This window comes from Saccopteryx bilineata, chromosome 1 (genome assembly GCF_036850765.1).
Source record: "Saccopteryx bilineata isolate mSacBil1 chromosome 1, mSacBil1_pri_phased_curated, whole genome shotgun sequence".
In the NCBI taxonomy this organism is placed as follows: domain Eukaryota; kingdom Metazoa; phylum Chordata; class Mammalia; order Chiroptera; family Emballonuridae; genus Saccopteryx; species Saccopteryx bilineata.
In genome coordinates this window covers 313,880,627-314,024,805 of record NC_089490.1, presented here as the reverse complement: position 1 = coordinate 314,024,805, position 144,179 = coordinate 313,880,627, and the positions used below count along the sequence as shown (strand labels likewise).

The following is a 144,179-nucleotide window of genomic DNA, read 5'->3' as shown; positions in this document are numbered from 1 at the left end:
GAACTTTGGTACGCTGATTCTCAATTCTGACCACTCTGAGGACTGAGGGAGGCCGTGGGGGCACAGGAATCTCCCTCCCTAAAGAAGAAGAAACTGTTCTTCTCTGCTGTGGCCAGGCCACAGAACCCACTGAATTAGCCTCCTGAAGGGACTTTTGGTTTTAACACCCTCACCAATTTAACCATCGCCAAAAAGGCTGGGAGCTGATTGTAGATCTCTTACATACATGGCTTCTAATTATTTGTGCACCCGTCTTTAATCTCTATGCTGCCTGTTCCACCATGCAGGCCCTTTTTCTAGCCAGAGAGACCTCACCTAAAACCCCCACTCCTGATCTTTCCTTCTCCGAGGACTCCCAACTCTCTCTCCCTCCTGTCTGACCCCCGGGGGTGCCCCTCTCTCGGGACTTCTCTCTGGTCCCTCTACGGACCTCTTCGCTTGGGTCTCTTCCCTCCAAGAGCCTCCTCCCCTCCTTTCACAAAATCCTGTTTCTTATTCACCACTACCATTCTCTCTTTCTCCTCCCCTGCTGGCCAGGGGCCCCTCCCTTCTCCACTGTGTTCTTAAGCCCCTCCTCTGTCAGGCCATTCTTAGCCTGGCATTGGCCCTTACACCAGTTTGCAGGACCCCAAGGCCCAACCCCAATTTGCTTGCAGGAAGTTCTGACCCTGTCCTGCCTTTGGCTCCGGCGATTCTGGCAGTATCTAGGTGCTAGCCTCTCTACGAGCCCCCCTCCTCTTATTCTCAACCCCCAAACCCCTATCCAAGACCTGTGAACACGGCATTTAAAGTTTATAATGGTCCCAATTAGTAGAAACAGGCCAAGGCTGTTTGCCAGGACCACATGTAGCAGAAGGTAACACTCCAAACCCAAACTCTTGTGGCAGCCCTGAGGCCAGCACAGCAACAGAGGCAAGGCACAGGAAGTGCCCGACCTAAGTCCAAGCCGCAAAGAGAAATCCCACCAGCAGCTTGCTTTAAGTGTGGCAAGCAGGGTTACTGGTCCCGGCAGGGCCCCTGCCCACAGCTGCCCACGGAGCTCTGCCCTGACTGCAAGCAGTTCAGTCACTGTGGAGTGATTGCCCCTTTGGGCAACAGGCTTTTCCTCAGCGCCTCTACATGGAGTACAAGCCGCCCGAATGGGAGACCAATCCAGCCAGGTGGGTGCATCGCTCAAACTCCTAGGACACGGCCTGGACTCGGAGAACCCAGGGTATGCTGCAACTAGTGGGCAAGTCCATCTCATTTCTTGTGGACATAGAGGCTACCTTCTCTTTTTGCCATCACACTCTGGACCTCTAGTTCCCTCACAGGTCTCGGTTATGGGAATGGATGGGACCCTTTCATTTCCCCTTTTTACGCCACTCCTGAAATGCAATTTTGCGTCAAGCTTGCCTCCATACAGGAACTGGCAGTCAGAACCACTTGACTCCATCCATCTCCAGCTCACCAAAAGGCTGGACCCTGCAAATTCCCCTATTACTTCTCTCTTTTTAAAAATTTTTTACAGGACCACATCTGCGAAGTTTCTCTAGTCACTGCCAAACAGATGTTCCTCCTGACACCCCTCAAAACCACCACCAGCCAATCTCCCCTCCCCATGATGCCCCTAATCAGCAGGAAGTAGCCAGATGAATAAACGGCGCCCCTATTCTATTTAATACAAAAGGTCAGATTGTAAGATTGGTGGATAATGGGGAAAGGTCAGGCCCAGGATCTTTGGCTAGGACTGCCCACAACCAAGCACGCCAAAGGAAACTTCCCAGGAGTCCTTTGGAAAAGAGTGACACCTCCGTCAGCCAGTGAGATTTCATCACATCATATTAGCTCAACCACCCTAGGGACCCTTTAAATATCCCTCATGTAGGTCATCCCTTGCGACTTCTCTAAGCCCTGCCCCCAAGGACCAGAGAACCTTGTCAGGCGGGAAGTGCTCTGTACTCAATAAAGCCTTTTATTATTCCACACTTCGTGGTCTGGCCCCTTCCTTCCTTCTCAGTGGGGAAAAATATCTTACACTATGAGAACAAAATAAACAAAAATTCTTGCTCTCATGAAATATATATACTCCTTGACCTATATTACTGATATATAAATGCATAAGTCCTAAATTTATTTTAAAATCTACTCAGGCAGGTCCTTTTCAGCTTCATATCCTTTATAACCCTCTGCTTGCCCATTACATGTCTACTTCTGCTCTATTCTGAAGACATTTTTAAAGTCTTCGTGGTCTACTATGTGGAAGTATTGCTATATCTTCATAATAAATATCTTTAAATGAAAATAATTTATCCCCTTTTTATACTTGTTATTATTTAACAAAAAATTATTAACTGTCTTTTTCCTTTCCCTTCCTGGAAACAATAACATCAAATGGAAATCTGCAGAACTATAGTGGGCTATTTTATAGTGGAAAGCAAAATGAAACAAAATGAAAAAAAAGAAAAGACACAACCTCAGCACTCTAAGAATGATGAAAAGAAGAAGAAATTATGCACAAATACAGGAACCTGAGCATTGTTTTATAGGTGGTCGTCAAAACAACAGCAGCAGCGCCCTACTGAGGACAATTATTAGGAAGCACATCGCCCAGCATTCTCTGTTGGCTAGTTGATTATGCTAGTTTCCATTCATGCATGTGATCTTTGGACATTATTTCAAATTATGCCATAAAGAAAGCCAACATGATTTTTGTTTTATGCAGTAAACAAAATGGTTTTGCAGCATCACTGACTAAAGTAATAACTGTTATTTCAAGGCACTTTTAAAAGCATGTGGTGCTACGTTTGCTGAAAAACAACAACACAACTTAATGTCATTTAATTCAACATAAACTAATCCACAGGGAGTTTCACAACTGACAAAGGAACGGCCCTGTTCAGCATTCTAATGTGACCGGTTGTACTGCCCCCAACCCCAATCTAATCTTTTGATTTTCCTTCTTCAGTTAAAAAAAAAAATTATTACATTCCATTCCTCGGTGTTCTCGTTCTCAACATTTTTTGCCTTTAGAAGGAAATGGTTCTCAAATAATCTCCCAGCTCCAAACCATCCTGTTCACCACTGTCGAGATTTTAATCTTGAAGCATAGATGCCATCTTGTCACTCTCTTCTTCAAGAACCTCTACCTCTCATCCTACTAATTTATAACTTCTAAGTCTTACAAGGTAATTTTCACTTTGTTTTCTTACCACTAATTAAGCTCCTTCCTATACCTTTATCTGGGATTTTATACATGTGGGGATTTTTGTCCCTGTATTGTTTGCTTAGGGGAGAAGTGGGGTGAGGGGAGTTGTGGGGGCTACATATTTCTAGGCTGTACCACAGTCTAACAAATGAGTGGGTTCCTATCTCTTTGGCAGGAATGGAGGCTAAAGTATGTAGGCAAGCATTGATATTTGGCGAGAATAGTAGAAAAGACAGTAAAGTCTGGTTGAAAAAAATAAAACAACTCTTGGACATTATAGAAGGAGAATTTTAAATGAGAAATGATGAAGGAACAGCAGGCAGAGTTGGAAATCTGGTGAGTAGTAAACTGAACCTTGTTAGACAAATGAGTGTAAGAATCACAGCAACACAATGATTTATAGTAGATGTTGTGTAGAAAAAGGGTTTGGACCATTTATCTATGCATAATTAAATCATCTTGGTAAGGAAAAGCTGTATTAGATACTCTACAACCCATGGTTGAAAGAAATTTAATCAGAAGCTTATCTGTTACCATTAATATGCAAATTTAAAATAATATGCATTGATTGATTCACTTTTGTTGTTCCTATAGAACAATTTGGCACAGTGGAGATATCACTGGATATATATTAAAAGAGACTTGCATTTGTGGAATATTATATTTTCCAACAATGGCCAAACAATATCTCCCATTCCCATGCTCTTCTGCAATATGACTTTGCCACTCCCCCATTAAGAGAAGGATCCTATTTCTCCTCCTCCTTGAATCTAGGCAGGTCCTGTGGCTACCTTGACAAAAAATAAAATAAAATAAAAATAACAACAACAAAGCCAGCAGAATTCATACTAGGCTAGTTCCAGACATAGCCTTTAACTGGCTTGGTAGCTTTCATTTCTGCCTTTTGCAAGGCAACCACTACATAAGAAGCATGACCACCTTGACACTACCAAGCATGTGAAAAGTTCACATGTTGTGGAGAGGTCCTGGAGGATAAAATGTAATGTGGAAATGGAAAGACACCAAGAAGCACTGAGGTAGCAGACACGTGGGTGAAGAAACAAACTATCCTGCAAGTTGAATCCTTACTATCTACCCCAACAAATGCTTCATGGATCAGAAACAAACTAAAAAGCCAAATCTTTCTGGAATTTCTGATCTACAAAAGTGAGGAGGTAGAGATATAATGGTGGTCCTATAACACTAAATTTTGATGTGTGTTGTTACATAGTAATAGGTAACCCAAATAGCATTCTTATTTTATTTCTGTTATTTAGTAATCCAGTTACTAAAGTTCTTCATCCACTTCTATAAGATGTGGACACTGATTCTTGGCTATTTACCTCATATACTTGATGTGATATTCAAAGAAGGTACATGAGAGAAGGTGTTGAAGAGGAAATATATTATTAATGGTCCTTGAAAAATGTCTATGTGTCTGTAATACTGATTTCAGTGTCTACATGTATGTATGTCTTCATTACTTCATGATTGTTCTTTCCAACTATATGCATAGATATTTGAGATTAGATCACTGTAGTCCTTTTGAAGCCTTTGTAGTAGCTTTCAATTTTCATGGAATGTCTTTTAATTAAACACATAAATTATTATGTTATTTTAATTGCAGCTTTTCAATTACTAATATTTTTCCTTGCAAATATATTTTACATTGTACAATCCAATATGATTAGAAAGCACCCCTACATATTTTAAGTCATCAGAACGATTTTCCAATCATTTGAACAAATCACAAAGCCTTAAAAGAATTCTATGGCTTATTGTTTCTTGACTAAGGTAATTTGAAAGAAGAAATAAAAATCAATTGTGCTGCTCTGGATAATAGAAAAGCAGAGGGAAAATCAAGAAAGCAGTAAAATTGTATTGGCTGTTTATTTTTATTTCCATAGAGCAAGCATATTTCTAATTTATAGTAAACTGAGAGACTCTTAATCTACAGAATTGGTCAATAATGTAGTTCAATTATTCTTAAACTTTGAGGCATTCTAGTTAATGAAGGGCTAAGTTTTCAATAATAATTTCCATGGATAATAACCTTATAATGTGGAACAAAGGCAACATTTCTTATAGTAAAACATTGACCAAATAGTTTCAAAACTGTGCTAGTTTCAACTATGGTTTCTTAGAATTGTATTTCAATTTAATAATCTGGCTAATAAAAATTTTCATAAGCAGTGTTGTTTCAAGAAAATAGTTCCAGGCTCCATCCTGAGCTGCTTTTCTTACTAGTTGTGTGTCCTCAGGCAAGGTATACAACCATCTCAACTTCTGTTCACTCAACTCATAAAATAAAGCTTATGATATCCATGCAATTGGGGTTATGATGGTTAATAAGAAATGTATGCAAAGTATCTATCATTATGTTTTATGTCTCAGAGTTTTAATTGGAATGTGCTGTTTTGATATCTATCTCTGAGGCCAGATTGGCCATTTTGCTATCTTGTCACCAATATCAGCTTTCTCACTTCTGTAACCACTGTCAGCAACCTTATTCCCACTTCTTTTTACTGTTTCTGATAAATCAGAGGCAGATCCTCTCTTCGCCAGAGGCTCCTGAAAGGATAACCTCATATTTTAACTTTACTTTTAACCCCTTTTTTCTAGATAAGCTTCCCTTGAGCTTGGTTAGTGAAAACTTGAATACTGCCCCAACCCACCCGCACACCAGTGCACAGTCAGAGTGCCAGGAGAGCTCCCAGAGGTTGGGACAGCCCATACTGCTTCCCTCTATCCCATCCAACAAAACACAACACACTTCTTGAGACTCTTATTTCCAGTGTCTTTTATTTCACAGCTCCAAGTTCTGTAGGTACATGTAAACTGGACTCATCGTAACTTATCCTTCATTACACTGGGCTTCACAATAGGTGCAGCCTTAGGGACATCATATCTAAAGAGTCCTGATAGCTTGTAGACAATTTTCTATGTGGCTGTTCTCCTTCTGGCACCTGCTAGTCTTTATTGTCACCTACTGCATCAAGCCAGAGGTCAGATCTGGGTTGGGTTTGCCTTCAGAGTGTATGCCTGTGAAGACCCAGCCTAGGTAGATATTTCTTCTTTGATTTGCCTTTCTGACATGGGTATAAAGAAACCAAGACAGAAAGAAAAAGAGAAAGACAGAAAGACAACAGTGCCCTGAATTTTATTTCACTTAAATAATAAAAATCATTTGAGCAAGTAGACTGCACGTACTTGCATCTTTAAAGATGTAAATCAATACAGTAATCAAACAAAAATCCATTAAGCTATGAAATAGCCGAGCCACAAATCAGTGTTGTCTTTAATGAATGCATTTAGTCGTCAAGGGATAAAATGTTCAGAGAAAAGGCTGAGTCCTTGATTTTAAATGTATTTCACCTGGCAAATACCACTTGTACATGCAGCATTTACTAATAAAAAGACTTGATGGTAAAAATGCAACTTACTTTACTAAAAGATACCAGAACAAAACATTAAATTCTGTTTTGGAGAACACTTAAATGTTTAAAAGCATCCACAGAATGGACTCTATTAGGCACTTTGAGACCACTGTAATTTTAGTTAGAGCAGTTCTTGCCCTCAGAAAATGTAAAATAAAATAAAGGAAGAAGCAGGTAAATATTAAGAATTATATAATATATTAACTTTTTAATATTAAGTAAAAAATTATTTCTTAGGTCATAGAACAAAGCTACTGTTTTAAAATTAGATCATTTCATACTATTCTCTTTATCTTTAAAGCTATATCCTAAGTTTAAAAGCTATAGAATTGTATTCAAAAAGAAATAGATAACTTAAAATTTCAAAATTAGAAAGAGGGTCAATAACAAAATCTAATCCTTACATGGTGCTATTATAGGCCTGCCACTATTCAAGGGTTCTATATTTGTTAACACTCTGAATTCTCACAATGACCTTATGAGGAAGACACTTAACTTATTTTCATTTTTGTTTTTGTGTTTTCATTTCTGTTTTTAGCAAAAGAGAGAGACAGACAGATACAAACAGGAAGGGAGGGAGATGAAAAGCATCAACTCACTGATTGCTTCTCATATGTGCTTTGACTGGGGGACTCTAGCTGAGTCAGTGAACCCTCGTTCAAGCCAGCGACTCTGGGTACTCAAGCCAGCAACTTTGGACTTCAAGCCAGTGACCTTTAGACTCAAGCCAGTGACCATAAGATCATGTCGATGGTCCCATGCTCAAGTTGGCAACTCCATGCTCAAGCTGGCAAGCCTGTGCTCGAGCTGGGTGAACCTATGCTCATGCCAGTGACTTCAAACCTGGAACCTCAGTGTCCCAGATTGACACTCTATCCATTGCACCACCACAGGTCAGGCTATCATTCTCATTTTTGAGAGAAGAAACTGAGCCACTAAGATTCTAAATAGCTTAGAGATAGAGCCCTCTGGCTCTCTACAGTAAACTGCTAGTGAAGGGAATTAAGAGTGAAAGAGGAATGACTTGTTCAGATAAAATAATTTCACATTGCAAAATTGATTTTTAAATTTCTCACATATTCACAAATATAGGACAACTGAAAGTATAATACAAAAAACACTACTTTAAGAAAACTATGAGATTTGAAAATAAAATTTTTTGTTATAGGCCTTTTTCTGACAAAGTAACTACTTTAAGCCATTATGGATTAATACATTAACAGGAATTAGTTTATGTAACAGATTTTTGGAACTAAGATATAGATAAGAAAAATAAGACAAGAAGAGTTAACTTTGGGTGGTGAGCACACAATGCAATATGCAGATGATTTATCACACTTAAAACCTATATAATTGTATTAACCAATGTCACCCAAAGAAATTTAACTTGAAAAAATAAAATAAAATAAAGAAGGCTAGCAAAGCAAAAAAAGGGCAATTAACCTTTTTTGACACTTTGGCCTGGTACTGGCCTTAAATAAGATATAATTTATCTTCAGAAGATAATTTCATCACCTGGAATAGTTTACATTGGCTATCAAACTGCTTTATAATGTTTTAAAATTGATTTTAGCATTGTTTCTGATATTGGTTAGAATAAATATATAGGCTTCTAAAACCTCATTTAGTTTTTCAACAAACATTTATTAGGCACCTATGATGCACTAGGCACTGGGTACTTGAGACATCAGGGAAAAAAATAGACAAAGATCCCAGAATTACAGGACTTAAAGGCTATCAGAGGGAGACATAAAATATACTGTATATTAGGTGAGAGGCAGCCCCGTGGGATAAAAATGGAAGATCAATGTGAGGGGTTGTAGGAGGAAGGGGGTTGGTTGCAGATTTAAACAGAGTTGTAGGGTAAGCATACTTGACAGGTGACATTTGAGTTGAGCTTTGAAGGTGAGGAGGAATTTAGCCATGCAGAGAGCTGGGAAAAGAACATTCTCAGCAAAGGAAGCAGCCAGTGTAAAAGCCCTTAGGAGGAAATGTCTGTGCTGAGTGAGCCAAGGGGAGAGTAATAAGAATAGATGTCAGAGAGATAAGAGGGAATGAATCCACTGCGTGGGCTTTAGTTTTAGAGAGATTTGGAGCCATTGGAAGGTTTTGAGCAGGAGCATGACATAATCTGTTCTAGAGATACCTTAATGGGATCACTCTGGCTGCTGTGTTGAGAACACACTGTACCAGTAGTCATGGAAGCAGAGACTAGTCAAGAGCCTATTACACTAACCATATAAGAAATGATGTTAGCCCAGGTGGAGACAGATGAAGTGGTGATTCTGGTTACTTTCCAGAGGGGAAGTCTATAGGAATTTCTTATAGGCGACATGCAGGGATGAATGAGAAAAGTGAAAGATTGCTACAAAGCCTTTGTCATAAGGAAATGGAAGGATAGAAATGCCATTACTGAGTATCTGAGTTATAAGAGAGCAGGGGACGAGTTTAGCTTTGGAAAGTTTAAGTTTTTTATGTCTATTAGATATTGAACAAATAACATGTAAGAATTTTAAGACATGAATTTAGGAAAGGTATGGATTAAAACTATATGTTTAGAAGTCATCACCAAATGGATGGTATTTAAGTCCTTGACTTGGATGAGATAACTTGGGGAGTTAGTGTAGATGGAGAAGATACAAGCTTGTCTTAAGAGCTGATCCCTGGGGATCTCAGGAAGAAGACAGAGAAATGAGCTTAGCAACTGAGATGGAGTGAGGCAGAAGAAAAGCCAGAAGAGTTCTAGAAACCCCATGAGGAAAGTGTACTAAGAAGGAGGGAGTGATGAACTAGCTAAAAAACTGCTGTTAGGTCAAGTAAGAGAAGTATGAAGAGGCTCCCAGTGGTCTTGACAAAAGCAGTTTTGGTGAAATGATTGGCAAAAACCTGAGAGAAGAAAGATAAGAAATGGATGCATGCAGAAAAATGGGGCAGTTGCTGGGAGGCATAGGAGTCAACAAGTTTGTATGTGGATGGAAATGATCCCTAAAGATGGGAAAACGGATGCTGAAGGAGAAAGGCAGAAGAACTGGAGTGTGAAGAAAGATGATCTATTCACAAGAAGGGAGTGGACAGTTCAGCTACTGTGAAAAGGGGGATGGCAGAGCATATAGATAAAGAAGCTGGTAGGTAGGTAGAGGTGGTTGATGGTGGGAATTTATAGTTCTTATCCCTATCACTTCAGTTTTGATTTTGCAAAGCATGACAAAGCAAGAAAAGGGCAAACATTTGAGCATGTAAGCTTGAGAGTGATCATAAAGTTTGACAGTGAAATTTAAGCAATTTTCACTTTGCAACATAATTTTACCTTGCCATGGTAAAGGGGGAGAGAGAGACTATAGAGAAAGACGTTAGAGGGAATATGCTGCCAAACAGGGATAGTGCATGTAATGCAAGATAGCCAGTGAAGAGAGACAAAGCTGAAAAGAGGCCAGATTCTAATGTGTGAGTACTCACTCTCAACAGAGAACTACCCTTTGAAGGTGACACCATGGTAGATTGTTAAAAATGGCACCCAGTGAGTCCTACCTCTCTGTTTCTGCATTCTTTACAATATGTCCTTGCTATTTGATATGGTGTCTATTTCCCACCTCTTGAATTGGAATTGTTTTGACCAATAGAATGTAGAAGTAGTGTCTGGAACGTCCAAGAACGGGTGCTGAGGCTTTCTGTAGCTCTGCTATCAGAAAGAAGCCCAGCAACATGAAAGAAGTTTGGGCTATCCTGCTGGAGAGAGGCCTGATGGCAAGAAGCCCCAGAGCAGTGCTTTCCAGCAGAAACATCTGCCATGATGGAAATGCTACAAATTGCCCAATGTGTCTGCCACTAGCCACACACAACTGTCAAGTACATGAAATATGACTTAGAGTCTAAATATTTGGTTTAAAACTTTTTGGAGTAATATAATTTTTTATGTAAATAGCCACATGTGGGTAGTATTTACCACTCTGGACAGTGCAGCCCTAGAGGAAAGAAGCCACATGAAGAGAGAAGCCACATGGGAGAGGACTGAGCTGTCCCACCACGGCCAGTACCGAGGCACCAGCTCACGAGGTGGAATCTCTCCAGCCAACAGCCTGTGGAACAAAGACAAGCTATCCCTGGCAAGCACTGCCCAAATTCCTGGCGTACAGAAAGAATCAATCATGAGCAATAAGATGGTTTTAATAAATTACATTTGATGTAGTTTGTTATCCCATCATCTGAGGACCTGCTCGGGGCAGCCCGCTGGCCTTCCTTAGGTGACACCTAATGCCACGTGCCTTTTCATTCAAACTGTGACACTATTACTCTACAGAAATGTTGACTGCGCCTGGGCCCCAGCCTAAGAAGGTAAAGTGCTTGAAGTAGATGTGCAAGGAGAAACCATTTTCATGTATCAAGCATTGGGCCATCATGGGCAGGCTTCTCACTCCTGCTCAGAGAGATTACTATGACACATGGAAGTTTACAACGAGGAAGTCTGGGCCCCGCCCCTGGATTTAAATGTCTCTTCTTTGGACTCAACATACATGTAAATCTAGATCCCTCCTATTCTCCATAAGATAACCTACAGTCTTCCCCCCTTGGTGACACTGAATGTTATAACTCCTGTCCATATGGAAGGACAGCTCACTTAAAGCCAGAGATGCTAACTGAGCAGAGCAGGGCTGAGGAATGATCGTTCACAGCAGCTGTTGATCTAACTGCTCTTACCAAATAACTGGTTTCTACCTTTCAGCTCTCCCCTTTCCACTGCGGTCCTGACTCAGCTCTGTGTACATTTCCTCGATATTCCCAGTCACATGGAATTTATACTGCTCGCCTCTACTTCCTTTTACTCCCCTGATGTTGCATTAATTACAGTTGCAGAATCCAGGACGGCTCTTAAATCATTAATGAGAGGGACCATTATACGTAAGTGGAATTTTTCATGACTGACCATCTCCATTTTTATTTTCAAATATAAATGAGCTGACATCTGCACATTTTTAAAGTCTGTTCTATTTTGCAAGGACGTATGCTTGGGGAACTGATGAGAAATGGTAATCCCACCCAATGTACCACTGGAGAAAAAATATTAAGTTGCTACTCTGCATGATATCTGAGTTTGCTAACATGGCAGATTATACAAGGCTGAATTCATATCCCATGGTGGGAAGTTATTGAGAAAAAATATTTTTTAAAATTTTGTTCAAAGATTTACCCGTTCTTCTGCATTGCAGTTTGTGGAATAAAATATTTGATAGGTTTGGAATATTTTGTAGACTGCTAAGAACTCTCACCCATTTTATGAGCCCCCTAGTGCTCTATTATCTGGCTGCCTGACCCCTCCACTCCTGTGTGCAGGAGATCTGTGGGTTGAGGAGCAAAAGGGAATTTTTTTCTGGGCAGGGCAGATGTAGAAGCCAAAGAATTTACAAAGGCTCAAGGCCCTGAGAGAGACTGGAAAATGAAAATGTGGCCAAATTGAAAGAGTTAGCAACAAGGATTGGGCAAAATCAAATTTAGAGAGACTTACAGAAGCAGCCAGATACTCAGTGAACTGAAGAAGAACAGGGGATACATCCAATTTTCTTGCTATTATACCCTCAATATCAGTATAGTGCTAACACTAAGAGGAGCTCAAGAAATGGCTGTTGAATGAATAAATGAGAAACTTATGGTTGAGCAGAGAGGAAATGTTTAGGGAAAATCAAGCTAATGCCTGACGAGGTGGTGGTGCAGTGGATAGAGTGTCAGACTGGCACACAGAGGACCCAGGTTTGAAGCCCCAAGATCACCCGCTTGAGCGTGGGCTCATCCAGCTTGAGTGCGGGATCACCAGCTTGAGCGTGGGATCATAGGGTTACCTCATGATTGCTGGCTTGAGTCCAAAGGTCGCTGGCTTGAAGGTCAGGGTTGCTGGCTTGAGCAAGGAGTCACTCACTCTGACGTAGCCCCTGGTCAAGGCACATATGAGAAAGCAATCAATGAACAACTAAGGTGCCACAGCAAAGAGTTGATGCTTCTCATCTCTCTCCCTTTCTGTCTGTCTGTCTCTATCTGTCCCTCTCTCTGTCTCTGTCACAAAACAAAACAAATAAATGTGGTAGGCATAGCTTTACTTTGTCCCATCAATTTTTTCTCTCAAGGTAGAATTGGGTATTTTTCAGATTCAAAATTTTATCTCTAGCTGTATAATTTAGGACTGTAGTAGCATGTTGAAAAGGTGGGAAAAGATGGATTCTGCTGAAATCAAACAAGGAAAAATAGAGGGAGGGGACAGACATTACTGAACATTTTCCATTGCCATGTACTATGCCAAGCAAGTCAAATGTATTTTTTATTTTATTCTCACAGTAAGATTTTGTGGGAGACACAGCTATTATCCCAATTTTACCAATAAAAAAACTGGGGCAAGGAGTGACATCAGAAAAATGGCACTGTGAGGGGTGCTCCCGATACCTCTCTCTGAAATTTCAACAAAATCAACAACTAGAGACAGAAAAACAATCTTAGGAGCATCTGAAATACACATACATCAAACAAAAGTACAATTGGGTGAAAAGGTGGCTGAATATATAAATCCACTCTGAAGGAAATAAGACAGAGAATGGAGTATTCCACTTCTCTCACTGACCTGAGGAAGGGCTGCTTTCACTTGGAACTGAGAGGAAGGGAGGGCTGGGGGTGAGGGAAGAAGCTGGGCTAGGGCAGAGACGTTCAAGCCGAAAAGAGAGTGTGCCTGCGGCTCAGCCCATGCAAAGCTTAATGCCAGCAGCAGACCTCAGCAGAGGTGGGCGAGCAGTTGCCTTGTTTACCTGATATCCCGGTTGGCAAGTGTGGGCAGTATGTGAATAAATCCACCTGGCACTTTGGGTATGGGTGCCCGCATTTCCGGACAGAGGGGCTGGGTTGGAGACTGTCAGTAGTGGCCTTCTGCGTGGGCGTGACCAGAGTTTCTGTATAATCCCGGCTTCCCAAACAACAGCACGTGGGAAGTACACAACAGCCAGCTTCCCTACACCCAGACCTGTCTGGGCGGGGGACATTCTTGCAGAAGAGACTGTGGAAGGGCTGGGGGGAAGGGTGTACAGGCAGCTTGCAGACAGCCTCTTGAGAGCAGACCCATGGAGTGCTGAAAGGAGCCCAACCCACAGTCTGCTCACTGTCTGGCCGGCTTACACTGGTGGCTCTGGCTGACAAAGTCTTCTTTCCAGGCCTGCAATTTAAGCAGACTAGGAGGAGGGACTTGACAGTTCTTAGGGCCTCTTGCTCTGCAGGCAGTGGCTGGGGCAACTTCCAGCCAGCCGATACAGGTTAAAAAGTACAGTCCCACGTAACAGACCTCAGAGAACACTGCGGAAGTTGGGTGGGCTGGGCTGTAGGCTTCTCAACAAGGGAGAAGCCTGTGGAGAGCAGACCCATGGAGTGCTAAGGCAAATTTGACTAGGCATACCCAGGGAACCTTAGAAAGAAGCCTGACCAGAAATAAGCTCACTCCCCTGCCTGCTTGAACTGGTGGCTCTGGTGGACAAAGCTTTCATACACAGAACTGTGCTTTCAATGAACATGGAGGAGGGACTTGGCAACTTTTAGGACCTCTTGCTCTGCAGGCAGTGACTGGGGCACCTTACTGCCAGCCGATACAGGTTACAAAGTGCAAAAAGCCTGGAGAGAGTAGACTGACCCGCGGAGCACTGAGGCATACTAGACATGCCAGGAAGCTCATAGAAAGACACTTGAAAAGCAATCGGCTCCAACTCCTGCCTGATTACGCTGGCAGCTCTGGCTGGCAAAGCCTTACCCAGAACCCTGCATTGAGCAAGGATAGAGGGGGGATTTGGCAGCTCTTAGAGCCTCTTGCTCTCCAGGCAGTGGCTGGGGCAACTTCACAGCTGGGTCCCCAGGCTGCTTGTTCACGAAAGAGAGATTTAGGAAGAGGCTCAGGGATAATGGACTCTCCTATTGTAGGAGCCTGCAAATACTGACAAGCCCCACCTACCAACGGGACTGAGGCTTAGTTTATGTCATCACCATAGTGACACATCAACTGCAAATCACTGTCTAAGATTGCCACAGGGGCAAAACCTGGGTTAAAGTGCCACTGGCCAAAAAAGAGACAGAAGAAAGAAAAAGGAAGAAGATAACCTCTCAAAACCAAAAAACAATTTGCAGTGTTTATAACTTTTTCCATTTTTTATTTTGTATTTTTTATCTTTTTTTCCTGCCACCTGGTCATTTTATTCTTTCTGTTTTATTCTTTTCTTTTCATTTTGAACTTTATTACCCATAGATGTTACATTTTCCATTCTTTTTTTTCTTTGAGTGTTACAGTCCAAAAAATTTAACTCAATTTTTTTCTTTTTTTCTCTCTCTCTCTTTTTTTCCTTCTTCTTTTCTCTTTCACTTTTTCTCTCATTTGAATCTCACCCACAAACAAATTATTTTATTCTGGATTAAAATATTTTCTTTGTGGCATTTTGTGTGCTTTTTACTTCGCTTTTTATCTCGTTAGCATTTCCCCCAACTCTGGCTCTCCATTCTATGTAGTTTTTGTTCCACTTACTACAATAGAATTTTCATTTTTCACTGTATTTTTTTCTTTTTTCTCTTTTTCTTTTTTGCTCTTACAATATTTCTCTCATTTGACTGTCATTTACAAACAAATTATTTTATCCTTGATCCAAATTTTTTCCTTCTGGCATTATGTGGGTCTTGCCTCATTTTTTGCCACTTTGTCACCTCCCCCCAACTCAGGCCCTACATTCTATGTGTTTTTGTTCCACTTAACACAATAGAATTTTCATTTTTTCACAGCATTTTCTCAAAAAAATTTTTTTATTATCAACTCTTATTAGTGTTATTAACAATACCACTCTCAAATGCCATTAAGGAAAAAGAAATTGAATATCATGGATACAAAAGACAGAGATGTAGCTCAGATAGATAAGGAAAAATCTATAGAAAAAAAATTCAATAGCTTAGAAACCTTGGAGTTAAATGACAGAATTTAAAGTTGAAGTCCTAAAAATACTCAGGGATATACAAGAAAGCACAGAAAGGTAATTTAGGGAGCTCAAAAAACAATTCAATGAACAGAAAGAATACATCATCAAGGAAATTGAAACTATGAAAACAAATCAAACAGAGATGAAAAACTCAATTTATGAACTGAAAAACAAGGTAACAAGCTTAGCCAATAGAACAGGCCAGATAGAAGAGAGAATTAGTGACATAAAAGACAGGCAATGAGAGGCACTACAGAGAGAAGAGGAGAGAGACTCATGAATTTAAAAAAATGAGATAGCCCTACAGGAATTGTCTGACTCCCTCAGAAAGAGCAATATAAGAATAATGGGTATATCAGAAGGAGAAGAGACAGAAAATGGAATGCAGAACATATTCAAACAAATAATAGACAAGAACTTCTCAAGCCTGTGGAAAGAACTAAAGCCTCGAAATCAAGAAGGAAGCAGAACACCGAGTTATCTTAACCCTAACAAACCTACTCCAAGGCATATCATAATGAAATTGGCACAAACCAATGACAAAGAAAAAAATTCTCAAGGCAGCCATGGAAAAGAAGAATAAGACATATAAAGGAAGGTCTATTAGATTATCAACAGATTTCTCAGCAAAAACTCTACAAGCTGGAAGAGAGTGGACACCAATATTTAAAGTTCTGAAAGAGAGGAACTTCCAGCCAAGAATACTATACCCATCAAAGTTATCCTTCAAATACAAAGGAGAAATAAAAACATTCACAGATATAGAAAAGATGAGGGAATTTAGCACCAGAAAACCCCCAAGTTAGAAAATACTAAAGGGGGTTTTCCAACCAGATACAAAGAACAAAACAAAACAAAACTACAAGTAAAAGCTCCATCAAGATCACAATAAAAAAAAAACAAGATTAATCTGTGACAACAAAAACAAAAAAAGGGAGAGGACAAAGATTAACAGTAGCAAAGGAGTATAAAGTGCAGAAGCACTCATGAGATAATGTATTACAAAAAACATGATATGTATACTTTCCATTACTTAATGGTAACCACTCCTGAAAAAAACCACCACAGAAGCACATGGCTTGAAAAAAGAAGTAACAGAGGAAAGAAGTATGGATTACAACCAAACAAAAACAAATGATAGAAAAACAAAAGAGAAGTACTAAACAAGATACAAAACTATCAGAAAGCAATATATAAAACAGCAATAGGAAACCCTCAAGTGTCAATAATTATACTAAGATAAATGGATTGAACTCACCAATGAAAAGACACAGAGTAGCAGAATGGGTTAAAAAAGAAAATCCAACTGTATGCTGCCTACAAGAAACATATCTAAGCTACAAGGATAAAAACAAATTCAAAGTGAAAGGTTGAAAAACAATACTCCAAGCAAATAACATCCAAAAAAAAGCAGGTGTAGCAATATTCATATCTAACAATGCTGACTATAAGACAGCAAAGGTAATCAGAGACAAAAACAGTCATTGCATAATGATAAAGGGGACACTGAATCAAGAAGACATAACACTTCTTAATATATATGCACCAAACCAAGCAGTACCAAAATATATAACAGCTACTGACTGACTTAAAAACAAAAACTGACAAAAATACAATCATACTTGGAGACCTCAATACACCGCTGATGGCTCTAGATCATTCATCCAAACAGAAAATCGATAAAGAAATATTGGCCTTAAATGAAACACCAGAACAATTGGATATGATAGACATCTACAGGACATTTCATCCCAAAGTACCAGAGTATACATTTTTCTCTAGTGTACATTGAACAGTCTCAAGAATTGACCATATGTTAGGCCACAAAAATAACATCACAAAATTCAGAAAGACTGAAATTATACCAAGCATATTTTCTGATCATAAAGCCTTGAAACTAGAATTCAACTGCAAAAAAGAGGTAAACAAACCCACAAAAATGTGGAAACTAAACAACATACTGTTAAAAAATGAGTGGGTCAAAGAAGAAATAAGTGCAGAAATCAAAAGATACATACAGACAAACAAAAATAACAATACAACATATCAAAATCTCTGGGATGAAGCAAAGCAGTAGTAAGAGGAAAGTTCATATCACTACAGGCATATATGAACAAATTAAGAGAGAGCCCAAGTAAACCACATAACTTTACATCTTAAGGAACCAGAAAAAGAAGAACAAAGACAACCCAAAACCAGCAGAAGAAAGGAAATAATAAAAATCAGAGCAGAAATAAATGAAATAGAGAACAGAAAAAGTATAAAAAAATTATTAAAACAAGGAGCTGGTTCTTTGAAAAGATCAACAGAATTGACAAACCTTTGGCAAGACTCACTAAGGAAAAAAGGGAAAGGACTCATATAAACAAAATCCAAAATGAAAGAGGAGACATCACCACAGATATCATAGATATACAAAGAATTATTGTAGAATATTATGAAAAACTATGTGCAACTAAATTTAACAATCTAGAAGAAATGAATAAAGTTCTAAAACAATACAATCTTCCTAGATTGAATCATGAAGAAGCAGAAAGCCTAAAGACACCCATAAGCAGGGAGGAAATAGAAACAACTATCAAAAACCTCCCCAAAAATAAAAGTCCAGGGCCAGACGGCTATACTAGTGAATTCTATCAAACATTCAAAGAAGACGTGGTTCCTATTCTACTCAAAGTCTTCCAAAAAATTGAAGAAGAAGCAATACTGCCAAACACATTTTATGAAGCCAACATAACCCTCATACCAAAACCTGGCAAGGATGGAACAAAGAAAGAAAACTACAGACCAATATCTCTAATGAATACAGATGCTAATATACTAAAGAAAATACTAGCAAATCAAATACAACAACACATTAAAAAAAAATTCATCATGATCAAGTGGGATTCATCCCAGAATCACAAGGATGTTTCAACATACATAAAATTGTTAATGCAATACACCTTATCAACAAAACAAAAACCATATGATCTTATCAACAGATGCAGAAAAGGCATTCTATAAAATACATCATTTTATGTTTAAACATTTTTAAAAAATGGGTAAAGAAGGAAAATATCTCAACATAATAAAGGCCATTTATGATAACCCATCAGCTAATATCATATTAAATGGCATAAAACAGAGGACTTTTCCCTAAAATCAGGAACAAGATAAGGTTGTCCACTCTCTCCACTCTTATTCAACATAGTGCTGGAAGTTCTAGCCAGAGCAATCAGACAAGAGAAAGAAATAAAAGGCATTCATATTGGGAAAGAAGAAGTAAAGGTTTCACTTTTTTGCAGATGATATGATCCTATACATCGAAAACTCCAAAGACTCCACAAAAAGACTACTAGAAACAATAAACCAATACAGTAAGGTTGCAGGATACAAAATTAATATAAAAAAGTCCATTGGCTTCCTATATGCCAACAATAAAACATCAGAAAACGAGCTCAAAAAAATAATCCCCTTCATGGTTGCAACAAAAAAAATAAAATACCTAGGAATAAACATAACAGAGACTGTAAAGGACCTACATAATGAAAACTACAAAACATTATTAAGGAAAATTGAAAAAGATATAATGAAATGGAAAAATATTCCTTGTTCTTGGATAGGAATAATAAATATAGTCAAAATGACTATATCACCAAAACCGATATACAAATTTAATGCAATTCCCATCAAAATTCCAATGTTATTTTTTAAAGAAATGGACAAGAAATCATCAAGTTTTTATGGAACTACAAAAAACACCGAATAGCCAAAGCAATCCTAAGGAAAAAGAACGAAGCTGGGGGCTTTACAATACCTGACTTCAAATTATATTATAAAGCCACGATAATCAAAACAGCATAGTATTGGCAGAAAAACAGACACTCAGACCAATCAAACAGAATAGGAAGCCCAGAAATAAAACCACATGTATATAGTCAAATAATTTTTGATAAAGGGGCAAACAACACACAATGGAGAAAAGAAAGCCTCTTCAACAAATGGTGCTGGGAAAACTGGAAAGCCACATGCAAAAGAATGAAACTGGACTACAGTTTGTCCCCTTGTACTAAAATTAGTTTAAAATGGATCAAAGACCTAAATATAAAATCTGAAACAATAAAATACATAGAAGAAAACATAGGTACTAAACTCATGGACCTTGGTTATAAAGAGCATTTTATGAATTTGACTCCAAAGGCAAGGAAAGTGTAGGCAAAGATAAATGAATGGGACCACATCAGACTAAGAAGCTTTTGCACAGCAACAGAAACTGACAACAAAACAAAAAGACAGCCAACTAAATGGGAGAGGCTATTTTCAAACAACAGCACAGATAAGCACCTAATATCCAAAATATACAAAGAACTCATAAAACTCAACAACAAACAAGCAAACAATCCAATAAAAAACTGGGAAGAGGACATGAACAGACACTTCTCCCAGGAAGAAATACAAATGGCCAATGGATATATGAAAAGATGCTTATCTTCATTAGCTATTAGAGAAATGCAAATCAAAACTACAATGAGATATCACCTCACACCTGTTAGGTTAGCTATTATCAACAAGACAGGTAATAACAAGTGTTGGAGAGGCTGTGAAGAAAAAGCCATCCACTGTTGGTGGGAATGTAAAGTAGTACAACCATTATGGAAGAAAGTATGGTGGTTACTCAAAAAATTAAAAATAGAACTACCATATGACCCAGCAATCCCTCTACTGGGTATATTATACTCCCAAAACTCAAAAACATTGGTACGTAAAGACACATGCAGCCCCATGTTCATTGCAGCATTGTTCACAGTGGCCAAGACATGGAAACAACTGAAAAGCCCTTCAGTAGATGATTGGATAAAGAAGATGTGCGTATATACTGTGGAATACTTTTCAGCCTTAAGAAATGATGACATCGGATCATTTACAACAAAATGGTGGGATCTTGATAACATTATACGGAGTGAAATAAGTAAATCAGAAAAAGCTAAGAACTGTATGATTCCATACATAGGTGGGACATAAAAATGAGACTCAGGGACATGGACAAGAGTGTAGTGAATATTGGGAGGGGAGGAGAGGGTGGGGAGAGGGGAGGGATACAAAGAAAACCAGATAGAAGGTGAAGGAAGACAATTTGACTTTGGGTGATGGGTATGCAACATAATCAAATGTCAAAATAACCTGGAGATGTTTTCTCTGAACCTATGTACCCTGATTGATCAATGTCACCCCATTAAAATTAATTAATAAAAAATAAACTAAAAAAATAAATAAAAGAAAGTGGGGCACATTATGTTTAAGTAAGTTGCTCAAGGTTATATGGCTTTTGAACCACTCTATGTTCAAACTAAGATTCAAACCAAGCCTGTCAGACTTCAGAGCTGGGTTCTCAGCATTTACCCCACTATGTTTCCTAACTTGCTCACTGATAAGAATTATTTGCAGGACCTGAATCTAGAACACACAAAACCAACATGTCCACGACTGAGGTCGTCAATTTGGTATTTTCCATGGGCACTGCAGATGATTTGTTTTTTGAAGCAAGTTTGAGGGTACTGCCTGACCCTGTATAATGCTTGTAGACATACTGTTACAAAAAAGCGTTGGTTAGAACTTCAATATTTCACTTACCAGTGGGAGAAATCTAGATGTTGTAAACTATTGAATAATATTCTTTATAAAGATTCTTAGCAACTATAGTACATATTAATTTGTGCTTGTAAGAGAAATGTGAACTATGTTTAAATGGAAGAATACTGTGACAATATTCACTCCTTCAGGAATAAATAGAGGGCAAACACTATTTGTAAAAGAAACAAAAATCTATTAAGATGTTAAGAGGTTGTTTAAAAAAGAACTATAAACAGTTTGAATTTCAATTAATGTTTCATAACACAAAAGAGTGGTTAATCTCTAAAAGAAAAAACATTTTTGCTAATTAGATTTTTAAATCTGAAAAGCCTACAGGGAAAGGCTTTGCTTGATTAAAAAATTTAAACTCATTTTATAACATACATTTTGGTGAGGGTTAGGAATGTGTAATTAACTTCCCATGGAAGATTCACTAATTACCACTAGAGCAAAATCAGATTCAACAAGCCCTAAACTTGGAAGAAATGCAAAAAATCAGGTGCAGTGAAATATAACACTATAAATACTAGAATGATCTGTTTAATATTTATTCCTAAATGCCATTTTAAGTTTGGTCCCGTAGATATTTTGAAGTTTTCATGATTAAGTGGTTTGCTATCTTAAATTTAGTTTCATTAAGCCTACAAAGTCTTTAAAATTAGAAAATTCAGTAAGTGCAAAGAAACTATCCTGAAAACATGGATTTTATAAAAGCATTTAAAATTATAGTCTGCACTTTTAATTAATTAATGTCAATTAGGTAGATTAATTTAGTGCTACATTGCTGAAAAATCTAATATTTTATAATTTCAAAAACCTCAAAACACTTTATAAGCATGATTTTGAAATTCTGTATTCACAGTAAAAAGAGTGTTACTTTTTAAGGATTATTTACTCTGGAAAATATACTTTTAAATCAATTAAAATCTGTATATTGGCTAATTGCTACAAATAGTTTTTGACAAAACATATTTTGAAACTTACACTGTAAAGTCCTAGGAGCCTGTAGCACAATTTAAATAAATATTAGTGATTGGAAAGGGGACAAACTACCATTGTATATGCTCTTTGCAGTTTATTTTCTTTAAGTATGGAGATTAAATTTTGAAAAGAGAGGCTTTCCCCCTTTTTTTTTCTCCTGTAGTAGGAAGAAAGATGCAAATTCAGGCAGGCTCAGAATTCAGGGAAAGAATTTCAAATGCCAAAGCATCAAACTGAGATTATTAACCATTCTGTTCAATGACTCAAGAGGGAAGCTTCTGTGGGAGCCTGAAAGTATTAAAATGTTGACTGAGGGAGGAGAACTCTGATTTGAGGGGAAACATCTCCAATGACCTGGTAACAGGTCAGGTTATATGTTTTTAGTGAAATGTGCTAAAAGCGTCATTCTATGGGGATGAATCAATGTTTCAGGGCAAAGTGAATTACAGAAAGCTGGAGGCACATGGAGAATTGGAGATAATGAGGGGAAAAGTCTAGAGCAAGTACATGTGGACCAAGGATTAACAGGAGAGCATCAGAGAACCTCAGAAAAGCAGAAAAGAGAACTGGCCTTATGCAGTCATGTGGGATAAAAACAGAGCTAGGTTTCCAAGGGCTGGGTTTCCACGGGGGAACTCTGTTCCTACCTGGGAAGTAGTGTCCCGAAGAATGATTTGGGAGCTAAGATCATTTAGTTAATCACAGTTTATCACATGGGAAAACTAGAAACATGACAGAAAATGGACCTGACCAGAAAGAGGAGAAAGTACAGGTTATGCAATTGAGAGCATCTGTCCAAAACAAACCTTTAAAGAAAGTCTTTTCATGGTACCACACAGTGTCTTAGATTATAATTCCATTCACTAGATCCAGCCCAAGAGCACTGGGAATGTGAGGCAAGGAGAAGGCTTATGCCCTGGCAGTTGTCTGGTCACTGAGGTAGGTTAGCTTCTGCTGTTTTCATTTGTGGCTCATAGATATCTGATCTGTTCTTTTATTTATTTATTTTATTTTTTTTTAATTTTATTTATTTATTTATTCATTTTAAAGAGGAGAGAGAGAGAGAGAGAGAGAGAGAAAGGGGGGAGGAGCAGGAAGCATCAACTCCCATATATGCCTTGACCAGGCAAGCCCAGGGTTTTGAACCAGTGACCTCAGCATTCCAGGTCAACGCTTTATCCACTGTGCCGCCACAGGTCAGGCTGATCTGTTCTTTTAAAGCAGGGGTCGGGAACCTCTGGCTCGTGAGCCAGATGTGGTTCTTTCGATGGCTGCATCTGGCTCGCAGACAAATCTTTAATAAAAAAAAATAATAACGTTAAAAATATAAAACATTCTCATGTATTACACAATCCATTCATTTCCTACCGCTCATGTTCATGGTTGCGGGTGGCTGGAGCCAATCACAGCTGTTGTCCAGGACAACACCAAATTTTTATTGGATAATGTGTAATGTACACAGGTTGTTGTATGGCTCTCATGGAATTACATTTTAAAATATGTGGCAATCATGGCTCTCTCAGACAAAAAAGTTCCTGACCCCTGCTTTAAAGCTCAGTCATGTCCTGGAGGTCTCTCTCCACCTATGACTCATCTGAAGCCTAGCTGGTATTCCATTCTTTCCGTCTAGGGTGTCCACGTTGAAGTCTATACTGTATTACAGGATGTGTCATTGCAGCTATAGAAGCCCCCCAACTTGACCATGGCAAACTCAGTAATTCTGAGACTCATCAGAACCATGCAGGGCATCTGAGAAGGGGATGCCAAGAAAAGAAGAGCCTGATGTTGACATTTACTTGGCATCATGCAGCAGGATTCCAAAGAATCTCATCCAGGACCACCTTGCAGGCCCAGACCCTTGCTTGGTACCAGCAGGGGCCCATTGTGTCCCACTGGCTTCTTGTTTGCATCAGGTGAACTTGGGTGAGTTTTGCTTGGAACTCTGGACCTCCTTCTTTTAAGTGCACTCCAGAGGGACGAAGACTGCAAAGACCACGACCTATAACCAGGAGATTTTTGTTCATTAGAAAAGACATTAACTAAAGACTCTGTCCAACATTGTTGGAAGGGGCCTGCTCAGGTGCCTAACCACGAATGGACAACTACCCTGTCTCTGACACCTGTCTTTACTTACTGCAGAGATCAAGGACTTCTCTAGGATGAGAAGCACCCAATATCAGAGATGAACAGCTGCCCCAAAACATTGGTAAGGCCTGTATACCTACAAATTGATGTTGAACTTTATTGGGTTGATTTGGTTGATAGCAGGTCTTTACCTGCTATATTTATCTGCTAATATTAATCATAATAATAGTTACATTTGTTCATTAGGCTTTTCTCAAACCTTATATATGCAGCCTGCTATTATAATTGCTGAAGGTGGATAACTTTTGTATGATCAATAATACTCTTTATGGTTTCTCTTTTGCAATTTAGAAAAAATGCTATTGCAAAAAGAAGGGATGTGTGTTTTTAAGAGAAGTTCAAAGGAAGCAATTTGTATTAAGTTGGTTATTTCTGAATGTATAAAGAGACAAATTAGAAGAACAAAGCAAGTTGTAGAAGGTTAATAGAAAAGGAATATTGAGAAAGAATTTTTTTATGTATAAACACTAGAACCCAATTATGAAAGTGTGCTTACCCAACCTTATTAATTCAAATGGAAGTTGAAGTGACTATAAAACCATGGCGCTAACTACAATTGAGGTCCAGGAAATTTATTTATGAAACTCTTACAGTTTGGGCCTCTGGAATTTTTAAATGGTAAGAGCTGTGCTTACAGCACTTACTCTTATAATTTTGACCCTGATTAAACCTTAAAGTTACAGCTTCCAGTTGCACAATGAGCAGGAATCAGATTAATAATAGCACTTGAGTGTTAGTGTTTCCAATGAGAAGTAGGTGGGCCATAGCAATTGAGAACTCATCTCATGATCAGATTATGAAAACTAAAGAGGTGTATAATGTGCCCTCAGACAAGAAGTAAATATTATAACTATGTGCAAAATACAGATAAGTGAGACAAACAGAAAAACTTGGATCATGGTAGCTTATAGGTTAGAAATGATCCCAAGTGTTTTTCTTAATGAAGGTCCATGGGACCTGAGTGTACCCCATTTACCTTTCACTTTTGAGAAAAATTTGGCCCTGACTTCCTTCCAAGGTTATGGTCTTACCCCATCCCCAATGGTCCATCCTCAGCAAGAAAAATGCTGACACTAAGACTTCCTAGGAATAAGCCTTACCATAGGACCACATTATCCAACCAAAAGTTTGGTCATCAACGTATCCTTTGGATTGATTTATGACCAAAAGTGGGAAGTGTGGATGAAAGAGAAGCCACTTACTAAACCTGACAAGCTCAGGGGAGGCCTGCAGGGTGGCCTTACAAACTCAGAGACCTAAAGTAACCATATAGGATGATCTGAAACCAAAATTTTCTAAGTAAATGCAGTTCATGGTGGGTAGTCATATATTTTTTTCTTAACAGAAGTTAATATTTCCCTTAACTGAGCCTGTCTGTTGTCTTTTTTTTGCATCAATAATATAGCTGATAACATATCTTTGAAATGTAAGAGAAATTTTTTCCAGATTCCTCAACCTTTACAATGCAGTCATCACACTGAAGAGCCCAGAAATCCTTTATCATCACATACCTGCCTATGTAAAAGAAGTATGTATCTATACATTTCATTTCATCTTGTTATATTATTTTTGAGAGAGAGAAGGATAGGAAAGAAGAGATAGGAGAGATGAGAAGCAATTCACAATTGCCTCATTTTAGATGTCCATTGATTGCTTTTTATATGTACCTTGACCAAGGGGCTCAAGCCAGCCCAGTGATGCCTTGCTTAAGCCAGTAACCTTGGGCTCAAGCCAGTGACCTTGGAATCATGTAAATGATCCTGCACTCAAGCCAGTGACTCTGTGCTCAAGCTGGCAAGCCTGCTTATGCCAACAAGCCCATGCTCAAGCCCATGACCTTGGGGTTTCAAACTGGGGACCTTAGCGTTTCAGGCTGTCACTCTATCCTCCACACCACCACTGGCCAGGCTGTCTATACATTTTACTTTTTATCCAGGCCCAAGATTTTCCTGCTTCCCTGATCTATCACCAGTGGATTTCATGTAATCATCTTATATATTCCCCTCTGATTTTGATATATAAAGTAAGTGGTGAAACAGCTATTTTCTTAATCCATTGAGATTCACTTCCTGGCAAGTATTGTCAGTTTGGCTCAAAGAAACTCATAAAAATTTAAAAAAAAATAAAGAAGACCCTTAGTATCCACCTTTACTTTTTTTATTTCTAGTAACAATAAATACAAAAAGAATATGTTCTTTTCTAAGATACATTTTAATAAATTAATAATTATTTTATAGAATTATAATGTTTTATTACACATTAATCTGCTTAACATGGACCTGCAAAAATGCTGATTTTATTTCTCACAGTATGTGACAAAAGCCCACAATTCCAGTAATACAGATGAAACTTATTTATTATTTGTGTATAAAATGTAAGTAGGTTTCAGCACTATCCCCCCAAACTATTATGCTCTTACAGGAGAAACAGTCTAAGTGAAACTTGTAGTCGTCTTATCTATCAGTGCCTTTGAAAGGAAACAGAGAAAATATTAGAAATAAAATTCACTGAGAACAAATAATCCCTATGCACTAAAAATTTAGGTGGATAAATAACTTTGAATCTATAATTTCACTTTGAAAACCCAACTATACATATACTATACAATTATATAATCAGCTATGCATGTTCTCCAGAGCGGGGCAGTGCACTGTATAATACAATTTCACTCTCAAATAAAAAATGCTTCATTACAAACTTTTTCATATACTAACAAAAAAATGAAGTTGTATAAATTACCTACCCCAATTTCTCAGACTTTAAATAAGATATTACATACTGCAAAAAGAATTAACATACACATAACTAAAGCATAATGTGATAGCATTCTAAAACGTAAACCCAAACAATTTCCATTGTAGATGAAAGTTAGTTGCCAAATGTACAAGTATAGAAAACCCATTCAGTAACAATGTAACTATAATAAATACATTTTGTTTCATATATTGGCTTAATAGAATATCAGTATATTGGTTGTCTTATTATATGCAGGCACTATGCTAACTGCTAGGTCCAGAAATGGTGAATATACATCTCCTAAGAGCTTCCAATTAAATGAGGAAGATAGGCATGTAAAGTAATATATACACAACAGTGTGATTCTCAGAGAACTGTACTATTCTCATTATTTCAGCAACCTTGTTACCTTCAGAACCAATTTCATAATTTGTTAAGCTATAGAGATATGTTTGGGAATTGGTCAAAGTTATTGAAATAAACTAAGCTACCTGACCCAGAAATTTCTTTAATAATGGCATTGTTTTATGAAAATATCATACTCTATCCAACTGGTTAACAGCACAGATGAGTCTTCAAAATGATATTATTACCATAACGCTGGTTATTTATTCCTTTGTGAGCACTGTCCTCACTAGTTACCAAGGATGTGACTGCTTCGGTTCCAATGTCTTGTACAGTTTTTAGGGTTGTTTTTTAGAAGTGCTTTTAAAATTCTGAAAACCACATCCCATGACAAATGACTGAAAAGACATTAAAATTTGACTTTAGACACCTCTTCTAAAAACACGTTTGTGACTATGTTAATAGATAGGAGAGAGAGAGAGAGAGAGAGCGAAGATCCAGCCCAAATTGGATTTATAGGAGCTAGAGAGCTGGTAAGGGAATGAGACGCCTGAACTATCAAGAGGTTATGTAATGCTGGTCAAGTGCACCCACGAAAAAAGGTGCTAGAGCTAGAACAGAGGCAATTATACAAAGAGAAGCATGTAATCCCGGCCATCGTGGCTGGTTTTAAAGTGCTAAGGTTTTAAACAAGGACAACAATGAGGCTTTGATCTTAGAGGAATGGGATTGTGCTGCTGTCTCAAACACTTGTGGAGAGAGCAACCTAGGACCAGGAGCTGGAATTATTACAGGGAGGCAGACTTGTGTTTCATGTTAGCAAGAACTTTCTAACAGAACTGATCAAAATGGAGGTAGTGAGCTCTTTAGCCCTGGAAGCACTGAATTAGAAACTGAAAGAAAAGTCACTGTTCAAAGATGTTTTAGAAGTTAGAGGGGCCTTCTCTATCAGGTTGAAAGCTGTATTAGATTTCAAAGTTATTTTCAAGTTTCAATATGAGTCCATGATTTAGAAGAGTTATCTTCTGATGTGTGTAATGGTATTATGCTCTGATTAAACCCCTACTTAGATATTAAATTTGACTAAGCATCATAGTGTCATAAAATTTATTTATAAATACATCTAGATTTTAAAGTTATAAAGGTACTTTCAAATCACACAATCTAATAGAATCACTACATTTAGCTATATAGCTACATTCGCTGCGAAATAAGAACAATAATTCAGACAAAAATTATAGGTACTGGTCTTTTTTCTATTTACTGTAAAACAGATGCACACCTATGGTACACAGAAAAAAAAAAACATTATTAGCAACTTACCATAAATGTCAGCACCATTTACAGATTTTTTTCCTGAGTAATTAAAACACAAACAATATCCTTCAATAAGAATGCTCCTGAAGTGATGTAGTTTTTTTTTAATGATGTAGGTCATTAAAAAAAAGACTCAAGTCCTATTGAAATCTTGAGTATGCAGAAATGTTAAAATCAAGTTTAAAAAAATGCTGAATTGAAGGTGAAAGCAATTAGTAATATGTCAGAAAACAATTAAGATAAAAATTTGTAAATAGAATGTAGAAATCTTTGGTTGTGCATTCCTGTGTAGGAATTTATTGAACTAATCATCTGCCACATGCCAGTCTTTGATAATTTGTCTTATTCTACATATGGCTTGGCTTTATAAAGTGGAGTAGAGTTGTTTCTTGCGCTCAACTACTTCCCTACAAATTCTAGCCTTTGTTTTTAGGTTGCCCTTTAGGGCACCCTACTGGCAGACATTTTTGAGTCTTACAAATTCAATTCTAAATATAAGAAAAGATATTCCAAACATCTAATCCAATTACACTGAGAATGATGATGTAAAATAACATATATTCAACAATATATTTAATAATTATTTATTGCTTCTAAATCTCTAAGTGCAAACAAATGCTTCCTTCTATACTTGATTCTGATCCCCAAATTGTATATATAACTTGAGCTAGGTATACTGAACACATATCCCAGTATTTTTCTTGTATATGAGAAATATGGAATTGTGCTGCAGCATGTGCTAACTATCTATGATAAAGACCTCTTTCCATCCCCACACTAGTTGAGTGTATGGGAATATAGTTAATTGTGATTATTCAAATATTCTTCATATACTCAGTCTCCCAGGCACTAGATGAACCAAAGGTGATCCAAAGGACAATCACTCTAGGAATGTCCATTAACTTTGAATTTATTTCATAAAAATGTTGAATTTAACCTCTTATATTTAACAATACCATATACCTATTTCAATTTTATAAGGTATTACATTAGAATTTTTTTTGCCTGCATAATCCAAATGTAGTGGAGTAAGAGAAATGATAAAGGATTAGAAATGTTAAACAATTTCTCCACAAGAATGAAATCTGGATAATGAGCACAATCTCTTTGTTTCTACATTGCAGCAGTGGCTGAAGGATGACAAGGAAAGAGAATCAGACTTTAAAGAAAAAAACTTACAGAAGAAGCCATTGAGAAAAGGATATTATTCCCGCTTCCCCAACCTTACTGGCAGGAGAAATAGCCGCTTCTAGGGGTACTGAGAATACACTTGAGAGATCACTGAAACTTGCATACTAGCATGTCAGATATCTAGGAGGGTAGGTGAGAGCAGAATTATGTTATATATATGTATATATTGGCCAGTGAAGCCACAGTGATTGCCAAGATCAGAAAGATATTGCCAGTTTGGTCATTGACCATGTATCTGTATGGCTTGGTTCTTGAGAATTTTGAACACATGGAACAAGAGCAGACAGATCAAATTAAAACACTGTCTTATAAGAAGATATAAAATTAGAAAGAACAAGATCAACTACTGACAGGGCCAAGCCTAGCACAGACTGCTATGATACCAAGGGAAAAGACCAGTAAATAAAGAGTTGGGGGATTTATGACTAGAGTCCTTTTCTTACAAACACAACTAATGAAGAGCACTCAGGAACAGAGTAAAGGGACAGCAGTAAGGAAAAATGATTAACAAGTGACCTGCAGCAATTGCAGTAACTTCGGCAGAAAGCCATATACATTAGGAAATATATTAATCCAAATGTAGAGGGAGCGACCTATGCCTGGATTACAAAAATACTTCCAAAAACATTACCATAAATCAATGAGCAATGAGAAGAATGGTAGAACTCAAGATGATACAATAAGGAAACAAGATCAGGAAGGGATTCTATTTTGCTTTAGTTTCTACTTTTTGGAAGAGATTAACATTTCTACAGTCAGTGATTAAAACAATCTTTAAAACATTTTAATTATATATGCTTAAATCAACAGTTCAGCCATATAGGTCACCGCTGTTATCATCTTGTTTTCAAGCCACACACACACGCGCGCGCGCGCACACACACACACACACACACACACACGGGGGAGAGGAGGGCAGAGCTAAATAAGGTAGGCAGGAAGGCCACCAATTCTACAGAATACTTTTTATACAACTGTCATCTTATTAGGGACAGTCCCTGATTTTGTAATTGCATGATAATGCAGTCTAATATCCTGTTCTGTTTTGAAAATACATTCCCAATTTAGGATTGTATACATTTAGACGGTAAAATAAAAGAACTTTCATTAAGTTCACTTTGAAACACTTCTATGGAATATGTACATTTACAACAGATTAACATTACAGACTGTGGGAAATTACATTTGATTCCAGAGAAATCCAATCTGCACATTCCCTGAGCTGTAAATAGGGGGTCTAAAAACTGACTAAAGAAACATACCCCTTCAGAGAGCAGAATCATCCTAGCTGAGAAAAAGGATGATTAATACTCTTCCATTGTTTGGGTTAAAGGTGATTAAACAGCTGAACAGATGTGGGCTGTGACTACAACTATTAATACCAAAAGCCCAGTCATTTATTTAAAATTTAGAAAATAATTCACCATGAAAATTTTACTAAACTGGTAAACCAACATGGTACTTTAGAGATGGTATATATCATCACAGAAAACTAATATGGTACTAATTTAAATGCTGAAATTCCTAATTGCAACACTAATTTGGACATTTAATAGTTTAAGAAATGCACAATAATGATCCATTTATTTAGAGGTCATATTTTCTATATCTTCAATTACATTGGAACCTGGCAATAACAGAAATATTATTTTAGCATTTCCAGCCAAGAATCCAAGAACTTCACTCAAACAGGTTACATGTTAAGATAAAGTCAGGTTAGTGTAACAGTGTAACTGGAACTAATAATTGAATCAAAAATGTTAATTTACTGAACTTGAACCAGGAAATAAGAGAGATGTGATACTGCTAGAAATTTAAACCAACTAACACCAAGAAATAATGAAAACAGCAATATTAAAAGTATTTCAGTAACTTCTGAGAGCATTATGAAATTATAACATGGTACATCACGCTTTTAATAAAGAGCTGAATTGTTAAAAGTTGAATTATAAAAAAAGTTAAGCTATGTTAGTGTACAGTTTAGAAGGCTGGGGAAACACAATGCATTTTAGAAAGATTCCTGACCAAAACAATGGTGAAAGAAAGAAAGGATTTAAAAGAAGCTAACCATGATCAGAAAGGATAGAAATTCAACAACTCTTATACCTGTAGTAACAAGGTAGCATTCTCACCTCCAATCTATTTTCCACTTTATATAAAAGAGTGTATATAATGCATTTTTACTACCTAAAAGGATTTCTCCCATCTCCATAGTACAAATCTGTAAACTTTGTTTTTACTAGTCTTTTATGTACTTTAAAAATTAAAACATTGAAGCCTATGAGTTTTATTTACATATGAAAATACTAAGTATTCTGGATTCCCCAAGATTAAATTACATTCAGTATATTTTTTGGTAAAATGTATTTTGTATTTTAAGTTTTTTGGAACTGATAATTCTTATATAGTACGTATTCATAGTAATTCTCTAATAGAAGGTACATTTTAATTTAATAAAATGTAAATGCCTTTTTATCGATGATTAATATTAACAGTTACTATAGGTTTCTAGAACCAGAAGAGTTTCACAATGTCTAAGAACACACTATTTTTAGAAATGATTAGAAATCCATGGGTCCCTGTATTTATTAAACTGGATCATCTGGCAGTAAAATTCAGTTAAGGCTTTTGGCATTGGTGAAACTTCTTCCCACTCAGACCTACTGCTGTGGTAGACCTGCACTTCGTCAGTGATTTCGTCGGGTGCATAATCACCGCCTAATATATAAATTTTATCTTCAATTCCAACTGCACCTGCATTAAAGCCTGCACATTCAAAAGATCCTTCACCCTTCCAGACACAAGTATCTGGACAAAAACTATAAACCTTATAGGTGGAAAGGTCACATATATACAGTGTGCAGTTTACTGGGACAGCTTTAATTAGTGTTGCATGAAAAAACTGCCCAAATTCTGCTACTAATTCAGACCACTGATCAGTTGTAGCATTGTATTTAAAAAAGCAATCAAGTGATGGGTTAAAGGCATCTGTAATCTCTACCTCTGATCCAAGAACATAAATTACATTCTGGCATGCACTTGCTTCAGGGTAGTATATGCCCCTGGGTAATGGGCTAACAGACTTCCATTCTTTGGAAAGAGGGTTGTAAGATTCAACATCTAACAGACTTTTAATGTCCTGAGATCCTGTAGTCTTTCCACCTATGACAAATAATCTATTAAGGGCCATAACCGATGTATGCATGGTTCTTGGTGTTTTCATGGTCGAGACCAGGAAGAAATCATTTTTGACTGGACAGTAGCACCAGGTTTGGTCAGTGGCATCATGGTATGGCTCTGCAATATGAAGCCGAACCGTTCTACAACATGGCCCTTTGCAACCACCCGTCAAGAATATTTTTTCTCCGTAACTTGACAGACTAGATCCTGGTAAATCAATCAGGTGTGATTGTGGCAGTATTTTCCATGAATCAGTCTTAATGTTATAGCAAAATGTATATTGATTTTCTCCACTTTCCTCAGTTTTGTGAACAAATATGTATTTTTCAGTTGTGGATGGTCGAGCATCAGGAAAAAGTCCACAAGAACCTTGTACACACTTAACTGCATCCATGATTATGTCAAAACAGTCTGTGCTTTTGAGTAAACACTCTTCATTGATAAGACAGTCTTGCAGTGTCTCCTCAGGTAACTGATGTAATCTTACTTTTTCAATCAAATAAGGTAGATGCTTTTGCCTTGATTCTAAATCATATTTAGTCCAATTAAGGACAACTTTCAGTACAGTTTCTTCTTCAGGAACATCTAATTCATCTGATTCCAGACATTTCTGCAGTATTCCAAAATTTATCTCTAAGAAATCACTAGATTTATACAGTAAGGAAAAGTGATGTTGCACAAAATATAATGCATGATCAAACAAACGGGTCGAGCCATAGCTATCTGATATAGATAACAACTGTAAACAATTGACAACATTAATACTTTTTATTAAAAAGTCACTGCAAGCTTTGGAAAGGAAGGAAACTTGAAGAAATGATGACAACTGGAAAAACATTTCCACATTATCATCTGTTATCTTTGTCTTTCCAGTATAGGCATAATCAAGAAATGCTTTTACTGCCGTGGCGGACAAATTAGTAATGGTAACACTTCCACCATCTCTTTCTTTCATGTTTACTTCAAACATAGCCCTGCAAAAAATAAAAAACATAGGAGAAGTAAACAAAATATTCTATTCCATAATTTCAATATTGCCTTTAGAAGATTTTCTTTACTGTTGATTGTAAAATATATTTCAGAGCATTCTAATAAATTATTTTGATATATTAAACAGTTACATGATATTATTTATTGGTAAAACATATGTATTACATAATCCCCACATTGCAACAGATATACATTACACCTGATCTATAGCAACTAATCCAAAGGCTATAAAAAGATTCAGATTTTGTATACTGATTTGATGTTCTTATATATTATTCATAAAATCAGGGTAAAATCTCTCCTAATAGCTGAATTTACTTATGAATTTATCTCCGCAGGTGATAATTAAAATTACTTAAGATACATAAATTCTTCTGGGTTTAGTATTTAAAAGTCTCTTTCAAATTAATTTTCAATTTGGCAGTCGTGAGACCTGTGAAAGATGGAACACAGTGAGATAGATATCAGATGTCTTCAACGCACCTGTTTGTGTGTAGAAATCCACCAAAAAGATGAATATACCTCTAAAAGGAGACATTTCATACAGCACTTTAGGGAAAAGGGAATATGGTTTCATAAAACTAAGCAATAACAGTGTACCACACCCACGGTCACATGTCTAATAAATAGGAGAGCTGGGATTTAGATTGAAGGCATGTGTATTAAGGGGCCACGCTCTTAACCATTGTACTACAGAACTTCCTCTGATGAAGAGGTGACATGAGGATAAGGGAGCAGAAAAGAACTCTACTTGGAAGAAAAACTGGATTAGAAGAAAGGAGAAGAAACTAGTGGAACCTGAGAGATGGAGCATAAGAACAGTCAGGGCTCCAGTGACGTGTGCAGAAGAATTACTGAAGTTACCTGAGAGGAGAAATGAAATAGATGCAAACATACAGTGTAGTTGGGCAAACAGCCAATAAAAGTTGTATTTTTTATCTTAACTCTGACTTTTTTATTAAGTTTGTTTTTTTTTTTTTAGAGATTTAAACCCTGCTTACTTCAAATAGAAACTGCTTACAAAATTGAACATAATGCAAAATACTGCAGTGATGACTTTAGTTTATTGTAGTATGACTAGGAGAGCTGAAATCCAGGATGTCACCAAGAGTACTGTGTGTCTGACCAAGAGGTCTCACAGGGTGGGTCATGTGTCTGACCCTTCAGCCTTGTACAATCAAAAACATAAGGTCAAAACAGTGAGTTCTTACAGACACTCCAGTGAGTTCATGACTAGGACACTCCTTGTAAAATGATCTATATCGGAACCAACTTATATTCAGAATGCTGCCTAAACTTACAACAAGCTGGAGGCTCTCCAGAGTGCTTCTGGGGGTGCTTTTCCTATTCTAGGAGCATCCGTGCCAAAGGAGAAATCATGAAATCTTCTGGGTTAGAGTCCCTCTCCTCCAGATAATCCATGGACACAGCACATGACTGAAATATATTTTCCTCTCAGACTCCTTATTTTCTTTTAACTTTGCTTTCATTGAGGATGAATCTGTCCTTTCTCCTTTTTCCAAATGACACAGTGCAGAGAATCCCTCAAATAAAACTGACCCCAGATCAAAATAATTTTTCCCCTAAACATTTCAAGAGACTAATGTTCTAGAAAACTTTTGGAAATGCTGGCCTGTGAAGACCGGAGCTTTACAAAGACGGTCCTCAATTTTCATACTCCAAAGTCATTCGTTCATCTAGGTTCTAATGAGCTCTTTTCAAGAATTAAAAACTGTTGCATGCTCCTGTGGGTGGAAAGTTGAGTCAAGTTTAAGAAATAATTATCCATACCATAAAATGATGCATAAACAAGGCAAAAGTACCTGAAGAAGTCACTGCAAGCTGCTAACACACAACGGTGACAGGGGATTATTTCATCTTTCAAGATTATTTTGAAATCATAAAAGGCATTTTGTTCTCTAAAATTTTGCAGTACACTTAAGATTTTCTGCCCATGATCTTCTGACACAAGGAAGTTGTTTATCTTCTCAGATGGAACTCCATTGCATGAACTTCGTGGATAGAAATCATATGAATTATCCATAGCCAATTTCTATCTGTTATTAGAACTGAAATGAAAAAAAAAATCACTGAAGTAAAATCCTAATAAATTTTTCAGATTAAAATTTGCCCTCCTTATTATCAATTACAAAAAGAATGCTCACTAAGAACAATTATAAGATAGTAAACTTTGTTCTAAAGATTTGTTTCCATGACATTCAAAAAACATTCCTTTAAATTTTTACAAATATTGTGATCACTGGCGTAAAAAGTATATTATTAAGGGATAAAGTTCAAGGCTATAAAAATGTGTTAAATAGCACAACTTGTAAGTTGTATAAATAGCTTATATAAGATGTCACTACATGACTAGTCTTGTTATATGTAAGAGCTATTTTTTATATAGTAGTTATCATTTGGATATATACCCAACACATCCCTCTCCCCACTCATTCATTTGCTTCTGGTAACAAAGCAGATGTTAAAATGTTGATTTTGAAACATAGTTATATGCCTTTTGGGGTTGAAATTTTAAAAGACAACTGATTGAAAAAAAATCAATTTTAAGCTGTATTAACTAGTTATGACCTTTACTAAGGAAAAAAAAGACCAGAGGCAGTTCTGAACCAGGTGTTACTCCTGGTCTATTTCTCAAGTCTAGCGACAGGCTGGAGCATCCATCTGTTACAGCAATGTAGGGTCTTCACTTCACGGCCTGCCTCAGAACACCACAGACTTGGTTGGGAGACTCGACCTCTACACCCACCTCAGTCAGCAAAAGTGGAATGGAGAACCTAGAATTCTGACTTGCCAGGGTGTAATGAGGTGCCTCAACTCTCCTCCCATCCCTGTACTGGAGTAATATCCGAGAAGGCTGAGTGGAGATCCAGAAAATTAATCTCTGCAGAGTGGTAACAGTGCCCATCAATCACCTCCCCTCACCATAAGTAGAGATGCTGTGGCACCTGGGGAGTCTGGACTTCTACTCCTTACGGCACTAACGTGGCATTCCTTCCTCACCTTGCTGGGGCTGAGTCAAAGGCCTAGTGTAGAGGCCAGACTTTCACTAGCATTCAGCAGCAACAAGCCACCCTCACAGGATATCAGTGCAGACCACATGAGGAGCAGTAACAAGGTGCCCCTCCTTCTCTCAGCCACAGTGTTATCAGAGGACGCAGAGTGGGGAGTCTGAACTCCCAACTCTATCCAGCAGTAAGAAGGAGCCCTTCCTAGCCCAGAGGTGAGACAGAAAATCTGGACTTCCACCCCAACCTGGAATTAATAAGGTAGTCACTTCTACCCAATAGAGTAGTGCCAGAAAAGACCTGCTAACATGCAAATTTTAAGTAAGTTCTAGAGTCTTAAATATAACATTATGTATATAGCCAAGAATCAGAAATATATCAAAATCAGTGAGAAAAAACAATCAACATATGAACATGGGGATGACACAGAAGTCAGAATTATCTGCCAAGAATTTTAAAACAGTCATCATAGAAATGCTTCAATGAGCAATTATAAACATGAGGCAAATGGAAACATGGAAAATCTCAGTAAAGAAAAAGGAGACATAAAGAATGAAATAAAAATTTTAGAACAAATATAATAACCAAATATAATGGAGAAAAAATTAAAAAATCAATGAGCTTGAAGAGAAAACAACAGAAACTACACAATCTGAACACTGTGTAATACACTGAAAAACAGACTGAACATAGAAAAATCAAAACATTCTGAGATGAGGGGGAAATAAGAAGATTTCTCATGAGTACACCTACTCTAAAAAGGTAGATAAGAAAGTTCTCTAACCAGCAGTTTAACAATTTAAAAAATCTTGTAATATAAAGAAGGAAAGAAAAAGAGCAATAATATGGTTAAATACAATAGACTTTGTATCTCTTCTTGCTTTTTTAAAATTATGTTTGATGCCTGAAGCAAAAATTATAGCATTGCCTAATGGGTAGGTCAATGGGTATATAGAAATTATTTAAAACAATTATGTAATGCAGATATGAGGAAGAGTAAAAGGAAGTAAAAGATCATAAAGTTTCTACACTTTACTCAAACTGGTAAAATGTTTACACTAGTATTGTCAGAGAACATATGTTATATATATATATATGCACACACACATATATATTTTATATTGATGATTTAATACCTAGTACAACTACTGAAAAGTCGACACAAAGAGATACACTCAGTCACTACAGCTAAATCAAAATGGAATTCTAAAACTGGTTCATGTAACCCACAGGAGTATAGAAAAAAATATAAATTAGAAATAGAGAAACTAAACAGAAAACAACCAACCATAAAACAGACAAGTACCAACATATCAATAATTGCAATAGATGCAAATCAGTTAGTGTAAATGGCCTATATACACCAATTAAAAGACAAAGATTAGCCAAGTAGATTTTTTTAAAAAGACACAACTTTACCCTGATTTATTAATGTCACTTCATTAAATTTAATTAAAAAAATAGTGTGGGGGGAAAAAAAAGACCCAACTTTATACTTCCTATATATAACTCATTTTAAATAGAATGATATAAGTAGGTTGAAAGTAAAAGGATGGAAAAAGATAAAACTATGCAACCATTAATTAAAAGATAACAAGTATGGCTATATTAATATCAGATCAAGTAGACTTCAGCAAGGAAAATGATCAGAAAGAGACTAATATTATATAACATCAGTCCACCAAGAAGTAAACCTAAATGTGTACATAGCAAACAAAAGGGCTGCAAAATATGTTAAGTAAAAACTGACAGAACTTAAAATAAAAATAGACAAATCTACTATTATAGCTTGAAACATTAACAACTCTCTAAAATTAATAGAAGAGAATAAGTAAGCAGTGATATCGAACTCAACCCCACATAAACCAACAGAATCTAATCAACATTTATAGAAAACTCCACTTAACAACAAAATACACATTATTTTCAAGTATTCATAGGATATATACCAAGAGTGAACAAATCTTGAGCCACAAAACAAACCTCAAATGACTTAAAAGAACTGAAACACACAACTACATACACTCTCTGATCACAATGGAATCAAACTAGAAATCAGTAAGAAAAAGAGCATAAAAATGTTCACACTTGAAAACTAAATAACACACTTCTGAATAATCCATGAAATCAGAGGAGGTATCAAGGGAAATAAAACAATACATTAAGCTGAATGAAAATAAAAATACAACACATCAAAATGTGTGATACAGCTAAAGCAGCACAGAGAAAAATTCATAGCACTAGCACATATTGAATATATTAGAAAAGAATAAAGGTCTCCAATCAATAATCTAAGCTCCCACCTCAAGAAACTGAAAAAACAAAAAATAAACCTAGCAAATTAAACTAAATGTAGGCAGAAAGAAATGATAAAGAGATTGAAAACAGAAACCTGCACAGAAAATCAATGAAACAAAGAACTTATATTTTGAATAGTTTGATAAAATAGGTAAACCTCGAGCAAGAGTGACAAAGTATAAAAGAGGGAAGACACAAATTACTACTATCAGGATTGAAATGGAAACCACTGCAGACCATAGGACATTAAAAGAATAAGGGAATACTATAAACAACTCTACATATAAGAAATTTGATAGTGCAGATAAAATGGATTAATTCTTCAAAACACACACATAACCATAACTCCCTCAAGATGAAATATAAAATTTGAAGAGCCCTGGAACTAAGGAAATTAAATTTACCAAAAGTTTAAATGAGAATTAATACCACATCTATACAATTTCTTCTAGAATACAGAATAGAAGGAAACACTCCCTAACTAATTTCTTGAAGTCAGTGTTACTATGGTACCCTAAAGAGAGACAGTACAATAAAATTCCCTCAGTACAGAACAATATCCCTCAAAAATATAGATGTATTGTAAAATTCTTTCTGAAAATTAGCAAAAATAATTCAGCAATATATAAAAGGAATTATCCCGAGTTTATCCAGCCATGTAAGGATGATTCAGTATCAGAATATCAATCAATATTATGCAACATTAAAGCAAGCTATAAAAGAAAAATTACATAAGCCTGACCAGGCGGTGGCGCAATAGACAGAGCCCTAGACTGGGACACAGAGCACCCAGGTTCAAAACCCTGAGGTCACTGGCTTGAGCTTGGGCTCACCAGCTTGAGCGTAGGGTTGCTGGCTTGAGTGTGGGATCATAGACATGACTCCATGGTCACTAGCTTAAGTCCAAATGTCGTTGGCTTGAAGCCCAAGGTTGCTGGCTTGAATAAGGGGTCACTTGGTCTGCTGTTGCCCGCCCTTGGGTCAAGGCACATATGAGAAAGCAATCAACAAATTAAGATGCTGCAATGAAGAATTGATGCTTCTCATCTCTCTCCCTTCCTGTCTATCTGTCCCTATCTGTCCCTCTCTCTGTCTCTGTCACAAAAAGAAAAAGATTACATGATTGTATAAGCTGACAAAGTACAGTCATGGGCCACTTCACAACAAGAATACAATAGGAGAAACAAGTCACTAGGTGATATTATTGTTGTGCAAACATCATAGCGTGTACTTATATAAACCTAGATGGTATAGCCTACCATACAGATACACTATATAGTATACCACTCTCATATATGTGGTCTATTGTTGACTGAAATGTCACTATGTATAAAAGCATTTAAAAACTCAATACCGCCCTGGCCGGTTGGCTCAGCGGTAGAGCGTCGGCCTGGTGTGCGGGGGACCCGGGTTCGATTCCCGGCCAGGGCACATAGGAGAAGTGCCCATTTGCTTCTCCACTCCCCACCCCCCCTCCTTCCTCTCTGTCTCTCTCTTCCCCTCCCGCAGCCAAGGCTCCATTGGAGCAAAGATGGCCCGGGCGCTGGGGATGGCTCCTTGGCCTCTGCCCCAAGCGCTAGAGTGGCTCTGGTCGAGGCAGAGCGACGCCCCGGAGGGGGCAGAGCATCGCCCCCTGGTGGGCAGAGCGTCGCCCCTGGTGGGCGTGCCAGGTGGATCCCGGTCGGGCGCTTGCGGGAGTCTGTCTCTCCCCGTTTCCAGCTTCAGAAAAATACAAACAAACAAACAAACAAACAAAAACTCAATACCTATTCATGAGAAAAACTGCCAGCAAACAAGGAACAGAGAGAACTTTCTCAACCTGATAAAGGCTATCTATTAAAAAAACAACACTATAACTAATATTATACTAAATAGTAAGAGACTGAATGTTTTTTCTCTAAGATGAGGAAAATATCCAGGATGTCCATTCTTACCACCGCTATTCATCATAGTACTAGAAGCTAGTCAACACTCCGAGGCAAGGAAGTTTTGTGAAAAGGCATATACATTGTCTCTATTTACTGATGACAAGATTGTCTACTTAGAAAATCCCAACTACTCAACAAAAAAATTCATAAACTAATAAGTCAGTTCAGCAATATCATAGGATATAAAATTAACATGCAAAGATAAATTGTTTTTCTATAAACCAGCAATGAACCCACAGAAAACAAAATTTAAAATGTAATACTGTTTAATAGATAAAACAGAGAGAAAACCTTATGTATAAATCTAACAAAATGGGTACCTGTCCTGTACACTAAAAATTACAAAATGATGACAAAAATAATCAAAGAACTGAACTAAATGGAGAGATAAGTCATGTTCATGAATTAGAAAAATCAACATATTAAAGACATCAATTCTCTCCGTATCGGTATACAGGTTTAACACAATTTGTATCAAAGCCCAAGCAAGATTTTTTGTAGAGAAATGTATATATGATTATTCTAAAATCTATATGGAATAACAAGGAAACCTGAATAGCTAACACAAGTTTGGAAAATAATAATAATATGGGAGCAATCAGTCTACCTGATTTCAGCTCTAATACAGGTACAAAAATGAAGACTGTGTGATATTGGTGGATCACACAGATCAGTGGAATAGAAAATCTAACTAAGAAGTAAATCCATTCTTTCATTTGCCTATTGGCCATCTATATGTCCTCTTTGGAGAAGTGTCTATTCATTTCTTTTGCCCACTTTTTGATTGGATTGTTTATCTTCCTGGTGTTGAGTTTTACAAGTTCTTTATAAATTTTGGTTATTAACCCCTTATCAGATGTATTGTCAAATATGTTCTCCTATTGTGTGGTTTGTCTTTTTATTTTGTTCATATTGTCTTTAGCTGTGCAAAAGGTTTGTAGTTTGATATAGTCCCATTTGTTTATTCTGTCTTTTATTTCACTTGCCCATGGAGATAAATCAGCAAATATATTGCTGTGAGAGATAATGGAGAGCTTACTTCCTATGTTTTCTTCTAAGATGCTTATGGTTTCATGACTTACATTTAAGTCTTTTATCCATTTTGAGTTTATTTTTGTGAATGGTGTAAGTTGGTGGTCTAGTTTCATTTTTTTGCAGGTAGCTGTCCAATTTTCCCAAATGTTCAACATCACTAATCGTTAGAGAAATGCAAATTAAAACCACAATGAGATATCACTTCACACCAGTCAGAATGGCGCTCATCAACAAAACAACACACGATAGGTGCTGGTGAAGATGTGGAGAAAAGGGAGCCCTCCTGCACTGCTGGTGGGAATGCAGACTGGTGGTGCAGCCACTATGGAAAACAGTATGGAGATTCCTCAGAAAATTAAAAACGGAATTGCCTTTTGACCCAGCTATACCACTTTTAGAAATATATTCTAAGAACATCAAATCACTGATTCAAAAGAAGAAATGCACCTCCATGTTTATGGCAGCATTGTTCACAATAGCCAAGATCTGGAAACAGCCCAAGTGTCCATCAGTGGATCAGTGGATTAAAAAGCAGTGGTACATATATACAATGGAATATATGGGGCCACGAAAAAGAAGGAAATCTTACCTTTTGCAACAACATGGATGGACCTCGAAACTATTATGTTGAGTGAATAAGCCAGGCAGAGAAAGAAAAATATCATATGACCTCACTCATTTGAGGAATCCAAAGAACAATGTGAACTGAGGAATGGAATAGAGACAAAGGCAGGATCAAAGGGACCAGAGGGAAAGAGGACAGAGGGAAAGGGGATGATAGGAGGGGATCAGAGAAGGGAAAGAGATTGCTGAAATTATATACACATAACACAGCGCTATAGAGAGTAGAAAAGCAAATCCTGGAGTGAAGGGGGGAGGGTGTTGGGGGGAGGGGGGTAAGGAGGATGTTGAAGGGAACACCGGGGTGGAGGGGATGTATTCAATGGGACACCTGAATCTATGTAAACACAATAAATTAAAATCAATAATAAAAAATAAAGAAGCAGACCCATTCAAGTAAAGCCAATTAATTTTTTACCAAAGCCCAAAAATAATTCAATGGAGTAAAGATATGCACTTAACATATTATGTTGAAGCAAATGGACATTCACAGGTTAAAAAAATAAAAATAAAAACAAATTCACTCAAAATGAATCACAGATTTAAATGTAACACTATAAAATTTTTAGAAAAAAGTATAGTGAAAATATTTGTAATCAGGGGTTAGTCAATGAGTTCTTAGATATGACATTAAAAGCACAATTCATGAAATAGAGGGGGGGAAGTTAATAAACTGAATTTTAACAAAATTAAGAATTTTCCCTCTGTATACGGCCCTCTGTATAAGAGGATGAAAAGATAAGTTATAGGTTTGAAGAAACTATTTGCAAATGAAATCTGATAAAGGATTCGGATACAGAATATATAAAAAAAAAATCTCAAAACTCACTTGTGAAAAAACACCAAAACCAAAACAAAACAAAAACAATTTACTTAATAAATGAGCAAAAGATGCCTGACCAGGCAGTGGCAATGGATAGAGCATTGGTCTGGATGCTGAGGACCGAGGTTCAAGACCCTGAGGTCACTGGCTTGAGCACAGGCTCATCCAGCTTGAGTTTGGGGTTGCCAGCTTGAGCATGATATCATAGATTTGATCCCATGGTTGCTGGCTTAACCCTAAAGGTCACTGGCTGAAGCAATGGGCCACTGGCTTGGCTGGAGCCCCCCAGTCAATGCACATTTGAGAAAGCAATCAATGAACAATTAAGGTACTGCAACTATGAGTTGAAGCTTCTGTCTCTCACTCTTCCTGTCTGTCCTTCTCTCTCTCTCTCTCTCTCTCTCCCATGTGTGCGCCAAAAAATAAAAAAATAAATAAGTGAGCAAACGACATGAAGAAATATTTCATCAAAAGAGAATATATAGATGGCAAATATGCACATGAAGAGTTCTTCAATATCATTAGTCTCATGGAAATGCAAAATTAAAACCACAATGAAATATCACTACCCAACTATTAGAATGGCTAATATAAAAAACAGTGATAACAACAAATGCACATAGAGACCCTGAATCACTCATATACTGCTAGTGAAAATTATTTGACAGTTTCTTAAAAATCTGAACACAAGACAGGGAACCCATCTGGCCAGGTAGCTCGATGCACAGTTCTGCCTGATTTAAGACCCCAAACAATGAGCCTTGCTTGCTTGGGAGCCAGTTATGTTACCCACCCAGAAGGGAAGTGCATTCTTAGCCTTATCTACTGCTGAGTGCCACCCTCAGTGCCACCCATTAAGAAATCTGGCCAGATCACCTGAGAGATTGAATAACCCAGTAGCACTTAAGCAGAGCACCTGGCCAGTGATCCTGCCCATCCACAAAGCCAACTGGTGATCCCATAAGGCCAGGGAGCTTGATCCCAGTTTGTCTTATTCAAGTTTCCAGCCAGCAAGTCATGCCAGCTGTGGAGTTTGTTACACAGACCCATTCAGACTTAGAAAGCACACTCAAAGCTCTGCCTAGGCCTGAACACAGGCTCTAGGACTACCAAACCAGGAAGCTTAACCGGAATTCCCAGGAAGCTGCACAGCCCAACTTACAGTTCCATTTACAACAGCACTGGAGCAGAGAGCCGAGTCAACATGACATCACCCAAGGAAAGTAATAAAGGTCCAATAAATGGTCCAATAACTAAACCTGAAGAAATGAAGATTTATGAGTTCTCTGCAAAGATGCAGAATAATCCTCTTACAGAAATTTACTGAACTGCAAGAAAATAAACACAATTAATGAAATAAGGAAAACAATGCATGAGCAAAAATGAGTTCAACAAAGTAATAAAAAGCACTAAAAAGTACTCAGAAAAAAAAACCCCAGAAATTTTAAAGCTGAAAAAAATATATAATGACTGGCATGAATGATTCACTGGACAGTTTTTTTTTTTTTTTTTAATAAATTTTTATTAATGGTAATGGGATGACATTAATAAATCAGGGTACATATATTCAAAGAAAACATGTCTAGGTTATTTTGTCATCAAATTATGTTGCAAACCCCTCGCCCAAAGTCAGATTGTCCTCCGTCACCCTCTATCTAGTTCTCTGTGCCCCTCCCCCTCCCCCTAACTCTCTCCCTCCCTCCCTCCCATGTCCTCCCTCCCACTGGACAGTTTAAACAGCAGACTCAATCAAACAGAAGTTAAGAATCAGTGTGCTAGGAGGAGCACAAAGGAAAATAAAGAATGAAAAAGAGTGAAGAAAGCCTACAGACTCATAGAATACCATCAAAAGAACAATAATATACACTACGGGAATGCCAAGAGGAAGGCCAGAAAGTATTTTTAAAGCAATAATGGTGAAGACATCCCAAATCTGGGGAGAAAAATAGACATTAAGAGTCATGAGGCCCAAAAATCCCAAATAGGTGTAACCCAAAATGCGCTACACAGAGCCACATTACAAAGACACTGTCAAAAGTCAAAGACAGAATGATACCAAAAGCAGCAGAAAAGCAAAACATCATATATAAGGGATTCCCCATCCCCAGTAAGACTATGGACAGAAACTTAGAGAACAAGGTGCTATATTTAAAATATTGAAAGGAAAAAAAGTATAAGCTAAACATACTATACCTGGCAGAGCTGTCTTTCAGAAAAAAAAAGACTTTCCCTCAAAAAACAAAAGCTGGGGGAGTTCATCACCACTACACCAGCCATACAAGAAATATTAAAGTAAGTTCTTCAAGCAGAAATAGAATGGTAATTACTATTATGAAAACATATGAATGTACCAGTAAGTGTAACACTAACTGGTAATGGTAAATACACAAAGTCAGATTCTGTGATATTGTAATGGTGGTACATAATTCAATAACTCTAGTTTAAAAGTTAAAAAAACAAACATATTAAAAATAACCATAAACACAATAATTTGATACTGAATTCACAATATCAAATTTATGTAAATTGAAACATCAATAACCTAAAATATAAGGGGGGAGTAAAAATGTCAGTTTATATATGTTATCAAAATTAAGTTACCAGCTTAAAGGATGTTATATTTTATGTAAGCCTCATAGTAACCAATAAGGAAAAACCTGTAATAATTACACACAAATTTTTTTTTTTTTAGTAAGGGGAGGGGAGGCAGAGACACACTGCTGCATGTGCCCCAACCGGTATCCACCTCGCAAGACAACAAGAGGGCGATGCTCTGCCCATCTGGGGCCATTGCTCCATTGTTTAGCAATGTAGCCAATTTTTTTAGCGCCTGAGGCAGAGGCCACAGTGCCATCCTCAGTGTCCAAGGCCAACTCTTTCGAACCAATACAGCCATGGTTGTGGGTAGGGGTGGAAAAACAGATGGTTGTTTCTCCTGTGTGCCCTGACTCTGAATCGAACCCAGGATATTCACATGCTGGGCCGATGCTCTACCACTGAGCCAACAGGTCAGGGTATTTTGATACAGGAGTTTATTGCTACAAAAAGTCATCGAATCACAAAGAAGATGGAAAGATTCAAAACAAGGAACAAAGAATCTACAGCTCTCAGAACACAATTAATACCATGGCAATAGCAAGACTTAACCTACCAATAATTACTTTACATGCAAATTGATTAAAGTCTCCAATAAAAGACAGGATGGTTGAATGAATAAAGAGCAAAATCCAACAATAAGCTGTCAACAAGAGACTCACTTTGGTTAAAAGACTCACATAGATTGAGAGTAAACATGTGGGAAAAGATATTTTAAGCAACTGGTAAACAAAAGCAAGCAGGCATAGTTGTATTTAGACAAAATATATTTTAAGCTAAAAATGGGCAAAAGAGACAAAAAAGGTCATTATATAGTGATAACGGAGACAATCGATCAAGAAAATATAAAAACTGTAAATATTCCTGCATCCAACATCAGAGCACCAAAACATGTAAAGCAAATGCTAACAGAACTAACAGGAGATATAAACAGCCATAAAGTACTAATTATGGAGTTTAATACCCTCCTGTCAACAATAGATAGATCAGAAAATCAGTAAGGAAAGAGGATTTGAATAACACTGTAGACCAAAGAGAAATAACAGATATTTATAGAACATACTGTTCAAGAAGAGTAGAATAATCATTCTTCTCAACATACACAGAACATTTGCTAGGATAGAGACCTATGTTAGGCCACAAAGTAATCTCAGCAAATTTAAGAAGACTAAAATCACTGCTAACTCTGTTTTCTAGCCACAATCATATGAAACTATAAATCAATAACAGAAGGACAACTAAAAAATTGGCAAATATTTGGAAATTAACATACTCTTGAATAACTAATATATCAAAAAAAACTTACATAGGAAATAAAAAATATATCTTGAGAAAATAAAAATAAAATTACAACCTACCAAAACTTATGGAATGCAGCAAATGCAGTTCTAAGAGGAAAACATATAGCAAAAAATTGCATAAATCAAGAAAAAAAGACCTCAGATAAACAACTTAATTCTACATCTCAAGAAAGTAGAAAAAGAAGAAAATAACAGAGTAGAGCAGAAATAACTGAAGAAAATAGAAAAACAATAAAAAGAATGACACAACTAAATGTGGTTTGAAAAGATAAGGTTGACAAACTTTTATCTAGACTAACGATAGAGAGGAGAGGAGAGATTCTAAGTAAATAAAATTATAAACGAAAAAGATATTATAACTGATACTACAGAAGAAGAATCATAGAAACTACTATGAACAATTATGTGCCATAAAACTAGATTACCTAGATGAACTGCAAAAATTCCTAGAAAAACTAACCAACTCTGACTTATAAAGAAATAAAAAATTTGAATAGACTAATGACTATAAGATTGAGTGAATAATCAAAAGCCTTCTAACAAAGAAAAGTCCAGGAGCAGATGGATTGAAGGGTAAAATTTACCAGACATTTAAAATAGAATTAAGGTCAATTCTTCTCAAACATTTCCAACTTAAGAGAAAGAAATACTTATAAATTCATTTTACAAGGCCAGTATCACTGTGATACCAAAGCCAGGTGAGGCCACTGGTGAAAATTATACAGCAATAAAAATGATGCAAAAATTCTCAACAAAATACAAGCAAGCCAAATTCAATAGCACATTATAAACAAAATATATAACATAATTCATTGCTGTGATACAAGGATGGTTCAACATATAAAAATTAATAAATGTGATTTATCATATTAATTATAAGGATGAAAATCATACCACTCAATAGACCTAGAAAAAGGATTTGAAAATTCACCATCCATTCACAGAAATTCCCAAAAAATTGGACGTAGAAAGAAAGTATCTCAACATAACAATAAAGGCAACCTATGACAAGTCCACAGCTAACATCATATTAATTTTGAAAAGTTGAAGGCTTTTTTTCTAATTTTAGAACTAAGACAATGGTACCTCCTTTCACCACCCTTCCAACATAGTACTCAAGTTCTAGCTAGAGTAATCAGGCTAAACAAACAAACAAAAGGCATCAGAACTGGAAAGGAAGAAGTAAAACTGTCTTTCTTTGCAGATGACATCATTTTATACATATAGAAAAGCCTAAAGACTCCACCAAAAAAGTGTGAGAATGAATGAATGCAATAAAGTGGTAGGATACAAAAATCAACATACAAAGATTAGTAGTACTAACAACAAATTATATAAAAATTAAATAATAAAAAGAACCCCAATTACAATAGCATCAAAACCAATAAAATAGAAGTAAATTTAATGATTTATACAATGAAAACTATAAGACACTGATTAAAGAAGTTAAAAAAGACACAAACAAATGGAATGATAGCCTATGTTTGTGGAATGGAAGAATTAATACTGTTAAAATGTCCATACTACCTGAAGCCATCTGTATATTTAATGCAATCCCTAACAAGATTTCCAAGGCATTTTTCAAAAAATATAGGGGAAAAAAATCCTAAAATTTGTACAGAATTACTGTTCTAAAGACTCCAAATAGAAAAAAAAAAAGAAATCCTGAGAAAAAAGAAAGCTTAACATATAACATTGCCTAATTTTAAACTGTATTACAAGGGTATAGTAATCAAAACCATATTATGCAGTCGTAAAAACTGACACAGAAACTAGTGGAAAATAATCGAGAGTACAGAAGTAAATATATCCAAGTAAACTAATATTTGACAAACAAATCACAAATACTCAATGGAGGAAAAACATTTTCTTTAATAAGTTGTGCTGGGAAACTGGGTATTTACATGCAAAAGAATGAAGCTCGACCCCTATTCATACTACTCACAAGAATGAACTCATAGTCAATTAAAGATGTAAATGTAATACTTGAAACCATAAAACTCTTTAGGAAAAAAGCAGGGATATATAAGCTCCTTAACATTGTTAATAGCAATGATTTTTTTGGATATGACACCTAAAGCACAAGCAACAAAAACAAAAATAAACAAATGGTACTACATCAAACTAAAAAATCTTCTGTACAATGAAAGAAACTATCAACAAAATGAAAAGGCAACCTATAAAATAGGAGTAACCACACATCTGATAAGGGGTTAATATCCAAAATATGTCAGAAACTCATACAACTTAATAGCAAAAAATAACAAAACTCCAACTAATCCAACTAAAAATGGGCAAAGAACCCAAATAGGCATTTTCCCAAAGAAGATATTCAAATGGCCAACAGATACATGAAAAGGTACTCAACATCACTAATCATCAGAAAAATATTAATCAAAACCCCAAGATAATACCTCACACTTTTCAACCTGGCAACTATAAAAAAGACAAGAGATAAGTGCTGTTGAGGATGTAGAGAAAAGAGAACCCTTGCACACTTTTGGTGTGAATGTTAATTCATACAGCCAAAGTAGAAAATAGTGTGGTGGTTTTTCAAAAAATTAAAATTCAGGCTACAATGATCCAGCAATTTAATTGCTAGGTATATAAACCAAGAATACTAAATCTCTATCCTGAATAGATATCTGAACCTCCATGTTTACTGCTGCAAAATTAAAAATAACCAAGACAGGCCCTGGCTGGTTGGCTCAGTGGTAGAGTGTTGGCCTGGCATGCAGGAGTCCTGGGTTCGAGTCCTGGCCAGGGCACACAGGAGAGGCGCCCATCTGCTTCTCCACCCTTTCCCCTCTCCTTCCTCTCTGTCTCTCTCTTCTCCTCCCGCAGCCAGGGCTCCATTGGAGCAAGGTTGGCCCAGGCGCTGAGGATGGCTCCATGGCCTCTGCCTCAGGCGCTAGAATGGCCCTGGTTGCAACAGAGCAACGCCCCAGATGGGCAGAGCATCTGGGTGGGCATACCGGGTGGATCCTGGTCAGGCGCATGCGGGAGTCTGTCTGACTACCTCCCCGTTTCCAACTTCCGAAAAATACAAAAACAAAAAAACACAACAACAACAACAAAAACCCAAAACACAAAAACAATACAAATGTCTATGAGTGGATTAATGAATAAAGAAAACAAGATATATATGTACACACACATGCACACAAAAATTATTCAGCCATAAAAAGGAATCCAACCATTTGCGACAACATGGACCTTGAGGGCATTATGCTAAGCAATATAAGTCAAGACTGAAGAAAAACAAACAGTGTATGATGTCATTTATATTTCAAACCCATAGACATAAGAGACAAACTGGTGTTTTCCAGAAGGTGGGAAAACTAGATGAAGGTGGTCAAAATATATAAACTTTCTGTTATAAGTTCTGGAGATATAACATGCAGAATGATGACTATGGTTAACAATATTGTATTTTATATTTGAAAGTTGTTAAGAGGAGTTCTCAATAGTTCTCATAGAATAAAAATCATCATAACTATATGAGGTGATGGATCTTAACTAAATTTACTATAGTAGTCATTTAACAATATATACATATCTCAAATTATTAATGTTGTATACCTTAAACTAATGCAATGTTATATGGCAATTTTATCTCAATAAAACCAGGGAGGAAAAATACCTAAACACATACCATATTAACAAATAATCATAGATCTGGGCATTTATCCTAGAAAAATAAAAACTTATGCACGCACAAAAATTTATACATGATTTTTTATAGCACTTTAAACTGAAAGCAACAGAAATGTTGTTCAATAGGTAAATAAGTATATAACTGTGGTACATCCATACCATGGAATACACTCACCTTTAAAAAGGAACCGACTACATATATATAACAACTTAGATGGATTTTAAGGGCATTATAATGACTTAAGAAAGCCAATCTCAAAACAATCACATACTATATATATGATTTCATATGCATAATATTCTGGAAATGACAAAATTAGACACATGGAAAACAGATTAGTGGTTTCCAGGGATTGAAGATTATGGCTCATAATCTTCAACTGTGATTGTGATTGAGGAGGAGGTGGGTATGCATAAGGTAGGGGGCAGGCAGTATGCACAGGGAAGACTTTTTAGTCATCTATAGCAATGTAACTTGATTGTAGTGGTCGTTACAGGAATCTGTCTATACATGTGATAAAATGACAGAACTGTGCACGCACAGTGTATCAATACCAAAGCCCTGGTTTTGATTTAGTCAATAATTATATAAGGTATATCCACTGGAAAACTGGGTTAAGGATAGGATACATGTCTTTGTAAATTCCTGTTCATCTGTAATTGCTTCACAATAAAAATTAAAAGAAAGATACAATAACATATAAATTCAGTTCAAAAACTATTTTGATACTCTGTTCTGTTTAAAACACACAGATAATGCAAAGAAAACATTATTTTATTTTTGGTATGAGTGGTTCCTCAGTTTTTTTTTTTGTTGTTGTTGTTGTTTTGCATTTTTCCGAAGCTGGAAACGGGGAGAGACAGTCAGACAGACTCCCGCATGCGCCCGACCAGGATCCACCCGGCACGCCCACCAGGGGGCTACGCTCTGCCCACCAGGGGGCGATGCTCTGCCCCTCCGGGGTGTCGCTCTGCTGCGACCAGAGCCACTCTAGCGCCTGGGGCAGAGGCCAAGGAGCCATCCCCAGCGCCCGGGCCATCTTTGCTCCAATGGAGCCTTGGCTGCCGGAGGGGAAGAGAGAGACAGAGAGGAAGGAAGGGGGGGGGGGAGAAGCAAATGGGCGCTTCCCCTATGTGCCCTGGCCGGGAATCGAACCCGGGTCCCCTGCACACCAGACCGACACTCTACCATTGAGCAAACCGGCCAGGGCCGTTCCTCAGTTTTTTATAAACAACTTGACTTGACTTAAACGGTACCTAAACCTGAGACTTTCCAAAGGATTAAAACTATATTTCTGCACAGTGGCTTAAGTCTTGAAATTATCAGTTTTAAAAATCCCATACATAGCTATTTGCTTGTATGAAGTTGTTAAAAAGTAAAGCCTTCCATGTACATTTTAAATAACAAATCCAAAAACCTGAAATTTTCATTTCTTGAATTTGGTTTGAGTAAGGGTCCTAAATGTCCCATCAATTACTAGTGACTCCTATTGAGGCTCCCTGACAGTTTAGTTTGCTCATCACCCAAGTCAATATATCAATTACACTGTACTGTTGTAATATTTAAATGATATCATGAATATTAAATAGTCTCCAGTGGAATGCAAATATTAAAGGTTAAAATCTATAATAGTATACACTTAGCCAGTAGCATTATTTTAATTCTTGGTAAAAGATCTATAAAGCATTTTTTCCTCCAAACGTTTTGCAAATACAATATTATATTTCACTAATTTTAAGACTTTTTTTTATATTTAACATATCTAAAATTGATAGGTATCTTAAAATCACTTTTGGTCAGGTAGGAATCATGACATATTTGTCACTATGTATCAGTGTGAAGAATGGATATCACCACTATCTTAAAAAACCCTGGAGATAGATAATAATGGACACTCGTTTAAGAAATGATACATCATGATGTTCTCGTTAACAGAGAGCAATATGTGGAAATATGGACATAAGAAGAGTTAAGACTCTGAGTGTGAAGAAGTTTTAACATCTCAACTAATTTTGCTTATTTATTTTTTTGACTGTACTAGGGTGATATATGATTTCTTTATAAAGGACTTTACATAAGTATGAAAAATTCCAAGTGATAGAGTTGTCAGTTAAAATGGCTTTTCTCTTCCTCAGTAGTACATAAAACAGTGGCATATTTTCTAAGACTGCATCTCAGTTTCATCTCACCTTCCTGTTCAAAACATTGAAACAATTTTCAAAACGACTTTCTTGTTCTCTTTTAATATCTTCCATTAAAATGTGATTTAAATAACTGAACGAATAAAAGTATAAGCCAAGGCTTAAGAACCAAGCCTTTGATATAAAGACAAAAAAAACATGCCACTTAATAGTGGAGTATTAAACTAAAGTGGTGCTGATTGATCTGGGCTTTGATTTCACTGGGTCTTTTCCAGTGAGATTGGTTTGGTCACTGATGTTTCAATACAGAGCATGACTTCTGGCCTATTGTATTCAATATTTATTATAGAGTACTAACTTTATGCCAGGCACTGAATTTGGCACTAGAGATACCATGGAGAATAAAGTCAGGTATGATCCTTGCTTTCTTGGTGTTTAGTATCTAGTGAGGAAGAGTGACATATTATAAATTGTTATAAATACTGTAAAGAAACAACTGGGAAATTGAAATAAAAAAAACAGGGCAGGGGTCGGAGGTACTCAACTTCAGATAATAATGGTTAACTGTGAACATTTATAGTGTACAGTGTTATCAGGTGTCAGGCTCAGTACTACATGCTTTATATACTCTTTAATCTTCAAAACAACAGTATAAAAGGCATTCTACTAGTGTTCCCATTTTATACATAGGGAAATGAAGATTTGAGAATTTAACTATAATTTGCCCAAGGTCACATAGCAAATAAGTAGGGAGCTGGGAAATAAACCCAGACAAGTATGGCTCTCAAGTCCTTATTCTCATCCACTACAAAATTAGGGAGAGAGCCTTTCTGAGAAAGTGTCATTTAAGTTGACCCCTGAATGATGAGAAGGTAAGGGGTTGCTGAATGAAATCATGTATAAAGCCCTAAAGTGGGAAAGGGTCCTTCAGTTTTAGAAAATGAAAGAAGACATTGTCGCTGGAATACAGTTACTGAGAACAAGCAAGAATGTTGATGAGAATGGGCTGCAGAAGGCAGTGCTACCTCACACAGAATCCCACACAAGAACCTGGAGTTTATTCTAAGCACAATTGGAATCACAGAAGACTTTGAACTGAACAGTGACATGGTCTGATTTGTATTTTTAAGTATCTTTCTGGCTGATGATGTTTGAAGAATGAATTAAAAGGTAAGAGAGTGTCCGAATCATTTATTTATTAAAAAAATATATTAGAAAGTTTATGGAGTAGCAATTATTGTGGCAAGCACTATTCCAGATAAGGGACATACAGCCAAAATCAATACAAAATCCTCTAGTCTGGAATATAATTTAGAGTGGTGAACACACACACACACACACACACACACACACACAAACTACTCTCTCTGCTCCATCAACAATGTCTCCCACTCTAATGGACATTCCCCATCAGTGTTTAAATTTTAGAATCTCCCATCTTTAAACAAACAAAAATACATCCTTTGATCTTTTATTCCTCTCTAGCTATTTTACCACTTTCTACTCCCTAATGCAGAAAAACTTCTTGAGTAACTTCACCTCTAGTTATCGCAACCCACTACAATCGTTCCTCTTTTTCACCCTACTAAAACAGGTATTAGTAAATAGATAACTGCACTTTACATTTTTCTTATTGTAGCTTTTTTGTACAGGTTTTATCTACTTTGCCAGATTGTAAACTCTGTATGTGGTATAGCACCTGTCACAGACTTGTATAGTATTAGCTAAATAGATACATCAAGCCATTAATTCAGTTTACACCCTAGGCAGATTTGTGTATGTGCTCAAATTCCCATTTACCTGAAGGATTGACAGGGACTCATGATATCACCAAAAGCTAATGGAAACAAGAATAGATAAATGCTGCATTCAATCAACCACAAAGTTAGGCATTTACTTTCATCTGCAGAAATCAACTTTCCTGGACCAAAACTCAGAAGGGGCTTTGATTTCTAGGGCTTTCGTATACAACTCACCTACAGTCTACACGGAAAAACTGGACACAGAAACATCAATAAAAATAACTGAACAAAGGCACAGTGTAACTCTTAAGGGCTGCTGAAATTATTTAACTTGGTTCTGCCGCTTTTGGAGCAAGGACCTGTGATATGGTGGAACCACTGGTGCCTCAAGAATAGAATCCTCAGTTTTCTCCTTAGGGCTTTATTTAGTCCAGGGCTTGGCCATCGCAAAACAGCACCCGAGTCACTTGATGGTGAGAACAAAGGGTCAGCATTAGCCCAGCTGCTCGGGGGTAGCCTTGGATTTAGGCAGGGCAGGCGCCCAGCACTGGGTAGCACTTCGGCCACTCTTGGAGGGAGACTTTTAGGGTGGGTGGATCAAGGAGTAGGAAGTGTCCAAGGTAAGCGGAGTTGGACCTAGGGGTAGGAAGGCAACTCGGGCCGCCGCAAAGAGCTCCAAAGGGGACCATGCAGTCCCTTCCCAGACGCGGGAACCTCTCCCGGTCCCGAACAGGAAGGAGTGTCACAGACAGCTGAAACCAAGGGAGTCCTCTCTTCTGCGGGTCCTAGTGGCTGACCCTAGCCTCCAGGAATAAGACGCTCCCATCCTCCTCCACTCTCAGACCCCAGAGATCACCCACCTGCAACCGCAGAATCCGAAGTCTCCACCCCAGTCTCTCGGCCCCCAGAGAACTGGTTGCGATTGGTTTGCACCACTGTCCCGTTAGCTCTTTTCCAAGTGTGAGTGGCGTAACTATCCGGCGCTGGGCCTTGGTCCCTCCCTTTGCTCTCCTTGAAGCACCGCCCCACGTGATGTCACACGTTGCCGCAGAGCGCAGAGGCGGGTCTCCGTCTCCGCCCCCAGCTGCTTTCTCCTAGGGAGGTGGCTGCGGAGCTGCTGCCAGGGAAGTGAAGGGTAGGGGGTGGGGGTGGGGGTGGGGAAACGTGCCCTTGGACGTAGCGTGACGTCCGCCCCCGCCGCACGGACGTCGGGAAGGAGGGGGTGGGGCCACGATAGCGTCAGCGCCATCAGGCCGGAGGTGGTGGAGGTGTTCGTTTTCAGTGTATGGTTCTGCACGCCAGGCGGTTCTGTTTGGTACCAGCAATGGAGGGCGTGCGCTGGGCCTTTTCCTGCGGCACGTGGCTGCCAAGCCGAGCCGAATGGCTGCTGGCGGTACGATCGATCCAGCCTGAGGAGAAGGAGCGCATTGGCCAGTTCGTCTTTGCCCGGGACGCCAAGGCAGCCATGGTACTACATACAGGTCTTGGTGTTTTGAGCCGAGGAAGCAGGTGTTGGGGGAGGCGGGCCGGGCTCTGGAGACCCGCTGCGGCCCTGATGTCGGCGGCTCCCTCCTAGCGCACTTGGGGCGGGTCCAGGGCCGCAGGGGTCGCGCCGCCGAGCCTCTGCGCGGCCTGGTCTCTGCGGCCTTTGTCGTGGCGTCCGAGACCGCGCTCGCGGCAAAAATGAGCCCCTCCCACGTCGTAAATGATATGAGACCCTGCTAGACCCTAAAATTAGGTGTAGTGAAAGCCTGTGAACTTTTTTTTCTTCGCAATGTTTTTGTAGCTTATTTTTTATTTTTGCGTGGGCCAAAAAATATCCCACCGCTCTCCAAGGGCACTCTGCACGTGATAGGCCCCCCAAAATGTTGACGGCATTACTTGGTTTATCCTTGCGCTCCTTGGACCTGGGAGAGGCCTGGTCCAGCCTTTTACCCGGGACCCTGCAAACCGCGGAGGTTGAGGTCCCAGGCCTACCTTCCTGACTGCATGGCCTGAGGAACAGCATTGGAACTAGAATTATTTTATTTGATATATTTTTAAGCAACAAATGGAAATAAGGATAGCTCATGCATAACTAGTTGCTGAAACTGAGTGATGGGTGTGTAGTATCTAGAAATGCTTGTGCATGTGCACAGACTTACATACAACAGGGTTAGTTCATTGAGGGATTTTTTGTAATAGCAAAACTAGAGCCAGCCTAAAATGTCCAATAATGGAGTAATCTATTTATAGTTCCTTTATACTCTTAAATATGCTACAGGTAAAAGTGTGAGGACTAGATGGTTACGTACATATAGGAAACAATCCCCAAGACAAGTTAAAAAGGTTATACATGGTGGAATACTACATATAATAGAATTTCATATACGTAGATGGCAAAATTATGTGCTTATGAATTATGTGCTTATATACTTAGATACATACAGAAAAGACTGGAAGAATGCCTACTTGTTAACATTGGTAATCTGTTGAGAGGAGAGAATTGCTAAGGAGAGACTTAACGTTTTCTTCTATCTGCTTAAACATTGCTGAAATCCTGATGCAGTGTACTTTTTTAAAACCTAAAGAAATACTTAAGAAACCACAAAAATAGACTACTTTGTATGTTACAAGCAGTGTACTTATATATACCAAGTGTTTATGTTTTATTAACAGGCTGGTCGTCTGATGATAAGGAAATTAATTGCAGAGAAATTGAATATCCCTTGGAATAATATTCGTTTACAAAGAACTGCAAAAGGAAAACCAGTTCTTGCGAAAGACTCATTGAACCCTTACCCCAATTTCAACTTTAACATCTCACATCAGGGGGACTATGCTGTACTTGCTGCTGAGCCTGAGCTACAAGTTGGAATTGATATAATGAAAACTAGTTTTCCAGGTAATGTTGCATTTTTGTGGTACCTAGTTAAGTATCTTGTCTCCATTCATGCCTGTTGACTCATCTCAGGCTAGGAGATGTAAAGTAGATAGTGAAGTTTAGGAAAAATGTTCAGTATTCAAAGGTAGGTATATTTGAGAAAGCATATATCCAAAAAGGGTATATTTTGAATATTAATGGACTTCTACACAAAGGATAGATTCTCAATTGCTGGGGAGTCATACAGTACTTTTCCAGAGGCTAAGTGAAATGTAAAGATTTTCTTTTTGAATTATACCTCAGCTTAAGTAAGGCTGTATTTGAAACTATTTTAGAAGACTTAAATTTGTAAAGAACAGTTTTTCATTAGCTTTTTTTGTCTTATTTATATAATAGATATGAAATCAAACTGGACTCCAGTCAGTGTTGAGTGACATTCTATTCAAAAGCATAGTGTGTATATATACATACATACATATATATATATATATATATATATTTTTTTTTTTTTTTTTTAAAGAGGAAGGGAGAGACAGACAGAAACATTGCTTTGTTCCTGCATGTGCCCTGACCAGGGATCAAACCCACAACCTCTGCATTTCAGGATGACGCTCTAGCCAACCAAGCTGTCCGGCCAGGGCAAAAGCATAGTATATTTTAAGAACTTTGTTTCACTTAAGTGTTTCTCAGAATTTATCAGTAAATTGTTGGTTTGTTTACAAGATAATCTCAATCATAAAATCTTATAGTTCTTAGGAAAAGATAACATTTATGCTATATCTACAGTTCTTTGTAACACATTTATATAAGTAAAAATGAGCTAGCAATTATTAAATATATAAGTTGCTTATATTTTGCCTTAGTAATTTGTAATTGTTGGCTGTAGGAACTAACTTACTGTGGGGCTGAATAAGCTCAGGGAGTTACTACAACATAGGCTCTCTTAACTATAATTTTCATCATCACTAACATTTGATGAGCACTTACTACGTGCCAAGGCATTTTACTAAGTGCTTTGCTTATACTGTCAGATTTAATTGTCCCATCCATCCTAAAATGAATACAGTGGTACTTAGAAATACGAATTTAATTTGTTCTGTAACTGAGCTTGTAAGTTAGTCAACTCGTATATTAAACTGCCGATCCGTGCGCCAACATGCCAACTAGCGGCAGCTTCCCGAATCACGACTCGTATCTCGGAATTTCGCTCATATCTTAAAAAAAAAAAATCGTATGTTGGTGTGTTTGTATGTCAAGGTACCACTGTATACGATACATTATTTTTATCAAAAGGTAAGTAACAAGCCAAGGAGAAAACTCTTAAGAGAAACAGCATAAGTCCTCATTTTGTCGTGCAACTTACTAATGTCCCCGCTACTTCAACCTCAGGATTTGTGTTTCCCTGAGTTGGGAAGATTTGTATTAATTTTATCTCTCAATCCAATTTCTGTATATTTTATTTATTAGTTACTTTTCGCCTCAGTCTTTAGGGAAGCCTTTGTAAACCTTTCATCTAAGCTGGATTCTTTTGTTGTAGGCTGTCTCATAAAATGTATTTCCTGCATTCTCGTAACATCTGTTTATAATTATTTAGCAGGGTGATTGTCATTCCCATGGTTCTTATAAGCCACATGAGAGCAGAAACTGTTAGCCACATCTGAGTTTGGTCACTGTCACAATTCTTGGCATCCTATCACATCTCTTAGTGCCCTACCTGGGTCATAATAATGTAATGCCCAATAAATATTTACCAAATGAATAAATACTGTGTGCTGCTATATAGTAAGATTTCAGAGTATGGCGTTGACTCATCTCTCACTTTTGTTGTCAGTGTTTTACCTTGAATTTTCCCACTAACTACTTTTTTCTCTGACTTGCTCATAAAATCTTTTTATTACAGTGGTATTCTTTGCTCAGAAAGAGGCTGTGCTAGTGATAACAAGGATTACTGACCTGAGTCCCTGGATGAGCAGCAAGTCATTTTATTTTCACCTATTGAAATTATTTGCTATATGTTGTGTGCATTTTTCTTAGGAGTGGATCTGGTTTTCAGTAGTGTCATTGAAGGCTTATTCTGAAAGAACCATTGCGTAGAGCAGTGGTACTCACCAGGTCCCTACCGCCCACTAATGGGCATTCCAGCTTTCATGGTGGGCGGTAGCAGAACTAGCAAAGTATAAATAAAAAGATAGACTTAACTATAGTAAGTTTTATCAAGATGTATTCTGCCAAACTTAGTGAAAATTCAACATAAAGTACTTGGTAAGTAATTATTTAAAGTATATGCTTTAACTTGCTGTAACTCTGCTTTATAAATGTTATAAAGTAAAGTCACTTCCCTACTTTATAAATCACCATTACTGTGGAACCGGTGGGCATTTAGAAAATTTTACTACTAACATACAAAAGTAGGCGGTAGGTATAAAAAGGTTGACTACCCCTGGCGTAGAGGATTCACAGTGAGCATTGGTATGAGCCCATAAACTTCCATGGTTTTTTATTGTCCCTATGTGAACTTTTCCTAAAATCAGAAATTATCAGCAAAGCCATTGCTCCTTAAAGTGCAGTCAGCATAATTATACATTATAGGTTGGCTCATCAGGTTGATAAGCTGCCTGGAAATTATACCTTACTGTAAGACACCTTTTATTATCAGTTGCCATGATGGACAGTGTTGGCTTTGGTCAATACTGGAAAAACAAGTAATTCATTACTAATTGAAACTTTAAATAAATGATAGGAAGATAATTGAACATTGATTGAACATTTAGTTTGTTTTATTAAGACTTTTTTACTCCCAACTTTTATTATCTTACTTGACTAATCCTAGTATCTAGGCCTTTTTCTGTTCTTTGGCTGCGTTGTTGCCAGAAAGCTGTGATATATTCAGTAAAACATAGGGCAAAAGATATTTTCCGGTCATCACTAGTGATGGTCAATTTCTGAAGTCTGACTGGACATCATTTTTCAAGGTGGGAATTAGACACTGGTTTATTTCACTGGCAATTCATTTGAATTGTTTTGCTTATGAGACTTAAGTAAAGAAATGGAACAGTGATGGAGGGTAAAACTTAGGACAGCAACAAGGGAAATATTGTACTTTGTACTGGACATTGTTTTTAATTATCAACTCTGAGGATAGAGTCAGTCTTTGAGGGCAAAATATATTGAAAAACTCAGTTTTATTACTCCCATTTTGTCAGCAGGTAAGCCTAATGTAGAAACTTGTGGAGTCTTTCCTGCTTGTCACATTAGCCCTTTCTACTAGGTGTATATCATTTCCCTCCACCCACTTCTCCCGTTACTGCTGTGGCAGGGCAGGAGAAAATATATTTACTGGATCTAGGAAGCTTTGGGTTTCTTCTTTTTAGCCAGGTGGCCACAATTAAAGAGATTATTGCAACCACCACTTTATTTGCTTAATGGAGAAAGGAACTTTAGAAAAGAGCGACCGGTGCATAGTTGGTATTCAGAATTTGTTTAATGACTGTCTAGAGGCCAGCAGGTATAAGATTGAGGACCCTGATATAAGTGAACTGGCAGTGCAGTACATTCCTAACCCTGGGAGGTGAGTTGTTGTGTAGGTCATTGTAATTTGCTACACCCAATTGGAAAATCTGGTTTTTTCTTGTTTTTTAATTTTTATCTACCATTATATATTATAAATGTAAAAGAAGGCATAGTTTTATGAATGCTTCAGTTTTATTTCCATATTTACAAAATAAGAAAACATAAGATAGTTTGGGGAAAGACCAAGATTTTTTCCCATGGTTTTACATTTATTTTCAGCTTTACATCGTTAGTTTAAACTTGGCAGGATATTAATTGGCAGCACAAATGACTCAATATTTTGAGATTTAATACTACTTTAAGAGCTTTGAAATGATTATCATAGAACTTTTCTAGAAAACTGTTATAAGGTAAGTGGTGCTATTATTTGATAGCTAGGAATGTAGTAGGATCTATTTCTTTCCTGTACTATATATTTTAATGGTTTCCTAATTGGTTCCCCCTTCTTACTTTTGTACTCACCTAGTTAATACAAAGTTGGAGTGGCCTTTAAACAATCCTACAGCAGTTTTCTTAAAACTTTTAGATTGGTTCTTAATATAATCCAATCCATTTAACATGGCTGTTGTTATCTTAATGTGATTTATCTCTTCTGTTTGCATTTTAGCTGCTCTCTCTGCTCACTATTTTTTGTATCTACTCTTTTATTACCTTGGATATAGCATACTTTTATTGTTCAAGGTTGCAAAAAACTGCTCCCTCTGCTGTTCTGCTCTCCATATTTTCATTCGGTACCTCAGACTGGAAGGATGAAAAGTAAGCCAGTGTCTCCTATCAGTGATTTTCCTAACCAGCTGATCTGCTTTTCCTTTGTGGCCCTTTTCATTTGTAACTAGTACTTAGTATTTGATTATTATTTGTTTTCCTCATTAGATAAGCTCAGGAACCATGCTTCTTTGCATTTACCACAGGTGTACCTAGTACCTAAAAGTGCCTAGCACATAGCAGGTGCTCCATATGTATTTAATGTACAAGTGATAGTTCTCAGTTTTGCTGAAAATACTAGACTTGTTGAAAAATGAAAAACGTACACAACCACAATGAAAACCAGTAATTACATATCATATCAGATACTATTTAAAATATAAACTGTTCTCATCAGTGAATTATGATTAAAAATAGTTCTTCCTTGGAGTCTTCTTCCTCACTCTCCATTTTTCTCTCTAGCTTTTCTCTCTTCCATTTCTATCCCACTGAGATTCAGTTTTCAGCTTTCTTCCTGCTGCAGTCTATTCCACTGTCATTACTGTCTAGGTTATCTACACTCTTCTAGCTCTGCATTTTACACGATGTACTTAGTTAAAGCATTTTTTTTTAAGCCTGGAGCTTTAGAGCCTGTAAGTAACTTAAATCACTTCCCTTTGTACTCTGAAGTTCTTAATGAAAAAACCGGTCATCACTGGCAGGGAGTATTCCTCCTTCCCAGTTACTGAATGGGTCTTTTCCATTGTACAGAGGGTTTGAGTGAGGTCGTAATGGAGAATTAGTAATATACTGAGAAAATCTTATTTGTGTGACACTGTTTGCCTTGTATACATTATCTTGTTTCATCCACTTCAGCCTAGATATAAGTACAGGTGACCGTTGAACAGTGCAGTCCTCAGGAGCACCAGCTTCCCATGCAGTTGACAATCTGTGTATAACTTTTTGACTCCCCAACAACTTAACTGTAGCCATCCCTTGGTATCTGTGGGACTGGTGCCAGGAACCCTCACAGGTACCAGAATCTGTAAATGCTCAAATGCCTTATGTAAAATGATGTAGAACGGTGCATACAGTCAGCCCTCTGCATCCATAGATTCTCAGCCTTGGATCAAAAATACTGTCTGTGGTTGGTTGAATCCACAGATGTGAAATCCTGGGATGTGGAGGACCAACTACATTTATTGGAAAAAATCCACATGTAAGTGTACCTTTGCATTTCAAACCTCTGTTATTCAAACTCAGCTGTACTCTAAGGTTGTGTGGTAGTTGTTAATGTTACATTAAAAGCAGCCAGGATGTTTATTAAAAATAAAATATCAGCTATTTTGAAACCACCTAGACCTACTGAACCAGAATTGTTAAGATGAAACTAAGTATTCTATATGTAAACAATTTCCCAGATGATTTCTAGAGGGTAATGTTTGGACAACATTATATTAGATGCAATTTACAGAGCCAACAAAGACAATGGTTGTAACCAACATTTTTTTAACAGACAGCGAGAGTCAGAGAGAGGGATAGATAGGGACAGACAGACAGGAACGCAAGAGAGATGAGAAGCATCAATCATCAGTTTTTCATTGTGGCACTTTAGTTATTCATTGATTGCTTTCTCATATGTGCCTTGACCATGGGGCTGGTGAGCTCTGCTCAAACCAGATGAGCCCGCGTTCAAGCTGGCGACCTCGGGGTCTCGAACCTGGGTCCTCCGCCTCCCAGTCTGATGCTTTATCCACTGTGTCACCACCTGGTCAGGCACCAACATATTTTATGAATGAAATTATAAAGCCATTAGATCCTTGTCTCATACTATACAAAAATATAGTTAGATTTAGGTTTTAATAACAATTACTAAAACATAGGGTGGTATATTTGGTTAGGTTTCTTTAAAAAGGGTGCCACAAGTCAAGAAACCACTAAGTCAGCAGATGTGTTTGCATTCATTATAGCTTTCCTCTTCACAAACCGGGTGGGGGGGATATTTATGGCAAATATAACAAAGGTTAATATAGTTAATATATAAAATGCTTGTGAGTATCAATGAAAAATCACTTAAGACTTACTTGATAAATGAAATGGATAAAGGATTTGATAAAATAATTCACAAAAGAGGACATACATATAACAGTAACAACTACCCCAACAACCTTAGAGCTAACATTAAGTACTTAATCTCTGGACACTTCACATGTTTATTCCTTAATATACCCAAGTCTTTGACCCTAATTTATAGCTTTAAGAAATAGGCACAGAGATGAAAATTAACAGTAAAGAAGTGATGGAGCCTGACCAGGCGATGGCGCAGTGGATAGAGCATCAGACTGGGACGTGGAGGACCCAGGTTCAAGACCCTGAGGTCATCAGCTTGAGTGCGGGCTATCTGTTTCAAGCAAGGCTCATCAGCCTGAGCCTCAGGTCACTGGCTTTAGTAAGGGGTCACTTGGTCTGCTGTAGCCCCCCCCCCCTTGTCAAGGCACATACGAGAAAGCAATCAATGAACAACTAAGGAGCTGCAATGAAGAATTGATGCTTCTCATCTCTCTCCCTTCCTGTCTGTCCCTATCTGTCCCTCTCTCTTGTCTCTGTCTGCCTCACAATAAATAAAATAAGTGATGGAGTCAGAATTTGAACATTTGACTCCAGGGAATGACACCCAAAGCTCTTAGGAGTGTTTAAGTGTGTCTGTACATTTAAGTTAAATTGTATTCGTATTTATTAGTTTTCTAGGACTCCTAACAGAGTACCACAGACTTTGTGTCTTAAAACAACAGAAATTTATTCTCTCATAGTTTTGAAAGCTGGAAGTCAGTGTAAGTATTAACAGGACCATGCTCCCTCTGCCAGGTCAGGAAAACTCCTATGCTTCTTCCTCATTTCCTGGCAATCTGGCATTCTTTGGCCTATTTGCGCTTTCATCTTCACATGACCTTTTCCCTTATAGTTTCTCTGTGTATCTAAATATTTTTCCTTATAAGCAAACCAGTCGTTAAATAACAGGGCCCACCCTAATCTAGTATGACTTGATTATACCTTGATTATAACTTTATTTCTGAACAAGATCACATTCTGAGGTTCTAGGTAGGCATGAATTTTGGGCAACGCTATTCAATCCAGTACAGTTCATCCTTTGGCCCTGCCAAATTTATATCCATCGGACATGCAAGATAAAGTCACCCCATCCCAGCATCCTTAAGTCTTAAACTATTCCAGCATTAAATTTAAATCCTAAGTCTCATCTGAATATCAACAAGTTCCAAATCTGATTGTCTGAATCATTTAAATCAGGTGTGGGTGAATGTCTGGGTATGATGCAATGTGAGGCAAAATTTCTCTCCTTTTAGTGAACCTATGAAACTAGAGTACAGATCATCTGCTTCTAAAACACATTGGTAGGGCAGGCATAGGGTAGACATTCCTGTTTTTAAAAGGGGAAGTTGATGGAAAAAGGGTCATGGGTCTCAACCAAGTTTATAGTGCAGCAGTGCAATTACATAAGTGTCAAGGCCAGAGGTTAATCTTAATGCCCATCTAAGTATAAACACTTAGAGCAACTGCAGTTTAGAATTGCCCAAGAAATTGAGTTTCATGCCTAGGTCATATCTCAGTCTAGTGTTTTTACTATAGAAAACCACGTGTATGGAGGGCTTAAAGAGCTCTTTCATCAGTAGCATACTACAGGCTTTATGGTATTTTTTAAAACCTATAGTAGCAGCTCAGGCATTTTTGTTGTATTCTGGGTTTATATCTGGATAAATTCCCAGACAAGTGAGCTAATAAGTCAAGCATTATTTTGCACGTATTAACTCAAATTTTAGAATACAGTCACCTCACATGAAAGCAAGATTACATGTAATTCAGTACTTAGAAAATAAACCTACTAGAATTTCTAGTACATTTCATTATCCAAAGCTAAATTTCATTACTTTGAGGCACACAGGTGGACATTGCTCAATTCCTCCCTAAAATAACTGGCCCCTTTAACAATGTCAGCCTTTAACTGAGATACAGATGTGTTGTTTTGGAATGAGATTGATGTTGGTTGGCCTTGAGGTTGTAGGACTAGTAGGACTTTCTTTCTGTAGGCTTGCAATAGCAGCTAAGGGTATTGACTATAAGTTATTTTGCTGTAGGTTACTATTGTATGTTTAAGAAGCTTCCTACTTGCTATATGACCTTGATTAGTTGATTATTGTGACATTTAGAGATCTAACACTGCTTTTTCCTAAACACTGAGCTGTAAGATGGATGATTTGATTTTTTTAAAACTTGATTAATGGTTCTATATAAATTTTCAGTCAGTTTGTCTTTCATATGGGTAAATACTTAGGATTTTACATGTGTGGTAATGGGATGATTAAAATGAAGATTATAATAGACATGAATATGTGATGGTATTATAAGGTGACTTTGCCAATTTATAGGTCCAATAATTGTGCTGTCTTCAGATAGTTTAAAGGACAAATATACTATTCTGGTATTTCCTATTTTTTTAAATTCCAATTTCCTAGATAAACAAGTACTTGTACTGAAAATTGCTCATTTACTGTGTATTTCCACCATGATGCCACAGTGTGGTGCTGTTGTGCTTTGGCTGAATATTTACAAAATCTTTCTCTGTTGCTGTCAAATCTCTTATTTTGTGGAATAAATAAGATGCTATCAAAAGTATATGAAAACCCTCAAATCAGATACTTTTAACCGTGCATAATCAGTTATGTGATTGCTTTCCAGTGGTTGTGCTAGATTGCTTTTTATGTTAATCAGTTTTTTATTAGTATGCATATTTAAATTTTTTCCTTGATTACCACATCATTTAGTTAAAAATCAGAGGGCTTTTTGAAGGTTATGAAATTATAACTTGAAGAAACCAACAAATAAAATGACTGTATAGCCGACAGGCATATCTTTTTATATTTTAGGCTTCTTGGATAGTATTCTGTTCAACTACAGTTCCACTGAAATTATATTATACTGTCTTCCAGATCCAGGGTAGCTATTTTTTCCATTGTTATTATTTTACACTATTTGTGCCAGAATCTATTCAAGAGGAAATAGTTCATAATTTATATGCCTGTGGTGCTCTGGTTGTTTAAAATCTTCAGATTTACTTTTATCACTTTTGCAAGCTTGCTTGCTTGCTTTACTTTCTTGAGTGTGTAATTTGTCAAGCCAGTTTATAATAGTGATGCTTGTATTTTACCAAGACAGTTTTTATTAAGGGCCTTAAGGAATAAGCACCAAACTATCAAAGGGATTCATAGCCCTGGAATTCCTAAGATCTCAGTTTAATACTTCAGTGCTGTACATAAAATGACTTTATAGCTTTGCTGGGCTACTTTTAGGAAGTGATAGTATTAATAACAAACAGTAGACATTAAGTGAATTCATAAAATGGATTCTAATGTTTTTGAGAAGAGAGGGCTAAAGAGTACATAGGTTAATTAAATAACTTGAATGAACTTGAAAATAAATGATCTTTGTCTTGAACTAAAGGGCTATGTAGTATTATAGAGTTATATTTCTTGGTTAAACGAGATTATTTTCAAATATGGGGTTGGTGGGGAATCTTAAATTTTGGGAGAACTACTCTTAATATTCTCTCTACCCTTGAGAAAACTAGGGGAAAAGAGCTTCTTTACTGTGGAACAGCGATTTTCGTTGGTTTGCCATAGAATTTTTAAACATGCAGTACCTAACTGACCTTATTTCCCTTAAATTGTGAAATAAAAGATGATAGCAGCCAACACATTAGCTGTCCAGTATGAATGAATCAAAATTAAACCTTTATTTCTTTTTGTCATATCTGCAAAAACTATATAGGTTTTTGTTTTGGGGGTTTTTTTGTGTGTGCTGCAGAATTTTAGTAATTAGTTTGTGTGCCATGACATGAAAAAGGTGTAAATTGCTCTGTAGGAGAAACTATAAACTCCCTTTGAAAATTAGGATAGTGTCAATTTTACTTATCATAATAGATCCATTATCTAGCACTTGGGCATTTTTAGAGTGAATAATCATAGCAGGAGTGCTAATTGTTGAATTCTTATGGGAGGGTTAGTGATAAAATGCCAGGAAAGCATTAAGTAGGGAGTTTGACATCTTTTTTCCAGGTGTACTATGTTGGCAGATGTCCCTTTTTAAGAGTTGTAGTCAGTCAATTAATAATGTCATTTTGAATTTGGTGATTTTAGAAATGGGAGCTGGAGTTAGAATAGACAAGCTACGTTAACAGAATCTGCAGAGGAATTACCTTCAAAAGGTTTTCTGGAAAATAATGGGGCAGTAGAACATTTAGGAAATAACTTACCAAATAGTAGTTAACATCCATTTATTGATATAGTAAACAATTGTGTTTACTTACCTTGGGCCAGGGTTGGATTTTTCTATTTTCTTTAATTGATTTTAGAGAGAGGGACATCAGTTTGCTCTTCCACTTATTCATTCATTCAGTGGTTGATCCTTGTATGTGTCCTGACTGGGGATCAAACATACTACGTTGGCATATCAGGACCACATTTTATAATCAACTGAACTATTCATGGCCAGGGCCCAGGCTTTCTGATAGGCCAGTTAAGCTGTAAGTGTGTGAGGACAAGAACCATGACTGATTTGCTTTTTAACCATTAGTTCAATACATATTTGTTGATATTTGTATTTATTTTACATACCTCTAGAATAAAAGGGTGATGATAGAAAGTTCCTGCCTAATAGTAGTAAAAAGAGACAAACACAAAATTATAATGAAAAATATGATATGAAAGACATACTGTGTATTTTAATTTGTCTTAGCCCTTAACTTTTTGAGATCCTTTGAGTTCTATCCTTTTTGCCATTTATTTTTACAGTGCTGTGTAATGTTTTTTGTCTTTGTAACCATGGAATTAGGGTTATACTTCAGATTTTTTAAAAATGAGCCTATATTATAGTATTCCAAAAGAATAGAACTTAAAATTTGTTTTATATGAAGTCATATTAGTAACATAAAACAATTATTTTGAAGGAAATAAGTAAACTTACCAGTCACAGTGATAATTCACAATGAAAGAATAATTTTCCGCTTTCTCCTCATTTCTAAGAAATTATAATAAAGAAATTGTAATTTTTTTCCTGTTTTATATTCAAAGTAAAATTTTAACTTGTAGAATTGCTCTATTTTAACAGTTCTTTGGATTCATGATAGTCTTAACATGTAGAAATTTCCTCTTAACTAAGATTTATAACAGGTTTGGCTTCAAGTTTTATAAAGTTCGGGGGTGTCTTGATATAACTATATGGTTTTTCTTTTTAAATACTTAGTAATTCATGTAATTTCACTTCCTATTAAGCCATCTTTTTTCTGGGCTAGTCAGATCCTTTCATTGTGTTATTTTTAATTCTCAACTCAATTTGATTTTCTAATACTTTGTTTAGGATTATTGTGACTATTCAAAAGTAAGGTTGGCCTATAGTTTTCTTTTATGTGCTGTCTTTGACAGGTTTGGTAATAGAATGGCTATTTTTAATTCTCTGTTTCCTCAATTGACAGGTCGTGGTTCAATTTCAGAATTCTTTCATATTATGAAAAGAAAGTTTACCAACAAAGAATGGGAAACAATCAGAAGCTTTAAGGATGAATGGACTCAGCTGGATGTGTTTTATAGGAATTGGGTATATTTTTTTTTCTAATTTTGAGAGTAAATCTCTGATGATTTCATTATCTGCAAAAAACAGGAGCAAAAAGTTTTTTGGTTACTTGGTAGTTCATACACTCTTTGAAATAAGTTATTACTTGGGAACTTTATGGTTTTTATGTGTACATTATTTATAATGACAGCTCAACAATACATTTTATCAATTTTTATAAATGTTTTCTATCTTAAAGGAACTTGTTCACATAAAGCCTAATTTAACAAACACGTATGAAATTTATAATATGTCAGAAGACAATAAGCCTTTTATAAATTAGTTACTTTATTATAAAAGAACTATGAGGAAAATACTGTTGTATGTCATACATCAGAAAATGGAGGTGCAGGGAGCCTAAATGATTTACAATCTTAAGTTTACACCGCTGGTTTTTCTCCATACCTACTGTCAGAGTGAAAACAATAGCGTGAAGCCATAATAATGTAGGATAGAGTTAAAGGTCTAGATGTTTTGGGCCTGTAGATTTCATGAAAATTTTTATCACTAAAAGCTCTAAGGTAAAATCTTTTTCTGTATCTTAGGCACTGAAAGAGAGCTACATAAAAGCCATAGGTATTGGACTAGGATTTGATTTGCAGCGGCTTGAATTTGATATATCCCCGTTAAACCTGGATATAGGCCAGGTTTATAAAGAGACACGTTTGTTTTTGGATGGAAAAGAAGAAAAAGAATGGGCATTTGAGGTAAGAAATTTATTACAATTACTAAAACTGGGAAGATTTGCTTATTTTGTGCATTTGAGTGATTGGGGAAGATAGTCTTTGACACGAAACATAGTTGAAATCCAATACTAGTGCTCTAAGGTGAAGACAATGATACTGTGAAAACATACAGCATTTAAGGTGGTACTTGAGAGATTAGTCATAGTGAGTTAGGTAAAAAGGGAAGGGAAAAGAGGCCCTGGAATAGGAAGATCTTTGTGGATATTAACAGCCAAAGGAAGACATTTGGACTGTACTGTGATGAGGGGTTTCCAGGTTAGATTGGTACTATCATGCAGGGAATTATGGGTCAGGTTAAAGATTTTGTTTTCTTTCTATATTTGATTTCTGTCATTAGCAATTCTTAGTTGCTAATGAGAGAAACCTAACATAAACTCATTTAAGCCTAAAAGATACTATATAGACTACTAGGGTATTTCATGTAACTGGGTCTGAGAATTAACTAGAATTTGGGACTGTAAAACTCAGAATTCATTCTTTCTTTTTTTCTTTCTTTTTTCTTTTTACAGAGACAGAGTCAGAGAGAGGGATAGATAGGGACAGACAGGAACAGAGAGAGATGAGAAACATCAATCATTAGTTTTTCATTGCAACACCTTAGTTGTTCATTGACTGCTTTCTCATATGTGCCTTGACCAGGGGGCTACAGCAGACCAATCCAGCGACCTTGGGTCCAAGCTGGTGAGCTTTGCTCAAACCAGATGAGCCCGAGCTCAAGCTGGCAACCTTGGGGTGTTGAACCTGGGTCCTCCACATCCCAGTCCAACGCTCTATCCACTGCGCCACCGCCTGGTCAGGCCAGAATTCTCTTTCTTATGTTTTACTTTTGCCTTTCTATATAGCCATCCAGGCCATCCAGGCTTCAGTTTTTTTCCACCCTTGTTTCTTATTCTGTACATCAGCTTTCTTCACTTCTTGGGTTTGTGTAGCAGGAAACATGGCTGCCTACCACTCTTACATGTACCAAAATTTACAGAATAAAACTTTACAGAGATTGATGAATTCCCTTTGTGTCCTGAAAGTCCTGGAGAAGGAACTCCCTGGCCTTGCTTGGGTCTAGTGCCAATCTTCTGACTAGTCATTGTAGCCAAGGAATTGTCACTGTAATTGGTACAGCTTGTGTCAGGTGTCCAGAACCCAAAAAACGGGTCACTTACTACTGTGGTTATTCCTGCAATAATCACTGGAATTATGTTCAGAGAAGGTCAGTGTCAGAATAAAGAATTAGTGATAAGCGGATAAAATGGAAAGTGTTCACTAATTTTCTCAAAAGATTTTAACAAGTGTTAATAGGGAGTGATAAGATCAGATTTATATTTTAAAACCTAGTTCTGTCTGTGGAGGTTTAAGGATGTGACATGTCAAAGATGTTATGATCGGCCTGACTGGTGGTGGCACAGTGGATAGAGTATCAACCTGGGATGCTGAGGTCCCAGGTTTGAAACATCGAGAAGGAAGCTGGCTTGAGCGTGGGATCATCAACGTGACCCTATGGTCACTGGCTTGAGCCCAGAGGTCACTACCTTGAATCCCATGAATGCTAGCTTGAGCAGTGGGTCACTGGCTTGGCTAGAGCCCCTTGATCAAGGCACATGAGAAGCAATCAGTAACAACTAAAGTGCCACAACTACAAGTTGATGCTTCTCATCTCTTTCCCTCCTTATCTGTGTCTTGCTCTCTCTAAAAAAAAAAAAAGTTATCAATTCTGTGACTCGTATAGGCCTCTCTATTGCATAACTGAAGACTAGTGGTCAAGTTGAATGTATTTGAGATTCCATAGATATACCTGGGTGAATAGAATGAAGGGCTGGGCTAGAGGGAAACAATCATAATTATTAACGTATGCATGGTAGTTGAACCAATGGGATTTAAAGTTGCAGCTGTAAAATTAAAAATTGTAACCTAGCCTGACCAGGCGGTGGCGCAGTGGATAGAGCGTCGGACTGGGATGCAGAGGACCCAGGTTCGAGACCCCGAGGTCACCAGCTTGAGTGCGGGCTCATCTGGTTTGAGCAAAAAGCCCACCAGCTTGAACGCAAGGTCACTGGTTCCAGCAAGGGGTTACTCATTCTGCTGAAGGCCCGCGGTCAAGGCACATATGAGAAAGCAATCAATGAACAACTAAGGTGTTGCAACGTGCAACGAAAAACTAATGATTGATGCTTCTCATCTCTCTCTGTTCCTGTCTTTCTGTCCCTGTCTATCCCTCTCTCTGACTCACTGTCTCTGTAAAAACTAAATAAATAAATAAAATTAAAAAAAAATTGTAACCTAGCCCTGGCCAGTTGCTCAGTGGTAGAGCGTTGGCCTGGCGTGCGGGAGTCCCAGGTTCAATTCCTGGCCAGGGCACACAGGAGAAGCGCCCATCTGCTTCTCCACCCCTCCCCCTCTCCTTCCTCTCTGTCTCTCTCTTCCCCTCCCGCAGCCAGGGCTCCATTGGAGCAAAGTTGGCCCGGGTGCTGAGGATGGCTCTGTGGCCTCTGCCTCTGGCGCTAGAATGGCTCTGGTTGCAGCAGATCATTGCCCCCTGGTGGGCATGCCGGGTGGGTCCCGGTTGGGCGCATGCGGGAGTCTGTCTGACTGCCTCCCCGTTTCCAACTTCAGAAAAATACAAAAAAATAAAAAATAAAAAAAATGTGTAACCAAAATTATGTAAAAATATGTAATATGGTACTGAAAAAGGGTAAAACAACCATTTCCCTAATAGGGAATCCTTTATTCTTAATAGTGCCTGGTGTAACAGGCCTAATAGCAGGGTGGGGAGGGAGGGAAGAGTCGGGCTGGGCCAGCTGTGCTTCTGTTTTTTTGGTGGTAAAGATATCTGAGTTCCTGTGGCTCCAGTAGGTGTGGAAAATGGTAGCCACTGGGCTTAAAAATACCACAGGTGCCCAATCCTTGAGATAAAGCTACCATTTGGATATGTCAAACGACTCAGTTCTAAAATCTGAATTAAACAGCTTTGGTCATTAGTCTGCCCCTTTTCTCCAGTTTCCCTCTTTCAGGAAACCAGAGTGGAAGAGGAAGATTAGAAGAGCATGGTGAGGCCAGGGGGGATGATTGTATATATGCTTTAGGAGTGAGATGAAATTTTTTAAGCTGAAAGTGACTGAAGAGCTGTGTGGTTTGCCTCAAGGCCTGTCTGGGAGCTGGGAAGGGAGCTCTGTCAGGGCGCATTTGAAGGCAGCCATGGGAGAACAATTAAGCTCTACTAAATGCTCCTGAGTGTTTTATCAGCTCAAAGAAACTATGTTTAGATGCATATATTTAAGTGTCGATTGTTTATTACACTATAAACAGGCCCAGGATGGGAGAGAGAATGTAATAGAATGAGTCTGCTGGCGTGGACAGCCAGAACTACGGTTGAGGAAAGAATGATTGTAGAGCCAAGGAAAGCATACCAAGAGTCAAGGAACACAGATGGGAGGGGGAGGTTCCTGTTAGGGCATCTCCAAAGGACCCCACAAGTTGAAGAGCCAGCCTTTTCAACTTGGAGCTGAGGAAGGACTATGAGTTCAGTGTACAGCCATGGCATAAGTGATCTTCACTGCCCTTCTTTGCATTTGTACTTGTACACACTAAATTTTCACCCAGGCTAGAAGAACCAGAGGCAGCATAGTGAATGGGAAGACGGAAGGTCTGGAGTTAGGAAGGAAGATGAAATCAATTCCCTTTCCATTGGAGGCTTCCAAACCTCAATTAGATTTAAGCTGGGTTGGTGGGAGGAAAAGCTCTTTATGAGGTGAGAATAAAACTGAATTGGGTCAAACAGGGCAAGCACCTTGATTGAGAGAAAATTTCATATGTGAGAATGACTAAAAATGTCATTTTATGACATCTGTTCAAGATTTTATCCAGAGAAAGAGAAAAATGAAGTGTCCAAACTTCTCTAAAGGGAAAAATGATGAGAAAGAATAAATTGCCTTGTATTCCTACACTGGGTTACCTAGTTCCTTTAGTAAACTGAGAATAAGGTACAGAGAAGGTTCAGTCGTTCCTACTTTTTACATGTGACTCCAAATAAAAGATCAGCACAGGGCCCTGGCCGGTTGGCTCAGTGGTAGAGCGTCGACCTGGCGTGCAGGAGTCCCAGGTTCGATTCCCGGCCAGGGCACACAGGAGAAGCACCCATCTGCTTCTCCACCCATCCCCCTCTCCTTCCTCTCTGTCTCTCTCTTCCCCTCCCGCAGCCAAGGCTCCATTGGAGCAAAGTTGGCCCGGGCGCTGAGGATGGCTCTGTGGCCTCTGCCTCAGGCGCTAGAATGGCTCTGGTTGCAACAGAGCGACGCCCCAGATGGGCAGAGCATCGCCCCCTGGTGGGCATGCCGGGTGGATCCCGGTTGGGCACATGCGAGAGTCTGTTTGACTGCCTCCTGGTTTCCAACTTCAGAAAAATACAAAAAAAAAAAAAAGATCAGCACAGGACAAACTAGCTGCAATCTGTTCTCCTTTCCCTAATGTGTAGCTACCATTTCCTGAAACAGCCAGTCATGACCAGACGTCATTTGCCCCATGTCTAGATTTTTTCCCATATGACAAAATTTAGGTACCTGGGCCATTTTGAGAAAGTACTGTTGCCTGTGTTGAACACAGAACAAATACCTAATAAGTACTACATTTGGAGACTAGTTTTATTAATGCATATAGCCAGTGAATAATTTTACTGCTTTGGATTCATACATTTTCTTCTTTATAACGTGAGAACTGATTTAGCTAAGTCTGGGGGGAAAAGTCCTCTTTCTGTAGGCAGCATTAAAAGAATGCCTGCAGGAACAACCTTAACTCCGGGTATGCATCTGGAAGGTATCTACTGGCACCCAAGTAAGTGATACAAGAGGCTACAGATGCTGCCCTCATCCAAGCGGAATTAAAGGATGGTGCCATCATAGGATATGTAGTAAAATTCTACATGCTCAGAGAAAAAGGGGCATTTATTTTCTCAGACTCAAAAGAACACTCGAAGTGAAAATTATATAAAGAAAAAGATTTTTTAAAATCTGCTTAATGTTTTTAATAACATTTAAGAAATTAGCATATCTGAAATGGAAGCTAAGAGCCGGAAGGAGAAAACAGGCCTGGCATTTCAGTGGGCAGACTGAGTGAGAAAACTGGCTGTTGCTCATGATTACCTCCGATATTCTGCTAAGATACAGACACTTCACAACTGCTGAGCTAAGTGGTTTCCAAAGTAATTGTAGCTGAAACATTTCTAGGTTATAATGTTCATTAATAAAGTCAGTGTATAGAATGGGAGGACAGCCATGAGCTAAAGGGAAAATAACCTACTAAATCTTTTCTGATACTTAGTTATATTTTTTTCTCTTTAAATATATTTTTCTAAATTTATTCTTACTGAATTTTAGTTTTTGTTCATTTTGATATCTTAAAGTATGAAGATAAGAAAAACAAGATAAAGGATATAGAGTCCCTAAATATGATAGTTCAGTTTCTGATTAGTTTCCTATTTCACCTGATGTCTTATGGAAATGTGCCTTAGTAAAGTGGCTTTTCAGTGAAAATTTTTAGTTTTTTCTTTTAATGTATTGATTTTAAAAAGAGAGAGAAACATTAATTTGTTGTTCTACTTCTGCATTTATTGATTCATTCTTCTGTGTGCCCTGACCAGGGATCAAAACCTTTAATCTTGACATATTGGGATGATGCTCTAACCATCTGAGCTACCTTGGCAGGGCCTGTTTACTTTTTTTTATAGTTACTCATACTTTTCCTTGGTAACTGCTTCAGTATCGATTACATTTTAAAGCCCCCTCCCTCCCCCATCCTACTGTCTCATACATACGTGAAAATAGAAAGGTGCATATTCTTTGTCTTATCTATAAAGTTCCACCATGATTTTCCATAGGCTATATAGTGTGTAGTTAACAATGTTTATAAACTAGTATTGCAATCTGATTTTTTTTTAAATGTTAGTTTTAAACATATAAAAATTAACATCCCCAGTGAGGGCAGATGGCTATCTACATGTGTTTCTAGATAGGACACAGCCTCTGTGTAGTACTCAAGTGACAGCAGACAGACCCCAAGTCAGCAGTGTTTTATTAGTGAAAAGGGGAGAATGGGACTTATATTTTAAAGTAGCAATGTCAAAAGAAGCACTAGCAAGATGTAACTACTGAATGTAACACTTAACCCTAGGTTGTCTCCGGTACTAGAGTTGAGGAAATGCTGTAAAAGACATTGGATTAGTTCAAAAATTGGGAATACAGAAAGTAGATTTAAGTACTAGTTCCATGCTATATTAACCAAAGTTAGTAGCCACTATGGGTATGAGAGAAAATTCCTGTTAGGATCTACATCAGGGGTCCCCAAACTTTTTACACAGGGGGCCAGTTCACTGTCCTTCAGACCGTTGGAGGGCCAGACTATAAAAAAAAACTATGAGCCTGACCAAGCGGTTGCGCAGTGGATAGAGCATCAGACTGGGATGCGGAGGACCCAGGTTCAAGACCCCGAAGTCGCCAGCTTGAGTGCGACTTGAGGGCTCATCTGGCTTGAGTGAAAAGCTCACCAGCTTGGACCCAAGGTCACTGGCTCAAGCAAGGGGTCACTCGGTCTGCTGAAGGCTCATGGTCAAGTCACATATGAGAAAGCAATCAATGAACAACTAAGGTGTCACAACAAAAAACTGATAATTGATGCTTCTCATCTCTCTCCGTTCCTGTCTGTCCCTATCTATCCTTCTCTCTGACTCTCTGTCCCTGTAAAAAAAACCAAAAAACAAAAAAACCCTGAACAAATCCCTATGCACACTGCACATATCTTATTTTAAAGTAAAAAAACAAAACGGGAATAAATACAATATTTAAAATAAAGAACAAGTAAATTTACATCAACTGACCAATATTTCAATTCACTGGAAGTAGTAGTGTATGTGAGTGATGCCACGCTTTGCGGTGCTGCCGCCACATACAGTGCTCCTCTCACTGACCACCAATGAAAAAGTTGCCCCTTCTGGAAGTGCGGTGGGGGCCGGATAAATGGCCTCAGGGTTCATACTGAAGGGTCAAAATGTATTTGACTTTTCCTTACCGTGTTTTCCCACATATTGGACATGCCCTTTTTAAAAACATTTGGGGTTGGCCCTGGCCGGCTGGCTCAGAGGTAGAGCGTCGGCCTGGCGTGCGGGGGACCCGGGTTCGATTCCCGGCCAGGGCACATAAGAGAAGCGCCCATTTGCTTCTCCACCCTCCACCCCCCCTCCTTCCTCTCTGTCTCTCTCTTCCCCTCCCGCAGCCAAGGCTCCATTGGAGCAAAGATGGCCCAGGCGCTGGGGATGGCTCCTTGGCCTCTGCCTCAGGCGCTAGAGTGGCTCTGGTCGCGGCAGAGTGATGCCCCGGAGGGGCAGAGCATCGCCCCCTGGTGGGCAGAGCGTCACCCCTGGTGGGCGTGCCGGGTGGATCCCGGTCGGGCGCATGCGGGAGTCTGTCTGTCTCTCCCCATTTCCAGCTTCAGAAAAATACAAAAAAAAAAAAAAAATTGGGGTCTAAAAACTGGGTGCCTCTTATACAGTAGTTGTAGATTTTTTTTTTTTACCTGCACTTGACAGTGATGAGTTGTATGAATTTTATGATGAGTAAAACTTGAATTTAATAACTTGATGTAATACCTTTTTTTTTTCCTTCAAATTTTGGGCCCCAAAATTAAGGTGCATCTTATACATGGAGCGTCTTTTACATGGGGAAATACGGTATATGGTTGGGGGAAGCAGCAGAATATAAGTGTGTGTATAGAGAGAGAGAGAGTGAAATTTTAAAGATGTAAATAAAAGTATATCTAAGTTTACATGCTTAGTAATTAATCTGTATTTACTTACCTTTTATTTTTTAGGAAAGCAAAATAGATGAGCACCATTTTGTTGCAGTTGCTCTTAGGAAGCCCGATGGATCTAGACATCAGGATGTAAGATTGATTTAAGATTTCTCTGACTTTTAATTTAAAAGCATGAATTAATATTGAGTTTGTTCTTTTTTGGTAGAAATAATCACTTGGTTTTATATCAGTTTTAGAGTGGTTTTTAAAATTTGTTTTTAAATTAAAGGTTTAGAAGTGTTTTTTGTAATCAAATCCTTAAGCTCATCTGAGATTTTACAGAAAATTTTTAAGAAGTATGTTACCTGCTTTACATTCAAATACTTTGTCACACAGAAAAAAGTAGTAATACCGTCACAATTTCGATTGAAATTCAAGAAAATCACTACCTGACTGATTGCAGCAGTGGATTACTGCCCAGGGAATATCTTGAGTATGAGGGTACCAAGTTGACAGGTGGTGGTGAGTGGTGGAATTATCTGGCAGATTGAACCCCTTCCCTCTTTTAAAGTACTATCTTAAATTATTTCCAAAGTTAATAGCATCAAACACGTGAGAGACCTTATGTCATATTGTGGCATAACATCCATCTCAGTTCTTCCAATTTTTACTTCTATTAATTGAGAAATTAAAAATAAAACTTTAGGTCAAGGACTCTTAGCCTACATATAGTTGTAACTGCAGTAGTATTTAAGGAATGTTGATAATGTTACACTAATTGAAACTAGATCATAACATTTTTAAGGAATCCATCTGAGAGAATGTGGCATGATCTATATATATATAATCTCTAGAAAAATAGGTTGGTCCACAGACCATGCCTTAGATCAGGGATCCCCAAACTTTTTACACAGGGGGACAGTTCACTGTCCCTCAGACCGTTGGAGGGCCGGACTATAAAAAAAACAACTATGAACAAATCCCTATGCACACTGCACATATCTTATTTTAAAGTAAAAAAACAAAACGGGAACAAATACAATATTTAAAATAAAAAACAAGTAAATTTAAATCAAGAAACTGACCAGTATTTCAATGGGAACTATGGGCCTGCTTTTGGCTAATGAGATGGTCAATGTGCTCCTTTCATTGACCACCAATGAAAGAGGTGCCCCTTCCGGAAGTGCAGCAGGGGCCAGATAAATGGCCTCAGGGGGCCGCATGTGGCCCGCGGGCTGTAGTTTGGGGACCCCTGCCTTAGATTAAGAAAGGATTAAAATTCCTTAAAAAGGGATGGCATGTTAAAGCTGACTCCGACTCCTATTTGAAGGTGCTCTAAGCAAGGTTATTAGCTATCTTTGTTACCTGTCCTATATGACTTCAGCTCTGCACTTTGAATACCTTATATTTCCATAGAGCTTTATAGTTTTTGTAACATTTACACACATGGTACTTCCTTTTTTCTCACTGGAGAGAGCCTGTTTAGGCAGCAGCATTGACATAATAAGAAAAGGACAAAAATACTATTCGGAAGGCTGGGTTCCAGGCCTAGGTCTATCATTTAAAACTGTGTGGTGAGTGTCTGCAAAATGGTTGATCTTCCTGAGCCTCAGTTTCTCCGTATTCTAAATTGGGATAACCATATTAGCATATCTGTGAGACATAAATCTCATTAAATAAGTTTTGACCTTGTTTAAGCACTATATAAAATTTAAGTGGTATCTTTACTAAAATGTATAGAATTGTTAAAAAAAAAGGTTCAGTTGTGAACAAAGGCTCTATTTCAGAGTATATGATAGAATTTAAGTTCAGTGTTGAATGAGTCATTTTCTAAAGAAGTTTTGCATCTCTGTGGTATGGGAATTTTATCAGACTCACTCTCTAGAGCAGTGGTAGTCAACCTGGTCCCTACCGCCCACTAGTGGGCATCCCAGCTTTCACGGTGGGCTGTAGCAGAACAACTAAAGTATAAATAAAAAGATAGATTTAACTATAGTAAGTTGTTTTATAAGAATTTATTTTGCCAAACAGCGAAAATCCTACATAAAGTACTTGGTAAGTAATTATTATTATATGCTTTAACTTGCTGTAACTCTGCTTTATAAATTTTATAAAGTAAAGTTACTTCCCTACTTTATAAATAACCATTACTGTGGAACTGGTGGGCCTTTAGAGAATTTTACTACTAACAGATACAAAAGTGGGCGGTAGGTATAAAAAGGTTGACTACCCCTGGTCTAGAGTATTAATCAAAAGTTGGCCTCGTGACTCCCCTCTATCAGAATAACCCACCTTCTTGTTAACATTTTGGAATCCCTTTCAATTCATGTCCTCAGTTAGAATTTGTGGAAGTGTGACTCATGTCCACATTTGTTTTGCTCTCCAAAACAAATGCTACAGGTTATTATGTACAAAAATTGTGAGAATCAGGTTATTTCATTTTTTTTTAATATTTTATATTGGCAACACTAATATAAAGAGTAAAAACACTTAGAAATCCTACTATGTTGTACTTTAGTATTACTGAAATGAATTAGGTTTTATTATTTTCCTAATCATAAAATTGATTGTAAAATTACCACGCAGTGTAACAATGAGGTAATTTTTCCCTTTCAGGCTTCATCTGAGGATGATTCTAAACCATCCCAGAGGCAGTTTACTATTCTTACCTATAATGATTTAATATCATCTGCTGTTCCTATGACTCCAGAAGATCCTTCGTTTTGGGACTGTTTTTGTTTCACAGAAGAAATTCTGATACGAAATGGTACAAAGTCATGATAAAGTAACAAAGGGAAATGGAAATTGTTGTAATATTCTGTGCTCACTAAAAAATAAATGCCTGATACTATCAAACTTTATTTTACAAAACAGTTTGAAAAAGAAAAACTACTTACATTCCTATTAAAAAAGCATACTCCCAGTTCAAAATAACTTAGTAGAATACACATTTACCTTTTCTTTCCAGAATCATATAGAATTGACAGAAGACATAGGAAAGGGTGGCAGAACCTTAAATGGTACAGGCATACCTTGTTTTATTGCACTTTGCTTCACTGCTTCACTGTACTGCTCTTCACAAGTGTTGCATTTTTCACAAATGGAAGACAGGACCCTCCACCAGCAAAAAGATTATGGCTGGCTTTGTTACAGTGGTCTGGCATTGAGCCCGCAATATCTCTGAGGCATGCCTGTACATACTTGTTGTAGAAAAAACAAAGTGCAAAAATGCAATAAGGAAGCATTTAAATTACTGTCTTTCAAACCTAACTATATCAGAGATAACTATGTATTTCTAAAACCTTTCTTGGCAATTTGAATCCATATTAATATACTTGTTTTTAATAAAAAATGGGGACATACTATTTTGTAATGTTTTTGTCTTAATTGCACATTTATCATTCATAATTACTTCTGTGGCAAAACTTACTAGTTCTGATTCTATTGTATGGCTAATATCAATTGGGATGCTTTTGACCAGGCAACAATGTCCAAATATAATTGACTTAGGTGACCAAGGACATGTATTATCTCACACAACACATGGCTCAGAGGTGTTACTAAGGACACTCTTTTGCCTCTGCTTCAGTTTTGCTTGCCTTGCCTAAGGCTTGTCTCATGGTCAGGAGCTGCTGCTGTAACTTCCAGCTTCACATCTTCGTAAAATTGCACCTGAGAGTCAGGAAAGGTTATTTCTCCTTTCACACTCAGTTTTGTCAGTGAGGAATACATTTCCTGTAAGTCCCCAGATTTCCCCTCCGTTTCCCTTGACTCAGATCACTGAGAAATCTGACCACTGGACTCTGGGGAGTAGTCTTGGTGAGAAAGAAGGGAGGGCCGGCTGGGGAGCCTGCCGCTGCTGTAGGGAGGTGGCCCACAAGCTGCTCATCTTTCCTCTTTGTTAGACATCTAATTGTCTGCAGATTTTACTGTCAGTAGCAGTGCAGTGGATATCTTTGTAACCACTTTTTGAGGTACATGCTTAATGATGTCCTTGAGAAAGTTTCTGGAAATGGAATGATTGGTTCAAAGGGACTAAATTATTTTGGAGCTTTGATAAGTATTTGCCAGATTGCTTTCCAAAACTGCTGTGCAACTTACACTTCCAGTTTTATATGTGTGATCACCTCACCTCCACCTGCGTATTCCCTGGTAAACTAGATTTTTTTTTTTTTAATTTTTGCCAATATAAGTGAAAAATGGTACCTTTTTAAAAATTTCTGTTTTATTACAAATGAGGTTGATAAGGTAGTGTTACTATTGGCTGTTTTTATTCCTTTTTTAATGAACTACCTGTTCATTGTCTGCCTGTTTATAGGATTTAATTTAAAGTGGGAACATAATATATAAAATGCCAATACCATCATATTGATGATAGAATCTATTATGGTAGTCGGTTGTAGTGCATGTTTTGAGAGTCTTGTTATTTAATATCAAGAAGTGAAATAATTTTGTTGTTTCCATTACTAAAATTGAAAGTTGTGTGTAAATTGTATAAAATTAGATACTTAGTAAAAAGAAATTGGAATGTTTTATAATTTTTTATTTTACCTAGCATGCCCAAATATTTCAAGCGTAGTAAATAATGTGTTTTAAACAGATTAAGCAGCATATCTAATAGAGGAAGCATTATCCCTAGCATGAATGTAATGATGATATGAAAAGCTGTCATCTGTCTTATCATTATAATAAAACGATTAACAATGAATTTTTATGAGCCAGATATTGTGCTAGATTTTGTTGTTGTTTTTCTGTTCTTTCTTAATGAGTTACACATACACATAGTTTAAAGAGTCAAATAGATCAATAATTTTTTTAAATGAAAAACACCACTACCTTGAGTGAACTTCGTGGATTAGTCTGCGGGCCGCACAAAATTGTTCGGCGGGCCACGAGTTTGAGACCCCTGATTCCCATTCCTGTCTCCAGAACAAGCTCTTTCACCTCATTTTTTGCTGATTTTTTTTGTTATTTATAACTATATTTCTAAATACTCATAAATTGCTTTTGCTAGATTTTTCAATTTTAGGCATTTCTTTAATTCCTGATATAAAGCTTTGCTATTCTGCTTCCTAGCCAGTACACATTTCCTTCCTTGCTCCTCTTATTGCAGCATAGTGATTGTAATTCAGTGTTTATGTTACTGACTTGAGAATGTTTACATTATTAAGATTGTGTGTAATGCTGTGCACAGCTGAATGTATTATGCCTATCCTATACATTTTTTAAATTTTAATTTTTTCTCTGTCCCTTTGAAATGTATTCTTATTTTTTTATTTTTATTGAATTTATTGGGTTGTCATAATAAAGTACCTAGATCTGGGTAGCTTAAACAACAGAAATTTATTTTGTTGCTCCTGAAGGCTAGAAGTTGAGATCAAAGTATTAGCAGGGTTGGTTCCTTCTGAGCCTTTCTCTTGGCTTGTAGATGACCACCTTCTCACTGTGTCTCCACATGGTCTTCCCACTGTGTGTGTTGGCATCCTAATCTATTCTTATAATGACACCAGTTATATTGACTTAGGGCCCACCCTAATGACCTCATTTAACCTTAATTACATCTTTAATGACCCAGTATCTAAATACAGTCACATTAGGTGTTAGGGACTTCAATATATAAATTTGGGGATGCAAAATTCATTCAATAACAGGTTTCTATTTATATTACTGTTTTAATAATTTCTTCAGATGGGTTATTTCTGTTTCCTCTCCCCTCATTATTTGCTCACACAGTGCTAGTATCGACCCTCATCCCCATTTGTAACTATATACAGTGTGCCCATAAAGTCATGGTTTGACCGGTCACAGGAAAGCAACAAAAGATGATAGAAATGTGAAGTCTGCACCAAATAAAAGGAAAACTCTCCCAGTTTCATACCTATTCAGTGCAGTTTGATGTGGGCTCACGCACAGATTTTTTAGGGCTCCTTAGGTAGCTATCCCGTAATAGCCTCTACAGACTGACTCATCACTGAAGGATGGCCTACCAGAATGGGGTTTCTCCACCAAACTGCTGGTTTCCTTCAACTGCTTATCCCACCAAGTAATTTTATTCCTATGTGGTGGTGCTTCATTATAAACGCGCCAATATTCATGTTGCACTTTGGTCACAGATTCTAATTTAACGAGCCACAGAACACACTGAACTTTCCTCTGTACCGTCCCCATCTCGACTGTCATGGCCGTGGCCTGCTCCTCTGTATACACGTGTTACGTCATCATCTGTGCATGCGCACAGGCTGCCACATCATCCTACAGAAACTGGGAGGGTTTTTCTTTTATTTGGTGTAGATTTCACATTTCTATCTTGTTGCTTTCCTGTGACAGGTCAAAAGTGCACCGTGACTTTAGGGATACATTGTATATTTGTATGGTGTCTTGTTTTTGTTCTACCTCTAGACTCTCAGTTCTCACATTATGTTAAAACTTCAATTATATTCTTAACTTAAACACTATAACTTCCCTGCAAGGTTAAGTATGATTATTGTCATTTCAATAGTATACAAACATGCTCAAAAGAGATTAGGTAATGTTCTCCCAGTACTAGAAATGGTACATGATTTTAATTTAATTCATTCAAACACCCAATTTCTGCTACCATATTGTCTTCAAGGTGAATGGTGAAAAGCCTTCTGCCTTCAATATTTTAAGTGAGACTGCATTTGAAGCAGGTGTCATGTTTCAGGAAATGGGATTAAGTATAGAATCTGAATAATTATACTCACAGGTTAAATTTGAATTTCATATCTAGGTCTTTAATGCTGCAATTTCTGTTGTCCTTGATGATCATCTAAATTTATTCTCTTTGTGAAATTTAGCAACTAAAGATATTTAAAAAGTTTCTTTATTCGTCAGAATTATATAATAAATGCTTAATGTCAATGCAATAACTTGCTATTTTATTCTAAAACCCAGAGGGAAAAAGGTCATTGCTTTTGTTATAAGAGTTTGAACATATGTTCTTGAACATGAGCCAAAGCTCTATATTTGTGAAAAACCATAGTAGCCTTTGAAACTCAGCTATTTATACTTTGGAGATTATCATTCTCTCTTTTGGCTATAGCTAACAGATTAAAATTAAAATTAAAATTTTTCTCCATAGGTTTTATATTTGAGAATAAGCTTTGCTATAAAATCTATTTCATGTTTGCATTGAAAAATTTAATTTTATTGAATATGAATTGAGCAATCATTTAATTGACAGAAAAATAGCTGCCAATCCTTTATCTTTTGATCTGTAAACAAAAATAATGTAGGCCACAGTGTGACTACTTACCACTGTTGAAATCTAATTTTCATTTGGCATTTCCAAACTACTTTTTTTAATTCACTGATGCTGATTAAGTGGCCATTTAATGGTCATTTTTAAATTAGCACCTGGGGGGCAGAGATGAGTCATAAGTTGTGTATGAGGAAGCTGTGTATTGGTTTTTCTGTTTCTATTTATGAGTAGCTCCTAAAAATAGAAGAGTAGACCATTTCATTCAGATAAATTGTACATTGTTGCCTGACCAGGTGGTGGCACTGTGGATAGAGCGTCAGACTGGGATGCAGAAGACCCAGGTTCGAGACCCCAAGGGCGCCAGCTTGAGTGCTGGCTCATCTGGCTTGAGCAAAGCTCACCAGCTTGGACCCAAGGTCGCTGGCTCCAGCAAGGGGTTACTCGGTCTGCTGAAGGCCCATGGTCAAGGCACATATGAGAAAACAATCAATGAACAACTAAGGTGTCACAACGCACAACGAAACTAATTGATGCTTCTCATCTCTCCATTCCTGTCTGTTCCTGTCTACCCTCTCTCTGACTCTCTGTAAGAAAATAAAATTTGTATATTGTCAATGAGATAAAGACTTAGGCAATTATCAGTATGCTCAAGATATATTAATTTAGAGATTTAAAATTAGTCTAGAACAAACCTAGAGACAATTAAATACGTACTATGAATGGTAATGAAAACAAAAAACAATAGCCTGAATCTTCGAGCATAAATTCCTGTCATATAAAAATGAGCACAATAACTTGAAAGAAATATGCATATTGTTTAGTAGAGTTTGGTTTGTATCATTACTGAAGACCTATTTTCTTTTATGATCAAAGAATTAAGTTGAGGTCTATCTCTTATATTTGGATATTCAGAATTAAGGTAAGTAATCTTGAGACAAATGAACTAAAACTATTTTAGGCCTGACCTGTGGTGGTGCAGTGGATAAAGCATCGACCTGGGAACACTGAGGTCGCCGGTTCAAAACCCTAGGCTTGCCTGTTCAAGGCACATATGGCAGTTGATGCTTACTGCTCCTCCCCCACTTCTCTTTCTCTCCTCATTCTCTCTATCACCTTTCTAAAATGAGTAAATAAATTAAAAAAATATTTTAGAACTGAGACTAGAAAAGCTAGATCCTGGATTCTTGATATAGATAATTTGAAAATTTCTTTCCTTCAATGAAATAGAAGTACAATTTTTAGATAATTATCAGGTAGGAGAGGTTTTCCGGGGTTGCAAAGAAATGGCATGTGAATTTGGGTGAAGAAAACAGCCTTATGAATCTTCTTTCACAGGAATCATGGTTCAAATATCAAACACATTGTTGAAATTGCTTATTGCAGAATTGACATCTTGTCAAGTCTGGCATGATTAATTTACTAAAAAAGAATTGTTTACCTCTCCTTGGGCCTTAATCACATTTGTATTTAGAATTATCATTTAAAATAGTATTTCTTAAAGTCATGGACTGTAAGTTGAGATAAATTTGCTTGTGAAGTTATCAAATAGAAAAGTATTCCCAAAGCAGTTATTTCCCCTTTTACAGGAAAATGAATGTTTTAGGTTCTCTGTTCATTAATGTTAGATCCCAGTTACTTGTGTAAAAATGGCAGTATCTAATGATGTAAAAGCTTAACTAATTTAAAGTCTGTCAGAAACAAATGTAATACATTATGTCCAAAGTAATCCTCCAGATTTTCCATCAGAAGAAATAGTTGATTTATTTTAAATATATTTCCTTTCCTATTTTCTTTCTTTTCAACAAGCTGAGTCATAGAAGAATATTTTCTTCCTGTTAAGCTTGAGGCAAGGCAAGAGCGGATTTATTTCAGAGAACATGGCTCATGAGGTAGTGTGTTACGGCAGAATGGAACATCCAAGAAGCCACGGGAGAATTGGAAAACCAGTTTATTACACCAGCAGTCCCTGGGGAGTTAACACTCCAAGGTCTAAGCCCCAAATGGCAGGGTCTTTGGGGTCTTAAGGTCACATGGTTGGGAGTTAGAAGGTATGCGGAATGTGGAAGTGCATTTATAGAAGCTAAAACTATGGGATTAGTAAAAGCAAAGCAAAGAAGCAGTAACAGCCATATCAAGGTGAAGCATTTTGCTTTGTCATGGAGTCAGCCATATTATTATTCCCTTTGATGCACTCTACCAAAGTGTATGGGGCATCGCTATACACATGAAAACACTCCTTAAGAAATGAAGGCGTGGGAGCACTTAGTGGCAGAGTGAGGCTTACTAGGATGAGTTTGATTAGAATTTTGTAAGGAGTTGTTTTAACAAAATTTCCCAAACATTTTATAGTAACAACACATCCTACTATTAGTATGTAAGTGACTATTAATAGCAGTTTCTCTTAAGTCTACTTTAACTCACTAGAGCGCTTGCAGGTAGTCCTATGGCCAGAAGTAGAGTCAGGATCCCAACAATGACCAGGAACAGCATCTGGCAGGTCATTACAGTCCTGGTTGTTCCTTGGACTCTGGTTCTTCGCAATGTCACCTGTAACAGCTTTGTGGGGTCACTGGGAGCAGGCCAGATCTTTGGCAGGTCCTCAGTGTTGGCTCTTTTGACTCAGGTATGGTGAATCCAGGGCACTGTACCTGCAATGTTAATGGCAGTCGGAGTAGCCAAGACAACTATATGTGGACCTGTCCAAGCAGGTGAGAGTGGTTCCTTTTTCTAATCCTTAACCCATACTAAATCCCCAGGTCAACAGGGGTGAGTCTGGTTTCCTAGTAGAATGGAGCCCTCTAGAACATCCCGGGCTACCTTATGGACCGTTTTTCTAGCATCTGGAGTTGGGTCGAGAGGCCTAATTCTCTTTCCTGTCGGGAGTCTCCTTTTAGCTTATCAACAATGGGTAAGGGGTCTCCCACCTAAAATCTCGAAAGGGGAGTATCCCGTGGGTCCAGGAGTGCGTCGCATCCACAGCAAGGTGAGGGGTAGCATGTCTACCCATGGGAGGCCTGTCTCCTCGCAGAACTTAGCAAGGGTAGTCTTTAGGGTTCGATTCATGAGTTCAACTTTCCCTGAATTCTGAGGCCGGCATGCAGCATGTAACTTCCAGTTGACTTTTAATACTTTTGCTATTGCCTGAACGATGTTTGACACGAAGGCAGGCCCATTATCTGCCCCATATCATGGCACTATTTCTCTTAGTAAAGCTTTTACTACTCAGGCCTTCTCAGTGCAAGTGGGAATGGCCTCAACCCATTTTGAGTGGGTATACTCTAATACAAGTAAGTGCTTATACCCCGGCATGGTTTTATTTTGGCAAAGTCAATTTCTAGGTCTTCAAACAGGGTTTTTCCTATGAACTGGATTCCTGGGACTGGCCTAAAGTTTTGTGCTGCATTGTTCTTTGCACAAATTGTACAGCAGGCACTGATTTGGACACATAGTGTTGGAATTCTAGCTGCATAATAGTATCAGGAAAGCTCCTGTTTTAAGGCCATCTTCCCCGAGTGGGTTAGTTCATGATACTGCTTTGTTATGTAGTAGGCCAGTCCCTTGGGGATAAAGAGTGATCTGGCAACTGCCACCATCCTCGATCAGTTTTTGTGCACCCTTCAATTTTTACTTATTGGTACTCCTCCAGGATGTATTTTGGTTCTTTGGGCAGATCTGGCACCAGTAGAATCTTGACAGTCTGTCCTGGACCAGAGGTTGTTACAGGCTATTATGTGGCCCTTTTTGTCACTTGGTCAGTGAAAGTTTTCCAAGCTTATTGGGTTGGTTCCTTTTTGATGTCCTTTGCAGTGTAGGACTGCCGCTACTCTTGAGTTTCCAGACTGCTTCCAGTAGTTGCAGAATTTATTTGTTTTTAATTTCTTTACCCTTTGCTGTGGACCAATGGTTCTGGTTGATACTTTCATTTCCTTGACTGAGCAGTGTTTTTGGCAGTGGGGCCAAAGGCTGCTTTCTAGTTGGAGAATTCATTTTCCATTGCCCGATCTCCTTGCAGTGTGCACATTGCTCAGGTTTTAGGAGCTTGCCTCCTTTTGAAGGGTGGGCTACCAGGGCCTTGCACTGCCCTTTCTTACTAATGCAGAACCAAATCTATGGGGCAGGGTCCGTGCTATCTGTAACCAGGAATCTATATAGGGAGACTGATCTGGGTGGCCAGGATTACTCTTCGCCACCTGGTAAATTGCCTGAACCGTTGGTAAATCTTGAGTTTCTTCCGAGGGCCACAGAAGGTGAAAGGTGGGCCACTCCAGTTCACAAAGGGTGCAGAGCTTTCCAGGAGTTGATTTCACACCATAGTCCTCAGAGAATCCCTTTTTAAAGTTTCGGAGCATACAGTCTAAAATGGTGGGTTTTGACTGACCAGACCCCATTTTTACCCGTTTTCCCTGTATGCAGTGCTGCAAGACGAAAAAGGTTGAGTGCCCCTTCTTCAGGGACCACCCAGATGCCCACCTGGCCAGTCTCTCAGGAGAACTTAGGCACGTCTTGGCTAAGGTGCACTCATATAAGCCCCAAGTCTGGTTACCTCTAGGAGAAGTGAGTCACCATTATGCCATATAATGCTGCCACGGAACCGGAGATTAGGACCCACTCAGACTCTCTAGTTTGTGCTGTGGAGCCACAAATAGGTTTTCACTCACACATGCACTCAGAGGTTAAAACATCCCCCCCCCCCTTTCCCAGAGAATCCCTATCTGGTGTCTCAATCCTGAGACCAGGGGAAGTAATCAAGCTCCCCTTCCATCCGGAGACGGGCCTGACTGGGTGACTGGTCCCGGGACCTTACCTTGTCCAGATGCGCGTCTCAAAAAGGTTAGTCAGTCTCTCCATTGAGTCTGTTCAGTCTTCGCTACCACCGGCTCCAGAACCCCTGGGAAGGGCGTCCCGCGGAATATGTTGGGTGGCACAGCCTCATTCACACAGAGGGCCCTTTGTGCCCAGTGGCCACTGCCACCACTGGACTGGTGGCTCAAAGGGCCAGCACAGTGGGCCTCCCTGTCAGGGAACCAAATGTTACAGCAGACTGGAACGTCCAAGAAGCCAAGCAACACTTGGAGAGTTGGGGAACCAGTTTATTACCCCAGCAGGCCCAGGGGAGTGAACACTCCGAAGTCTGAGCCCTGACTGGCAGGGTCTTTAGGGTTTTAAGGTCACATGGTTGGGCGGGGTTACAGGTATGCGAACTGCGGAAGCGGGTTTACAGAAGCTAAAAAGGCAGAATTAGTGAAAGCAAAACAAAGAAGCAGTAACAGCCATGTCAAGATGAAGCATTTTATAGAGGCGGTGGCGCAGTGGATAGAGGGTTGGACTGGGATGTGGAAGGACCCAGGTTCGAGACCCCGAGGTCACCAGCTTGAGCGTGGGCTCACCTGGCTTGAGCTAAAAGCTCACCAGCTTGGACCCAGGGTCGCTGGCTCCAGCAAGGGGTTACTTGCTGCTGAAGGTCCGTAGTCAAGGCACATATGAGAAAGCAATCAATGAACAACTAAGAAGTCGCAACGTGCAACGAAAAACTAATGATTGATGCTTCTCATCTCTCCGTTCCTGTCTATCCCTCTCTCTGACTCTCTGTCTCTGTAAAAAACAACAAAAACAAACAAACAAAAAAACTTAAAAAAAAAAAAGATGAAGCATTTTGCTTTGTCATCATGGAGTCATAGCCATATCAGTAGGAAAATTAAGAAAGTCACTTAGATTAAAAATAAAAACAAAAAACTTGGTGCAAACTCATGATGGGCTCAGATTTTTCAGCAACATTCTGCTAGGATATCTTTTATTTACCAGTTTGGTTGTATAGTGAACTATGTTTTTTGGTTATAAGAAGGGATTTTTAAGTACCACAAAGTTCACATAGTCACTAATAAACTTTAGCCCATCATAGTCAGACCTACCAGCCTTATCTCTATGGCCAACTAAATTAAATTATATCATCAACCTTGCTTGAAAAGCAGGATTAGTTCTTTTTATCTTGTAGGCTCAAGTATAAAATCTTTAATATGGCTCACAACACTCCAGTCACAAACCCCTCCAGATCTTCATTTCTCTGCTTTATTCTACTACATTATTCTTTAGCTACACCTGCTCCTCCTGCTCGCTAAACCCTTAAACCCCTCACTTCCTGCCTCTTCTATCTCTGTCTTTTCCAATTGACTGCCTCATTTATTTATTTATTTATTTATTTTTTTTCTGAAGTTGGAAACGGGGAGGCATTCAGACTCCCGCATGCAGTTGACTGGGACCCACCCGGCATGCCCACCAGGGCGATGCTCTGCCCATCTGGGGCGTTGCTCTGTTGCAACCAGAGCCATTCTAGCGCCTGAGGCAGAGACCACAGAGCCATCCTCAGTGCCTGGGCCAACTTTGCTCCAATGGAGCCCCGGCTGCAGGAGGGGAAGAGAGAGACAGAGAGGAAGGAGAGGGGGAGGGGTGGAGAAGCAGATGGGTGCTTTTCCTGTGTGCCCTGGCCAGGGATTGAACCCGGGACTCCTGCACACCAGGCCGATGCTCTACCACTGAGCCAACTGGCCAGGGCCTGACTGCCTCATTTAAATTCATGACCACTGATATCCAATGAGTTGTAGTGCTGCCCTGCAGTCATACTACATTTTTTTGGTCCATTCGCCCAGATGACTGTTCCATAACTTCCCTTCTCTCCTTCAACTTCTAAGACACTATTCCCATCCCAACTCTTAGCTGATTACTTTGTTCCATATTCCACTGAAAAAAATCAGTCACTCAGGAGAGACCTTCTCCAACCTGCCTCCATTCACCGTATCCCCCCACCTCACTGCATCAGTTCCCCTTCACTCTGCCTTTCTTTCTGCTACTGCAGAGGAACTGTTCATGCTCCTGCCTAAGACCATCGCTTCCACCAGTACATTACATTAAATTTCTTCTTTCTTACTGTATGGCCAGTTGCAACCGGCCACCATCACAGCAGCCTGGCCCATGCAGGTTCGCATTGGATTCGGACAGTTGGTAAAGAAACAACGGAGCCAAAAACTGGTGGGTCATCATCTTTAATCCTAGCTTGCACCCAGCAGGCAAGTAAAAACACACACTGGGCTCCAAAACCCACTCATTCAGTGCTCACAAAGCTACTGATTTATCCGAGTTTCCTAGAATCAAAGGTTTCTAGCTCACCAGACTTATTCACGTCTGTTCCCCATCTCCTTCCTTCTCCCTGCACAAACTCTGCACAAACTGGCTTCTCACTCAGCTCTCTGCCATCTTGGCTGCTTCTCCTGGCCTCCTCCACGTGGTCTCTCTCTGCTCTCCTCTCTGCTCTCTTCTCTAATGCTAATCTCAGGAACCAAGAGCGCAAGCTCCTGTTCTGCCCCCATTTTATAGTGCAGAAATCAAAACCTTTAATCCAATATACAAAATAGGGAAGTCTCTAATACAAAGTCACTTATCTGGGGCATGATGGGATTGTACCACCCCACATCAAAAAGGGTGGGAAGCCCTGGCCGGTTGGCTCAGCGGTAGAGCGTCGGCCTAGCGTGCGGAGGACCCAGGTTTGATTCCCAGCCAGGGCACACAGGAGAAGCGCCCATTTGCTTCTCCACCCCTCCGCCGCGCTTTCCTCTCTGTCTCTCTCTTCCCCTCCCGCAGCCAAGGCTCCATTGGAGCAAAGATGGCCCGGGCGCTGGGGATGGCTCTGTGGCCTCTGCCTCAGGTGCTAGAGTGGCTCTGGTCGCAACATGGCGACGCCCAGGATGGGCAGAGCATCGCCCCCCGGTGGGCAGAGCGTCGCCCCATGGTGGGCGTGCCAGGTGGATCCCGGTCGGGCGCATGCGGGAGTCTGTCTGACTGTCTCTCCCCGTTTCCAGCTTCAGAAAAATGAAAAAAAAAAAAAAAAAAAAGGTGGGAAAAGCTTAGTCTTAAAACCAAGCCCCAGGCCACAAGGATCCTGCCTGCCCACAGCCCGCCCCCAACACACATGGTGACACGCTTCCATGTGGGCAGCGCCACCTTTAACAAAGTGAGCATAATATATTTTATCTGCCCAAAACTTACTTAGAATATTATCTTGGCAATTCTCACCTCTTTGGCATGTCAATTTCTCCATCTTAATTGCATAATACCCCCAAACTTATAAACATGTCTTTGTTGTTCCCATTTTTCAAAAAAGATCCTCTCTTGATCCCATCGCTCACCTTTGGACACTTTCCCATGTTTCTGTTTCAGTTTTCTGCAAAACCTTGAGATACATTTCTGTCTACAGTTTCTCTCATTCATTAAATCTAGGACCTACGCAAATCAGGCTTTTTTTGCCACTCTAGATATGAGCCATTGTTGATCTACATATCCTTAAACTTAGCTGTGCCTGACACAACATGACTCTCAATACATGCTTGATAATTGAATGGATGAATGAATAAGCATATAATTGAACAAAGAATAATTTCTCTACAGAATATACTGTTAATTCCTGCTAATTATACATTTTGTTTGAACAAAAACTTTATCAGAAATGGTGTCATAATGCCTGACCAGGTGGTGGCGCAGTAGATAGAGCGTCAGAATGAGACATGGAGGATCCAAGTTTGAAATCCTGAGGTTGCTGGCTTGAGTGTGAGCTCATCTGGTTTGAGCAAGGCTCACCAGCTTGAGCCCAAGGTCTCTGGCTTAAGCAAGGAGTCACTCGTTCTACTGTAGCCCCCCCCCAGGGGTTAAGTAAGGCACGTATGAGAAAGCAATGAACAACTAAGATGTCACAACGAAGAATTGATGTTTCTCATCTCTCTCCCTGTCTGTCCCTTTCTCTGTCCCTCTCTGTCTCTATTACACACACACACACACACACACACACACACAAATGGTGTCATAATGAGGAACTTGTGGCAGATATTTTGGGACAATTATTCTTGAAAAACATGTTTAAAAAGATTTCTACTTTATACAAAATAGGCATCTAATATACATATGTTAAGTCAGTTGAATTGGATTTATGGAATAGTAAGAAAGGATCATTAGTAGAAAGAAGAGATTTGGTTACTGTCCCATTTCTTTCTTTCTTTTTTCAGATCATTGTTGAATTATACCTGTGATAATCAGTAGTCTTTGTTTCCCAGTTAGTTTTACTAAAGTCCCATATCTGTCACTGACCTTGAACAAGAAGGCTGACTTTCTAAATCCCTTCTGGCTTTTATATTTTACAGGTTTATAAATTAAGAGGTGAAAGTAAACTATATATCTAGTCTTCAATGAAGTTAATAAAAAGGCCAACAAAACTCAGCCCATTCAAAGCACACCCTATTTCTCAAACAGGAAAAAATATGAGTAATGCTCTCTGTCAGACCCCACTGCAGATGGCTTATTTTGCATTTGCAGCAGTAATCTCAGAAAAAGCTAGTGCTGAAAATTTGAATTATGATAGCTATAAATAGAAACTCAGATACTTTGTTATTGTTCAAAGGGTCTAATGCTAACACCTTCAGAAAACATCATAGATTAAAAAGTTCCATGGGATCAAAAATGAAATTGTAACATAATCTGATTGTCTGATCTGAAGAGCCTTAGGACTTCATTGCTAAAGAATAAAATAGTATCATGGTAAATTAGACATATGCAAAGACCATTAAATCTCTACATTCACAGTAAATTTGCAGAAAATACCATAATAATATTACTTTGATTGATAGGAAAATGCAATATATTTCCAATAGTTACTGCATATAAGTTACCACCACAAAATGTTATATTGATTCATTTACTAATATTAATTACCCTATAATGATATATATGAGAATGTGTATATATTCTGAAACTCTATTGTTATAATTGATTAGACTTAAGCCCATAGATCTGAACCTCGCAGCAAATTGAATGCTGCTAGAGTGGAGAGTGGAGCACAGATGTGAGGTAATCAAAAGGGCTTAATCAGATATACTGTACCTGCAAATATTTGGACTATTGGTCACTTTGAAGTGATTTTCAAAGCAAACCTCAAAAAATATGTTTTGTGGACTGACCTGTGGTGGTGCAGTGGATCAAGTGTCGACCTGGAATGCTTAGGTCGCCAGTTCAAAACCCTGGGCTTGCCTGGTCAAGGCCTATATGGGAGTTAATGCTTCCTGCTCCTCCTTTCTCTCTCTCTTTCTCTTCCTCTCTCTTTCTCTTTCTTCTCTCTAAAATGAATAAATAAAGTCTTTAAAAAGTACCAAATATAAAGTCTATAAAAATATTTTGCAATAATAATATTTGTGGTTTAGAAAGTCATGTGTAATTGGGCTGTTAGGCTTGCATCAGAAAAGAAAATGTCCAGTTCTAAGAACTCAGGAAAGAGAGAAAAAGAATCCCAGTCCCCAGTAGCACCTGAGACTCCTCGGATAAACTGTTTTCTATCAATGTCCACCAGCTATAGAGAAGTGGTTGTCAAACTTCAGAAAACATCTGTGAAACTTGCAGAAGTTGCAACTGCTAGGTTCTCACCCTCCAAAATTCAAATCCAGTTTGGTAGGGCAATGGTTAGGAATCTGCATTTTTAACAAGCATCCCACCACCATATAAGAAATATCTTAAAAATAAGGAGCTATTTCTCTTGTAAAAACAAATCAGTTGTTTGTGTAAAAAGTTGACTTTTCAAGGGAATAAACAGATGTTATTTGTGTTCAACACTCAGACTGTAAAGTCATTGCATATGTAAACATAGTGACCTCAGGCTGTGTATTAGCCCTCTGTTCACAACAGAAAGAATGCTTGAATTTTTTTTTTTTTTAAGTTATGCCTTGTCAGCTCAAGTAAAATTTTTTAAAGGGTGCTTGAGAAGATGGAGCTCAATTGTGCGGTTCAATTTTCCTTCAGTTTAAATTTTATTGGAGAAGCACAGATTATTTATTTATGTGTTTATTTTTCACTTGTAATCTAATTATGGGAAACTATACTCTACTCACCATGGGTAGAAAGATGAATAAAATAGTCTCTGTCCTCAAATAATTTACAATATCTTGGTGGGTAATAAAAATATTAAAGTGTAATAAGTGTAATAAAGTGTTATTGGTGTTATTATAAAACATCAGCCCAGTATGGTTCGAAACAAAGGGTTGGGTCAACTTCTACTGGGTGAAAAGTAGTCACAGGGAGTCACATACAGAAGTTAATGTTTGACCTGACTCCCCCCCCCCCCCCGCTTTATTGAGATATAATTGACAAATGACATTGTATAAATTTAAGGCGTACAGGTGATGATTTGGTACATGTATATATTATGATATAATCACCACAATCAGTTAACACATCTAACATCATTTAGCAACTTTTAAGTATAAAATAGAGCATTTTTTAAAGTACACAATATAGTACTGTTAACTAAATTTACTCTCTGTTTCTATGAATGAGTTTGACTTTTTTAGATTCTACTTGTAAGTAATATCATAAAATGTCTTTCTGTTAGACTTATTTCACTTAGCATAATATCCTCAAGTTTCATCCACATTGTCATAAATGACAGGATTTTTTTTGTTTTCATGGCTGAATAATGTTCCATTGTGTGTTTCACATCTTTTTTACACATTCATCTGTCAGTGAACATTTAAGTTGTTTTCATAGTTTGGCTATTTGTGAATACTGCAGTACTGAACATGGAGATGTAGATAGATATCTCTTCAAGATAATGACTTTGTTTTCTTTGGATATATACCCATAGTGGGATTGCTAGATTATATGAGAGTTCTATTTTTAATATTTTGCAGAAACTTTATGTTGTTTTGCATAAAAGCTTTACTAATTCACATTTCCATCCATAGTGTACAAGAGTTTCCTTTTTTTTCACATTCTCACCACTTATTATCTCTTGTCATTTTTTATAATAGGCATCCTAAAAGGTATGAGACAATATCTCATTGTTGTTTTTTTTTAATTGATTGGTTGATTTAAGGGAGATAGAGAGAGAAGGGAGAGAAACATTCATTTGTTATTCTACTTAGTTGTGCATTCCTGTATGTGCCCTGACCAGGGATCAAACACACAACCTTGGTGTTTCTGGATGATGCTCTAACTGACTGAGCTAACCAGCCAAGGCTCATTGTAGCTTTGAGGTGCATTTCCTTGATTATTAGTGATGTTAAGCACCTTTTTATGTACCTGTAAACCATTTGTTTTTCTTTGAAAAGAATCTGTAAAAATGTCTATTCATTTCCTCTGTCCATTTTTAAATTAGATGAGTTTTTTTTTTCATTTGCTACTGAGTTTTATGAGTTCTTTATATATTTTAGATATTAACTCCTTATCGGATATATGATATGCAAATATTTATTCTCATTTTGTTGCCTTTGATTTTGTTGATGGTTTTCTTTGCTGTGAAAGACCTCTGTTAGTTTAATGTATCTTACTTGTTCAGTTTTCTTTTTGTTGCTTGAGCTTTTGTTGGCAGGACCAATGTCAAGGTATTCTTTCCTACATTTTTTTTCTAGGAATTTTACAGTTCCATGTCTTACATTTATGACTTTAATCTATTTTGAGTTAATTTTTGTGAGTGGTATAAGATAAAAGTCCAATTGTATTTTTCTGCATATGTTTTCCCAGTACCATTTACTGAAGAGTCTTTTCTTTCTCCATTGAGTATTCTTAACTACCTTGTCAAATATTAGCTGATTGTATAGACATGAGTTTATTTCTGGGTGCTCTATTCTGTTCTATTCATCAATATATTCATTTGTATGTCAGGACACCCTACTGTTTTGATAGCTATAATTTTGTATAATAGTTTGAAATTATGAAATTTGATGCCTCCAGCTTTGTTTTTTTTCTCGAGATTGCTCTGACTATCCAGGATCGTTTGTGGTTACAGACAGATTTTAAGACTGTTTTATCTATTTCTGTAAACATACCATTGAAACCTTAAGAGAAATTGCATTGATCTATAGAGGGCTTTGGGTAATGTAAACATCTTAACAATCTTCATTATTCTGATACTTGAGTACAGGATATCTTCCCATTTGTTTTTTTAAAAGTTTATTTAGAGGCCCTGGCCGGTTGGCTCAGTGGTAGAGCGTCGACCTGGCGTGCAGAAGTCCCAGGTTCGATTCCCGGCCAGGGCACACAGGAGAAGCGCCCATCTGCTTCTCCACCCCTCCCCCTCTCCTTCCTCTCTGTCTCTCTCTTACCCTCCCGTAGCTGAGGCTCCATTGGAGCAAAGATGGCCTGGGTGCTGGGGATGGCTCCTTGGCCTCTGCCCCAGGAGCTAGAGTGGCTCTAGTCGCAACAGAGCGACGCCCCGAAGGGGCAGAGCATCGCCCCCTGGTGGGCAGAGCGTCGCCTCCTGGTGGGCATGCCGAGTAGATCCCGTTTGGGCGCATGCGGGAGTCTGTCTGACTGTCTCTCCCCGTTTCCAGCTTCAGGAAAAAAAAAAAAAGTTTATTTAGAAATTCAACTTTATGGGTGACATTGATCCATAGAAACACATAGACTTCAGGTAAACATTTCTTATAGCATATGAACTGTTGGTTGTGTTGTGAACCCATCACCAAAGTCAAATATTCCATTGCTATATTTGCCCTTTTTACTCCTCTCCCCTAACCTCCTCCCTTTGTTAACCACTAAATGTTTCTCTGTGTCCATGAATCTCAGTTTTATATCCCACCTGTGTGTGAAATCATATAGCTCATAGATTTTTCTGAGTTACTTATTTCACTTAGCATAATGTTCTCAAGGTCCATTTATGTTGTCACAAATGGCAATATGTCATAATTTCTTATTGCTGAGTAGCACTCCATTGTATATCTGTACCACAACTTCTTTATCCAATCTTCTATCTAGAGACACTTCCGTTGTTTCTATGTCTTGTCCACTGTGAATAATGCTGCAGTGAACATGAGGGTGTATATGTCTTTGCATACAAACATTTTTAAGTTTATTTCAGGTAGAAACCCAGTAGAGGGATTGCTGGGTGATATAGTAGTAGCTCTATTCTTAATCTTCTGAGGAACTGTCACACTGTCTTCCATAATGGCTGTACCAGTTTATATTTCTACCAGCAGGTAATGAGTGTTCCTTTTTCTCCACAAACTGGTCCAACACTTGTTATTAGCTGTCTTGTTAATAACAGCCAATCTAACAGTTGTGAGGTGGTATCCCATTGTAGTTTTGATTTGCATTTCTCTAATAGCTAATTAAGATTAGCCTCTTTTCATGTATCTGTTTGTTGTTTGTATGTCTTCATGAGAGAAGTGTCTGTTCAAGTCCTCTTCCCATTTTTAATTTGGATTGTGTGTTATTTGTTGTTGAGCTTTGTGAGTTCTTTATATATTTAAATATTAACCCCTTGTCAGAGCTGTCGTTTGTAAATATCAACTCCTGTTTAGTTGGCTGTTTGTTTTTTTGTTGTTGTTTTCAGGTTTTTCTTTTTGTTTGTTTGTTTTTGCTGTGCAGAAGTTTTATAGGTTAGTATAATGTCAGTCATTTATTTTTGCCTTAACTCCCCTTCCCTTTAGGGTCAAATTCATAAAATGTTCTCTATGGCCAAGGTCCATAAGTTTAGTACCTATGTTTTCTTCTATATAATTATTGTTTCAGATCTTATATTTATTTCTCTGATCCATTTTGAATTAATTTTTGTACAAGGGTACAAGGTATAGTCAAGTTTTATTCTTTTGCATGTGGCTTTCCAATTTTCCCAGTGCCATGTATTGGAGAAGGTTTCTTTTCTCTATTGTGCATTTTTGGCTCCTTAGTCAAAGATGATTTGTTAATTTATATGTGGCTTTATTTCTGGATTCTTGATTGTGTTCTATTGGTCTATGTGTCTGTTTTTCTGCCAATACCATGCTGTTTTGATTATTGTGACTTTATAGTATGATTTGAAATCAGGTAGTAAGATACCTCCAGCTTAATTTTTTTTTTCCTCAGGATTGCTTTAGCTATTCGGAGTCTTTAATGACTCCATACAAGTCTAGAAATTATTTGTTCTACTTCTTTAAAAATGACATTGGGATTTTAATGGGGATTGCATTAAATTTGTATATTGCTTTAGGTAATGTAGCTGTTTTAACAATGTTGATTTTTCTGATCCTTGAACATGGAATATTTTTCCACTTTATTGTATCTTTTTCAATTTCTTTTAATAATACTTTGTATTTTTCAGTCTATAGGTTCTTCACATCCTTTGTCAAGTTTATTCCTAGGTATTTTACTTATCTTTGTTGCAATTGTAAAGAAATTGTTTTTTCACTTCATTTTCTGAAATTTTGCTGTTGGCATATAGGAAAACTGTAGACTCTTATATATTGATTTTGTATCCTGCAATTTTATGGTGTTTGTTTATTGTTTTTAATAGTTTTTCAGTGGAATTTTTGGGGTTTTCTATATACAGGATCATATCATCTGCAAAAAGTAATACCTTTACTTCTTCTTTCGCACTATGAATGCCTTTTATTTATTTCTCTTGCCTGATTGCTCTGGCTAGGACTTCCAGTACTATGTTGAATGAGAGTGGAGAGATTGGGCATCCTTGTTTTGTTCCTGATTTTAAAGCAAAAGCTTTCAGTTTTTCACCATTTAGTATGATATTCACTGATGGTTTGTCATATATGGCCTTTATTATGTTGTTCTTTCTTTCTTTACCCATTTTATTGAGTATTTTAAACATAAATGGATGTTGTCTTTCACTAAATGCCTTTTCTGCCTCTATTGATAGAATCATATGATTTTTGTCCTTTGTTTTATTAATATGGTATATTATGTTTTTGATGTGTATGTTGAACCATTCTTGTGCTCCTGGAATAAACCTCACTTGATTGATGTCTTATTTTTTAATGTATTCTTGTATTTGATTTTCTAGTTAGAATTTTTCATCTGTATTCATTAGTAATATTCATCTGTAGTTTTCTTTTTTTGTGTTGTCCTTGCCAGGTTTTGGTATCAAGGTTATGTTGGCCTCATAAAATGTATTAGGAAGTATTGCTTTTTCTTTTATTTTTTGGAAGACTTTGAGAAGGATAGGTACCAAATCTTTGAATGCTTGGTAGAATTCACTAGTGAAGCCATCTGGTCCTGGATTTCTATTTTGGGGGAGTATTTTGATAGTTGTTTTTATTTCCTTGCTGTTTATTGGTCTATTTAGGTTTTCCACTCCTTCATGACTCAGTCTTGGATGATTTGTATGGTTCTAAGAACTTATCCATTATTTCTAGATTGTTGAATTTGGTGTCATATATTCTTTCATAGTATGCTAGCATAATCTTTTGTATATCTTTGATGGTAACTTCTCTTTTATTTTGGAGTTTGTTTATATAGGTCATTTCTCTTTTTTCTTAGTGAGTCTACCGGGGGTTTGTCAATTTTATTGCTCTTTTCAAAGAATCAGTTCTTTGTTATATTAATTTTTTCCTTAGTTTTTTTGTTTGTTTGTTTGTTCTATATTTTATTTAGTTCTGCTCTAATTTTTATTATTTCTTTCCTTCAGCTGACTTTGGGTTCCCTTTGTTCTCCTCTTCCTAGTTCTTTAAAATGTAATGTTAGCTTGTTTGCCTGGCATCTCTGTTTCTTGATACAAGCCTATAATGATATAAACTTCCCTCTTATTACTGCTTTTGCTGCATCTCAGAAATTTCCATATGTTGTGTTGTCATTCTCATTTGTCTGTATGTATCTTTTGATCTCTGCTTTTATTTCTTCTTTTAGCCAGTCATTTTTTTTAGAAGTATGTTGCTTAATTTCCACATTTTGTACATTTCTTTGCTTTATTTTCACAGTTGAATTCTAATTGCAGAGCATTATGGTCAGAGAATGTGCTTGGTATAATTTTAATCTTCTTGAATTTGTTGAGGTTAGTTTTGTGGCCCTGTCTATCCTCTATCCTTGAGACTGTTCCATGTGCACTGGAGAAGAATGTATAATCTGATGATCTGTGATGAAAGGTTCTATAAATGTCAATTTTGTCCATTTGGTCTAGTGTGTCTCCTAAGGCCAAGATTTCTTTATTGATTTTCTGTTTGGATGATTTATCTAGAGCTGTCAATACAGTATTAAGATGCCCAAGTATGATTAAGTTTTTGTCTTTCTGCTTTTAGTTCTATTAGCAATTGTTTTATATATTTTGGTGCTCCCTAATTTGGTGAATATATATGAAGAAGTGTTATGTCATCTTGATTTAGTGTCCCCTTAATCATTATGAAGTGTCCATCTTTGTCTCATTATCTTTTTTGTCTTAAAATCAGTATTGCCAGATATAAGTATGGCTACACCTGCTTTTCTTTGGATATTATTTGCTTGGCTAATCATTTTCCAATCTTCACTTAGAGAACTTGCAGCTTAGATATGTCTCCTGAAGGTAGCATATGTCTCAGTTTTGTTTTTTGATCCATTCTGCTACTCTGTGCCTCTTTATTGATGAGTTTAGTTTATTTACATTTTGGGTAATTATTGATACATGAGAATTTCTTGTAACCATTTTATGTTTTGTTTTCTGGTAACTCTGTGTTTCCTTTGGTTCTTTTCCTTTGTGTTTTTGTCAGTTGTTTTTGTTTGGTGTATTCCAAACTGTTTTCTTTTTTCTTAAGCTATGTATTTCAGTTTTGGTTTTTTCATGCATGGTTATCATTAGATTATTGAGAAAAAAAGTTTGTTATATACAGTAGTCCTTTGTCTTTTGAGTGCTTCTGCCCTCCACCCTCCTTTGCTACTTCAGATCTTTATTCTCTCCTCTTTTATGTTTTTATTGTCACAGATTGTCTTTGTTTATATTATAAGCATATTAGAGCTTTTACTTGTAGTTTTGTGTTGTTTTGTTCTTTGTACCAGGTAGAATAACCCATTTGAATATTTCCTGCAGTGGAGGTTTTCTGGTGATAAATTCCCTCTGCTTCTGTATGCGTGCAAAAGTTTTTATTTCTCCTTTGAATTTAAAGGATAACTTTGATGGATAGTGTATTTTTGACTGGTAATTCCTCTCTGTCAGTATTATAATTATTTGGGGCCATTCAATCAAACATTCTGATGGGCATGTGCAAAGGTCTACTTATCTTGTGGCCACTGAAGATAAGCCATGTAAGTAAGTTTCCTTGCTTATTAAGGAAAATAATCTGCCACCTACCAATCAGAAATAAGCTGTTTCTTTAGTCTCCCTTGCCTTCTATGTGCAGGAGTCAGTTTACAGGCCAATAATATTTACTTCTAAGTACTTTATGTTTTTGATGCTTTTGTGAATGGGATTATTTCTTTTTCAAGCAGTTCATTGTTAGTGTATAGAACCACAACTTATTTTGTATGTTAATTTTGTATCCTGAAACTATTGAATTCATTGATTAGTTCTAACAGGATTTTTTGGTGATCTTTTGGGTTTTCTGTACACAAGATCATGTCATCTGCAAACACTTTTACTTCTTTTCTGATTCAGATGCCATTTATTTTTTTCTCTTGCCTAATTGCTTTGGTGCAATTTCCAGTACTACATTAAATAAGAGTGGAATCTTTGTCTTATTCCTGATCTTATAATAAAAGTTCTCTACTTTTACCATCGAGTATGATGTTAGCTGTGGGCTTGTCATATATGGTCATTATTATGTTGAAGTACATTTATTTCATACCCAATTTTAAAGATTTTTTTTATCAAAAATATGTAGAATTTTGTTAATTTTTACACCTATTAAGGTAATCATATTATTTTTATCTTTTATTCTGTTATTGTGATGCATCACATTTATTGATTTCTGCATCTCAAAACTTTCTTTCACCCCAGGGATAAATCCTCATTTGATCAAGGTTTATGATCCTTTTAATGTGTTGTTGAATTCAATTTGCTAGTATTTTAGTCAGAATTTTTGCATCTATATTCATGAGGGATATTAGCCTATAAATTTTTTCTTGTACTTTTCTTTTCTGGCTTTGATATAAGGGTAATGCTGGCCTTGTAAAATGAGTTTGAGAATATTCTTTCGTCTTCAATATTTTTTGGAAAAGATTGAGAAAAAGTCATATTAATTCTTTTTTAAATGTTTGATAGAATTTGCCAGTGAAGCCATTTGGTCCTGGTCTTTTTTTTTTTATGGTGGGTATTGTTTTCTTTTACTGTTGTTTTTTTATGGGGGGGTGTTTTTTCTTTTATTTGTTAGTGGTCTGTTAGATTTTTTATTATTTTTAATGACCAGTGGGTTGTGTGTTTCTAAGAATTTATTTGATTTTCTCTTGGTTGTCCAAGTGACCTAATTCCTATAAGTGTTTGTTTTGTATTTGCTGGGCTAGGAGGGAGAAGGCAATGTGAATGGAACAGCAGCAAAGATACAGACATAGGAAACAGCTTGAAACATTGCTCTCCAGGTTGGCTGTGGGTGAATTGGTTGGCAGAATAATTAGCTTCTAAGATTCATAAGTTGGTTGCTATGAGAGATATGAGTAGTAGGTAGGATGATGGTCATCAATAATCTATTAGGCTAAGGAATTTGAATTTTATTCTTTAGATTACTAGAAGGCATTGAAAGGATTTTAAGCAGTGAATTACTTTTATGGTTAATAAATATTAGTATTATTACTTAAACATCTTCCCTCAAGCTTTGCTTGACTATCCTATGAATCAAAAAGGGAGATTAATGAAATTGTTAAATGAGATGCCTCATCCTTTTTATATACTTGTTTGTCATCCACCGGATAGGTAAACTGACAAATAGCTGCTGTCCAAAAAAGATGAGCTTCCTGTGTGAGAAAGGTACTCATTGAAAGCTCAACCCTCTCATTTTTCAGTTACATGGAAGTGACTATTTCTTGTTTAGCTGCTTCCCCAAAATAGGGATTGACTGTTCCACAAGGCTCCTCTGTAGCTCAGTAAAAAGTTTAGAAGAATTTACAAATCTCCTACATCTTAATGAGGCTGACTTCATACACGAGAAAAATCCAAGGAAAATGCATGAAAATAAAAAGCCATCTGCCAGCCTCAAAATTAATTCTAATCCAGACAATGCATCCAGCTCAGCTTTATGCATTCTCTACTCATAACAGCCATGAATATATATATATATATATATATATATATATATATATATATATATATATATACCCATTGATTCAATATTAGTGTTCTAACTTCAGGGCTTTTTATTTATGTTTATTTACTTTTGTCTTGAGCATTGAAAACCCAATACAAACAGTACTCCGTAAAATTAGATACAGCCAAGTGCATTGTTGTTTCATCTGATTTGTATTATACTCATTTTGGTAGCTTATTTTTATATGGTATTTTTGTAAAGCTAGCTAGCATTTATCATCTTTATGTGCAGGAACCCTATGCAAAACAATTCAAAAGGCATTTCTCCTATGCGGGAGTCTCTGCCTACGATGCCAGACAGAGGTGAAACTACTTAATAAAATATATGCTACAAAAAGAAATTCTGTATTTGCAAAGCCTGAGGATATAAAGATACACCTGAGCTGCCTAAGTGATGGCTCCCAGACTAAGTCCTGTGTGAACTGCTGCTGGGGCTGAGCCTTGGTTCCTTTCTGTGGTTGGGGAGCGGGTGATTTGGGAAGGGAAGGTACAATTTTGGCTTTAGGGTGCTAAGAAGAGTAATAGACAAAGCTGTTATTGAATAAAGTATTTATTTGACAATCCAAGGATACTATGAGCATGATCACCATGGTGAGTGGATGAGCAAGTATAGGTTAAACACCTATAAAGTTAATTAGCTCATTGTCATTTTAGACGGCATACCACCAATATCAGATAGAGTGGAAGCTCAATTGAAACTGTGCACTGTAGCCCTGGCCGGTTGGCTCAGCGGTAGAGCGTCAGCCTAGCGTGCGGAGGACCCAGGTTCGATTCCCGGCCAGGGCACACAGGAGAAGCGCCCATTTGCTTCTCCACCCCTCCGCCGCGCCTTCCTCTCTGTCTCTCTCTTCCCCTCCCGCAGCCATGGCTCCATTGAGCAAAAATAACCCGGGTGCTGGGGATGGCTCTGTGGCCTCTGCCTCAGGCGCTAGAGTGGCTCTGGTTGCAACATGGCGACGCCCAGGATGGGCAGAGCGTCGCCCCATGGTGGGCGTGCCGGGTGGATCCCGGTCGGGCGCATGCGGGAGTCTGTCTGACTGTCTCTCCCTGTTTCCAGCTTCAGAAAAATGCAAAAAAAAAAAAAAAAAAAAAAAAAAAAAAGAAACTGTGCACTGTAGACTATAAACCTGTTTGTTAGAAATTGTATGTTTCTGAGTAAACATCTGAGTGTTTGTTGAAAGAATATACTTGAGAAATATGCTTTTGTTAGGCTTTCTATGCTTTGCTCCAACAGGCAAAATGTTTTGCATGTATTTTTATGAACAAGTCACATATTTTCCTTAAAGAGTTTGATTTGTTGGTGTGCAGACTCTCCTGTACTTCCCTAATGTTCTTCAAAGTTGAACTTAACCAGTGTGCAGATGTATTAATCCAGACTTTCAGTTGCAAGGGTCAGAAACTTCATTCTGTGTAGTTTATGCAGAGACGGAAAAATTAGCTCATTTATTTGGGAAGATGACAGGAGCTAAAAAATTTTTTTTCTGTCTACTATGCATCTGGCAAGAGCCTAGAATCAGACAGCCTGGCTGCCAACGCTGGCTTTGCTACGTCCGTAGCATTATGACTTTGGGAGAGTTACTTTCTCTTTGGGCTTCAATTTTCTTATTTACAAAAGGGAGATCATAATAATACATATTTCATGATGCTGTTGCAACGATTTAGTGAAGCAATATGCATAAACTGCTTGGAACACTGTTATTGTTTCATTAATTCTGATGTCATCCCCGGGGAGGAAGGTATCATTTTACAAGGAAAGAAACATAAGCTATTTGCCAAGATTTCACACAGCTAGTTAAGATGGGGCTGCCTTTATACCTTACTACATTGGCTTTTGACCAGTAACAACTGTGCTTTGAGAAGGTTAGCCTGGTGAAGGATTGTAAAATGAGTTAGAAAGGAGAGAGAAAAGCAGTCAATTAGGGGGCCATAACAACGACCCATCAAAGACATTATTAAGGCCTGAGTTTGAATAGTGGAAACTGGCATACCTAAAATAGGATGGATCTGCAAGATATTATTAAGACAAAGTTGTTAGAACTTAGCAATTAATTGGATAATAAAGAGAAAAATAATTAAAGGTGACTGTGGCAAGAATGTATCACCATCAGCTGTCAGTCCCCAGTGCCTGGCTTATAACAGGCTCAGTTAGCATTTCTCTTTTTTCAATGAATGAGTGAATAATAATTCGACCTTGAGTATGGGAGCACTGGGAGTACTGTTGTAGGAAAATTTAAGGGAATAAGCAGGTTTGGGAGGGGGACTGGTGAGTTTCATTTTGAGTTCACTCATTTGGAGAAGCTAGCAAAATATTGAGAGATTTCCTAACAGAAGTTGGAAAATGTAAGGCTGAAGCTTTGGTGACATTTTAGAAAGAGATAAAGACTTTGAAGTCTTCTGAATGAATGTGAATGTTGAAGCCATAGGGTGAATTCATATTTTCAATGAGGAAAATACTCAGAAGAGAAGAGGGATAAAGGAAGAGCAAGTGGGCAAGATTAAGGAGAGAGAGCGGGAAGTGTGTGGGCTGCACAGGAGCAGTCAGAGAGTGGAGGCAAGCCAGACACCACCTGGAGGGCAAAGGCGCCGCCCAGAGGTCAAAGAAGCTGGAGCGGGCTCAGAGCCACTGCTGAGAGCCAGGCAGCATGAGATGAGAGAGTCCACGGTAACTGAAGATGAGGAGGCCATTTTTCTAAAGCTATTTCAATGAAGTAATGAAAATGGAAGCTATATCTCACCAGTTAGAGGCATGACTAAATGAGATTCCTAGCTGTTGGCGTGTCTCCTTCCAGCTATCCTGTATGTTAAAAATGGCCCCGTCTTTGTCAGACTGCTTTTTTAAATTAGAGATAAGTTTACTTAGAGGTAAGACAGTACAACTCCAATCAAATGCACACTTTGTTTTTGAGGAGGGCTTGGGTTTGAATTTCTATTTTACTATTTTATCTTTCATTCTAATGAGTTGAGTGGGGCTTGAACTGGCTAAAGTTGGTCCCCTTGACTCACCTTGACTCCTTTTGAACCCAGGGGAAAATGTTCCTCTGAAGTAATCACCCTATGCCTCATCTTACTATCTGAAAAGGGCGCAAGACAAAAGAAAGAAGCCCACAGGCAGGCAGGTAAAATGTTTATAATTTCTTCCCTCTTCCCATCAAAGTTCATTTAGTTATTTTGTTCTTGACCACAACCAGAAAGCCCAAATAAACAAAGAGACACCAAGGTTTACCAGAGAAACAGAATCAAAGAATGTTTGTTACGAAGGGGAGATTTTCACATGACTATAAAGTGTGTGGAAGAACCACATAGACAAGATGGTAAGTTGAGAGTGGACTGTGAGGATTTTGAGAGATGCCAATTTGTGTTAAGTCCATTAGAGTGTTGAAATGATGAGGGTTTGTGGTTCAGGAGAGCGGGTCAGCAGTAATACCCGCTTGACGGCCGATCCTCCCTCCGTAGTCAATACCTGCTTCCCACAGCCCCATCTCTCTTGACTTTCACAGTGACCCTATTCCACGCATGCCCTCCCCACTCTCTCTGAGACTATTCCAGTGCAGGGCCTCCGGCCTAGCCGCTCCTTCACACTGCTCTCAGCTTAACCCAGAGGCTCAGCTCACTGCTCTCCGTTCAACTTTGCATCTCCATATCACTTCCCATATCAGTGGCTCAGGTGAGGAAAACACTCATTCGCCCAACATAAAGCACTTTTCTAATTTCCTGCTCTCCCCCACCCATGACCTGCTAGACCTTTATATAATAATAAAGGCCTACTCTCCATCTGCCTCCATCCAACCCTGCAATTCGTAATAGTCGAAGCAGCAGGGGAGACAAGGAGACATTTCCTTTCCCTTTAGTTGGAGTGGAATCTATAGGGTGGGGCAAAAGTAGGTTTACAGTTGTGAGTACACAAAACACAGAGTTTATTCTTGTATTATTATTTATTAATTATTATATTATTTTCCATATGAACAACTGTAATATTACTTTTGACCCACCATATATACTTTTGTTATATATATATAACAAAATTCACTGTTATAAGTGAAGACATTTTACTCAGTAGAATATTATTGAGGTCATACATAATATATATTCATTTTTGTGTAGATTCATACAAATATGTCAATGTAACAACACCAGAAAGAAAAAACAACCCACCACCCTTAATGCTATTTTAACAAAATGTTTTAACTTATGTTTCTTCTAGTTAATGGTTTAGAAAGAAAAATGGGGAAAGTGCATGAATCTTACTACATAGAATGAGCCATCAGAGATTTAAATAAATGGACCAAGTGAGTTTGTTTGAATGCTTCCATTTACATAGGATTACACATTCAAATAAAACTGTGTACATTTATTTGAATGTGTAATCAAGGAGCTGAACATAAGTGCTACTTATTTTCCAGTGTAACATCCCTAGCTTACACATGTGGGTATTATGTGTTGTTAAAAAGCAGAAAATAGTTCTCGATATATGTGTTTAATGCAAATTTCATAGCTATTGCTATTGTTCATCAGCTTCATTGCTTCTCATGCACAAGGCACCTGCACATATTAGCAGTGATGCTGCTACCAAAATGAGGACTATACTCAAGTTCCTCAAATTGTCTGAGCCTTTGGGAGAGTTCAAGTTCATTTGTTCCAAATTCATTAACAAATAGTTGCCAGTCACTGTGCTGGTGCTGGGTTACAAAGGTACTGGAATCATCTAGGCATTTTAAAGTGCCCTATCCTTGCTGGTTTCAGTACTATTTGTTGGAATAAACCATCCTTGGTCCATGCCCCAGATGCTGTTAGGCCACGGACTTTTTAGGCCCTCATTTGATACTTAAGGAATGGAGGTAGGCAATGCTCCAGGGAAATGCTCATGTTGTCATGTACATCATGTGGTACACGAGTCCTAATGGGGACTCACATGTGTAAATATTTAAAACATTATTAACCAAACTAAGAAAGTGTTTAAAAAGGAAGGTCTCCCCCCCCCCCCCCCCCCCCGCTCCTATCTTCACAATGACTAGAAAGCCAAGTTTGAATTGAGAATTCTTGGGTTCCATAGACTTCTATGCTGGGATGTGACAGCTTGGGGGATCGAGCCCCTAAATCAGTGGTTCTCAAAGTGTGCGCCAGGGCACACTGGTGAGCCCTAGAAGATTTCCAGGTGCATCCTATGGTATTCCAGAGAAATATGTGCCTGTTGGTGACCAAAAAGCAACAGGGTTTTTTGAGTTTAGATTTTGGGGGGACAGAGGTGTGGGGAATTAGCTGTAAGCTAACAGTCTGCCCAACACCCCACCTCACTTGCATGATTAGGTTGCAAAAGGCTGTTAAGCTGTGGTGCTGGATTGTTTATACCACCCCCCATGTTCCCAGGAAAGACTGGAGGCAAGTTTCTTCTATCGTTTTCTCGGTGTAAAGTTAAGATGATATGTATGGTGGGGGTTTTCTACACTCAACACAATTAAAAGTAAAAAGAGAGGAATTCTTCAATGTATTGATGAGGAAATGAGAGTTTGCCTTTCAAATATATGCCCAAACATTGAAGAAATCGCTAGGACATATCAGGCTCATGTTTCTCATATACACAAGAATGAAAAAACTTAACACATTTGTGCCGGGACCTGCCAAATTTACTAAATCTTACTAAGAATGTATCTATATATATAAAAAGATAACTTTTTTGTCATTTTTTTATTTTTTAACCCTTCTTTTTTACGAATTCTAAAAAGCATAACTCAAAAAATGTGACATAAAAGTGTTTTTTAATGTCAGAATAAATTTAATTTTGTCATATTTATTTCATTTAATTACCATAAAAGCATGCTTGGACTTTATATTTTTTTCTTTAATATCTGACTTAATTATTATAACATAGTTCTTAGAAATTTGTATATAGTGCACCTACAATTATTTGTAGGATTTTAAATGCGCCCCGACTTCAAAAAGTTTGAGAACTACTGTCCTAAATCCTGGCCAAGGCCTTCTGCCTGTTCCAGTCTCTGCACCCCTTGGCTCGGTCATGCGCCATGAGGGACTTGACATTCACGTGGGTGAATACTGTGGCTCACATACCAAAGCTCTGCCCATGCTGCATACATAGTTGTCCTGGACCTAGTGAAGATAACTGAGCCAGTTCTGGAAGCAGTTTGGGGCCAACTTCCATAAACCTGGAAGGTAGTTCTAGAATAAGGAATGTGTGAGCTCTGGCCTTCCTAACGGGCAAGGGTGATAGCTCTATCCCTCTACCACTTAGTGGTTTTCAGACTGCAGTGGAGATTACTGGATGGCTTGTGAGCATAATGTCCTTCTCTTGCTTTTTAGTTATGCAAGTATTCAGGCTTTACCTATGAGTACCTGTCTGGTCCTGTTTGGCTCTTTGTGCACAGCCATAACCTTAGATGGAAACAAGTGTAAAGAGGAAATTATGGATAAAGATGACTCTAATCTTCCTTTCTCTTTCCACCCCACTCCATCCCCATTCTGGTGACACAGCTTCTATGAGGGAGCCATGGTTGGAGAGAGCGGTTGTGTTGGCCTGAGAACTCTCTGTGAGTCTGTGATCGTGAGTGACCACTGTGCACTGGGACACAACTCTTGCTGGGACCCAGGAATTTTGATGGCTTCTGCCTAATCTGTTCCATTAATTCCGAACAAGGTGTGAGGAAAGGTAGTAGAAAGGGAGAGGTGCAGCTGTTGATGGAAAGATGCTGCTTCAAAAGTACAATTACTGAGGGATTTCCAGGGTTCAAAGAAGAGGTAGTTTCATTTGTATATTGTTTAAAAATAATATGAATTATCAAGAAAGAAAAACAGTTGACTAAGATAGTAACATTAAATAGTTGAATGATAGTACAAAAATGCATATACCAACTGGTGCAAAAATGACAATATGAAAAAAATTTGTGAATAGATGACATGAATTAAGATGATGATGATGATGATGATGATGATGATGATGAACATTTATTGGGTGCTTTTACTTTGTGTCAGGCACTGTTTTGAGGCTTACATGTATTAACTCATTTAATCTTTAAAAAACCCTTAAGAGGATACAATTAGTGACCCCATTTTTCAAATGAAAAATAAGACACAGATCTGTCCAATATTTTGGACAAGTAATATAGGTTGTAAATGTTGGAGCCAGGATCTGACTCCAGAACCTGCATTTAAAACCACTACACACAGAGACTGAAGTGTCATTGTCACTGAGTTAGGTTAGAGCGTCCCTTTCTGTTTTGATCTCTTTTTTCCTGTTACATAAATAAAAGAATGGTCACAAACCAAACAAAGAAACAAAACCAGTTGATTTCTTTTTCTAGCATATCTCTAATAATAAATTTTGTTGCAGGGTGGAGTTTGGGGGCACCATGATCCTTTCTTTCTCATTCTTTTACTTCCTTTCTTTCTCATTCTTTTACTTCCTTTCTGATTCTATGTGATGCAAATTTTGTTCCCATTGTGTGCCCTTGAGGTCTCCATTTTTTTGTTGACCCTTATAATATCTTGGATTAGAGTAAGTACAGACCCTTGAACTCTTCTTAATTGTTACAATGGATAATCAAACTACTTACTGGAAAAAGCAGTTTGATTAAAGACTATTTGAGGGAAAATTACAATCCAGAATTGAAATATTGATACAATGTGAAAAAAAGGAATTGACTAAAAAACATGAAGTTGCTTATTTGATACATACAAAATAACTGCCTGACCAAGACAGTTATGATATTTCCTCCTCATTAAAGCAGATGACAATGATTTGGGGGATCTACTTTTTTTTCTAATCTAGATTAATCTTCCTGAAATAAAGCTTTTGTGTGTGTGTGTATTTTTCTGAAGTGAGGAGCAGGGAGGCAGAGAGACAGACTCCCACATGTGCCTGACCAGAATCCACCCAGCAAGCCCACTAGGGGGTGATGCTCTGCCCATCTGGGGCATTGCGCCTTTGCAACCAGAGCCATTCTAGCACCTGAGGTGGATGACATAGAGCCATCCTAAGCACCAGGGGCCAACTTTGCTCCAATGGAATCTTGGCTGTGGGAGAGGAAGAGAGAGATGGAGAAAAGGACAGGGGAAAGGTTAAAGAAGCAGGTGGGCATTTCTCCTGTTTGCCCTGACCGGGAATCAAACCCAGGACATCCACACGCCAGGCTGATGCTCTACCACTGATCCAACCAGCCAAAGCTCTGAAATAAAGCTTTTATTATATCATTCCCTAACCCAAAGTACTTCAGTAGGTTAGTATACTTACAGAATTAATTTGAGAAATTTGTAACTTGCAGCAAAACATTCCTCAAAATCCCTTTGTCATGGGAGTTTTACTACCTCACTTCATTATTTTTATACTTGAACCAAATAAAACCAGTTTCTGATTATTCATTATGATTCTATTATTTCATCACATTGGAGTATCCTTGTTAATTCCATTACCTTTATGTGTCCAAATCTTACTTTCAAGGTCTAGCTCAAGTGCTGATATTTTCATGCAATTGTTTTTAATTCCCCAGAAGGAAATTACTTCTCCTAGGTCTGACTACCCAAGATGTGTGTTTATTCTTATTACAAATGTCATTTTCAACCTTGCTTAATAGTTGGGTCATTGCCATTTCCATTTTATGGCTTTTGTCATAGCATCTTGTATGTATTAGGTAGAGAAGTTCATGTCACATTGAACTAAATGGATGACTGTGACCAGATGTTTTCATATCATATTTGAAACAGATTTAAGTCCTTTGGATATTTCCTTAATAATAAACACATTACAGTAAAATCATTGCCAATTCTAAAGTCATGAAGTTTTCTTTTAAGAGTTTTACCATATCCAGTGTTACATTGAAGTCATTAACAAATTTTGAGTTGATTTTGTGAATAATGTTAGAGAAGGATCTAGTTTTATTCTCATTGCATGTATATATCCACTTTTCCCAACACCATTTGTTGAAGACACTACCCTTTCCTCACTATATGTTCTTGGCACCCATGTTGAAGATCAGTTGACCGAATACACAGAGGTTTATTTCTGAGTTCTCTGTTGTGTTTAATTGTTCTATATGTCTGTTGTTAGGACAGTATCATGTTGCTTCAAAACATATATTTTGAAACCTGCAAACATGAAGTCTTCAGCTTTGTTCTTTCTCAAAATTGTTTTAGCTATTCAGGGTTTGTTGTGATTCCGCATGAAATTTTATGATTGCTATTTCTATTTCTGGAAAAACTGATGTTATAATTTTTATAGGTATCATATTGCACCTAGATTGCTTTGAGTCGTGTGGACATTTTAACAATATTAAGTATTCCAGTTTATGAATGCTGGACATCTTTTCCATTTATTTGTCCCTTTAATTTCTTTTCAATGTACAAGTTGTTTACCTCATTAGTTAAGTTTATTTCTAAGTATTTTATTTTATTTTATTTTTTGATGCTGTTATACATGGGATTGTTTTCTTATTATCTTTTTTGAATAATTAATTTTTAATGTATAGAAATGTAACTGATTTTGTGTAAGTGTGTAGATTTTGTATTCTGCAACTTTATTCATTCGCTAATTCCAGTAGTGTTTTGGTGGAATCTTTAGTGTTTTCTCCAGATAAGATCATGTCATCTGTAAAAAAAAAGATCTTTTACTTCTCCATCCTTATTTAGAGCCTTTGTTTATTTTCTTCTTACCTAAATGCTGTGGCTAGGACTTCTAGTACTATAATGAAAAAGAATGGAAAAGCAGGCATCCTTGTCTTGTTCTTGATCTAGAAGGAACAGCTTTCTGTGTTTCACCATTGAGTATGATGTTTGTTGTAGGCTTTTACATGTGGCTTTTATACATTGATATAATTACCCTTTATTTCTAATTTTTTGGGGAGTTTTTATCATGAATGTTGAATCTTGTTGAATGCCTTTTCTGCATCTATTGGGATAATCATGTCATTTTAATTTTCATTCTGTTAATATGGCATATCACATTAACTGGGTTCCATATAACTTGTAGCCCAGAAATAAATCCCTACTTGTTCATGTGTATAATTTTTTAAACTGTGCTTTTGAATTTGGTTTGCTATTGTTTTTTGTTAGTTTGTGTTTTTGTTTTTTATTTTAAGTGGAAGGAAGGGAGATAGAGAGACAGACCTGCACATGTGTCCCAACCAGGATTCACCCAGCAACCCCATCAGGAGCCTATGATTGAATCAACCAATCTATCCTCAGCACCCAGGACGACCCTCAAACCAATCAAGCCACTGGCTGTGAGATGAGAAGAGAGACAGAAGTGGGAGAGGAAGGGAAGAGAAGTAGATGGTAGCTTCTCATGTGTGCCCTGACTGGGACTTCTGTATGCTGGGCCAATGCTCTATTCACTGAGCAAACTGGCCAGGGTCAGGTTTGTTACTGCTTTGTTCAGGACTTTTTGCATTTTTATTCATCAAGAATATTGACCTGTAGTTTTCTTGTATTCTTTTTCTGACTTTGGTAACAGAGTAATACTGGTCTCATACAATGAGGTTAGAAGTATTCTCTCTGCTCTTCAATTTGTTTAAGAACAGTTTGAGGAAGATTGCATGTTAATTCTTCTTTAAATGTTTGGTAGAATTCATCAGTGTTGCAATCAGGTTCTTGGCTTTTCTGTTGGGAGATATTTGATAACTGATCCGATCACCTTTCTAATTATAGGTTAGTTTAGATTTTCTACTTCAATATAATTCAGTCTTGGTAGGTCATCTGTTTCTAGAAATTTATTCTTTTAAGTTATTCAATTTGTTTATATTTAATTGCTCATAGTAATTTCTCATGATCCTTTTTAGTTCTGCAGCATCAAAACAGAGTGGTCTTAATATTCCCAATTGTTTTGTTTTTTTTTTTACAGTTTATTTGTTTGAATTAGTATTTAAAAACTGTTTCTTACATTGCAATTTATGAGATGTCTTTTCAGTTACTTTTGATCTATACATTCTCCCTCAGTTGTATCCTTGCTATGTATTTGCAGAAGAAATTGATAGTTTCTGTATTTTATTAATTTGGAGCAACTTTTAGCTATTCTTGTGTTAACTTGTTTTGTTTTGCTTTAAAAATTTAAAATTAGTGTTTTTAAATTTAATTTTGCTTTATATTATGAAAATAATGGTTGTAAAGTCAATTCTACAAAACAAGATATATTAAGATAATTTCAACTTTTATCTGTCCTCTCCACCTTATTAATTTTCCTTCCTTCTAGTTAAATACTTTAAAAAATGTTCTTATTTATTCTTCCATTAAAAAAAAAGCACTCTCTGGCTTTTGCTGATTGCATCCCTGCAGTGTTGTTTAATATGTCCCTCTGTGCCCTTCAATTCCTGTAAATTGGTAGACAGATCTAGGGCATGCAATCTCAGCAGGGGTAATATCACCTTCAAAAGAGTGAGAATTGGCTCTTTGAGAGTTAAAAAAATTCTTACTCCTTTTAGCTATATGCCTTCAATTTTAATATATATTGTTTTCAGACCTACTAACATTAAATTAGTGAATTTCCCATGTGATTTCCTTTTTTAAAAGAAATATTCTATTTAGTTTTTTCAAATACATAAATTTTCAAGCTCTATTTTATTTTATTTTCTAATTTTATTGCACTATGGCCAATATGTATGTATATAGTCAACATAATATTACACTTTGGTTTTTCATTGGTGATTTTTCTTCTTCTTAACATATGGTCTATTTTTTTTAAGGCACAACAAAGTAAATGCCTTCCTTTGTTGCGTACAGAATTATCTTTCTGTTTGTGTGTGTGCTGTGTGTGTGCACATGTGTGTTATTAACACCAGCATATTTCATAATATTGGTCAAATCCTTGATGTCTGTTTATTCTTTGTCTTTCACCTATTCATTTCTGAGATGCATGTGTTAAAATCTCAAATTACTACTATTATTTATATATTTCTTTATGTACTTATGTCAATTGCTGCTTGAAATATTTTCAAACATGCTCTTAGATGCAGTGATGTTAATAGGGGTATATCATTTCATTTAACTGTTCCTTTTACCAGTATATAATTTTTTTCATGCCATTTTTTTTGCTTTCTTCATATTTTGTCAGCTACTAATATTGCTTTCTTCTGTTTTATTTGCCTAATAATTTAAAAATCTGTTTATATTCAAGCTTTAAATTTTTTCTAAGTTGTTTTGTCTAAAGAGAATTTCTTTTACACAATGTATTACTGACTTTTTTTTGCCAATTTGAGACCTCTGTTAACTGACAAATTATTCCCATTTACATTTGTTATTACTAGTACAATAGAACTTGTCTTGTAAACCTAAGTTCATATTTTATATTTGTTGTACTTTTTTATTTCCTTTTTCTTCTCTCTTGTTTTCTAGGAAACATATTAAGTTTCTTCAACTGATATAAAAGTTTTTATTTCTGCTTTTATTGCTGCCTTTAATCCCAAACAATCAATTCTCAATATAGCAATACAAGAAATCCTTTCAAAATGTAAATAAAATTATGTCAGTTTTTCACTTCAACACTTTCAATGTCTTTATTATTCACTCAGATGAAAACTAGTCATTAATTTGGGTGATTGTGTAGCACCTGAGCCCCTATTCTTAACTACTATACAGCACTGCTTCTTGATAAAGGTAAATGTTAGTTTCTTTTTCTTCTCTTTTTTCCTCTACCTATAAGCTAGGAAATTCATAAAAGTGGATTAAGGACCATGTCTTGTCTCCTTTTGCATTGTTGTAGTGTCTAGCATAATGCTCCCCTGTTACTAACACATACCAATTAAGGAGAAGGCTGTTAAGAGTGAGGTCAAGTTTAGAACAGACAGACTCTGGAGACTTAAGCATCTGAAAGAAGTTTTGAGTTATTAGTCTTCAACAACATGCCAGTGATTTTACCAGCAAGAGTAGGATGTATGGCTTGAATGAGAGGAAACAGCCCTTTGCCCAACATTTGCTTTTGCTCTTGAGGAGGGGCAGATGCCTACCCAGAAGCAGTCAAAGGCCCCTGACCTTGTACGTGAATAGGCTGCTGCATGGTAACTGGTAGCTGTGCATTAAGATGTTGTTAAGAAGCCCACCAAGCTAACGAGGCCACCCAGGGAGCAGTCAGCAGTGCCACTGGTGTGCCAACTGTTTAAAATTGATCAGGGACCACAAAAAGAAACTAATACTTCACTGAAGAAAAAATATGTTAACATTGAAAAACTTATATATTATGGAAAAGAACATTGAAAAATAGAAAATAAATTTAAAAGGGAAAGGGAACTTTGAACCAAATGCCAGGTCTAGCAAACATAATGCTCATTCTAGATTACTTATTGATTTAAAAACAGCAACTACAAAATTTGTAAAATATAAAAACAATTTAATGTTTTATAGACCTTGGGAAAAAAATTTTCAGCAAAGTAAAAAATAAAAAAGCATTCCTTTTTTTAAAATTTGTAATTCTTTACTGTGGAATGTCACTTTTGTTTTAAATAACAGAATTGATAACTGAGCAAGGAAACATAATTTGGATTATAAAATTCTTGGTTTACTAAAAACTCCTTAAACTGTGAAAATTTAAAAAAAAATGAAAAAAGAATGAGGTCATATGAGAAGCAGGACCACAGATCTCCTTTGTCTTTCTTGTTGTGGACACAGAGTCAAGGACCTAAATTTCCTTTCTGATAGTCACTATTCTTACACGTGTATGTCTTGGCTGACATAAAATCATAGAACATTTTGAAAGAGTGAAGAAATAGTTCCCTTTTATTAATGCAGATCTGGATGAGGAAGGTTTAACTATCTGCCCTCCAATAATGACATTCATTTGTTTAGTAGAAACAGGGACCAGCTAGTCTTTGATTGGTCCACACTGGCAGGGGAGCTGTTGAGCAAAGTATTAATGTTGCTTATTTTCTCTTGAGCCTTTGCAGACTCCCTTTTGGACTGACTCTTGGACTTGAAAATATTAGATCCAATGTTTTTATTTTACCACTTTCATTTCCAGAGAACATTTCTAATTTCTTTCCGAATGATTGTTTTCATTTTAAAACGTTTGAGTTGGTTTCATTGGAACCTCAGCTGAATTGCACTTGTATATGAGCTGTGGAGTTTTAAGTTGATAGGGGCAATGAGTCAATTTACAATCAAATGTTAGGTCTTTCTTAGAGCCTACCACAGTTGGTGACCTTAGTCCTCTGGAGAGATTAGATTTCCCCACCTGATACTTTCTCTGCTTGGCACTGGAGAAGTGTATGTTTTTGGAAGTGAAATTTTTCTTATGCTTATGGCCCAGTTTCTTCCTTATTGCCTTGCAGGCTCAGGTCTGATCTTACTGATACTACTCAAGTTGCCCCAAAGGGCAGAATAAACAATGAACATTTTATTTACTTGGTTATTACTCACATGACCATAGTTAGGGAAGACTTAAATCATAAGGACAGATTTTAAAATATTGATTCTAGTAAGTCATTACTATCAGGAACTAAGGGTTTTGGTGATTTCTAGTAGTTTGGTTTTGGAATATAAGCTTCGGTAAAGAAGCAAGAAGAAATAAGAACCCTCAGATCATGCATTTAATTCATTCAACTAATGTCACTGTGAGCAAAATAGACAAGAGATAGTGGGAAAGAAAAAAAACCCCAAAGACATTGACTAGTCTGAGCTAAGAATTGGTACTAATTTTTGTTCTTGATTCCCAAGAATAAAATGGCATTAATATTAATCATTATGCACATGTCTATATGTTTTCCTTGTGTTTAGAAGTTCTTTGAATTGCTGAAACCTATTTGCCCACTGGGTGAGCTAATAAACTGGCTTAGTAGTGTATGATAAAAAAAAAGAAATAAGTACAGAGACCTCAGGGGATCAGAAGACACTGATGGTTGTTGCTATCAGGTTCAGGAAAGCCATCTTTCCCCCATTTGTTCTGGCAATGAACAGTAGTCATGGGTACAATGAAGATGAAAGCAGGTATAACAGGTAGATAGATAACTATTTATAAATGTTTCCATTTGTAAATTAGCTGGACATTTGAAGTGCATGATATGATTTATTAAATAAAGACAATATCTTTCATGAAAAGAAGATAAAATAACCTCAAATACATATAAAATATGAGGTGCATAAAATTGATAAATTTTAAAAGTAAAAATGCATAAATAGGAATAGAAATTAAAATACTAGTTTTGGTCCCTGGCCGGTTTGCTCAGTGGATAGAGCGTTGGCCTACCATATGGACATCTCCGGTTCAATTCCCAGTCAGGGCACATATGAGAAGCGACCATCTGCTTCTCTCCCTTTCCTTCTCCCCCTTCTCTCACTTTTCTCCTTCCACAGTCTGAGGCTTGATTGGCTTGAACGTTGGCCCAGGTGCTTAGGTTAGCTCAGTTGGTCTCAACACATCAGCTTCAGGTGCTAAAAATAGCTCGATTCAAGAATCAGCTCCAGATGGGGGTTGCCAGGTGAATCCTGGTCAGGTTGGGTAACAGGAGTCTTTCTCACTATCTTCCCTTCTCTCACTTAAAAATAAGTAAGTAAATAAATAATATAAAATACTAGTATTGGGCACTGAATTAATAACAATGCATAGCTGTACTGGCCAAGTGGTTCAGTGAATAAAGCATTGCCCTTGTGTGCTGTGGTTGTGGGTTTGATCCCTGGTCAGGGCACATATAAGAAGCAATCAATGAATGCACAAATAAATGGAACAACTAAGTGGAACAATGAGTTGATTCCTTTCACTCTCTATCCCTTTCCCTTCTCACTCTTTCAGATCAATGGAAAAATTAAATATATATAATATGATAAAAAAGAGATAATGTGATACAGTGGAAAGGGTATTAGATTTAAACTCTTAATCTGGTCTAGCTCAAATTCTCTTGTTATCTTTGGAGAAGTTTCAGGACATACTGAGTCTCTGTTTCTTCATATTAAAAATGTGGATATAATAAGACACATATAGTGTTATTTAGATATACCCTAGATGAGTTAATATGTAAGGAAGCTCTTATATTAATAATTCCTAATAAATATCAGTTCTCTTCTTTTTTCTTCTTCTCACTAGTTAGAATGTATGACATTAGGCAATGGGTAGATTTGTTTTGTAATGAAAATGGTATATCAATAAGGCTAGAACCTCAATCATGATCCTGCCTAAGCTTTAATTAGAAATCACATTTGAGGGGGGGGGGAACAGTACATTATGATGAATCATCTTAGTGCTATCATTGGTTTTAGTGTAATTCCTCATAAAGCCTTTAAAACTATTAGACCTTGTTAATTGAAAAACCTTTCCTGAAGTGCAGTGAAGATGCTTATTTATGTCAAATGATTCACAATGAGATCTTTTTCTAATTGCAGCGGTGCAGCGTCATTTGCATAGCAGCCATGTGCATCCAGTGCTCACGGTGACAGGAAGTGGCTCCTGGGTAACATGTGCCTTAAGAATCAGGGTGAGGATGGGGAAGTGAGCATGCTGGGCCATTTGTGTATTCACTCTTGGCCACAGCAAGATTAATGTTAGAAGACAAGAACACAGGTATCAAAATTGGTTGCTTTTGTTTTTGCTATTGGGGGTGTAAGGCAGGAGTTCAAGACCAGGTATCTACTGTCTCACAGATATTCCAAAAAAATTACTACAAGGAGTACTAGATGGAGCAGACATCACCTTTATTGCTTATATACGGGAGGCCTGATGGGGGCTGGTCAGGCTGTGGGTCCACAACAGGCCACAGGCTGTCTGGCTTATAAAGCAGTTAGGTGATAGCTGCACAAAGCCAGGGCAGGAAGCGCACAAAGTCCGAGAAGGGAAGCCTTCTTCAAGATCCACTTATTCCTTGGCAGAAAATGCACATTCAAGAGCGGTTGGCCTGGGCCCTGGGCCATCTGAGAAGATGTGGAAAAGCCGTGGCCAGCACTAACCCTACACTCCACCCCAACATTGCTCTTCCACCTCACAATCTGTGCAAAACTCTGCCAATAAGGAGCCTGTGTGGGCCAAGCAGTGATACATTGCATCCAAATACCACAGATATAGTACAAGCTATAAGCAAACACCAGCAAGAAAAGACAGAAACCTATAATGCTTAATAAGGTATGCATCAAGCCTGCAGTAGCCACCCCAGGGGACAGGTCCCATTACCGGTTCCAGTAGCTCTTTTAGTGCAGTGATGGACCAGGATGCGTAATTGGACACAAATGGCAGCCAGCCAGTTTAGTCTAGTCCAAACCGTCTAAGAGGTGGTCGAGTCCATGTTTGAATGTGGTTTCTGACCTGCTACATGCTGTCCCTGATAAGGCGGAACAGCTGTACTTTAGGGGTGTTGAAAGTAGGGTCAGTGTGGTTACACCTCTGCAATTGGCTGGCTCCCACATGCGAAGTCAGAAAGTCAGTCCTCTATACACTGCCTACATGTTGGTGCAGACTCTTAGGTGCCTCAGTCCTTGGATTATGACAATCCATACTGCCCACAATTCAGCCCATTGTCTGCTTTGCCCTTTACCATCCTCCATCCAAATGTTGTCAGTCACTGGCTGGTATGAGACTGCATGCCATCGAGGTGGTACTCCTCAACAGGAGGCGTTGTGTAGCAGGCCTCCTCCAGGATGAGGGGCTTTCCTTCCTGGACCGGGAGGGTCTCACAGCCCTGAGCTCGGGTGTTGTTCTATATCTCCATAAGTCACCGGGCCTAGCACTGCTTGCAATTCCTTGCTCAAGGGGCTGTTGCTAGCTCACTCTGTTTCTGTAAGTATGCACTCCATTTAGTCAAGGCAGCCATCTGCCATAAGCCCCCACCATACCCTCAGGTGTTATGTGAATGTCTAGTTCACGTGGCTGGCCTTGGTCCACTGTTCCCAAGGCCTGGACTCTTGCTATGCCTGCTCAGCGGACTGAAGAGCTGCCTCATGGTGTTCTGTCCAATCCCACAACAAGGCATACAAGGGTCACACTAGTCGAGCTACATGGGGAATAAAGACCCTCCAGTAACCTAAAAGCCCAAGGAATTTTTGCAATTGCTTTGGCTGCTGTGGCCAGGAGAATGCCTGGATTTTTTTTTTTAATAATCACGGTTGGGATCACCTTTGTCTTATCTGACCAAACAACCCCCAAGAATTTGACAGGTAAGCCAGAGCCTTGCACTTTACTCTTGCTGACCTCCCATCCTTGTTGTCTGAGGTGAGCCAGCAAGGAGGAGCAGCCTTCTCTAGAGTGAGAAGAGAGTTAGAGACTAGCATGACAGTGTAACAATACAATAGCACCTCTTCCAGCCTTGATCAGGCTGACACAGTAGTCACTCTGAGCCCGTGTAGATAATGGGGCTATGCAAGTATCCCATAGGTAACACAGTGAATGTTCACTGCTGGTCTTCCCCGGTGAAGGCAAACAGCTCTTGGCTGTCTCTAAATGAGGAAAGAAAACTTAAAATGACATGTTTATACAGCTGGTTATAATGTAATTGACAAAGGAATTTGTTTCTTTTAACAACATTTAAGATAACAATTAGAATTACACGAGGGGTATGCAACATAATTTAATGAGAAGATAACCTAGACATGTTTTCTTTGAATATATGTACCCTGAATTATTAATGTCATCCCATTAACATTAATAAAAATTTATTAAAAAAAAACAATTAGAATTACAAATAAAAGTATTTTAAAACCTTATAGATTCTAGAAGATTTTCACATAATCTTATATGCATACAAATAGAATATAATTATTTATTATTATTATTAATTTTTACAAATCTTCCCATGTAATTTTAAAGTTATCAAATAGGCCTAATTATTCCAAAACTTCTCTTTCATTAGGATAGAAAACATATCTTGAAGTTACTTTTGTCATTCAAGATTGAAACACTAAGAAGGTTAGAAAAGCCTTTTTTTTGCATTTGTTTGGTAATTCCTGACACTTGGATGGTTGCCAGACTCCTTTATATCCCTTTATCACCATTTTTAACACTTTTTTTTTCTTTTTAGTGAGAGAAGGGGGGGAGGAAGAGAGAGAGATGGAGGGACAGACAGAGACAGAAATACAGGAAGGGAGACATACGAGAAGCATGAATTCATAGTTGCAGCACTTTAGTTGTTCACTGATTGCTTCTCTCACATGCCTTGACCAGAACGCTCCAGCCAAACCAGTGACCTTGGGCTCAAGCCAGCAGCCATGGGCTCATGTGTATGATCCCATGCTCAAGCCAGCTACCCTGTGCTGAAGCCAGCAACCTCAGATTTCCAAACCGGGGTCCTCAGTGTCCCAGGTCAATGCTCTATTCACTGTGTCCACTGTGCCACTACTGGTCAGGCTTTTTATTTTCTTCTCTCTGCACAAACCTGCAACTTTCCTAATCTCTTCTTTAACTCATTCAGATGTAATCATTTTAGAACAATGCATTTTCAAATCTTGCCCTTCCAAAATCTATTTTTATATCTTATATTTTACTACTAAAACTATACAGTTCCTTCCTGACTATTAGAGAATTAGAACTTCCAATTCTCTGAAACCTAAACTTTCAGTGATAATCAAAAGTGAGTATTTAAAAGAAGTGGGGGAGGGAGCTGTTGGGATGGGGAGTAAGGGAGATGTTGAGGGGAATACGGTGGAGGGGGGATGCATTTGGGGAGACACTAGAATCTATGTAAACTCAAATTTAAAAATAAATTAAAGAGGTATTCAGATAAAGCCATAAGCTTAAGGTAACAGAGCAAGCATATGTACTTCTGCATTTTATTTTTTTCTGTATTTTTCTGAAGCCGGAAACGGGGAGAGACAGTCAGACAGACTCCCGCATGCGCGGGACCGGGATCCACCTGGCATGCCCACCAGGGGGTGATGCTCCGCCCCTCCTGGGCGTCGCTCCCTTGCAACCAGAGCCACTCCAGTGCCTGGGGCAGAGGCCGAGGAGCCATCCCCAGCGCCTGGGCCACCTCCCCTCCAGTGGAGCCTTGGCTGCGGGAGGGGAAGAGAGAGACAGAGAGGAAGGAGAGGGGGAGGGGTGGAGAAGCAGATGGGCGCCTCTCCTGTGTGCCCCAGCCGGGAATCGAACCTGGGACCTCCACACGCCAGGCTGACGCTCTACCACTGAGCCAACTGGCCAGGGCCTGTACTTCTGCATTTTTAATTGAGTTACTCAATTATTGTTACATAGATAAAGAAAAAAAAAGACACAATTTGTAAATGTATTTATTTCAAGTTATACATTAAGTATGCAGGTTATCATTTGCATTATGTGAACCCATGAATCATGCAATAAAACTTTTAGACTTTGAAAAAAAAGTGAGTATTTAGCATTCTTTAGATTGATACTTTTTCTGAATATGTCATAACTTTTAGAAACAGGTTATTTCACTGGAAAACACTCATATTTTCAAAAGACATAACATAGGTAACAGGAAACTCTTATAAGCCCAGGCAAAACAAAGCACATATTTTCTGTTAATGACTTTTATTTTTTTAGATTTTATTTATTCATTTTTATTAGAGAGAGAGAGAGAACAGGGGGAGGAGCAGGAAGCATCAACTCCCCTATGTGCCTTGACCAGGCAAGCCCCGGGGTTTCAAACCAGTGTACCTCAGCATTCCAGGTCGATGCTTTATCCACTGTGCCAACACAGGTCAGGCTCTGCTAATGACTTTAAAATATATAATTAAATCTAAACCAGTGGCAATATCAAATGCTTTTCCAGACCACTTGATCTAAAAAGACATTAGGGATAATTTTATATATTTTATTATACCTATAAACAGTATTATTAATAGTTTCAGAGAAGGCAAGATTTCATTTGTCCTTGACAACTTTTTAAGGAGGCTGAAGATGAAGGAGTAGAGATATCAGGCACAGGTTATCCAGTCTTAAGTTTGTAGAAGTCCCATTTTTTTTGCTTCTCATTGAGGATATGCTATTAACCCCTTCTACTCCCACAGCTTGCACAAGGCTCTGGGCAATATTAATACCCCTCTTGTTTCCTGGACCACAGCAACTCCCCAACCTCCCGGAGGAGGCTCTGAGAAGACTCGTTCTAACTGTCATCCCAAGTTTCCTTAATGTCTGCCTGCGACAGGCTCGTGTCTCTTCTTCATTTCAATTATTCCTCTAAACATTGCACTTTCGTTTCGGTGGCTGTTTCTGCGTCACTGTGCACAAGGCTCCCAGTGGGGGCTAAACAAGCACTGCTGTAGCTCCGCTTAAATCTGTTTTTGTCCAAGTTTCCAATGGTTCCCTGCCACCTTCCAAGTGGTTAGGACATTCATGGCACTTTTAGGGAGTCTCCTCAGTCCCTCAGTTGACCCCAAGAGTCCACCAATGTGGCAACGTCATGCCACATATGATTGGTTGGCCACCTTGGGATTCCTCTTGGTGACTTCTCCAGGCTTACCTCCAGTGACTTTTCTGGGGTTCCGCCTGGCAATTTCCTAACAGGCATGCTGCTCGTGGTCGATTCAGCGTGGAGGCTTTCAGAAATATCCTACCAGCTATGCCAATTGTAACACAGGTGTTCAAGACCAGGTATGTCTACCTGTCTCACAGATATTAAAAAACAAAACAAAACACACACACCATAAGGAGAATCAGATGGAGCAGACATTACCTTTATTACTTACATACGGGGAGGCCTGATGGTGGCCAGTCAGACTGTGGGTTCACAACTGGCCACATGGGCAGTCTGTATAAAGCAATTAGACAATAGTGGCACAAAGCCAAAGACAGGAAGCACACGTGCTGTGAGTCAGGGAGTAGAAGCCTTCTTCAGGCTGTTTGTTTCTTGGCAGAACATCCACATTCAGAAGCATACTAGCTGGGGCTCTGGGCTGTCTGCCAGAAGGTGTGAAAGGGTCATGTCCAGCATTAACCCTCCAGGGGGCATTATGATATTGTCTTGCCCCTAGAGGAAGGAGGAAATGAATAAAAGAGCCAATGATTAGTTAAGGTAAATGCTATGCTACAAACAATGTTAAATAATTTTCTATTTTTTTAGTGTAAATGCCAAAGTGGCTGATCTCTTAGTAATTTATCTGATTTTATTATTCAATAATGCTTTTGAGAGATTTTATACCCTCATTTATAATATTTAATGAAAACTGCCATGGTAAATGAGGCAGTACATAGACCTGCCACTGAAAACCCCTTATCTATCAAGAGCTATGAATAACAGAGTGGGGAAAGAAATAAAACTTTGGTCAAATAAAATAATAAAATTTGAAAATGTAAAATAATATAAATAGTTTCAGAATAATCTATATAGAAATATTTAAATATCTGTTTCATGTGTTCAATATGTATCTGTCTAGAAAACATATATATTTATATTTCTTTTAGTACATAAATATAGATAGGCAGATATAAGAAAAGGCTAAAAATGACAGATTTTATCAGGAAGAAAGGTTTGATCTGAATCTGAGGCCATTAATAATTTTAAGGTATGAAAGGAATCCAAATATATATATTACAAAATGATGAATCAGTTTATTATATACCTTCTGATATATGTGCTGGGAGATCACAGAATACTTTTGTAGTTTTCCTGACAAAGTGCATAATCTAAATCTAGTATTGAGAAAATGATTAGACAAACCACATTGAATAACAATCTGAAAACAAATGAATTGTACTCTTCAAAAAACAGTGTTATGAGAAACAAAGAAAGAGTGAGGAGTTATTCCAGGTGGAAAAAAGAGAACCTTTGACTTAAACCTCAGATATTATACAAAAATTAAGTTAAAACAGGTCATAGATCTAAACATAAAATGTAAAATTAAAGTGGTTTTAGAAACAAGTATAGAAGGAAATCATGTGAACTGGGATTGGGCAAAGAATTGTTAAAAATGAGAACAAAAGCACAACCCTTAAAAAAATGCCCTGGCCAGCTGCTTAGTGGATAGAGCATCAGCCCAGCATGTGGACATCCCAGTTTGATCCCTGGTCAAGGCACACACGAGAAGCAACCATCTGCTTTTCTCTTTCTCCCCCTTTTCTCTCTCTTCCCTCTCATAGCCAGTGGCTTGACTAGTCAAAATGTCAGCCCCGGGTGCTGACGATAGCTTGGTTAATTTGAGCATCAGCCCCGACAGGGGTCAGGGCACATGCAGGAGTCTGTCTCTCTATCTCCCCTCCTCTCACTTAAATAAATAAATGAAATTGTTCAATTCAACTTCATAAAAATTAAAAACTTGGTTTATTAAGAAGGTTAAAAAAAGCTACAAACTGGGAGAAAGTATGTGAATTACATATCTGACAAAGAACTTATATCTAGAATATATAAAAATGCTCAAAACTTAATAAGAAAATAAACACACAATTATAAAAAATGAGCAAGATATGTGGATGGTAAATACCCATAGAAAAAAAATGCTCAACTTGTCAGGGAACTGCAAACACCATATTTGTACCTAGAAGTTGAGTGAAGCTGTAACAAACAAAATATGTGAATTGATTTGCGATCAGGCAGCAGTGGGCAACAAGAAAATCATTTGAAGGCTTGAAAGATCGTATCCCATGTTCTTCTTGGAAAAGTTTTTGATAAAATTGTGACTTGCAATAACAGAAGCAGATAAAGTGCCTGACGCACTTGTGGTTTTAGGTGAAGAGGGCAGGAAACAGAATGTTACTTGTGTGACTTGGTTCTTATTTGGCCATGGTTCTACTAGAAAGGGAGGAGCTTAGAAAAGAACCAGCAAATTTGCAGGTAGGGATGGAAGGAAACAAGAAAGCCAGAAATACTGATACTTGAATGGTTAAAAGGTGCAACTGTGTTTTATCTCCGACTGGTTACAATAGAGGAAAAACTGTGAAATGTTTTAAGCAATAAAAGCTGACTAGGATTCAGCCTGGTACAAAGACCCAATCAATAACTTGTCATATGTTAAAACCGTTATGTAGATTACTGGGGGGATGAGAGGAGGGCAGTACATTCTTTATGTTTTATAAAATCAGCTGTGGAACAAAGAGTAAGGGATTGGTCTCGTGATGTCTGAATATGCTAGGAGTACCTGTTGTTAATGTAGAAAGATATAGATCACAAGAATAACAGCATGTGATTACTGGCACGTGAAGCTGATTATAAACCAGTAAATAATAAGTTTTTAAGAGACTCTTGCTGTTGAGAGTTGCCAGCCTGCATTAAAAATGACTGTACCTCCACAAAGCTTTTTCCTGTTAGTACCTAGACTGAGACATCTGCACAGTCCCAGAGGCCCGCTTGCCTCGTTTATATATGGCAATGAGGATGCTGAAAAGGGAGCATCTCCTTGAAGGTGGAACCAAGGGCTACGAGAACCATGAATTGTGGAGCTTAATCCTAAATAGCAGAACCTGGTCTTAAACAGGGACTATCCCTAACCCAAAGGTAGGGGTTTATTGAAACATTAGTCTAATGAGGTTTCTATATTACTATTAACCACAACTGCTGGGTCTCCCACTTATTCTCTTTGTTAAATGGGAATGTTTATCATCATTATCCATCCCTGTCCCATTGTATGTTGAGATTTATTTATTTATTTTGCTATTGTTACAGGTTTCTGATTCAGGAGGGCTTAAATCTGATGTAGAGATTATGAAAAGATCCTGAATTTCCAGCCTGGTATTGTGTTTAGATAAGACATTTAGAGCCTTATTTATGTGTGTCTAAAAGAGGTCTGCAACTATTTGTGACCAGGAGGGGTGGATTATGCTAGACTGGATTGTTTAGAAAGACAGAATATGTGTTTCCTCCTTATGATACGTTGGGAATGGCCATGTGCCTTGTGGCCAGTGGTGTATGAGTCGAGGTTACTATGTCAGTACTTATTCCTGCACCGCTCTGGCTCTTTTTCTCCTCCCCAAGAGTAGCACGTCCCAGATACGGTTCCCTTCTCAGTTTGGGTACTGGGATGAGAAAACTTGTGAAACAGAGCTGCACCAGATTTGTAGCTTATGGCCTGTAAAGGTAAGTGACGAATAAATTGTTGTTCCTAAGACATATTGAGACTTTGAGGCTGTTTAAAACGTGCTAATTTCACTTGACTTTTCCCTCTTACTTATAGTTCCTCATCTATGCTTCTAGTCATACTCAATCTAGTTTCAATTTCTTCTAAAGTTTCTAGTCTAATTTATTCTCTATTCTCCACACTCACTAGTGATAGTAATATTTATCTTCATTAAAATGTAAAATGTGACCTTTTCCCTTAGAATAAGTGTAACTCCCCTAGATCAGCTTATAACATTTCTTTCTCTTTTTTCCTTAGCTCTCCCATCTAAACTCTTACGATTTTCCTCTCCTGCATCATCTCATAAATTCTACCATTATGTCAAACCCATCCTTCTTTTATTTCTGTTATGTCCCCAGCTTTGAGCACCTTCCCCACTGTTACCAAATATTAGCCCATCCCACTCACATGTGGTTAACTCATATACTCACTCTCTTCCCTCTACTGGTTATCCTAACTATGACCTTTTCTGAGACCACTTCCACGACCTACTAAAGCTTAGTTTCCTGCTCTCCTCTGATGTAGACGCATCTCTCTCTGTGTACTTCACCCTCATGGAAACACTCATGACAATGTACTATAACTGAATTTCCTGGCTGTCTTTTTTACTACAAATTCCTTGATCTCCAGGACTTTTGTCTGCCAACACCCAGTACCAACCTGGCTTTATAAATGTATGTATGATGCACAAGTTATCAGGCAGAACTGCACTGTAGAAGGCTATCTCTGAGACAGCAGTAATCAAGCTGTTGCCTTCTGTTGATATATTGGCATTTTAATCTTAGCCTCATGTGAGTTATTAACTTTGTGAATCCTCTGAACAAAAATGTAAGTTTAGACTGATTTTACATGATTATCCAGCATACTCAACTACCATCTTCCTTACTATCACTGTGCATCTAGATATCATAGAGATGAGACAGACATTGCAAGAGACTTTATGTATAATAATCTTATTTTTTAGATGAGAAACCGCTAACAGCTAGTTGATGACTGAAATGAGACAAAAATACTTAACACTATACAATAATGTCTTTAAAATATCACATTGTTAAATGCAAAGTTAGTTTGTGTCAGGTGAATTCCAAAATCATATCTTAATCAAATTTGTATGGCATGAACCATATTTCCTTATATTCTTGCAGATAATTAATAATAATAAAGTCTCCTTACATTTGCATAGAGTTTACAATTTATAGGGTACTTTCATGTACATTAGCTTACACAATGACCATTTGCAATAGGCAAGGATTATTACAAATAAGAAAATTCAGGCTCAAGAGGAAGAATGAGTTATCCAAAATAAAATGTTAGTAAATGATGATGTAGGGAAATATCTTGAGTTCTTTTATATATACTTAATTCCAAGCCCCCTTCACTATGACTTTAAGAAATTCTATAATCAAGAGTTAATTCTTTGATAAATTTTTAATAAAAATGTATAGCGAAGTCCATTGCTTAAATGGTTCATGACATAAGTTGTGAGGTCTCTGTTAACAGTGTAGTCTATTAACATATTGAATTAAATGTTTAATCAGCAGTTGCCAAACTGATCAGGGACCCATGTTGGCCTTATTTATGTGGGACAAATTCAAGACTTTTTAATAAATAAGATAACTGGGTCAGATAAGTTGTATTATAAAATAATAGTGTTTTTAAACAGCTTTATTTTTAAAAGATATTATGAAAATACCTATTTTCTAGCAAAATATCTGTTTAAACTTTTATCCTGAATAGTTAGTCATATGGAATAAAAGGTGATTCGAGTGTTTTGAACACTCTTTCAGTGCTTAACATGCATATGGCATGGTACTAGACACAGCATCTTACTTTAAATTTGAGTGGCTTTTAAAGCTCTTAGAGGCTCAGTAAAGATTGTATCAACACACACACACACACACACACAGAAAGAGAGAGAGAGAGAGAAAGAAAGAGAGAGAGAGAGAGAGATTGATTTAGTGATCCTATTGGCTTCCTTTGAGAAGGGGCTAAGAAATACTCTGGCATAAGCTCCATAAGGGAAGAAACAGTGTCTGCTTTGTTTCTTACTGCATTCCAAGGACCAGTGTGCCTTAATCAATAGCTTTATTAACCCATGAAAATATGAAAAATTAGTTATTCCTTATTGCCAGTACAGATCTTATATGAGGCTTTCTTGAGGAAAACAGCAACAAAACTTCCTGAATAAGATGAATGTTATAAGGAGTAAATGTATTATGTATGTAAAATGCTCAGTGTAGTGCCTCTTATATGAAGAGTTGCCAGATTCAACAAATAAAAATATAGCATACCCAGTTACATTTGACTTTCAGATTCTTTATCTGAAATTGAACATACTTACACTTTAAAAATAATCATTATTTACCTAAAATAACCAAAAATTATTTATTATTTACCTGCAATTCAAGTTTAAGTAAGCATGCAGGCAATCCCAGGCACATGCTGAAATGCTTAATAAATGTTACACAATGTTGCTACTACTGCTACTGCCATCTTGCAACCTGAATTTTATTCCCAACACACTGCAAAACTAAAGCAGTGAGCAATTCATGCCTTCTCATAGACCTTCTGAGGTGACCTGGGGTCTGTGATACTACGGACCACTCTTCCTTGAAGCTTTCGGTCGCTATGCCTGTTGTGACAGCATGTACTTCAGATTCTCTTCCAATCCCTGCAATACTTTGGCATCTTCTGTGTCATAGTTTTTCCTCTTTCTCCTGCCAACTGCAAACTCCAGGCATTTCTTCATTTCCTTTCATTCCTTTCTCTTTGAAGAGCATAGCTTTTCCCGTAGCATTAGTCATCACTGTTATGTTATCTCTGTCACCTAAGCTCCAGTCCTGACCACCTCTTTCTTCTGCCCTGAGTCGGGCTGCCCAGCTCACTACTGAAAATGTCTCTGTGGCCAGCACAAGGGATCTCAGGCCCGAAGTATACAAAATGACACAGTTTATCATGCTTCCTAACCCCTTCTTTAAATTTCCTGAGTTTTGTGATATATTATTTTTTATTTTTCTTCTTTGATATTTATAAATAATCGGTCTCAATTATATTATTTCTTTGAGTAGTGGGATAAGGAATATGCTACTTAAAGTAAAAAACAAAACAAAACAAAAACACCTAACTACTTGGCCTTTTAAGCTTATGTGTGAGTTTGGGGAGAATCTACAGGCAGAGTTGGCACTATTTATTTCAGGGGGAACGTAAGTATCTATACTGAGCCCTTTTATTTACAGAGGCTTTGGGGTATGGAGAGAAAGAAACACCTGAAGCTTCAGTCTCTGGAAGTTTACTACTGTTACAGGAGGGGAGACTCAAAAAGGATGTGACCCATGTGATTTTAATGAAGCATAATACTGAATGTTTGGTTATGTACACACAGGTCCAGGACTGAGGCTCAGGGCGAAATATGACATTTTCTGCAAAATAAAGTAAGGGAATTGGAGTGTAACAGAGACTCAAGGGAGATAGGGGTACCCCTCAAAAATAGTGGGATGCTAGAGTCTCCAGAGAAAGGCTTCTAGTGAAAAACTGCTGGAGAACTAGCCGGAGCATGAATGTCTGATACGCAATGTACATGGCTTCCTTAATAGCAATGTTGGCTAAACATAAAAATGTCTGCAACTGGTTGATATGGAGCAGATATAGAAGGAGACATGGGTTCCCAGGCAGGAAAGAGATTTCACCTGACATAGAAATGGAGCCAGAAGTGACCATGAGTATGTAAACACCTGGCAATTTGCAGAAACTTTAGGAATGGTATTGAGTTACACCTTCATACTGAGAGCTTAAAAAAAAACCTTATGTAAATCTGAAAGTACAAGGTGACTTCAGCTGACATTTGGGGTACATTCTTTTAAAAGGATCATAGAATTTGTCTCTTCCTGCAGCCCTGCCCCTTAGCAACTCATGCCCAAGTGACAACCATTGACTCTTAATGAGATCTCTTGGCCTCTATTACTTTTGTCTACACTACCCATTCATTCTATACATCTTCTGTCTTGGCTTTGTGGATTTCAAGCCTGACGTTCTGTTACCAGTTAGTGCATGATTCTGAGTTGGGTCCCTTGTTCTCACCCAAACACAGAGAAATTGATAGAGTCAATTCCTTGATTTTGGTATTATAAATTTCTGAATTGATATGAGCCCACGGAACAGCTACATATTGAAATTTCTAGATTATGCTTAATTATAAACATGACTTTACTCTTTATCTCCAGCAGATGGGGCCAGGGACAGGATTTTGTCAGACTCCAAATGTGTGAGGTTTCCTTAAATTAGCTGTTTTTATCTCAGGTTCTCACACATTCCTCACAACAGCCCTATTAAGTAGGAATTATAATCCCTGTTTTGCAGATGGGAAATTTTAAGCGTAGAGGGTTAATTGACCAAGGCTTAATGAGCAGTAAGTAGCAGAACCAAGATTAGATCAGAAATCTCTCTATAACTCCAACTGCTATGCGCTTCCTATACTTTTTCCCCCCAGGAGAAGAAAAATGCTTATTTCAGCTATGTTCCCTAGATATAAAAGCAATGAGCTTTTTGGCAGATTGCAGGTGAATTGATGATTAAGCAAATTAATCAGGAAAAAATGAAGTGTAAGGATTTCAGTGAAGTTGTGTGGGCAGATCAGTGAAATGCAAAGTGGTAAAAGGCAGGGACTCTGTGTACTTGCTTCTCTTAGTTCATGGGTTGTTGTGCAACTCAAAAGAGAGAATGGGCTAAAAAGCACAATGAGAAGCATAAAGTACTCTCCAAGTTCAAGGTTCTATGGTTTCAGTTATTACTGATTTTGAAATTATTCTTAGTTCCCCTTTGTGCAGTGATTTCTTTTAATTCTTTTTTATTATTTTATTTTTTCCTTAATCCCTTTACTCTTCACCCAGTCTTCCAACCCTCCTCTCCTCTGGCAGCTGTTAATCTGTTCTCTGTAGCTGTGAGTCTGATTTCTTTCTCTTTCTTTCTTTCTTTCTTTTTCTTCCTTTCTTCCTTTCTTCCTTCCTTTCTTTCTTTAAGTGAGAAGAGGGGAGATAGTGAGACAGACTCCCGCATGTACCCCAACCGGGATCCACCTGGCAACCCCATCTGGAGCTGATGGTAGAATTAATCTAGCTATTTTTAATTCATTAGGCCAGTGGTTCTCAAAGTGTGCACCCTAGAAGATTTCCAGGTGTGCCCTGTGGTATTCCAGAGGAATATGTGCCTGTTGGGGACCAAAAAACCAACAGGATTTTGGGAGTTTAGATTTTTGGGGGACAGAGGTGTGGGCAATTAGCTGTAAGCTAACAGTCTGCCCAACCAACGCCCCACCTCACTTGCATGATTAGGTTGCAAAATGCTGTTAAGCTGTGGTGCTGAATTGTTTACACTACCCCCCATGTTCCCCGGAAAGACTGGAGGCAAGTTTCTTCTATCCTTTGTTTGGTGAAAAGTTAAGAAGATATGAATGGTGGGGGTTTTCTACACTTAACACAATTAAGAGTAAAAAGAGAGGAATTCTTCAATGTATTGATAAGAAAATGAGAGTTTGCCTTTCAAATATATGCCCAAACATTGAAGAAATTGCTAAGACACATCAGGCTCATGTTTCTCATAAACACAAGAATAAAAAAACTTAACACATTCACACCAGGACCTGCTGAATTTACTAAATCTTACTAAGAATGTATCTATATATATAAAAAAGATAACTTTTTTGTTATTTTTTTATTTTTTAACTCCTCTTTTTTATGAATTCTAAAAAGCGTAAATAAATTGTAACATAAAAATGTTTTTTAATGTCAGAATAAATTTAATTTTGTCATATTAATTTCATTTAATTACCATAAAAGCATACTCGGACTTTATATATTTTCTTAATATTTGACTTAATTATTATAACATATTTCTCAGAAATTTGTATATAGTGCGCCTACAGTTATTTGTAGGATTTTAAATGTTCCCTGACTTCAAAAAGTTTGAGAACCACTGCCTTAGGCCAATGGTTGTACCAACTAAGCTATTTCCAGTGCCTAGGGCCTATGCTCGAACCAATTGAGCTACTGCCTATGGGAGGGGAAGAGAGAGAGAGAAGCAAGAGAGAAGCAGATGGTTGCTTCTCCTGTGTATCCTGACTGAGAATTGAACCCAAGACTTCCACACGCCAGGCTGACACTCCACCACTGAGCCAACTGGCCAGGGCCTGATTTCTTATATAACTGATTTTTTTAATGGCCATTTAGTATTCCTAAGAGTTGCAGTTATTTGTATACTTTACATACCTCCCCCATGTGGCAGGCAATGCACGGCAGCAGCTTTGCCCTTGTGGGAACAACTCGGACCTAGAAGGAGGTTCTATGGCAAAGGTGCATTTAGGTCTGCAGTTTAGGCATTCTTTTTTTTTTTCTTTTTAGGTAATTACATTTTATGGTAATAAAAGGGGGGAAACTGTCACCACCAAACTTGATACTTCTCAAAACCCTTTGGTGTATCAGTAATAAAGATTGGACAGAGAGTGAAGAAAGATGATGACGGAGTAGGCGGATGTTCCAACTGCCACCTCCTAGGACCAAATAGGATTACAACTTAAGAACAATCATCTTGAATAACCAATTTTGGACTAAACTAAGACGAATCTATAACCAAGGATCACTGAAGAAGCCACACCGAGACTGGTAGGAAGGGTGGAGAGGCAGAAAGGGCTGCCTGCTTCCAGGAGTGAGTGGCGGTCCAGAGGGACTCTCAGGGCAGGGTGGGTTGCCCTGAGAGGTGAGGGTTCTCATCCCCAGGCCCGGATCCCCAGCCTAGAGCCCCAGAGCCTAGAAGAGGCACCCAGACAACATTTAGCTGTGAAAAGAGTTAGATTTCTGTCTGAGAGAAAGAGACACACCTCTCAGACACAGGCTCTGTCTTAAAGGGGCTACGCAGAAAACCTCGTTCACAGCCACTTGCCCAGGGCTCTGGCAGGAGAGAGCTGAAAGGACTGGAGTTGCAGGAGGAGACTGTAAAGGTAGAGGCCCAGGGAGAGACACTGTGGGGGACAGCCACCAGAACCCCTGTGCTGAGTAATTCTCCAGTACTGCAGTTTCCATTTTTCTTGGGTGGAGCATCCCCTTTGTATGGTATCAGCCTGGGGAAAAGCAGCTTCTCTGCCGCCAGAGTCTCTCATACCTCAGGAATGGCGACGGGTCATTATGAGAGGCAAGGATGCAGGAGTCGCGTCAGTGACTGTTTTCTGGTGTTGAGACCACAGCTCGCCCCCACACTCTCCTGAGTTTATGACTGATGCTTCCACCTCACCAGAGACTCAGTTGAAACTTTCTTGAGATGGGGCAGAACATACCTCTGGATCTCAGAGGCCACAAGCACTGGACTCCTGGGGCCACACCCTACTGAGATCTGTGAAAAAAGTCTAGACAGACTGACACCTCCTAGGACCAAATGGGATTACAACTTAAGAACAATCATCTTGAATAACCAATTTTGGACTAAACTAAGACGAATCTATAACCAAGGATCAGACTGACACCTGGGTCCAAGGGAAAGAGTCACACCCACTACCCTTTCTAATTTCTAAATTGCTTCAGGCTCCAGACTCTAGCAGAGGTTTTTTCAGTGGCTGAGCCCAACAAGCAGGCAGCAAACAGGCTGTAGGAGGCAAGGTTCAGGGAAACTTGGCCATTTAAGCGGACTTTCCCCCAGGACCAGAATGGGTAAGAGCCAGCCTAGGAGTGCAGCTTGATATTTCCATGTACATCTAAGCCCAGCAGAGGCAGCCATAAACTCTGAATTGCTTGTAGCTCCAAGAAAGTTGCTGAGGGCCAGTCATGGGCAGTGTCACCCACTGGACTGCTCTAAGTTCCTGCTTGGGAGGTCTAGGGCTGGCACATCCAGGGCAAGCTTCAGCAAGCATTGGTTCAGGACCTAGCAACCCTTGCTAGAGTGGTAATCTAAGAAAAAGCTCCTCATACCAGGCCCAACTGAGGTGAGTTCCACTCTCTCTGATCAGTACTGGCACAGCAGCTCATGTGCATTGAATAAGGTAGAGCTTCACAGTCAGCTGGCCTGGGCACTGGATATTCTGTCCTGCTAGGCTAGATTCCACAGGAGAAAGGTAGAGAGGCTTGGAGCATGGACATGTAACATGTGGGTCCCTGTGAGTCTATTGTTGGATCTGGTTGAGGGGCTTAGCTACCTTTGTGAGGGGCACAGTCAGCCCCAGGAGAGGATTCTCTCAGTTTCCTTCCCTGAGACTTAGGTCTCAACAGCTGAAAGAACTTCTGCAGAGGGCACTGTCAGCCACACTCAGTCTGAACCTGCTGCTCATCTTGTTGGGGAGAAATAAAATTTGAGTATCCAGAAGTGACTGAGGGATCAAGCTCTGGAATAAGAGCCACATTCCCCATACGGAGCTTCTGACCAAGAGACTCCTGAAGTAGGGGGTCCTACAAACATTGTATTCATAGCCTCAGCTACCTTAACTCACCAAGCGTGCAATCTATAGAAGGGTTGGTTGGGTGAGACCAATCTGAGCCCACACTACAGTCTTACTACAGAAGACTCTGTGGGAAGAACAGGCAGCTGCAATAGAAGAGGAGCAGCTGAAAAGTGGAGACAAATCTTACAGAGCTTGAGACTTTTACAAACTTCTTGTCATCTCTAAGCAGGAGGAAGCTGATCCTTATACAAAGGTTGGTCCCTCCCACAGTACCCAGATGTAGAAAACGCAGACACAAACAAAAAAAGTATAGTAGCTGCAGACTGGTAGCCCACAATGGATTACAAACAACAGCTCACACCAACCCAGAAAGAACTAGAGCCAACACTACTGGTAGTGGGTTGCAGATAGCACCAACCCTAGACTCAACTACCTTCACAAGTAGCACACCCAAAGGTGGATTCTAGCAGGCACCAGACACTGTGGGGAATAAATACACCCAACAGGACAGACACTGCACAGTGTGTAATACACATAATCAAGATTGACCCTCAGAGCCAGCTAGCCTGAAGAAATAAACATACCCATGAAAAAACCAACTGCATCTAATGCTCACATACAACAAGAGGAAAAATAGTACCCTCAAGAAGCATTCCTAGATCAAGGAAAACAAGTGGCCTGGAGGACAATACCACCAAGCCCATCTGCTACATAAAGACACCACACAAAAATTTCAAAGTCAGCTACCTAATACATAGACAAAATGGGCAGACAGAGAAATGTGACACAAAAATTTCAAAGTCAGCTACCTAATACATAGACAAAATGGGCAGACAGAGAAATGTGACCCAAATGAATCAACAAGAGAAATCCCCACAAAAAGAACTGAATGGGAAAGAAGTAACCCAAATAACAGATGCAGAGTTTAAAACAATGATTTTTAGGATGCTCAAGGATCTTAGAGCAACAATGGATGGACATAACAAGCACCTAAATAAAGAGGTAGCAAGCATAAAAAAAGACATTGAGATCTTAAAAATGAACCAGTCAGAAATGACAAATACAATATCAGAAATGAAGACTGCACTAGAAGAAATTAATAGCAGGCTTGATGAAGCAGAGGATCAAATCAGCGATTTAGAGGACAAGATAAATGAAAACACAGAAGCAGAGCAGCAAAAAGAAAAGAGGCTCAAAAAGTCTGAGGAAACTCTAAGAGAGCTCTGTGACAACATGAGGAGAAACAACATCCGCATCATAGGGGTTTCTGAAGAAGAGAATGAACATGGAATAGAGAACCTGTTTAAAGAAATCATAGCAGAAAAATTCCCTAAATTGATGAAGGAAAAAGTCACACAAGTTCAAGAAGCACAGATATTTCCATTAAAGAGGAACCCAAGGAGGCCTACAGCAAGACACATCATAATTAAGTGTCAAAGTTAAGAGACAAAGAAAGAATACTAAAAGCTGCAAGAGAAAAGCAGTTAATTACCTACAGAGGAGACCCCATAAGGATGACATCTGACTTCTCAACAGAAACACTTGAGACCAGAAGGCATTGGCAAGAAATATTCAAAGTGATGCAAAGCAAGAACCTACAGTAAAAACTTCTTTATCCAGCAAGGCTATCATTAAAAATTGAAGGAGAAATAAAAAGCTTTCTAGACAAAAACAAAAACAAAAACTGAAGAAATTCATTACAACCAAACCAGTACTTCAAGAAATGTTAAAGGGCCTGCTGTAAAAAGAACAAAGGAAAGAAAATTGAGAAAAAGAGGACTGTAGATTTAAAGAATAAAATGGCAATAAGCAACTACATATCAATATCTTAAATGTAAATGGACTACATACTCCAATCAAAAGACATAGGGTAACTGTGTGGATAAGAAAACAGGACTCGTACATATGCTGTATAGAAGAGACCCACCTCAGAACAAAAGATACACATAGACTAAAAGTGAAGGGATGGAAGATAGTATTTCATGCAAATGCAAATGAAAAACAAAAAGCTGAAGTAGCAACACTTATATCTGACAAAATAGACTTTAAAAAGGCTATAGTAAGGGATAAAGAAGGTCATTATATAATGATAAAGGGAGCAATCCAACAGGAGGATATAACCATTATAAATATCTATGTACCTAATATAGAAGCACCTAAATACATAAGCAGATTTTGATGGACATAAAGGGCTAGATAAACAGCAATATGATAATAGTAGGGGATTTTAATACCTCACTAATATCAAAGGATAGATCCTCCAGACAAAAAAATGAACAAACAGTGGCCTTAAATAACACACTAGATATACTGAATTTAATAGATGTCTTCAGAAACTTTCACCCCAAAGCAGCAGAATATACATTCTTCAAGTGCTCATGGTACATTCTCTAGGATAGACCACATGGAAGGACACAAAAGGAGTCTCAATAAATTGAAGAAGAGTGAAATCATATCAAGCATCTTCTCTGATCACAATGACATGAAACTAGAAATCAACTACAATAGAAAAACTGAAAAACATTCAAATACTTGGAGGCTAAATAGCATGCTATTAAATAATGAATGGGTTAACAATGAGATCAAGGAAGAAATAAAAAATTTCCTTGAGACAAATGGAAATGAACATACAACAATTCAAAATTTATGAGACACAACAAAAATAGTGCTGAGAGGGAAGTTCATAGCATTACAGGCATATCTTAAGAAGCAAGAAAAAGCTCAAATAAACAACTTAATTCTACATCTAAAAGAATAACAAAGAAAGCCCAAAGGAAGTAGAAAGAAGGAAATAATAAAGATCAGAGTGGAAATAATTGACATAGAGGCTAAAAAAACAATAAAGAGGATTAATAAAACCAAAAGCTGGTTTTTTGAAAAGGTAAACAAGATTGATAAACCTTTAACCTGACTCATCAAGAAGAAAAGAGAGAGGACTCAAATAAATAAATTAGAAATGAAAGTGGAGAAGTAACAACTGACATTACAGAAATGAAAGGATTGTAAGAAAATACTATAAAGATTTGTATGCCAAAAAATTAGACAACCTAGGTGAAATGGATAAATTCCTAGAAATATATAATCTTCCAAAACTCAATCTGGAAGATCTAGAAAACCTAAAACCAGACTCATTACAACAAATGAAATTGAAACAGTTATCAAAAAACTCACAGCAAATGGAAGTTCTGGACCAGATGGCTTCACAGGTGAATTTTACCAAATATTCAAAGAAGAACTAACATCTATCCTTCTCAAGCTATTTCAAAAAATTCAAGAGAAGGGAAGACTTTTAAGCTCCTTTTATGAGGCCAGCATAGTCCTCATTCTAAAACCAGGTAAAGACACTACAACGAAAGAAAACTATAGGCCAGTATCCCTGATGAAATTACAAGCTAAAATTCTCAACAAAATATTAGTTAGCAAGATCCAGCAATACATGGAAAAATTATATGTCATGATCAAGTGTAATTTATTCTGGGGAGGCAAGGCTGGTACAATATTCACAATTCAATCAATGTGATTCATAAACATAAACAAAAGGAAGGAGAAAAATCACATGATAATATTAATAGGTGCAGAAAAAGCATTTGATGAAATCCCACACCCATTTATGATCAAAATTCTCAGCAAAGTGGAAATACAGAGAACATACCTCAACATGATAAAGGCCATCTATGATGAACCCTCAGCCAACATCATACTCAATAGATAAAAATTAAAAGCAATGCCCGTAAGATCAGGAAAGAGGCAGGGTGCCCCCTTTCACCACTCTTATTCAACACAGTTCTGGACGTCCTAGCCACAGCAATCAAACAAGAAAAAGAAATAAAAGGAATCCAAATTGGAAAAGAAGAAGTAAAACTATCATTATTTGCTGATGACATGATATTGTACAGAGAAAACCCTAAAGTCTCAGTCAAAAAAGTCCTAGACCTGATAAATGAATTCAGCAAGGTGGCAGCATATAAAATTAATATTTAGAAAATCAGTGGCATTTTTATACACCAACAATAAGCTGTCTGAAAGAGAAATTAAGGAAACAATCCCCTTCACTATTGCAACAATGAAAAAATAAACTACCTAGAAGTGAATTTAATCAAGGAGGTAAAGGACTTGTACTTGGAAAATTATAAAATATTCATTAAAAAAATCAAGGAAGATTCAAACAAATGGAAGCATATACCATGCTCATGGATCAGAAGACTAAACATCATTAAAATGTCTATATTACCCAAAGCAATTTATAAATTCAATGCAATTCCTATGAAAATACCAAGGACATATTTCAAAGATATAGAACACATATTCCAGAAATTTATATGAAACCAAAAAAAGACACGAATAACCTCAGCAATCTTGAAAATGAAGAATAAAGTGGGAGATATCACACTTCCAGATATCAAGTTATACTACAAGGCCATTGTACTCAAAATAGCTTGGTACTGGCATAAGAACACACATATAGATCAATGGAACAGAACAGAGAAATAAACCCACTCCTTTATGGACAACTGATATTTGACAAAGGAGGTAGGAGCATACAATGGAGTAAAGACAGTCTCTTTAATAAATGGTGTTGGAAAAATTGGACAGGTACATGCAAAATGAAACTAGACCACCAACTTACACCATTCACAAAAATAAACTCAAAATGGATAAGAGACTTAAATGTAAGTTGTGAAACCATAAACATCTTGGAAGAAAACATAGGCACTCTCTGATATCTCTCGTAGCAATATTTTTACTGATTTTTCTCCACAGGCAAGTGAAATAAAGGACAGGATGAACAAATGGAACTATATTAAACTGAAAAGCTTTTGCACAGCAAAAGAAACCATGAACAAAATAAAAAAGACAACCCACACAATGGGAGAACATATTTGCCAATATCTGATAAGGAGTTAATAACGAAAATTTATAAAGAACTTCTAAAACTCAACAGCAGGAAGTTTAACAATCTAATTAAAAAATGGGCAAAAGAACTGAATAGACACTTCTCCAAAGAGGACATACTCATGGCCAATAGGCATATGAAAAAATGTTCAACGTCACTAATCATCAGAGAAATGC

General features: G+C 37.8%; 2 protein-coding genes across 3 annotated transcripts; one reads left to right on the top strand and one right to left on the bottom strand.

The window, feature by feature from the left end:
* Positions 1 to 26,486: 26,486 nt before the first annotated feature.
* Positions 26,487 to 56,330, bottom strand: KBTBD3 (kelch repeat and BTB domain containing 3). Of its 2 annotated transcripts, none has more exons than XM_066247601.1 (3): positions 56,123 to 56,330; positions 35,918 to 36,163; positions 26,487 to 34,078 (listed from the first exon to the last, which is right to left on the bottom strand). In XM_066247601.1, the coding sequence occupies exons 2-3, from the start codon at positions 36,136 to 36,138 to the stop codon at positions 32,476 to 32,478; spliced, it is 1,824 nt and encodes a 607-aa protein (XP_066103698.1). In that variant the 5' UTR covers positions 36,139 to 36,163; positions 56,123 to 56,330; the 3' UTR covers positions 26,487 to 32,475. The 2 variants fall into 2 exon arrangements, with proteins under 2 accessions (XP_066103698.1, XP_066103707.1); XM_066247610.1 differs by lacking the exon at positions 56,123 to 56,330 and adding an exon at positions 34,578 to 34,643 and having other exon boundaries at positions 35,918 to 36,046.
* Positions 56,331 to 56,475: 145 nt separating this feature from the next.
* AASDHPPT (aminoadipate-semialdehyde dehydrogenase-phosphopantetheinyl transferase) lies at positions 56,476 to 83,295 on the top strand. The gene is made up of 6 exons (XM_066247589.1): positions 56,476 to 56,730; positions 57,921 to 58,146; positions 69,923 to 70,044; positions 70,605 to 70,766; positions 78,651 to 78,722; positions 81,189 to 83,295. The coding sequence occupies exons 1-6, from the start codon at positions 56,548 to 56,550 to the stop codon at positions 81,351 to 81,353; spliced, it is 930 nt and encodes a 309-aa protein (XP_066103686.1). The 5' UTR covers positions 56,476 to 56,547; the 3' UTR covers positions 81,354 to 83,295.
* The last annotated feature ends 60,884 nt before the right edge of the window (positions 83,296 to 144,179 follow it).

Bases quoted from the DNA above. Each gene is read 5' to 3' on its own strand.
- KBTBD3 (XM_066247601.1), bottom strand. From the start codon at position 36,138: ATGGATAATTCATATGATTTCTATCCACGAAGTTCATGCAATGGAGTT. The intron at 34,079-35,917 runs GTACTTTTGCCT...TATTTTTTGCAG, and splicing joins GCTTGCAGTGACTTCTTCAG to GGCTATGTTTGAAGTAAACA.
- AASDHPPT (XM_066247589.1), top strand. From the start codon at position 56,548: ATGGTTCTGCACGCCAGGCGGTTCTGTTTGGTACCAGCAATGGAGGGC. The intron at 58,147-69,922 runs GTAATGTTGCAT...CTCAATTGACAG, and splicing joins AATGAAAACTAGTTTTCCAG to GTCGTGGTTCAATTTCAGAA. The intron at 70,045-70,604 runs GTATATTTTTTT...TCTGTATCTTAG, and splicing joins ATGTGTTTTATAGGAATTGG to GCACTGAAAGAGAGCTACAT.